The 144,179-nt window shown below is 43.0% G+C and overlaps 2 protein-coding genes and 1 long non-coding RNA gene across 8 annotated transcripts; 1 reads left to right on the forward strand and 2 right to left on the reverse strand.

Moving 5' to 3' along the window:
- Window positions 1-3,683: 3,683 nt before the first annotated feature.
- On the reverse strand, window positions 3,684-10,149 carry LOC124045221. The gene is made up of 4 exons (XR_006840805.1): window positions 10,074-10,149; window positions 4,507-4,545; window positions 4,388-4,415; window positions 3,684-4,135 (listed from the first exon to the last, which is right to left on the reverse strand). It is a non-coding gene; the product is annotated as an uncharacterized LOC124045221 (long non-coding RNA).
- Window positions 10,150-17,946: 7,797 nt separating this feature from the next.
- On the forward strand, window positions 17,947-40,882 carry LOC124046318 (inositol-trisphosphate 3-kinase A-like). Of its 2 annotated transcripts, none has more exons than XM_046366561.1 (7): window positions 17,947-18,729; window positions 27,553-27,652; window positions 32,705-32,918; window positions 37,197-37,401; window positions 37,622-37,723; window positions 38,163-38,234; window positions 39,930-40,882. In XM_046366561.1, the coding sequence occupies exons 1-7, from the start codon at window positions 18,307-18,309 to the stop codon at window positions 40,167-40,169; spliced, it is 1,356 nt and encodes a 451-aa protein (XP_046222517.1). In that variant the 5' UTR covers window positions 17,947-18,306; the 3' UTR covers window positions 40,170-40,882. The 2 variants fall into 2 exon arrangements, with proteins under 2 accessions (XP_046222517.1, XP_046222518.1); XM_046366562.1 differs by having other exon boundaries at window positions 39,916-40,043.
- A 1,558-nt stretch (window positions 40,883-42,440) lies between these two features.
- Window positions 42,441-113,457, reverse strand: LOC124046319 (leukocyte tyrosine kinase receptor-like). Of its 5 annotated transcripts, none has more exons than XM_046366565.1 (30): window positions 113,291-113,457; window positions 113,096-113,169; window positions 84,202-84,291; window positions 80,995-81,144; window positions 80,511-80,739; window positions 77,587-77,726; window positions 77,339-77,479; window positions 72,642-72,791; window positions 69,009-69,109; window positions 68,521-68,681; window positions 68,159-68,253; window positions 64,144-64,242; window positions 63,742-63,916; window positions 62,680-62,830; window positions 62,344-62,463; window positions 61,797-61,953; window positions 61,123-61,305; window positions 57,041-57,139; window positions 56,343-56,495; window positions 55,966-56,076; window positions 53,355-53,541; window positions 53,096-53,186; window positions 46,459-46,523; window positions 44,846-44,975; window positions 44,583-44,680; window positions 44,398-44,490; window positions 44,054-44,155; window positions 43,789-43,923; window positions 43,556-43,646; window positions 42,441-43,468 (listed from the first exon to the last, which is right to left on the reverse strand). In XM_046366565.1, exons 2-30 carry the CDS (start codon window positions 113,148-113,150, stop codon window positions 42,449-42,451), a joined length of 4,572 nt encoding a protein of 1,523 aa, XP_046222521.1. In that variant the 5' UTR covers window positions 113,151-113,169; window positions 113,291-113,457; the 3' UTR covers window positions 42,441-42,448. The 5 variants fall into 5 exon arrangements, with proteins under 5 accessions (XP_046222521.1, XP_046222519.1, XP_046222524.1 ...); XM_046366563.1 differs by having other exon boundaries at window positions 55,966-56,079; XM_046366568.1 differs by lacking the exon at window positions 84,202-84,291 and having other exon boundaries at window positions 55,966-56,079.
- Window positions 113,458-144,179: the final 30,722 nt, after the last annotated feature.

Raw genomic sequence — 144,179 nt, forward strand, 5'->3', positions numbered from 1 at the left:
ATTATGACATACTAGCCAGGGATGACCCAAAACAACAGGTGTAAAAGGTGAACGAAAAATCAAAAAGAAATAGTCTCACTGTGGTTACCAGATACTGTGAGAGTTAAAGGTAGTGTCTCAAATCTGATACTGGGAAGATGACTACCATCTAAGGCAAACATGGGCGTAGGCTTGTCTAACTGTCTGAAAGGAATGTCATGTTTCCGAGCCCATGCTTCGTCCATGAAACAACCCTCAGCCCCAGAGTCAATCAAGGCACTGCATGTAGCACCCGAACCGGTCCAGCGTAGATGGACCGACATAGTAGTACATGATCTAGATGAAGAGACCTGAGTAGTAGCGCTCACCAGTAGCCCTCCGCTTACTGATGAGCTCTGGCCTTTACTGGACATGAATTAACAAAATGTCCATCAAATCCGCAATAGAGGCACAGGCGGTTGGTGATCCTCCGTTCCCTCTCCTTGGTCGAGATGCGAATACCTCCCAGCTGCATGGGCTCAGTCTCTGAGCCAGAGGAGGGAGATGGTTGCGATGCGGAGCAGGGAAACACCGTTGATGCGAGCTCTCTTCCACGAGCCCGGTGACGAAGATCTACCCGTCGTTCTATGCGGATGGCGAGAGCAATCAAGGAGTCCACATCTGAAGGAACCTCCCGGGAGAGAATCTCATCCTTAACCACTGCGTGGAGTCCCTCCAGAAAACGAGCGAGCAGCGCCGGCTCGTTCCACTCACTAGAGGCAGCAAGAGTGCGAAACTCAATAGAGTAATCCGTTATGGATCGATCACCTTGGCATAGGGAAGCCAGGGCCCTAGAAGCCTCCCTACCAAAAACTGAACGGTCAAAAACCCGAATCATCTCCTCTTTAAAGTTCTGGTATTTGTTAGAGCAATCAGCCCTTGCCTCCCAGATAGCTGTGCCCCACTCTCGAGCCCGGCCAGTAAGGAGTGAGATGACGTAAGCAACCCGAGCTCTCTCTCTAGAGTATGTGTTGGGTTGGAGAGAGAACACAATCTCACACTGGGTGAGAAAGGAGCGGCACTCAGTGGGCTGCCCGGAGTAGCAAGGTGGGTTATTAACCCTAGGTTCTGGAGGCTCGGCAGGCCAGGAAGTAACAGGTGGCACGAGACGAAGACTCTGGAACTGTCCAGAGAGGTCGGAAACCTGAGCGGCCAGGTTCTCCACGGCATGGCGAGCAGCAGACAATTCCTGCTCGTGTCTGCCGAGCATGGCTCCTTGGATCTCGACGGCAGTGTTACGAGCGTCTGTAGTCGCTGGGTCCATTCCTTGGTCGGATCCTTCTGTCATGCAGGTGAATGAGGACCCAAAAGCGACTTGGCGAAAACAGAGTCTTTAATCCAGTAACGTAACATACAATCAAAAAACACAACTTTCACTCGAAATGACGAGAACCGACTGGAGACTCGATCTTGAACAGCAGGTTGCCTCGGGAAGGCACTTGAACCAAACAGACTCAGACACCTGCTCACCACGCAGCATCTGAGGGAAATACGACACGACAGGGCGATACACAAACACAGCACGGTGAATTCTAGACAAGGATCCGACAGGGCAGGAACGGAAAACAAGGAGAGAAATAGGGACTCTAATCAGGGAAAAGGATCGGGAACAGGTGTGGGAAGACTAAATGATGATTAGGGGAATAGGAACAGCTGGGAGCAGGAACGGAACGATAGAGAGAAGAGAGAGCGAGAGAGTGAGAGAGGGAGGGGGAGAGAGAGGGATAGAAAGAGGGAAAGAACCTAATAAGACCAGCAGAGGGAAACGAATAGAAGGGGAAGCACAGGGACAAGACATGATAATTAATGACAAAACATGACAGATAAGGTCTTGGTAGCCTAGTCACCCGAATTTGGAATACAAACCAAATTTGATCACATTCACATTTTATCTTAATACAAATGAATAATTTAAGCTATAAATACATAGGTTAGGCAATACATGCATGACGTTCCCACTTCGTTTCCGCTGGCCAGATGGGATCGGAGCGCTTAGGCTTCTCTGGGATATTTGCAGCTGTGGTTATCAGTAGGCTAGAGCTGATCAGACTGAAGCGCAGATTAATTGTGCACTCGTTGACAAATTAATCATGAGGCAAGTCAGTGCAAACAACGGTACATTGTCCCTCATTTCAACGCTTTTGCGTCAATATTTTTTTTTATGAAACCGAATCAGAAATGTTGGGGCAAATGCCAGCCAACCACACGTTTGCTGGTGGCCCTGCTGTGCTGATCTCTGCCACGTGAATAGATGGAAATCGCCATATAATGCTACAAATTAAGAAACATATCCTATATGTATATTCTATTATCTGGAAATGTTGAGTTAGTATCCATTTTTATTTACATAGCATCTTGAAATGTTTATATATATGTATATATATATATATATATATAGTATATTAACATTTTGAAATAATATCTTTGAAATGTTTAGATAGTATCTCGACATTTTTAGATATTATCTCAAAATGTTGATTTAGTATCGAAAAATGTTGAGATACTATCGAAAAATGTTGAAATCATTTCCAGAAATGTTGAGATACTGTAGAGTTGTTTACCTGTAATAAAGCTACTGCTGATAGCAGTGCTGATCCTAATCACAAGAAGAATTCATTCAATACATTTTGAATGGGTCAAATTACATACTGTACTTATACAGTTGAAGTCGTAAGTTTACATACACCTTAGCCAAATACATTTAAACTCAATTTTTCATAATTCCTGACATTTAATCAGAGTAAAAATTCCCTGTCTTAGGTCAGTTAGGATCACCACTTTATTTTATGAATGTGAAATGTCAGAATAATAGTGGAGAGAATGATTTATTACAGCTTTTATTTCTTTCATCACATTCCTAGTTTACATACACTCAATTAGTATTTGGTAGCATTGCCTTTAAATTGTTTAACTTAGGTCAAACGTTTCGGGTAGCCTTCCACAGGCTTCCCACAATAAGTTGGGTACATTTTGGCCCATTCCTCCTGACAGAGCTGGTGAGGGCTTTGTGATGGCGACTCCAATACATTGACTTTGCTGTCCATTTTGCCACAACTTTGGAAGTGTGCTTGGGGTCATTGTCCATTTGGAAGACCCATGTGCGACCAAGCTTTAACTTCAATATATCCACATAATTGTCTTTCCTCATGATGCCATCTATTTTGTGAAGTGCAAATCCAATCAAATTTATTTACATCACCCTTCGTACATTAGCTGATATCTCAAAGCGCTGTACAGAAACCCAGCCTAAAACCCCAAACAGCAAGCAATGCAGGTGTAGAAGCACGGTGGCTAGGAAAAACTCCCTAGAAAGGACAAAACCTAGGAAGAAACCTGGAGAGGAACCAGGCTATGAGGGGTGGCCAGTCCTCTTCTGGCTGTGCCGGGTGGAGATTATAACAGAACATGGCCAAGATGGTCAAATAATAATAATCACAGGCAGAACAGTTGAAACTGGAGCAGCAGCATGGCCAGGTGGACTGGGGACAGAAAGGAGTCATCATGCCAGGTAGTTCTGAGGCATGGTCCTAGGGCTCAGGTTCTCAGAGAGAGAGAAAGAAAGAGAGAAAGAGAGAATTAGAGAGAGCATACTTAAATTCACACAGGACACCGATAAGACAGGAGAAGTACTCCAGATATAACAAACTGACCCTAGCCCCCCGACACATAAACTACTGCATCATAAATACTAGAGGCTGAGACCAGTCCCTCCTGCAGCAAAGCACACCCACAACATGATGCTGTCATTTAAAAGGTTTTTTCAAATAATCAATTTTAATGGATTATCAAGGAACCTTTTGAAGAAACTTTTGGCATTCATTTTTTAACTACCGCCCCTCCCCTATTATTATTATGAATAGGATGGTACAGATTATTAATAATAATAATAATATGCATAACAATAACAACAATAACACAATATTTTAGTTGTCAGTGTTAATCATGATTTTAGTAGCAAAGCAGAATAAATAAAAAATCAAAATATGAGGTAAACTCCCAGCAGAGCCCAAGTACAATGGATATATCCTCTGGTGTGTTGATGTTAATGTCTTGATGTTCTCCGTATCCATAGCCAGAATGATTTTGCAGTGCATGATGATCGAACAGGTTATGTTTCCTGTTATATTCATCAGAGATGTAGGAAAAAAAAAAAAAAAGTAATTATACAGATGATTAACAAAACATGCACATGACAGTATTCAGACCTTTGTTTTTGCAGTAAAATGTGAATGAAAAAAACTTTTGGGATAATGGTTTTCATACATATACCTTGTCCATAATGTAAAGGCCTATGGGATATTCATTGAATAGGTAAAGGAGAAGGATGGTAGATGTGATCTGCATAACATACCAATACCAACTGACATACCTCTTTGTATGCCTCCTCTTCTGTACACCTGCAGACACAGACACAAAAGTGAGCAGTTCAGTCATCTGCACCCAATACAGCTAACCTTCAACATATTCTTATAGCCTACATATTCTTACCTCTTTGTTGATTGATATCCATTGAATTGTGTCCATTTTCTGTTTTAGAAAGATTTGAACAAATATGAAAAGATAGATGGTATCATACAACAATATGAATTTAGATTGTACAAGGGACAAAACTTACCCTAAATTGAGGAGATCTTTAAATGTTTCAGTTATGTGCCTGCACGTGCTGTCTTTCAAATTAAAATCCAAACGTTTCAGTTGGGCAGTTACATTCCGGCAAGAACCCCCACCAACTAAGGAGGTTCCTCGATGACCCCCAATCCTATGGGGTTCTTCCAAGAACAATTGTCAGTGCCAAGAACCCTAAGGTTCTTCGAAGAACTTTGAGGATCTTAGAAGAACCCTTGTTGAACCCCTAGTTTTTGAACGAACAGTCCACTGACGAGGGAGGAATGTTTTTCTGAGTTCTGGGAGGAGTTTTAAACCAATGTACCGGATAGTACATTGAAGATGCCGTTTCTTCAACACGACTTCGGGGGGAAAGTAATGGAAAAGTGTAGGCCGCATTATTCAGTCGGATGGAAAATGGAGATAACTACATGTGAAAATGGCTCCAGCAATATTGTAACGAGCAGTGAGATCTGATCTTGTGAATAACTTCTAGAAGTACATAACCAAAGGGGAGTGCCTGACCTTGAAGGCCTGTTGGTTTGATAGAGTAGTCTGACTGAGCGGTGGTAGGCAGCAGCAGGCTCGTAAGCCTTCATTCAAATTTTACTGCGTTTGCCAGCAGCTCTTAGCAATGCTTGAAGAACAGCGCTGTTTATGACTTCGAGCCTATCAACTCCCAAGATTAGGCTGGCAATACTATAGTGCCTATAAGAACATCCAAATGTCAAAGTTATATTAAATACAAATGGTATAGAGAGAAATAGTCAACGTGTCATAATTCCTATAATAACTACAACCTATAACTTCTTAACCGGGAATATTGAAGAACTAGGAATATTGCACTTTTACTTTCTTCTCCAATGCTGTTTTTGCATTATTTAAACCAAATTGAACATGTTTCATTATTTATTTGAGACTAAATAGATTTTATTGATGTATTATATTAAGTTAAAATAAAAGTGTTCATTGTTCATTCAGTATTGTTGTAATTGTCATTATTACAAATATATATATAAATTGGCTGATTAATCGGTAGTGGCTTTTTTTCCGGTCCAATAATCGTTATCGATATCGGCGTTGGGTCCATGCAGCGACCCCAAAAAATGACTTTGTAAAAGAGGGAAACGTAGCGGTCTTCTGGTCAGACTCCGGACACGGGCACACCGTGCACCACTCCCTAGCATTCTTCTTGCCAATGTCCAGTCTCTTGACAACAAGGTTGATGAAATCCGAGCAAGGGTAGCATTCCAGAGGGACATCAGAGACTGTAACGTTCTCTGCTTCACGGAAACATGGCTCACTGGAGAGATGCTGTCCGGGGCGGTGCAGCCAACGGGTTTCTCCACGCATCACGCCGACAGAAACAAACATCTTTCTGGTAAGAAGAGTGGCGGGGGCGTATGCCTCATGACTAACGAGACATGGTGTGATGAAAGAAACATACAGGAACTCAAATCCTTCTGTTCACCTGATTTGGAATTCCTCACAATCAAATGTAGACCGCATTATCTACCAAGAGAATTCTCTTCGATTATAATCACAGCCGTATATATCCCCCCCCAAGCAGACACATCGATGGCTCTGAACGAACTTTATTTAACTCTTTGCAAACTGGAAACCATTTATCCGGAGGCTGCATTCATTGTAGCTGGGGATTTTAATAAAGCTAATCTGAAAACAAGACTCCCTAAATTTTAGCAGCATATCGATTGCGCAACCAGGGGTGGTAAAACCTTGGATCATTGTTACTCTAACTTCCGCGACGCATATAAGGCCCTGCCCCGCCCCCCTTTCGGAAAAGCTGACCACGACTCCATTTTGTTGATCCCTGCCTACAGACAGAAACTTAAACAAGAGGCTCCCACGCTGAGGTCTGTCCAACGCTGGTCCGACCAAGCTGACTCCACACTCCAAGACTGCTTCCATCACGTGGACTGGGACATGTTTCGCATTGCGTCAGATAAAAATATTGACGAATACGCTGATTCGGTGTGCGAGTTATTTAGAACGTGCGTTGAAGATGTCGTTCCCATAGCAACGATAAAAACATTCCCTAACCAGAAACCGTGGATTGATGGCAGCATTCGCATGAAACTGAAAGGGCGAACCACTGCTTTTAATCAGGGCAAGGTGTCTGGTAACATGACCGAATACAAACACTGCAGCTATTCCCCCCGCAAGGCTATCAGATAAGCTAAGCGTCAGTACAGAGACAAAGTAGAATCTCAATTCAACGGCTCAGACACAAGAGGCATGTGGCAGGGTCTACAGTCAATCACGGACTACAAGAAGAAACCCAGCCCAATCACGGACCAGGATGTCTTGCTCCCAGGCAGACTAAATAACTTTTTTGCCCGCTTTGAGGACAATACAGTGCCACTGACTCGGCCTGCAACGAAAACATGCGGTCTCTCCTTCACTGCAGCCGAGGTGAGTAAGACATTTAAACGTGTTAACCCTCGCAAGGCTGCAGGCCCAGACGGCATCCCCAGCCGTGCCCTCAGAGAATGCGCAGACCAGCTGGCCGGTGTGTTTACGGACATATTCAATCAATCCCTATACCAGTCTGCTGTTCCCACATGTGACAAATAAAATGTGATTTGATTTGATTTGATTTTCCCCTAGTGTTTACAAGGATGCGCTGAAGAATTTACATATGAGACCAGTTACATGCAGCGCCAGCTGAATACGTTAGGAAGGGTTGAGAAATCTACCGCTCTATAGAGCAAGCAGACTAAGGCGCGAGCCAGATGTTGCAAAATGGGTATAAACTCTGAAATGATTGATCACTACAGAAGAAGCAAATCCTAGGCATCGCGTTATTAGTCTGCAGCTGGAAACATAAGTAGCCTAGGACAAGAACACCGGCAACCTCTGAAGCATTTGTGTATTATTCAATTGTTTAATTAGTTAGTAAATAAATAATTGAGCCAATTTGTGTATTGCTGATTCATCATTAAAATAGGGCTCGTGCAGGCCACAAGAAATTACGATGTTCAGAATACAGAGTTACATTTGGGAAATAGTAACTCTTTAAACAACATTTTCCCGTGGTGCCCCCGACTTCTTGATTAATTATGTTTACATTATTAGTTTAGTCACGTAATAATAATTAAACATAGATAATTGATTTGATATAACAGTCTTCACATTAATGAAAAGTCACATCACGACAGCTGCTACAACATTTACATGAGAGTAATGTGAACACTATGAGGATGTTGACCTTAATAAGATGTTTAAATAAGCAACTATATAATTTTGTACATGAGCCTAGTGATAACTTAGCAATATCTTTCAACCATTAGAAGTTTAAAAGATAATTAACAAAATGTAAAATATATATAGATTTTTTTACGAAATCAAACCCAGTTCAGAACTATTGCCTTTTTGAGTGAAACAATTACTGAAAACATTTTATTTTGCCATCTTAAAAAAGGTAGAAATTGAGTTATGCCTAAAATGGCAATTCATATAATTTTTCCAAAATGAATTTGTTACACAAACTAAATGCTGGGTTAATAAAAATAACCAAATGTGGGTCATTTCGACACCCAATATTGGATTAACAAAGCATTGGGTTAATTCAATCCAGTGGGGTTGGGTTATGCATCTAACCCAGCACCTGGGGTTGAGCGCTTGACCCAGCTGCTAGTAAATTAGACTATATTTCTGGGTTAAAACAACCCAATGTGTGGGGTTTTGACATAAACCCAGCATATTAGTTTGGGAGATTGAACCACTAGCTGGGTACATGTTTTATTTAATCCTTGTTTTATTTTCAGTGTAATCCTCATTTAAATTGTGCTTGAATATTTTTTACTTCCTACTGTCATGAAGTTGGCCTGCTGGGGGAGGTTTATGACCCCCATAAATACCTTTCCCCCTTTTCCTCTCTCTACTCTACCAATGTGACTATTGAAAATCCCTTTGTTAACATAGAGTGTCTGGGAGCATCAAAAGGTGGGAAACGGAACCCTATTTCGGTAATCCAACCAGTTGAAAATATGTGTTGCTACTTAATGAATATGATGTCAGATCAGTTGTTGTCTGAGACATTACTACTGATGACAGGATGACAAACTGTATCTTGGAAAGTCGATACATTCTAGTTGTCAGATTCACATGGAATTGTTGTGCAATTTTAAATGTTTAAATATTTAACTATTTGTGAAAATATTAAATGTAATTTGACCTTCTTAAATCTCAGCGTGAGCTCTGGTTGAACGACAAGAACATAACGAAATTAGCATCGAATTTCAACGTGAAGATGACGATCCACATGCCGAAAGAATGAATTTCGACTAAACCAGCCAGAATATAGCATGAGCTTAAAGTATGGCAACTTGGTATGAATTTTGAACTCTTATTCACTAGAGAAGTGATACCTCCTAGCCGTTGCGTTAGTGCATCAACTGTAGACGTGGGCTAGGAGATGATGGACAGAGTATCCATTCTACCACGCTCCAGATCACCACTAGACATTTTTCAGAGGACCAGAGATCCATGCTGGACCACCCCGCCTTCTATATTCGACCAATCTACCGAAGCGCAGCTCAGAGTAAATATTTATTGCATTTTCCTTTTTCAAATGTGCGGTTATTTAGAATGCATAAGATACAATATTTACGATAGCATAGCTGACTATGGGCTGATAGAGACACAAATCGTTTTGTTCCCCAGTCTTCCCGCTCTTTCATTCAAAACCCAACCCCCTTTCTTCGTGTAACCAACCGTCTGTTCCTTCCGTTAGGGACGTTTTCCTTTATGACATAATTTGTAATCAATGTATGATCCATTCTGTGTAGATGTAATTCTGTGTGATTATTTAGGTATTTAGTAAACAAATAATTAAACCAAATTTTGTATTGCTGATTCAACTTGTTAGCCAGGGGTTGTGAAGATAATCAAGAATGTACAACTTTCAGATGAGACTGAATAAAGTGAAGATTAAATATTGACTGCTACTGATGTAAAAGATTTCTAGGTCTTTAAGAGTCTTTAAACATTCTTTCGTGGTGCCCCGACTTTCTAGTTAATGACATTTACCTGATTAGCTTAATCAGGTAATATTAATTACAGAGAAATTATTTTATAGAATAGCATGTCATATCACTTAATCCGGCATAGCCAAAGACACTACACTACCATCCCACCCCCTCCCTTCAAGATACAATCAAGATACAATGTTGAAATTTAAATAATAAATTTGTTTTGCTTGCATTTCAGAACATACATCAGGTCAGAGAATTGTCCACAACGTACAAGAATATATACTTTTTTTGAATAGCACATTTAAACAAAGTCCTATTGTCTAAGTATGTGCTTTCTCATAAAATAATGAATCCTATTTCATGAAATCAGCTTCCCTAGGGTCCACACATTGTAAGTGGTTCTGGGCTCAGTACAGGTTGGGGAAAGCATACATTACATCCTTATTGGCTGACCTTTGGGAGCCCGAGCGTTGTGGGATGGCCTTATTCGGTGGTTGTTCCATGCATAAACCACCTGATCCAGGTCCTCCTTGAGACAAAGGACATAATGTTACTCAATGGAAAATATGGAATTCCACAGAGTTTGCATATTAGTGGACACTGACTTGACACATTTCTTAAGAGAGCTTAAAAGTTGCTTACCAGGAGACAATATTATTGACACATAAAATTGGGAAAAATGTATACTCAAATTCAATTAGAGTATCAGACCTCAGGATAAGACCCAGATGCAGACAGTTTGAAGTAACACAAGTTCATTACAAGAACAGGTGGCAGGCAAACAACAGGTCAAGAGTGTCACAAGTGTCACAAGGTACAGAACGGCAGGCAGGCTCAGGGTCAGGGCAGGCAGAATGGTCAAAAACCGGGAAAGCTAGAAAAACAGGAATACGGGAAAACCGCAGGTAGGCTTGATGAGACGAACTGGCAACAGACAAACGGAAAACACAGGTATAAATGCACAGGGGATAATGGGGAAAATGTGCTACCACTAGAGGGAGTGGAGACAAACACAAGACAGGTGAAACAGATCAGGGTGTGCCACTGAGTTTATTTGCACATGCACTGGAATACACACAGTACAATGACAAGCTTACTAAATCCAGACTACTCAACTCACTATATATGATAGATGATTTTATCTGTATTGTGTTTTGGAAAAAACACTAGATGAGAAATGTGTCCAGGAAAGTGTCTGCAAACTGCCCATCTCCTCTTTTTAATTTCCAGTGCTGGGGCCCAAAGTGACACAGTCTGTTCCAACCTCATCCACAGAGTGACACAGTCTGTTCCAACCTTCATCCACAGAGTGACACAGTCTGTTCCAACCTCATCCACAGAGTGACACAGTCTGTTCCAACCTCATCCACAGAGTGACACAGTCTGTTCCAACCTTCATCCACAGAGTGACACAGTCTGTTCCAACCTCATCCACAGAGTGACACAGTCTGTTCCAACCTCATCCACAGAGTGACACAGTCTGTTCCAACCTTCATCCACAGAGTGACACAGTCTGTTCCAACCTTCATCCACAGAGTGACACAGTCTGTTCCAATCTCATCCACAGAGTGACACAGTCTGTTCCAACCTTCATCCACAGAGTGACACAGTCTGTTCCAACCTCATCCACAGAGTGACACAGTCTGTTCCAACCTCATCCACAGAGTGACACAGTCTGTTCCAACCTTCATCCACAGAGTGACACAGTCTGTTCCATCCTCATCCACAGAGTGACACAGTCTGTTCCAACCTTCATCCACAGAGTGACACAGTCTGTTCCAATCTCATCCACAGAGTGACACAGTCTGTTCCAACCTCATCCACAGAGTGACACAGTCTGTTCCAACCTCATCCACAGAGTGACACAGTCTGTTCCAACCTTCATCCACAGAGTGACACAGTCTGTTCCAACCTTCATCCACAGAGTGACACAGTCTGTTCCAACCTTCACCCACAGAGTGACACAGTCTGTTCCAACCGCGTTACCACTCCACTGTCTCCCTGTCATGGCTTTTGCGACATCAGTACAGATACCAACATGAGCAGCAGCTATGTTTGGCTACATACGGACCGTTAGTGGAATTCCCACAAGAGAGTAACGTTTAATGAACGTTACCTGTATTTGACCTTTTGTTGTTATTTCGCTGAACACTAGATGGTTTCATTTTATTTTTGACGGTGATACAAGGCTACTCATGTGAGAATCTCACCCAAATGAATAGCCCCGTTGGAAAATATAAATGGACTGTTTGAAAATGTGAAGAAAAAGTGTTAAAATATATATATATTTGTATTCATCACATTTTTATATGGCGTACCCCCGACGGCATTGCGCGTACCCCAGTTTGGGAATACCTGGACTATAGCATGTCTTACCTGGAAGGTTTTCGCTGTGCTGATCTCTGCCACATAAATAGATGGAAATCACCACACAATTCTACAAATGAAGAAACATATCCTATGTCTCGAAATATTCTGATAGTATCTACACATTTTTTAGAGTAAACTCAGCAAAAAAAGAAATTTCCCTTTATCAGGACCCTGTCTTTCTTAAATATTTCGTAAAAATCCAAATAACTTCACAGATCTTCATTGTAAAGGGTTTAATTAAACACTGTTTCCCATGCTTGTTCAATGAAACATAAACAATTAATGAACATGCACATGTGGAACGGTCGTTAAGACACTAACATCTTACAGACGGTAGGCAATTAAGGTCACAGTTATGAAAACTTAGGACACTAAAGAGGCCTTTCTACTGACTCTGAAAACACCAAAAGAAAGATGCCCAGGGTCCCTGCTCATCTGCGTGAACATGCCTTAGGCATGCTGCAAGGAGGGATGAGGACTGCAGATGTGGACAGGGCATTACATTGCAATGTCTGTACTGTGAAACCTTCCAATGTCTGTACTGTAGTGCCTAAGACAGCACTACAGGGAGACAGGACAGACAGCTGATCGTCATCGTAGTGGCAGACCACGTGTAACAACACCTGCACAGGATCGGTACATCCGAACATCACACCTGTGGGACAGGTACAGGATGGCATTAACAACTGCCCGAATTATACCAGGAACACACAATCCCTCCATCAGTGCTCAGACTGTCTGCAATAGGCTGAGAGAGGCTGGACTGAGGGCTTGTAGGCCTGTTTTAAGGCAGGTCCTCACCAGACATCACCGGCAACAATGTTGCCTATGGGCACAAACCCACCTTCGCTGGACCAGACAGGACTGTCAAAAAGTGCTCTTCGCTGACGAGTCTCGGTTTGGTCTCACCAGGGGTGATGGATGGATTTGGTTTATTGTCGAAGGAATGAGCGTTACACCAAGGCCTGTACTCTTGAGCAGGATCAATTTGGAGGTGGAGGGTCCGTCATGGTCTGGGGACGTTGTGTCACAGCATCATCGGACTGAGCTTGTTGTCATTGCAGGCAATCTTAGCACTGTGCGTTACTGGGAAGACATCCTCGCTCCCTCATGTGGTACCCTTCCTGCAGGCTCATCCTGACATGATCCTCCAGCATTACAATGCCACCAGTCATACTGCTTGTTCTGTGTGGGATTTCCTGCCAGACAGGAATGTCAGTGTTCTGCCATGGCCAGCGAAGAGCCTGGATCTCAATCCCATTGAGCACATCTGGGACCTGTTAGATCAGAGGGTGAGGGCTAGGGCCATTCCCCCCAGAAATGTCCGGGAACTTGCAGGTGCCTTGGTGGTAGAGTGGGGTAACATCTCACAGCAAGAACTGGCAAATCTGGTGCAGTCCACGAGGAGGAGATGCACTGCAGTACTTATTGCAGCTGGTGGCCACACCAGATACTGACTGTTACTTTTGATTTGAACCCCCCTTTGTTCAGGGACACATTATTCCATTTCCAATTGTCACGTCTGTGAAACTTGTTCATTTTATGTCTCAGTTGTTGAATCTTATGTTCATACAAATATTTACACATGTTAAGTTTGCTGAAAATAAACGCAGTTGACAGTGAGAGAACGTTTCTTTTTTTGCTGAGTTGATCTTTAAATTTCGAGATTTATAGTATCTATACTATCTAAAAGTTTTGAGATTTCAGGATATGGAAATCAAAATGTCGAGATAGTAGATGTACTTACATTTCTTTTAGATACTAACCCACACTTTCAAGATATTAGAACATACATTACATATAGGTGTTTGTTCATTTGTAGTATTATGTGACAATTTCCAGTGGTGTAAAAATACTTTAAAGTACTACTAGTTTTTTTGTATATGCAATTTACTTTACTATTGTCACTGTTGACCTTAGAGATCCTTTTTATGTCTCTATTTTGGTTTGGTCAGAGTGTGATTTGGGTGGGCATACTATGTTCTATTTTCTATGTTTTTGTATTTCTATGTTTTGGCTGGGTATGGTTCTCAATCAGGGACATCTGTCTATCGTTGTCTCTGATTGGGAATCATACTTAGGAAGCCTTTCCCCCTTTTGTCATTGTGGGAAGTTGACTTTGTTAGGGGCACTCTAGCCCTTGGAAGCGTCACGGTCGTTTCTTGTTTTCTCGCTGACATAATAATAAAGATATGTACGCTCACCACACTACGCTTTGGTCTTCCTTTAACGACGGCCATGACAACTATTTATATTTTGACAACTTTTACTACATCCTAAAAAAATAACATACTTTTTACTCCAAACATTTTCCCTGACACCTAAAAGTACTCTTTACATTTTGAATGCTTAGCAAGACAGGAAAATGGTCCAATTCACACACCTATTAAGAGAACATCCCTGGTCAACCCTACTGCCTCTGATATGTCAGACTCACTAAACACAAATGTCTTTCTTCCATTCTGCCACAAGGGCATTAGTGAGGTCGGGCACTGATGATGGGCGATTAGTCCTGGCTCGCAGTCAGCATTCCATTTCATCCCAAAGGTGTTGGATGGGGTTGAGGTCAGGTCACTGTGCAGGTCAGTCAAGTTTTTCCATACAGATTTCAACAAACCATTTCTGTATGGACCTTGCGTTATGCAAGGGGGAATTGTCATGCTGAAACAGGAAAGGACCTTCCCCAAACTGCTGCCACAAAGTTGGAAGCACACAATCGTCTAGAATGTCATTGTATGCTGTATTGTTAAGATTTCCCTTCATTGGAACAAAAAAAAACACACACAAAAACCGCCCCAGATACATTATTCCTCCTCCACCAAACTTTACAGTTGGCACTATGCATTGGGACAGGTAGCGTTCTCCTAGCATGTGCTAAACCCAGATTTGTCTGTAGGGACTGCCAGATGGTGAAGCGTGATTCAGAAAACGCGTTTCCACTGCTCCTATGACAGCGAGCTTTACACCACTCCAGCCAAAGCATGGCATTGCGTATAGTGATCTTAGGCTTGTGTGCATGCGGCTGCACGGCCATGGAAACTCATTTCAAGAATCTCCCAGCGAACAGTTGTTTTGCTGACATTGCTTCCAGAGGCAGTTTGGAACTCGGTAGTGCTGTGTGCTATGTGCTTCAACGGTCGTGTTCTGTGAGCTTGTTTGACCTACCACTTCGCGGCCATTATTGCTCCTAGAGGTGACCCTCCTCTTTACCCAAAATAATAATTAGAACATAAAATGGATAGCAGATAACATGCCTACCATTTACCCTCCCTCCTATGACATACCAGAGCTTTCGAAATGGAGTTTTAGAAACTTTCCAAACATTGTAAAGTAGCCACAAGGGTGTGGGCTCACAGACCACTGTGGACAAGGGTATAATAATATAAGTATTGCATGAATCTATCTTCCTTTGTACGGTCTGAGGAAAAATAGCCTTTTATAAACTCCAAGAGTGTGCAAAGCTGTCATCAAGGCAGAGGTTGGCTACTTTAAAACATCTCCAATATAAAATATATTTAGATATAGATATATTTAGATTTTTTTTTACACGGTTTTGGTTATTACATGATTCCATATGTGTTATTTCATAGTTTTGATGTCTTCACTATTATTCTACAATGTAGAAAAAGTCCAAATAAAGAAAAACCCTTGAATGAGTAGGTGTGTCTGGTACTGCTGATGCTCTGAAAGAGCTGCAAAATCTGGATCCCTACAAATCAGCTGGGCTAGACAATCTGGACCCTCTCTTCCTAAAATTATCCGCTGCCATTGTTGCAACCCCTATTACTAGTCTGGTCAAACTCTCTTTCGTATCGTCTGAGATTCCTAAAGACTGGAAAGAGGCCGCGGTCATCCCCCTCTTCAAAAGGGTAGATACTCTAGACCCAAACTGTTACAGATCTATATCCATCCTGCACTGCCTTTCTAAAGTCTTTGAAAGTCAAGTGAACAAACAGATCACCAACCATTTCGAATCCCACTGTACCTTGTCCTCTATGCAATCTAGTTTCCGAGCTGGTCACGTGTGCACCTCAGCCACGCTCAAGGTCCTAAGCGATATCATAACCGCCATCGATAAAAGACAGTACTGTGCAGCCGTCTTCATCGACCTGGCCAAGGCTTTCGACTCTGTCAATCACCGTATTGATTGCCTCGCCTGGTTCACTAACGACTTCTCAGATAGAGTTCAGTGTGTCAAATTGGAGGGTCTGTTGTCCGGACCTCTGGCAGTTTCTATGGGGGTGCCACAGGGTTCAATTCTCGGGCTGACTCTTCTCTCTCTATATATCAATGACACTATTCTGTATACATCTGGCCCTTCTTTGGACACTGTGTTAACAAACCTCCAAACGAGCTTCAACACCATACAACTCTCCTTCCGTGGCCTCCAACTGCTCTTAAATGCTAGTAAAACTAAATGCATGCTCTTCAACCGATCACTGCCCGCACCCGCCCACCCGACTAGCATCACTACTCTGGACGGTTCTGACTTAGAACATTTGGACAACTATAAATACCTAGGTGTCTGGCTAGACTGTAAACTCTCTTTCCAGACTCACATTAAGCATCTCCAATCCAAAGTTAAATCTAGAATTGGCTTCCTATTTCGAAACAAAGCCTCCTTCACTCATGCTTCCAAACATACCCTAGTAAAACTGACTACCCTACCAATCCTTGACTTCGGGGAAGTCATTTACAAAATAGCCTCCAACACTCTACTCAGCAAATTGGATGCAGTCTATCACAGTGCCATCCGTTTTGTCACCAAAGCCCCATATACTCCCCATATACTACCCACCACTGCGACCTGTATGCTCTCGTTGGCTGGTCCTAGCTACATATTCGTTGCCAAACCCACTGGCTCCAGGTCATCTATAAGTCTTTGCCAAGTAAATCTCCGCCTTATCTCAGCTCACTGGTCACCATAGCAACACCCACCCGTAGCACCCGCTCCAGCAGGTATATTTCACTGGTCATCCCCAAAGTCAACACCCCCTTTGGCCGCCTTTCCTTCCAGTTCTCTGCTGCCAATGACTGGAACGAATTGCAAAAATCACTGAAGTTATAGACTCATATCTCCCTCACTAACTTTAAGCGTCAGCTGTCAGAGCAGCTTACCGATCGCTGCAGCTGTACACAGCCCATCTGTAAATAGCCCATCCAACGAACTACCTACCTCATCCCCATATTTGTTTTTGTTTTTCTGCTCTTTTGCACACCAGTATTTCTACTTGCACATCCTCATCGACACATATATCACTCCAGTGTAAATTGCTAAATTGTAATTTCTTCGCTACTATTGGCCTATTTATTGCATTACCTCCTTACATCATTTTGCACACACTGTATACAGGTTTTTCTATTGTACGTTTGTTTATCCCATGTGTAACATTGCGCTGTTGTTTTTGTCGCACTGCTCTGCTTTATCTTGGCCAGGTCGCAGTTGTAAATGAGAACTTGTTCTCAACTGGCCTACCTGGTTAAATAAAGGTGAAAATAAAGAAAAGAAACATGGTTGGCAGGAGTAGTGCAGTTTTATCATAAGGAGACGTATACTTGGAAGAAAAAGGAGGAATGGAGGGAAAAAGAGAGGGAGAGGAGGTCTAAGAGAGAGAGGAAAGAAGAGGGTGAGCTTGAGTCGGATAAAAATGGTGGATAAAAGGGAGATGGTTTGTTAAGACAGGAGGAGAAATGGAAGTGAATGAGGGTGAAGTATCGGAGACCGAGGTATGCACCAGGATCAGGAAAAAGAATAGTGGAGTAGGGTGGTGTTCATTTTATTTAAAATAATTGTGAAGTTAGTGAGTATAGTGTTAGATGCAATGGTATTTATTTAGTCCATTTTTATTTTTCAAGCAAAGTATAAGGGAGTACTCCAGCCTAGTAGGTGGCGGTAATGCAACAAATTCAATGCCAACCGCCGTTAAACCTCATAGAAGAAGAAGAAGAAGAAGAAGAAGAAGAAGAAGAAGAAGAAGAAGAAGAAGAAGAAGAAGAAGAAGAAGAAGAGGAGAGGCACAATCAATGCGGAAGATAAGTTTGTGTGTATCGACGCGGTGTGCGCCGTGGAGTGGGGTTCCCCAAAACACCAGTCAGCACATTGTACCGCCTGAAATATCTCTCTATGCCGGACAGTAGCCTAACCAGAAGAACACCTATTGTAGTATTGGTAAATACACTGAAAGTTGCACTCAAAAATAGTACTGTAATTGAGATAACCACGTTTGACGGAGTGCGGTAAAATTAAATTGTAGCGCCCTACAATTTTGGATTACACGTTGTCGGTTGTGCACACTCCCGCACGTTCATCAGTCGAATGCCGAAGGAGAGGGAGAAGAGGCGAAAGACCTCCAAGGAGGCAGGACTGTCTGGCGCTGGGATTGGTGAAGGGTTTTGTAAAGAGCGCAGAACAAGCTGCAAAGCATCTGAGAATTGCGATGAACTGTGCCAGATGACAGAAGTTAGGTTGCCGGAGGTTAATGCCGTTCTAGCGCAATCTAGTATGGTGGAGGTGCGCCGTGTACCACAGGTGACAATAACCCCAGATGGAGGCTGCTCGCAGGAGATGGAACAGGAGGATTGGGCTGATGTGGACGGTCCTCTGCGACGGAATATGTCAAACTCTTCTATCTCCTCAACAGGTTCCTCCATAGAGTCAGAGGATGACATTCTGAGTGACAACGAGAAAAAGAGCAAGGGAAATATCACATTAGAACATTTGTGTGAGCACACGGGAGAAGTGAGTACGGACTATTCTTTATTCAATTAAAGTCTTATTGTTATTGGGTCGTTCCACAAAAAGAGTGCCTTTGGGTCCCTTTTCATATTTTAATGAGATTGTGCACCAATATAGAATTTTAAAAGCCTGTTATAGTAAATGAATGAATTGCCCTTTAATAAAGCTGGGTTGAGAAACTTTGTAACCTTTAATATAGACCACATGGAGAATTCAATAAATCAGCTTTTTTTAAATGAAGACTTGTGGCAACAACAAACAAGTGCCAAAATTCTGCATTTTCATTGCATTCCAGGCACCCTCTGTGACTTCTTGGAATATTTTAACCCACAAATGTGTCCAGGTTTTCACCGGCATGTAGTTAAGCTCAAGTTCTGACAGTTATTTCTGAAGATGATTTTTCATTTCATGTGATTAGTGATTCATTTACATATGTACCTCATTTTAAGGCCAGCCCTGTTAAAGCTGCAATATTTACAATTTTGGAGCGACCTGACAAAATTCATTGACAGCAAGTCTAAGAAGCGGTAGCTCTGTTCTATGTGTGCATTTTTATGGTTCCTGTTCCTAACTTTCATTTTTGCAGGCTATTACTTTTGTCAACCCTGTTACCCATAGATACAGGCTAGAAATGTTTAGTCTACTAGTATATCTCAGATCTGGCAGTCATTTTGATATTATGACTGAGAACTCTGTCCTGTCATAGGGCAAGATTGATTCTTCCCCTATGTACTGTACAGTACCAGTCCAAGGTTTGGACACACCTACTCATTCCAGGGATTTTCTTAATTGTTTACTATTTTCTACATTGTATAATAATAGTGAATACATCAAAACTATGAAATAACACACATGGAATCATGTAGAAACCAAAAAAGTGTTAAACTAATCCAAATATATATTTGAGATTCTTCAAAGTAGGCTCCCTTTGACTTGATGACAGCTTTGCACACAAATATATTTCACAGTGGTTTAAATGGTAGAATGATTCTCTACACTATACTTGCTTGTTTTATCATGTGAACTAGAATTTTAGCAACCAAGAAATGGCGGAGCGATTTCTGCATAGTTCATCTTTCATGGATGTGAGCTTTCTGATGAATTTTTCTAAACATCCTTTCCTTAATGTATTAATTCAGCTGTTAGAAACCCTTTCATACACAAGACCATTAAGCAACATACAGTACATGTGATACTGGTATAATCAGTTGTTTTTGAGGGTCTTTATAATGTTTTCTCATTTATTGTGCAGTAACGATGAATCGCTGAGTGAAAAACAGGACATTTTCGTATCTAATCAACAGCCAAGTGATCAGTTAGCGCTGATCACTTGGGTAATTACAGACACTCTTCGAATGGTTTATTTCGTCTTGATTGGGATCATGTCAGATAGGCCTATAGTTAGCCATCTTAAAGGTCATTTCCTCTTTTGCGGTGCACTTCTGTGAGACAACACAGAAGTGGAAAGGATATAGTTTACCCACCCCCCCAATCTTAATTGAGTTAACTTCCTTCATGTCTGATGGACCCTGGTCTGAAGCAGCCATTTTGTTTTAGCCACGTCTTATCGCACATAATACAGGCGCTGCTGTTTGCCTGGCCTACAGTATAATTTAGGAGGGCTGAGGATGGTGTTGTATTTGACTTCAACACACTTGATTGATGACTTGTTGTATAAAATAGTGGCACAGTTGTGTTTGTCAGGACAATACATTAGTTTTAGATCCTCAAACTTAAAAGTAACCCTGAATACCTAATATGATGATCCAACAAAGTTTCCAAACAATGTCACTTGTGAATGTAAAAACATAATTCAATGTTTGACTTCTAAGGCCACTCTGTTTCTCTACACCACTGGGTGACAATTCTGATCGAAGTGAATAATAATCTACTTGTCAGAAGCCATATTTGACTTTGTCTCTGACAAAGGAGATCTGTGCCTCTGTGTAACTCGTCAGAGCTCAGCCATCTCCATAGAAGGCTCTATGAAGCTGTCAGCTTCCTTTAAACACACTGCATACACATTGCCTGGCCCTGCAGGAAGGGATGTCTGGGCTGTGTACACTGCACAGTGGTTCACAGTGCTCTCCAACTGGGCCAGGTCAGTATGACAGGCCACTTGAAAGCTCTCATACTCCACTGTTTTATTGATCTTTCCAGTTATTGAAAACAAAAAAAATGGTCATGGAAAAGGTTCCTCCCCGTTTATGAAAATAGAGATTTCATTACCTCGCTAACCTTTTTAAATGGTAGATGAAGTCTCCAGTCAGCCCCCACACTTACATTACAAGACACCCCCATAGTCTTATGACTTATGTGCACATTTGAGCCACATTGACATTTAGTTATTGCCCTTTCAACACAGACAGAAAACGACTACTTTGTACACTAGGTTACCCACTCTGTGTTTTTCCAGTAGGGGAGAGTGAGGTAAGTAGATTTTTATTTTTTTACCCTTTGCATTACTCCGTCAAGGGAAATATAGTATTCTTTCTAACAAAGATATCTACATATATTTCAAGATGTTGTGTATCCCTGGAAATAATCAAAAGGCCATGGAAAATACAGACTAGCTATTTAACACTTTTAACATAGGCCCTGTTGTTTGCTCATATACCAGCAATAATTCCTTGCATTATGCCTGGGAAGACCACTTCAATTTGCTCAACTTGCCATTGGCTCAACTTACCCCAAGGCAAACATTTTGACTATATTAGCCCACACAGCTACAGTTGAAGTTAGAAGTTTACATACACTTAGGTTGGAGTCATTAAAACTAGTTTTCAAACACTCCACAAATTTCTTGTTAACGAACTATAGTTTTGGCAAGTCGGTTAGGACATCTACTTTTTGCATGACTTTGCTTTTCGAACAATTGTTTACAGACAGATTATTTCACTTATAATTCACTGTATCATAATTCCATTGGGTCAAAAGTTTACATACACTAAGTTAACTGTGCCTTTAACCAGCTTGGAAAATTTCAGAAAATGATGTCATGGCTTTAGAAGCTTCTGATAGGCTAATTGACATACTTTGACTCAATTGGAGGTGTACCTGTGGATGTATTTCAAGGCCTACCTTCAAAGCCAGTGCTTCTTTGCTTGACATCATGGGAAACTCAAAAGAAATCAGCCAATAACTCCACAAGTCTGGTTCATCCTTGGGAGCAATTTCCAAACGTCTGAAGGTACAATGTTCACCTGTACAAACAATAGTATGCAAGTATAAACACCATGGGACCACGCAGCCATCATACCGCTCAGGAAGGAGACTCGTTCTGTCTCCTAGAGATGAACGTACTTTGGTGCGAAAAGTGCAAATCAATCCCCAGAACAACGGCAAAGGACCTTGTGAAGATGCTGGAGGAAACACGTACAAAAGTATCTATATCCACAGTAAAACAAGTCCTATATTGACATAACCTGTAAGGCTGCTCAGCAAGAAAGAAGCCACTGCTCCAAAACCACTATAAAAAGTCAAACTACAGTTCGCAACTGCACATGGGGACAAACATCATACTTTTTGGAGAAATGTCCTCTGGTCTGATGAAACAAAAACTGAACTGTTTGGCCATAATGACCATTGTTATGTTTGGAGTAAAAAGGGGGAGGCTTGTAAGCCGAAGAACACCATCCCAACTGTGAAGCATGTGGGTTGTAGCATTTTGTTGTGGGGTTGCTTTGCTGCAGGAGGGACTGGTTCACTTCACAAAATAGATGGCATCATGAGGTAGGAAAATTGTGGATATATTGAAGCCACATCTCAATGACATTAGTCAGGAGGTTAAAGCTTGGTTGCAAATGGGTCTTCCAAATGGACAATGACCCCAAGCACACTTCCAAAGCAAAAGGGCTTAACAACAATAAAGTCAAGGTATTGGAGTGTCCATCACAAGCCCTGACCTCAATTTTGCAGAACATTTGTGGGCAGAACTGAAAAAGCGTGTGCGAGCAAGGAGGCCTACAAACCTGACTCAGTTACACCAGCTCTGTCAGGAGGAATGGGCCAAAATTCACCCAACTTATAGTGGGAAACTTGTGGAAGGCTACCCAAAACGTTTGACCCAAATTAAACAATTTAAAGGCAATGCTACCAAATACTAATTGAGTGTATGTAAACTTATGATCCACTGGGAATGTGATGGAAGAAATAAAAGCTTAAATATATCCTTCACTCTACTATTATTCTGACATTTCACATTCTTAAATAAAGTGGTCATCCTAACTGACTTAAGATGGGGAATTCTTACAAGGATTAAATTGCAGGAATTGTGAAAAACCAAGTTTAAATGTATTTGGCTAAGGTGTATGTAAACTTCTGACTTCAACTGTATAATTATGCTTGTCATGCTAGGTTTAGGACCTCACTTTGAAGCTTATTGAGACCGCCCACTGATGTATAGAATGTTCTTAAAATGATCTTCTTTGGTTTAGATGGAGCTTTCATGTCGCTTCTAACACAATACATTTATTTGGCTTGGTGACACCCTCCCCTATGACAATTACTTGAAGTGAAAACGAGGAATAAACATTGTCATCACATCAATTGGCGCTACCAATTTGTAAAAAAAATACATTAAAAAAATGGTATGTTAATGATTGCTCATATTCAAATCTGCCAGGTTGAGAAACTGTTGCAAGGAAAATGAACAGCTTGAGTGAATCATTCAGTATTGTCACTCCCTTGTTCCAGTTCTTGTTTGCTGTTATGTCATTTTATAATTGGTCAAGTCAAAGTGTAGGGGGGCTTTATTTGCAGCTGATCCCAGGAGCATTATTTTCCATCAGCCTGACGACCACACTAGGCATGGCTTTACATCGAGATGTATCCCAGAAGTCAACAGGAATGTATTAATAAAAGGTTAAAGAAGCAACAATGTTCACAAACAGGAATTGATTGTAGTTTGTGTGAGAGCATGTCCCGTACGGTCATGGAAATGTTGCAATCTTTTTGTTTGAATGAATTGAAATACCTACTACAATGTTGAAATTCAGACTAGCTTTTACATTACATCTATAGAATTGTGTGTTGCCACAAATGAAAGGACTGTGTTCATATCTCCTTGTCTTGACAGATGACATGGCTTTATTAAATACATGTTCATTTAATATGTCACTGTACACTGTTGGCAATGATGTGTTTGCGAGAGAGTTGAAGGCCTGTGTGGACATATGACACCCACATAGCTGGCTAAACCAGCAAAAAACAACACCAGCAAGTGTCACTTGACATTTCAGAGTGCCTGTCTGTGAGTTCTGTTATTTGATTCCAGTGTATACAATCAATAGAATGAGTTGGTGTTCTTTCACTGCGGCCAATGACTAGGGCTTCACTTCCTTTTACTGCAATCTCAGCATACTGCATTGTGACCTCCGACCTCTGTTTCATTGCTTACCCTAAATTGTCAGTGTCACTGGACTTACAATGCATTTGGAAAGTATTCAGACCCCTTGACTTTTTCCACATTTTGTTACAGTGCAGCCTTACTCTAAAATTGATTAAATTGTTGTTTCCCCTCTCAATCTACACACAATACCGCATGATGACAAAGAATAAAGAATAAAAACGGAAGTATCATATTTACATAAGTATTCAGACCCTTTATTCAGTACTTTGTTGAAGCACCAAGTACAGCCTTGAGTCTTCTTGGGTATGATGCTACAAGCTCAGCACACCTGTATTTGGGGATTTTCTCCCACCCTTCTCTGCAGTTCCTCTCAAGCTCTGCCAGGTTGGATGGGGAGCGTTGCTGCTCAGCTATTTTCAGGTCTCTCCAGAACCCTCCAGAGGGTTCAAGTCCGGGCTCAGGCTGGGCCACTCAAGGACATTCAGAGACTTGTCCCGAAGCCACTCCTGCATTGTCTTGGCTGTGTGCTTAGGGTTGTTGTCCTATTGGTAGGTGAACCTTCACCCCAGTCTGAGGTCCTGAGTGCTCTGGAGTAGGTTTTCATCAAGGATCTCGCTGTACTTTGCTCCGTTCACCTTTCCCTCGATCCTGACTAGTCTCCCAGTCCCTGCCGCTGAAAAAACATCCTCACAGCATGATGCTGCAACCACCATGCTTCACCGTAGGGATGGTGCTAGCTTTCCTCCAGATGTGACGTTTGGCATTCAGGTCAAAGAGTTTCATCAGACCCCAATATTTCTTTTCTTCTTACGGTCAGTCTTTAGGTGCCTTTTGTCAAACTCCAAGTGGGCTGTCATGTGCCTTCTACTGAGGAGTGGCTTCCGTCTGGCCACTATATCATAAAGGCCTGTTTGGTGGAGTTCTGTAGAGATGTTTGTCCTTTTGGAAGGTTCTCCCATCTCCACAGAGGAACTCTGGAGCTCTGTCCAAGTGACCATTGGGTTCTTGGTCATCTTCCTGGTCAGCTCTAGGAATATTCTTGGTGCTTCCAAACTTCTTCCATATAAGAATGATTGAGGCCACTGTGTTCTTGGGGATCTTCAATGACATTTTTTGATACCCTTCCCCACATCTGTACCTCGACACAATCCTGTCTCTACGGACAATTCCTTTGACCTCATGGCTTGGTTTTTGCTCTGACATGCACTGTCAACTATGGGACCTTTTATATAGACAGGTGTGTGCCTTTCCAAATCATGTCTAATCAATTTAATTTACCACAGGGGGACTCCAATTTAAGTTATAGAAACATCTCAAGGATGATCAATGGAAACAGGATGCATCTGAGCTCAATTTGGAGTCTCATAGCAAAGGGTATGTATTCTTATGTAAATAAGAATACATTTCTAAACTAGTTTTTTGCTTTGTCATTATGGGGTATTTTGTGTAAATTGAGGGGGGAAATGATTTAATCCTGTTTAGAATAAGGCTGTGATGTAACAAAGTGGAAAAAGTCAAGGCGTCTGAACACTTTCCGAATGCACTGTATCTCAGTACTTAAAGAAAATATATGGTTATACTTGTATTTATTCAGGGGATCCCTGAAACTAGAGGAGGATTTACCTAAATTGGTCGAGACCAGAGGGACCTTGAGTTAACCATCCCTTTGAATGGGTTTGGTAGCTCATTCTTTTGTACTTTAGTAGCACAGTTCGGTAAGTTGGAAGCTTGTGTAGTCGAGCTTTGTAAACAATCTGCTTCCTGCTACTTAGAGGCAATATCTATTTCTGAAAAATAAGCCCACTTTAAATATTTTTAACTAGCATAGAGATTTCATGTTATATATATCATGAAATCTTTGTCAATCCAAATGCCCAGATATTTATAGGTGGTGACCCGATCAAAGGGAGAACCATCGAATGAATACATATGTAGTCCAGCCCCCATAAATATGTAGTCCAGCCCCCATAAATATGTAGTCCAGCCCCCATAAATATGTAGTCCAGCCCCCATAAATATGTAGTCCAGCCCCCATAAATATGTAGTCCAGCCCCCATAAATATGTAGTCCAGCCCCAAAATTTTACGAGAATAAGAGAACAACATATATTTAATCTTGCCCGCATTAAGTATACGTTTTAAACCTACCGGAGCATTCTGTAAGGCAACCAGGCCAGATTGTAGCTCTTACACAGCCTGGTTGTCAGTTTGGGCAATGCCATAGATATGTGTCTGCATACAGCTGAACATTATAAAAACATGTATCTCGAAAACTAGACTGAACACCATTTAGAAATCACACACTGTGTCTTGTCTGACAGATAATTCTCAAACCACACGCAAGAAGACTGATCCAGGCCTATGTCATTCAACCTTTTGGTATGAGAATGGGATGGTCAACAGTGTTCGGTCTATAAAGAAGGCAGCATAATGATTTTTATAATCGAAGCAATTTAACACATCAGCTGAAACCGGATTGGTGTGGAAATGTTTCCTTTTTAGAGTGTAATAAAATAATGTCTCACCTCTGTCTCATCAAGCCAGTGCTAAGACTGTGTAGCAGTTCTGCTGTGAACATGCTGTGTGACTCACTCAACGTCTCATCACAGATAGAGAACCAAAGTTGTCACGTCTCTGCCTGAGTCATCCACATCTCGTTGAACAAGATCTCCATGACTGTCTTAATGCAAATCACATGGAAACAGAAAGCCAGTCAGGTGTGACCATACACAACAGCTGGTAGTGAAATGTGTAAGTTCCACAGAAATGACAATATATAGCAAAGAAACTAATATGTTTGCAGATGAGGCCAAGGTTAGTGTTTCAAGTAATCGTTTAGGGGTAATGGCTAGGTTTTTATTTATTTAGCTAGGCAAGTCGGTTAAGAACAAATTCTTATTTACAATGATGGCCTACCAAAAGGCCTCCTGCGGGGACTGGGGCTGGGGATTCAAAATAAAAATGTGGGATAAAACACACACACATTACAACAAGAGACAACACTACATAAAAGCGAGACCAAAGACAACACAACACAGCATGGCAGCAGCACAACATGACAACACGGTAGATGCACAAACATGGTACAAACATTTTTGGACACAGACAACAGCACAAAAAGGCAGAAAGGGAGAGACAACAATGCATCACGTGAAGGATTATGGTTTAGGGTTGAGCAAGAATGGGGCCATGAAGCTAGGGTTAGAATTTGAGTTGAGACGCGATAAGGATATGAAGCTACGGTTAGTGACTTAGATACATTGAAGCAAATAACCAAAGTCACCGTGGCCAAGTGATTATGACAGCTGTCCGTCGTATTTGAGTCAAATCATGATCATTATCGTTATACAACTTAATTGACGTCCACCCGACTGGTGAGCGCTGGCTTGAGGAGGACAGTGACTCTGCCTGGTTGATAATGAACCAGATACTCCGAGGTAAAGCTGACTGTTACTGTGCTTGGTCTTCTTTCCTCAGAGCATTCCCTGGTGGACGCTAAAGAATATTGTCGTCAACTGGCCTTTTGTTGGCTCCCAGAGAAGAAACCTGTCCTGGGTTCAACTAGCTGGACACAAAGGTAAAGCACAGTCATCATGGTCATGACCCCTCACCGATCAGAGCAGCGTACCACGAACCAATCACTAATGATACATACTGTGCACATTCCACACAAAATAAAGCACACGAGACACAGACTACTGTATGCTATTAGTCACACACAACTGCAAATTCCATCTGAAACAATCTTTTTGATCCTAACCAGCTTCAAGACGGGTCACTCAGCCGAGACAACTCTCCTCTCTGTCACGGAGGCTCTCCGTACTACCAAAGCTGACTCTCTCCTTATCCTCCTAGATCTGTCCGTTGCCTTCAACACTATAAACCGTCAGATCCTCCTCTCCACCCTCTCAGGGCTGGGCATCTCAGGATCTCCACACTTTTGGTTTGCTTTTGGTCCTATGCCCTCTTCTCTCTATACACCAAGTCACTTGGCTCCGTCACATCATCACATGGTCTCTCCTATCACGGATGACACTCAATTACTTTTCTACTTCCCCCTTTTGACACCCAGGTGGCGACAGGCATCTCTGCATGCCAGGCAGACATCTCAGCTTGGATATTGGCCCACCACCTCAAGCTCAACCTCAACAAGAAGGCCTGCCTGCTCCAAGACCTCTCCATCACGGTTGACTAACTCTACGGTGTCTTCCTCCCAGAATGCAAAGAACCTTGGCATGATCCTGGACAACACCCTATCGTTCTTTGCAAACATCAAAGCAGTAACTCACTCCTGCAGGTTCGTACTCTACAACATCCGTAGAGTACGACCCTATTACTTCACACAGGAAATGGCTCAGGTCCTAATTCAGGCACTTGTCAACTCCCATCTGGACTGCTGCAACTCGCTGTTGGCTGGGCTCCCTGCTTGTGCCATAAAACCCCTGCAACTTATCCAGATCTCCGCAGCCTGCCTGATGTTCAACCATCCCAAGTTCTACCATGTCACCCCATACCTCCGCACACCCCACTGGCTTCCAGTCGAAGCTCGCATCCATGACAAAATCAAGGTGCTTACCTACTGAGCAACAAAGGGAACTGCTCCTCTACCTAGCTCTACTCAAACCCTACACCCAACCCGAGCACTCCGTTCTGCCACCTCTGGTCTCTTGGTCCTCCCACCCTACAGAAGGTCCGCTTCTGCTCAGCCCAGTCCAAGCTCTTCTCTGTCCTGGCACTCAAATGGTGGAACAAGCTTCCACCTGAAGCTAGGACAGCAGAGTCTCTGCCCATCTTCTGACAACAACTAAAAATGTACTACCTCTTAAAAAAGGTATCTTAAATACAGTGCCTTCACAAAATATTTATACTCCTTGACTTATTACACATTTGTTGTTACAGCATAAAATGGATTCAATGTATTGTTTCCACTCATCTACACACAATATCCCATAATGACAAAGTGAAAACATGTTTTTAGAAATGTTTGCAAATGTATTAAAAATTAAATACGTAAGTATTCCCACCCCGGACTTAATCCATGTTAGAATCAGCTTTGGTAGTGAAGTCTTTCTGGGTAAATCTCTAAGAGCTTTGCACACCTGCATTGTACAATATTTGCACATGATTCTATTTCAAATTCTTCAAGCTCTGTCAAGTTGGTTGTTTATCATTGCTAGACAGCCATTTAAGTCTTACCATAGTTTTGACTTAAATCGACTTGAAAATAAAGCCACTCAGGAACATTCAATGTTGTCTTCGTAAGCAACTCCAGTGTACATTTGGCCTTGTGCTTTAGGTTATTGTCCTGCTGAAAGGTGAAATTGTCTCCTAGTGTCTGGTGGAAAGCAGACTGAACCAGGTTTTCCTCTAGGTGCTTAGCTCTCTTTTGTTTCTTTCGATCCTAAAACAACTCCGTAGGCCTTGCCGATGACGAGCATACCCATAACTTTATGCAGCCACCTCCGTGCTTGAAAATATGATGAGTGGTGTACTCGGTGATGTGTTGTGCTGGATTTGCCCCAAACATAACACTTTGTATTCAGGGCATGAAGTTAATTACTTTTACACATTTTTTGCAGTTTTACTTGAGTGCCTTATTGTTGAATATTTTTATTCTTTACAGGCTCCCTTCTTTTCACTGTCATTTTAGGTTAGTATTGTGGACTAACTACAATGTTGATCCATCCTCAGTTTTCTCCTATCACAGCCATTAAATCTCTGTAATTTTAATCTCTGTAACTGTGTGATGTAATTTCAGGGCCTAAGTATTTTCTGTCTTTGTGCTAGACTGCCGCTTGTCCCTGGTACATGTTTCTCCTAACAGTGTTGACTTGTTAACTTCGATTTGTTAAGTCGGCGCAAATGTACTTTTTGCGCTTCACAGAGCTGTTGTCAAATAAAATACAATTATATTGGTCACATACACATTGTTAGCAGATGTTATTGCGAGTGTAGCGACATGCTTGTGCCTCTAGTTCCGACAGTGCTGCAATATCTAACAATTCCACAACGACTACCTAATACACTGAGTTTGTGTTTTATACAGGACCTCCCGTCCTCACCCACCATCAACCAATCATTCCAATACGGAGTCCTCCACATTGTTGCAAAATGTGAGAGGCACACAGCGATGTGGTACGGAGCTTGATTTGGCCTTTGCGTGCCTCTGGCGGCTCTGCAATTGTCATACCCGCCATACAAAGCCTCCAACCATATTTTCGGATCAAGCATAAATTGGATTTGAGTCTGGACTGCGCTGCTGTGACTTCCACCTGCCAAGGTTCTCCCTCTGATCGCCGGCCTGCTGGTTCACTCCTGGCCTCCTATCAGATTACCCTCTGACTCTCGCTGCCGGGTATGGCTTCCGCCTCCCCTTGATTATTTGCCGGTAAGTTCTATGGCAGCGGTCACTGACGATAAAGGCTTACACTCCTTTTTTTGTGTGCAGGTTGCGCTGTTGTTGGTAGTTTCACTTGATTCAGAAGCCCTGCACAGGCAAAGTGTTCCCATTTTTGAACAACTTTTCTCTGAAAAGACAAACTCCGCCTACCAGGCAGTCCGGGAGACCTGTGGTTAAATTGTGTGTGCCTACTGCGCCGGCCAATTTGGATAGCTCAAATCACTTTGTCTACAGCTTCCCCGGCCACAAAGTTTGATGCGAGCCTACATGAGGTTTCATTAGTTTTAAAATCATGACCAGAGAGACTCAAGAACACATCAAAGAGCTGCTGTTTTTACGAGTGAGTTCATGTCTGTTTTATTCGACACTATTATAAAACGGGCCTCTCCCTACTTCTCCCGCTGCAATGAATGAGTAGCCAAGTCTATCGTTAGCCCTGCATATGACTTATTATTAGCAGTTTGTTGTCTTTTTTTAATAAGGAGGACTTTCTCTGGTCATAGGAACAGCATGAATTTGTGCTTGAGACAGATTAATTTCGCCATCAGGTGGAAGACCGTGTCCCCTCTTTCTGCTCAGTCTCACTGGAGGAAAGGAAGGAGAGAGCAGGGACGGTGAGAGGCGGAACCTCTGCTGCTCTCTCCTTCCATCTGCTGATCAAGACAACTGGGAACTCTGGCAAAAATGAGATCTGACTGGGAACAATAGTTTGAACGGTCATTCAATTCAGAATTCCAAGTTGGAAACTTTAGAGCTCCGACTTTCCGTCCTGAAGATCATTGACGTCACGATTTGACCCCCCTGGGTCCCAGTTGTCATAAAAGCACCATTACCATTGGATGCAGGTACCATCGGTCCAGGAACAAAGCGAATCATTTCAATTTATGCTCAGCTGTTCCTTGCAAGTGCTGCACCAACAGATCTAATTGTTATCAAATCTCGAGTTTTGAAATATAATATGGTCTGAGAAGAATATTGGTAAGCTAGGCCCACAGCCAATATGCTTTAGGTTTGGGCCTAGTGCACAAACCTCATTCCTACAGAACTGTTTTTATTGGGTTAATGTTACATTTTAAGTCCTGTTTAGAAAATATTATAAGCGGTAGAACTCTGCATGCTTTTTGACTGCAGAAGTGGTCTTGACTCCGAAAAGGTTGGTGACCACTTCGCTACGGCCTCTCCCCTGAAGCCCCTCTTTCCCTGGCTCTGGTAACCCAGCCTCGACTCTTTTGCCATTGTGTGGGCCCCAGTCGTCAATCTCATTGAGTAGGCCTCTGCTCTCTGCTTTTTCCTCTGCTAGCAAAGGTTTTGTTTTTGACTGTGGGTTATAGTGCTAGCTGGTTTAGAGTAGGCTAGTAGGGCTTTGGCTTGCTGCTTTGCCGGCCATGGTGGTTTCCTTCCTCTACGGCAACTGAGTTAGGAAGGACGCCTGTATCTTTGTAGTGATTGCTGGGTGTAATTACTAACTTTTTCATGCTTAAAGAAATATTCAAGGTCTGCATTTTTGTGTTCCTGTATGGCTCAGTTGATAGAACATGGAGCTTGTGACGCCAGGATTGTGAGTTCAATTCCCGTGTATGCATGATTGTTATTCACTTTGGATAAAAGCGTCTGCTAAATGACATTTATTATAATAATAATGAATGATTAATTATTATATACAAGAAAAATACCAATAGGTGCCCTTCTTTGCGAGGTATTGGAAAACCTCCCTGGTCTTTGGTTGAATCTGTTTGAAGTCCACTGCTCGACTGAGGGACTTTACAATTATCCGTATGTGTGTGTGTGTGGGGTACAGAGATGAGGTACTTTCAAAAATCATGTTAAACACTATTATTGTGCACAGAGTGAGTCCATGCAACTTATAATGTGACTTGTTAAGCAAATCTTCACTCCTAAATGTATTTAGGCTTGCTATAACAAAGGGGTTGAATACATATTGACTAAAGACGTTTCAGCTTTCATTTTTAATTAATTTGTACAAACTTCTAAAAACATAATTCCACTTTGACATTACGGGGGTATTGTTTGTAGATGGTGTCACTCTCATTTTTAATACATTTTTACATTTAGGCTGTAACACAAAAATGTGGAAAAAGTCTAGGGTTGTGAATACGTTAAGTCACTAAGTCATATGTTTTATTCCCCCCTCCAAAAATGTCAATATAAACTGTCAGTCATGAGTGGTTTGCCGTGGAATGTCAGTGTGTCTGTGCTGCTCTTTTCCAGGTCATTTCAAAGCTGGCGGCAAAGGCACCATTCTGAAGAAGTTCTCCGAGAATGAGAAGCTGTGCTTTGAGAGATTGCAGGGTGACGTGCTCCAGGGCTTTGTGCCAGGATACCATGGGGTGGTGGAGAGGGATGGGGAGCCTTTCCTACATATGACTGATCTACTGGTCAACTTTGATGAACCCAGTGTTATGGACTGCAAGATGGGAGTGAGGTAAGGTAGCAGCAGTAGGTCTGTTCCATAATAATGTGCAGAATACTACATGTCTGGCCCTTTAGGAGGGTTGGGTGAAAGGAGGTATTAAGCAATGTTGAGAAAATGGCAAACAAGTCACGGTTGGAGTAATATAGTTTAGCAGTATCAGAGCATTTTCCATCTTACAATTCAGTGCTCCTGATAGCAGAACATACACACTGTAAACTTGTTTCTTTTTCTCTTGATAAAAAAACAACAGTTTCTGTGAGGATTTCCTGCCACAGTTGGTGGGGGTGTCATGTCACACAGAGGCCCTCACGTTTCCTGTACATAGACAAAGAACCACGTACAAACGCACACACGGGGGGTTGCAGGCACAGGTTTCCCCTGGAGACTCCCTTCTGACAAACATACAATCCAATTCATTACCCAAGCTCTCTCACTGTCAGCTAACACACCCTGTCACACAGTTAAACTAACAATCAGGCTGTGTACCCTGGAGTCTCCTCCTGACTTCCTCCTTTTATACAGAGGAAGTTCCATTAGCAGAATGAAACTGACCTTCATAGATTGACTTTGCTTCTCTTTTTGTCTACCAAGTAAATCAAATCAAATTTTATTTGTCACATGCACATGGTTAGCAGATGTTAATGTGAGTGTAGCGAAATGCTTGTGCTTCTAGTTCCGACAATGCAGTAATAACAAACAAGTAATCTAACTAACAATTCCAAAACTACTGTCTTATACACAGTGTAAGGGGATAAAGAATATGTACATAAGGATATATGAATGAGTGATCGAGTACAGTATATACAGATGAGTATGTAAACAAAGTGGCATAGTTAAAGTGGCTAGTGATACATGTATTACATAAGGATGCAGTAGATGACATAGAGTACAATATGCATATGAGATGAATATTGTAGGGTAAGTAACATTATATAAGGTAGCATTGTTTAAAGTGGCTAGTGATATATTTACATTTCCCATCAATTCCCATTATTAAAGTGGCTGGAGTTGAGTCAGTGTCAATGTCAGTGTGTTGGCAGCAGCCACTCAATGTTAGTGGTGGCTGTTTAACAGTCTGATGGCCTTGAGATAGAAGCTGTTTTTCAGTCTCTCGGTCCCAGCTTTGATGCACCTGTACTGACCTCTCCTTCTGGATGATAGCGGGGTGAACAGGCAGTGGCTCGGGTGGTTGATGTCCTTGATGATCTTTATGGCCTTCCTGTAATATTGGGTGGTGTAGGTGTCCTGGAGGGCAGGTAGTTTGCCCCCGGTGATGCGTTGTGCAGACCTCACTACCCTCTGGAGAGCCTTACGGTTGAGGGCGGAGCAGTTGCCGTACCAGGCAGTGATACAGCCCGCCAGGATGCTCTCGATTGTGCATCTGTAGAAGTTTGTGAGTGCTTTTGGTGACAAGCCAAATTTCTTCAGCCTCCTGAGGTTGAAGAGGCGCTGCTGCGCCTTCACGATGCTGTCTGTGTGAGTGGACCAATTCAGTTTGTCTGTGATGTGTATGCCGAGGAACTTAAAACTTGCTACCCTCTCCACTACTGTTCCATTGATGTGGATAGGGTGGTGTTCCCTCTGCTGTTTCCTGAAGTCCACAATCATCTCCTTAGTTTTGTTGACGTTGAGTGTGAGGTTATTTTCCTGACACCACACTCCGAGGGCCCTCACCTCCTCCCTGTAGGCCGTCTCGTCGTTGTTGGTAATCAAGCCTACCACTGTTGTGTCGTCCGCAAACTTGATGATTGAGTTGGAGGCGTGCGTGGCCACGCAGTTGTGGGTGAACAGGGAGTACAGGAGAGGGCTCAGAACGCACCCTTGTGGGGCCCCCGTGTTGAGGATCAGCGGGGAGGAGATGTTGTTGCCTACCCTCACCACCTGGGGGCGGCCCGTCAGGAAGTCCAGTACCCAGTTGCACAGGGCGGGGTCGGGACCCAGGGTCTCGAGCTTGATGACTAGCTTGGAGGGTACTATGGTGTTGAATGCCGAGCTGTAGTCGATGAACAGCATTCTCACATAGGTATTCCTCTTGTCCAGGTGGGTTAGGGCAGTGTGCAGTGTGGTTGAGATTGCATAGTCTGTGGACCTATTTGGGAGGTAAGCAAATTGGAGTGGGTCTAGGGTGTCAGGTAGGGTGAAGGTGATATGGTCCTTGACTAGTCTCTCAAAGCACTTCATGATGACGGAAGTGAGTGCTACGGGGCGGTAGTCGTTTAGCTCAGTTACCTTAGCTTTCTTGGGAACAGGAACAATGGTGGCCCTCTTGAAGCATGTGGGAACAGCAGACTGGTATAGGGATTGATTGAATATTTCCGTAAACACACCGGCCAGCTGGTCTGTGCATGCTCTGAGGGCGCGGCTGGGGATGCCGTCTGAGCCTGCAGCCTTGCGAGGGTTAACACGTTTAAATGTCTTACTCACCTCAGCTGCAGTGAAGGAGAGACCGCATGTTTTCGTTGCAGGCCGTGTCAGTGGCACTGTATTGTCCTCAAAGCGGGCAAAAAAGTTATTTCGTCTGCCTGGGAGCAAGACATCCTGGTCCGTGACTGGGCTGGATTTCTTCTTGTAGTCCGTGATTGACTGTAGACCCTGCCACATGCCTCTTGTGTCTGAGCCGTTGAATTGAGATTCTACTTTGTCTCTGTACTGACGCTTAGCTTGTTTGATAGCCTTGCGGAGGGAATAGCTGCACTGTTTGTATTCGGTCATGTTACCAGACACCTTGCCCTGATTAAAAGCAGTGGTTCGTGCTTTCAGTTTCACGCGAATGCTGCCATCAATCCACGGTTTCTGGTTAGGGAATATTTTAATCGTTGCTATGGGAACGACATCTTCAACGCACGTTCTAATGAACTCGCACACCGAATCAGCGTATTCGTCAATATTGTTATCTGACGCAATACGAAACATATCCTAGTCCACGTGTTTGAAGCAGTCTTGGAATGTGGAGTCAGCTTGGTCGGACCAGAGTTGGACAGACCTCAGCGTGGGAGCCTCTTGTTTTAGTTTCTGTCTGTAGGCAGGGATCAACAAAATGGAGTCGTGGTCAGCTTTTCCGAAAGGGTGGCGGGGCAGGGCCTTATAAAGCGTCGCGGAAGTTAGAGTAACAATGATCCAAGGTTTTACCACCCCTGGTTGCGCAATCGATATGCTGATCAAATTTAGGGAGTCTTGTTTTCAGACTAGTCTTGTTAAAATCCCCAGCTACAATGAATGCAGCCTCTGGATAAATGGTTTCCAGTTTGCAAAGAGTTAAATAAAGTTCGTTCAGAGCCATCGATGTGTCTGCTTGGGGGGGATGTATATACGGCTGTGATTATAATCGAAGAGAATTCTCTTAGTAGATAATGCGGTCTACATTTGATTGTGAGGAATTCTAAATCAGGTGAACAGAAGGATTTGAGTTCCTGTATGTTTCTTACATCACACCATGTCTCGTTAGTCATGAGGCATACGCCTCCGCCACTCTTCTTACCAGAAAGATGTTTGTTTCTGTCGGCGCGATGCGTGGAGAAACCCGTTGGCTGCACCGCCCCGGATAGCGTCTCTCCAGTGAGCCATGTTTCCGTGAAGCAGAGAACGTTAGTCTCTAATGTCCCTCTCGAATGCTACCCTTGCTCGGATTTCATCAACCTTGTTGTCAAGAGACTGGACATTGGCAAGAAGAATGCTAGGGAGTGGTGCATGGTGTGCCCGTCTCCGGAGTCTGACCAGAAGACCGCCTCGTCTCCCTCTTTTTCGGAGTCGTTTGTTTTGGGTCGCTGCATGGAATCCATTCCATTGTCCTGTTTGTAAGGCAGAACACAAGATCCGCGTCGCGAAAAACATATTCTTGGTCGTACTGAGGGTGAGTTGACGCTGATCTTATATTCAGTAGTTCTTCTCGACTGTATGTAATGAAACCTAAGATGACCTGGGGTACTAATGTAAGAAATAACACGTACAAAAAAACTGCATAGTTTCCTAGGAACGCGAAGCGAGGCGGCCATCTCTGTCGGCTCCGGAAGTCGTAGTACTTTGCATGCTGTTGTCTAGTGCCACCCCACCAACTCCACTCTCATCATACACGGCAAGACAATGACAAGTCACTTCTGTAGCTCAGTTGGTAGAGCATGGCACTTGTAACGCCAGGGTAGTGGGTTCGATCCCCGGGACCACCCATACGTAGAATGTATGCACACATGACTGTAAGTCGCTTTGGATAAAAGCGTCTGCTAAATGGCATATATTATTAACCGTGTCATATGCCACTCGGTGTGTCTCGTTCTGTTTTTTTCCTCTCAGGACGTATCTGGAGGAGGAGCTGGTGCGAGCGCGGGAGCGGCCTAAGCTCCGTAGGGATCTGTATGACAAGATGCTGGAGGTGGACAGTGAGGCCCCCAGCCCACAGGAGCACCTCCAGAGGGCCGTCACCAAACCCTGCTACATGCAGTGGAGAGAGACCCTCAGCTCCACACACACCCTGGGGTTCCGCATCGAGGGCATCAAGGCAAGTACCAGTGTGTCAACATAAAAGGAGGAATTTGGTCACTTTTCACTCAAAACGCCACCATAGAGATCCTTTCCCATTTACACCAGAAAAGGTTTTCATTGCGCCCTCCCCCCTGTCCCCATTAACCAATTTTTAATGGTTAATGATGCTCATGAGTTTTTTTATTTGTAGTTCACTACATATTCAATTTAGTCATGTTGTCTGTTCCTTCTCACAGAAAGCTGACGGTACATGTCATACGGATTTCAAGAAGACCCGGTCTAAGGCGGATGTCACACAGGTCTTCAGGGACTTTTCCGGAGGCAATACAAACATCATAGTAGGTTGACGGCAACGAGTCCTACCTGTTATGGTGTTACAGCCGCATTCATTTGCATGTTCTGCTGATTTATAGACAAATGGAGACATACATTTACATTTACATTTAAGTCATTTAGCAGACGCTCTTATCCAGAGCGACTTACAAACCTTGTCTCATGTAAAGGCCATACTTGAACAGTCAAACAAATTGGTTTACCTGTCTCGTGTAAGATCACATGAAAAGTAATACACACATTGGTAAATATTTGGATAGGATGAGAAACCCACATGGCAATATGCACTATAGTAGATCCTGTTGGAACGACAGATGGCAAATGGAATTGAGCTACCTGTACACACAACCTCTTAATTTAATGGATTTATCAAGGGAGGCTCCCAAGTCTCAACTCTACAGCCAGAATTATCACATTGCCCCCTATTCTCTCCCTCTCATACAGAATTCATACCTCAGCAAACTAGCAAAAATTCAACAAGCCCTGAAGTCATCTGAATTCTTCAAGAGACATGAGGTGAATAGAGGAGCTTCAGTTCATCAGCACGTGTTTTCTATTGAAATTTGTTCATCACATTTTACAGTCGTGGCCAAAAGTTTTGAGAATGACACAAATATTAATTTTCAAAGTCTGCTGCCTCAGTTTGTATGATGGCAATCTGCATATACCCCAGAATGTTATGAAGAGTGATCAGATGAATTGCAATGTCCCTCTTTGCCATGCAAATTAACTGAATCCCCCAAAAACATTTCCACTGCATTTCAGCCCTGCCACAAAAGGACCAGCTGACATCATGTCAGTGATTCTCTAGTTAACACAGGTGTGAGTGTTGACAAGGACGAGGCTGGAGATCACTCTGTCATGATTGAGTTCGAATAACAGAATGGAAGCTTCAAAAGGAGGGTGGTGTATGGAATCATTGTTCTTCCTCTGTCAACCATGGTTACCTGCAAGGAAACATGTGCCGTCACCATTGCTTTGCACAAAAAGGGCTTCACAGGCAGGGATATTGCTGCCAGTAAGATTTCACCCTAAATCAACCATTTATCGGATCATCATGAAATTCAAGGAGAGTGGTTCAATTGTTGTGAAGAATGCTTCAGGGCACCCAAGAAAGTCCAGCAAGTGCCAGGACCATCTCCTAAAGTTGATTCAGCAGCGGGATTGGGGCACCACCAGTACAGAGCTTGCTCAGGAATGGCAGCAGGCAGGTGTGAGTAGATCTGCGCACACAGTGAGGCGAAGACTTTTGGAGGATGGCCTGGTGTCAAGAAGGGCAGCAAAGAAGACACTTCTCTCCAGGACAAACATCAGGGACAGACTGATATTCTGCAAAAGGTACAAGGATTGGACTGCTGAGGACTGGGGTTAAGTCATTTTCTCTGATGAATCCCCTTTCCGATTGTTTAGGGCACCCGGAAAAAAGCTTGTCCGGAGAAGACAAGGTGGCGCTACCATCAGTTCAGTGTCATGCCAACAGTAAAGCATCCTGAGACCATTCATGTGTGGTAGCTTCTCAGCCAAGGGAGTGGACTCACTCACAATTTTGCCTCAGAACACAGCCATGAATTAAGAATGTTACCAACACATTCTCTGAGAGCAACTTCTCCGACCATCCAGGAACAGTTTGGTGGTGAACAATGCCTTTTCCAGCATAATGGAGCACCTTGCCATAAGGCAAAGGTGATAAGTGGCTCGGGGAACAAAACATCGATATTTTGGGTCCATGGCCAGAACTCCACAGACCTTAATGCCATTGAGAACTTGTGGTCAATCCTCAAGAGGCAGGTGGACAAACAACCCTACAAATTCTGACAAACTCCAAGCATTGATTATGCAAGAATGGGCTGCCATCAGTCAGGATGTGGCCCAGAAGTTAATTGACAGCATGCCAGGGCAGATTGCAGAGGTCTTGAAAAAGAAGGGTCAACACTGCAAATATTGACTCTTTGCATCAACTTTATGAAATTGTCAATAAAAGCCTTTGACACTTGTGAAATGCTTGTAATTATACTTCAGTATTCCATAGTAACATCTGACAAATCTCTAAAGACACTGAAGCAGCGAACTTTGTATAAATTAATATTTGTGTCATTCTCAACTTTTTTTGGCCACGACTGTATATATTAAACACATCGAAGAGCTTTTGAGGTACACCAGTGAACAATATCAATGATTATATTGTAATGAGTACTAGTCTTTTTCTCCAAGGTGATTGGGAGCTCCCTCCTCTTCATCCACGACCACACTGAGCGAGCTGAGGTTTGGCTCATTGACTTTGGTAAGACCACAGGGTTACCTGAAGGACAGACTCTGGACCACTGCATACCCTGGCAGGAGGGCAACCGAGAGGACGGATACATGTTGGGACTGGACAACCTGATGAGGACACTGGGCTCTTTGACCAATGAAGGCAATAGTGAAGGAACTAGTCAATTGACTAGTGAGTGACCTACTGAGTGCCTCTTAGCTATGGCCACCCATCATTCTAGCAGTTACTGGGCGGTATTCCCTGGGCGGTATTCTACAGTCTCTCAAGGGTCCTCTGTCACAAAGTATACCTACTGTATGAATCACACTTACAGCTTTACCTACCTACTGTATTCAGCACAACCAATTGTATCGCTTAGTAAGTATTGTTGTAAGTAATACAGTATTGTTGAAGCTATTGCAGCATGGAGGTAAGAGGAAGGTTTTTTTGTGCCTGTTGAACTAATGAATATACAGAAACTTGATATTGTAAAGCCTGTACATTCTAGAAAAGGCATTACATTACTGCTTACGTAAGGGACAGTATTGCATAGAAATCTAACACGCTCCATATTCCAAGGTATCATTAGATATGCTTGATTATCAAATACTTCAATCAATCATGTCTTTTTTTGGTTTCAAACATTATCTAAGACATTGGGCATACTTTATTCTAATACAGTTACACACAGCAGTTTGTATTTAGGATCATATCATGGTGAAAGATGAATTTAAAATTAGTCTTTCTAGTATTGTATTTTGATAGTCCATGAGCCTAACCTCAGAAAAACGCTATTGCCTTGCGTGAATGGGTTAGCAATGGTTGTGTATTGGGATTTCATATGTTAAAGTAAACATCTGTAATGCTGTATTATAAAACACATTAAATAGTTAATTTGTTTGGGGCAGAGAGATACAAGTTTATAGTGTTTGTTCTTCTGTGTAGAGGCCCATAACTTTGGATATGAAACCAATGTCTGTGGAAATTTTGAAAACGTTTTCAGACGGTTTTATAATTTTTTATTTTGGTTGGGGAAGATTGTATTATACCAGGTAGAGTCAGTTGAAGGGGGGTTTCTTCACTGTAATTAATATATAGGCTTCAAGGCTTGTCCACAGTGTCACTGTGTTTGACTGTAGCCCACATCATTGGAAACACAGGACATTATCGTAACCTAAAATATCCAGTAAACAATGTTTTATTTCAGTGTAATAAGCTAACATGTACATCAGCAACCGTACCACTTTAACTGCAACTCATAACATAAATACTGAGGTATCAAAAAAGTAAATGGCAAACAAGCCCTCAACTATTTGGTATTTCATATGAGGATGCTGTCCCCTGCTGGGGGGAGGAGGTACAGTACAAACCTGTAGTGTTCAAGACAAACATAAATACACTTTTTAGAAATGAAGTATAATTGCTACAAATGTACGAAGTTAGTCCAGTTTAAGGAATTCCAATGTCAAATAATAGTATATCATATTTTGGTGTTGCCAAGGTGAATTTCAGTAGTATGGACACAGAGGACTTCCTACCACATGATCTGCTGTAGGTTTCTCTAAAACCCTCTGTAAAAAGTGAGAATAGCCACCGTTTGATTAAATGCACGTAGAGAGGGTAAAGTATTAGTAGACAATAGTATTAAGAAAATAAGTGTGGAAATTACTACATTTAAACACTATCTACAAAATAACTGACAATACTAAACGAGATGACATTGGTCATGCACCTTTTAGGTGACAAGTCATTATAATTATCGCGAGGAGCTCCTACACTAGTTTAGACTGTACCCGTCATAGCATCCTCGCACAATGTAATTCTCCTTTCTGCCTTACCATCACCTGCATAGGGAAACCAGAGATTCTTATGTCTCCACAGTATTGATTTAGCAGTCAATCCCCAGTCATTCATTCCAGTGTAAACCTACAATACAACTTTATTATCCATCGTTTCAGTGACGAACCAAACCCCCCCCCCCCCCCCCCCCCCTTGCTCAAGGGTAGAGGATTGTTGTTGGGATAAAAAAGGTAATGGTAGAAACAGAGAAGAAAGGAATGGACTAACAAAAGAGCCCCGAAGCAGAGTAGACACTGCACAGATGAATCCAGCAAGGGCCTAGAAACCCACTGAGGCTTGGATGTGCTTCTGTGCCAGTGACAGCCTTCATGGGATGTGTCATATTCCACATCAGGAAGAGAACATACCACCCGTCTTCTGGCAATGCAGCATCTCTTCCGGTCTGTAAACTGTTGTGTTTTCCTGCTACCGTCCTTTCATATAATTCTCTCATTGCCTACACTAACTAGAATGCATCAGTTGCACCAAAACTGTATAAAATAAAACAATGAATAGACAAAAGGGAGTGAAAATGATTTGGTCAAAATGGCTGCCGTCTCCAGTAGTGTGTTCCTGTGCGTGGCCATTGATCTGTGCGGTCTGTTCCGGGGTTCTGCCCCCCCCCCCCCAGGAGCCACATTTAGACAGGGGTGACGCTCAGGTCCTCCGACAGGGAGAAGCCTGAGTCTCTGTCCCGGGTGGGTTTCTCAGGTTTGGTGTGCTTCCTCACATCCTCGTGTCCATAGCTGGCGTGGCGCTTCAGTAGCAGTTTGGGCATATAAGAGGAGGCTGCACCCAGGCCTGCCCCTGAGCAGGAGGAGAAAGAGCCGCTGGGGGCACAGCTGGTGCTGGGACAGGGCTCTGGGCTTTTGGGCACCACCAGGGGCAGTCTCTCCACCTCGTAGCTCTGCTCGTCGTAGGCATAGTTGACGTTGCCACAGGGGAAGCTCTGCAGCTTAGCCAGGTCCACGGCCTGGCCCCCACTGGCGCCGCCTGCTGGGCCCTTCTGGGAGGACACCAGGCTGAGGCTGGGTACACCCTGGGGAGCAGAAAGGGTCTGGCAGGACGAGGAGGGGGATGAGGAGCACAGGCTGCTGGGGGCAGGGAGGCCGAGGCTGCCATCACACCCAGAGTTGGTGCACTCGGAGGTAGGAGGTACTGCCTGGAGGGCAGAGCAGCTGCTGGACAGGGGCATGGACTGGGTATGAGACAGTGCTGTCTTCCCCTGACCAAAGCTCTCCAGCACCCAAGAGCCATAGGTTGGGTTCCACAGGTTCTTGGTCTTGTTTTTGAGCCTCTGGCTGCCTGAGAAGGAGCTGTTCCTGGAGCAGGGCTGGAGGAGGGGCTCAGGTTGGAGCCAGCCCCCTGGAGCAGGGACAGGCTCAGCCCAGCAGGGCTCCAGGGCCTCACGGTATGAGGCCACCTCCTGAGGCAGCTGCTGGGGCCTATGTAGCAGCAGACGGGGCTTGTGTGGTTGGGGCAGCGGGGTGGGACCAATGCCCAGACCCAGGCTGCTGAGCTGGGGAGAGACCTCCTGGGAGGGGGCCACCAGCAGAGGGGTCAGACTGCCTGAGGTGTCAGGGCAGATCACAGTGCTCAAGTCCTCCTCTATTGTGGGGCCATACTCCACAGGCAGGGGTGTGTTGATCACATCAGGGTCCTGGGTGGGAGAGCGAGAATATAAATGGTAAATATAAAATGGGGTGTTATAAAGGAAATGCATCCCTGGCTGCCAGTGGGTCAGTACCTGAGTGCAGTAGTTGATCCTCTCCAGAATGGTGGAGAAATTGGGTCTGTGTTCAGGGCAGTGCTGCCAGCACTGAGTCATGATCCGGTAACTACAGAAGGGAAAGGGAGGAAAAAAAACTCAATATCATGGATTTAAGTCTAAAATTGCATATAGGCCTTGCAACAACAGTAAATGTATTATAAATTCCCACCAAGAGTCAACTCTCCATTAGCTCGATCTGATCTACTCACACAGGCCCGGGACAGCTCTTCGGGGGATCCATCCTCCCCCCACTCGTCACAAACTCCAGAACCTCTTGGTTGGTCTTGCAGGGGTAAGGCATGTAGCCAAGAGAGAAAATCTCCCAGAGCAGTACTCCAAACGACCTGCAGAGGGAGAACAGAGCTCAGTTTAAAAAGTTGCTAAGAGAAATCAGTTGCTGTCCCATTTACACTGGCCGTATGTACTTATACCACTCATTCAACTTTGGATCATGTCGAAGAGTAAACGGGTTACCAGGTGTCAGTTTTGCAGGTGAAGATGCCCTCCATGAAGGCCTCTGGCGGCATCCACTTGACGGGCAGCATGGCACGGCCGCCCTTTCTGTAGTAGCTGGCCCTGTGGGGGAGAATGAGTCATGGTTAGCGTCTCAAACTCCTCCTAGGTATATAACTCAATGGGAATAGTGAGTCTTCATCACTGCATGGAGCGAGACCAGACTGATCCTACAGATACGTTGAGATTTCAACTAGGAAGAAAAAGAATGGAGAAATTAAAACGGCTCATGTCATGAAGATCAAGAGTGTTGGTAGATGCCGAGCGTGCTATCGGGACAGATAGTACTAGTGGTTTAAGTGTACCTGTATATATCACGTGCCATTCCAAAGTCCCCTATCTTAGCCACTCTGTCTGGCCCAGGGCAGGTCAGCAAACAATTCCTGGCAGCTATGTCTCTGAAACACACAACATTGAATACCTCTTTATGTAATATGAATACCGCATACAAAAAGGTCATGCTAAGGTTGTGGTAGGAGGACATAGTAACCTGTGGATGAAGTGGTTCTCCTCCAAGTAACGGCAGCCGAAGGCGATGTCTCTGGCCACGTGTAACAGCTCCAGCATGGTGAGGGAGGAGCTCTGACTCTGAAAAGACACCATACAAAACCATTACTGCTGGCTTATACCTACACAGACCTACAGGGCTGTTTAACAGTTGAGAGACACTCCGCTTCTGACCGTTTTGGGTCGGTTCTGTCTAAGGGAGCTAATGATCGTTTTGGTTCTGTTCTGTCTCAGGAAGCTACTGACCGTTTTGGGTCTGTTCTGTCTCAGGAAGCTCTTCATATCTCCTCCAGTCATCAGCTCAAGGAGGATGAAGCGGGGCAGGATCTGCAGACTCACCCCGATGCAGCGCACTATGTTCTGGTGGCTGAACTTACTGAGGACACACAAGGACAGTGGTGGTGAATACACTGCCTCAGGCCAGACACCAGCTGTAATAGATTCAGGGTACACAGGATCCGGCACCGTTCCGTTTTGGACTGTTTCATTTCTGAAACCATTTGGCCGGATCCGATACCTCTTGGCAAAAAATAAACGTAATATGAAAAAGTAGATTTTCAGCCCTTATCTAATATTCTAAGAGTTGATTGAGGTACAGCCGGCCTGGGTTTACGGTTTGAGCAACATTATGTTTGAGACCAACGTGTGGCTGTGTGAGAAGCACGGCTTCATCGCTCACAGAACTAGAATGAGATTAATTTTCTATGATCTCTCTCTGATCGACATGAGCCTGCAACTCTCCGCTCTCCAGCGTTGTACTTTATTTCCATATATAATCACAACAGCCAGAAGGGTTCTGGAGGAGCTGGAGCACCCCTGATTCATTCAAATACATTTGAAAATGTTATAGAATTACTGCTGTCTGCCCAGAAATAAATGAAATAATTTAGAGTAGCCTACCAATTAAGCCACAGAGGATCAATAGCTTCTTTAAAAATGAAAAATAAATAGCCTAGCTGTGGATTGTGTATAGTAGCCCATTAACAAGGCATAGCCTACAAGTCGAGAACGCTCGGCAAATCTGTCACTTGCAATTTGTCAATTGCATGGAATTTGTTTATTGAAAGGCCACATTTTCCCACAGACCCTAGGCTACTAAAAATGTTCCCCATGTGTGCAACTTCTGGAAGTGCCTGTACTCTACTGCTCTATGTCACCACGCAAATAAAATGTGATTACATGCAAGCCAGGCTTTATTATACAGGTGATGTGTTTTTTCCGCATGCGTTCCGGTACCTCAGAGCTCCCCAGCTCACCCACTCATTTTTTGCTCCGACACCTCCCGATTTACAAATTAAGCACGGATTGTTACAAAAGTGTGTGCGATGTTGTGTGATGGCGTCTACATTCATGCGTCTGTGTTTACATCTGTATGTCTAGGGTTATTTCATGGCCAGGAAACACTCCGGGTCCCAATTTACCCCAAGCTGCTTATTATGCACTCTGTTGTGCCTGCTTTCGCCCGACAGCATCTGCTCGACAGATATGCTTTTTAATGCTTTCAACAGAGCTCCATTTGGAGGAGAGACGAGATTCTTCTGGCAACCAGCTGCTGTCTCCTCGATAGGGATGAATTACCTGACTCACTATGATAAACAGCTGGGGAGCTGGTTAACCAAACAAGCAGCACACAAAACATGGCAGCAGACTAGCCTGCTGAGAGCTAAGTGATGGCATGACAGTGTTTGGGTCTCATCCGCCTGCCTCATGGTACGCTATGTTACAGTATGCATCGTGTGTGTGTGTGTGTGTGTGTGTGTGTGTGTGTGTGTGTGTGTGTGTGTGTGTGTGTGTGTGTGTGTGTGTGTGTGTGTGTGCAGGAGGAAGTGGATGGGGCCGTGTGTTCCAGCCCAATGCACCTCATAATCAGGGCCTCCATCAGGAAATCCATCTCGTCCTGTTCGGAGCAGATCTCCGGAAGAGTCTGTGGAGCAGAGAGGTAACAATAGGCAGTCAGGCCAATCAGGTCCTATTCAGAGCAGAGCAGTGAGAGACACACCCAATGGCACAAATTTGTTTACGGCCCTGTTAGTGAGCATTTCTCCTTTGCCAAGGTAATCAATCCACCTGACAGGTGTGGCATATTAAGAAGTCGATTAAATGTTAAATGATTAAACAGCATGACTGCTGAGGAGTATTTCTGTCTGTAATAAAGCCCTTTTTCTGGAGAAAAAAACCCAATTCTGATTGGCTCAGCCTGGCTCCCCGGTGAGTGGGTCTGCCTCCCAAGTGGGTGGGCCTGCCTCCCAGACCCACCCATAGCTGTGCCCCTGCCCAGTCATGTGACATCCATTTTTGAGGGCCTAATGAAGTTATTTAAACTCACTAATTTCCTTCTATATACTGTATGTTACTCAGTAAAATCGTTGAAAATGTTGCATGTTGCGTTTATATTTTTGTTCAGCATACATCGTTTACCGGGGGGCAGGGCCACCGAGATAGAGGCTAATCTGAAGATGGTGCTGGCTGAGGTTAAAACTGGTGAGTGTAGATGGTATAGGGATATTGTTATCCACATCAGCACAAATTAGGCTGAAACAGTCAGAGGTCATCAAGTGCAACATAACTTCAGCGTGTAATTTAACTAGAAATATATATTGACATTGAATAATTGTCTCTGGCCCCCTCCCAGTAAAGGGGAGTGATGAGCTCTACAGCAGACTCACAAATGAATCAGTGGTTGAAAACGTATTTCTGTCCCTCACAAAAGATCGCACAGTCAGCTCAATTTTCTCCATTGAGACTGGGTATGTGCCTCAATCTAGGTCTGGTAAAGCTAAACATGGCAGTGTTTGCTTTAGCAATCTCCCTGGAATAAAGACTTCCTCCATTCCTGTGATTATTGAAAGAGAGTGAAAATACCTCATCTCAAAATAGGACTACTTAATGTTAGATCCCTCACTTCCAAGGCAGTCATAGTCAAAGAATCATAAACTTGAGGTGATTGGCTTGACTGAAACATGGCTCAAGCCTGATTAATTGACTGTGTAAAAGGAAGCCTCTCCTTCTGGTTACTGTAATGACCATATCCATTGCGCATCCCGCAAAAGGCAGAGGCATTGCTAACATTTATGACAGCAAATTTCAATTTACAGGGGGGAAGAAAATGACTGCGTCTTTGACTTTTGAGGTTCTAGTCATGAAATCTATGCAGACTTCTCAATTACTTTTTATAGCTACTGTTTACAGGCCTCCTGTGCCGTATACAGCGTTCCTCACCGAGTTCCCTGAATTCCTATCGGACCTCGTAGTCATAATAGTCCACAGACACTACAAAAGGCTTTCAGAGCCATCGACTCAATGGGTGTTGTGCAACATGTCTCGGGACCTACGCAATGTCACAATCATACCCTGGATCTAGTTTTATCCCGTGGCATAGATAGTGTATCTAAATGTTTTTCCTCATAATCTTAAACTATTGGACCACCAATTTTATTTGCCCAGACCCCAACCAAGGATTAACAAGAGCCACCCTATAGGTTCTCTGATAACGCAAAGATTCCTAGATGCCCTTTCAGGCTCCACCTACCCAAGGACGTCGGCGTACAAAAATCAGTTAACCACCTAACCTAGGATCTAAACTTAACTTTGTGTAATATCCTAGATCTAGTCATGTCACTGAAAACACAAAAAGATTTGTTACAAGAAACTAGCTCCCTGGTATACACAAAATGCCAGAGCCCTGAAACAAGCTTCCAGAAAATTGGAATGGAAATGGAGGTCCACCAAATTGGAAGTCTTCCGACTAGCTTGGACGGACATTATCGAAAAAGCCCTCACTGCTGCTCGATCGGCCTACTTTTCAAAATTGAGAAAAATTAAAATACTGACGCAACGCAAACTAAAAACAAGCATTCCCCAAGTGATAATGGCCTTCACTTCAGCGGTGATGAATTCATGAACTTCTTAAACGAAAAGATCATGAGCATTAGAAAGATAATTGCAGTCTTCTCTTTGAATATGTGTATTTCTCCAAAACCCAGTTGTCCTCAGTCTGCACAGGACCTTGGATCAATTGAGAGACTCAAGTTTTTTAATCCTGTATTTCTCGACACATTCCACAGCAATAGTAATGGACTCTAAACCTTCCAGCTGCCTAATATAACCTCTTCCTACTAAACTACTGAAAGAGCTATTTCCTGTACTTAGCCCTCCTATGTTGAATATAATAAATGGCTCCCTGTCCTCCGGATGTGTACCAAACAGTAATGTGTACCAGGCAGTAATAAAGTACCTTCAGGCATTTGGAAATTGCTCCCAAGGATGAACCAGACTTGTGGAGGTCTACTATTATTTTCTGAGGTCTTGGCAGATTTTGTTTGATTTTCCCATGATGTCAAGCAATGAGTTTCAAGGTAGGCCTTGAAATACATCCACAGGTACACCTCCCAGTGACTCAAATCAGAAGCTTCTAAAGCCATGACATCATTTTCTGGAATTTTCCGAGCTGTTTAAAGGCACAGTCAACATAATGTATGGAAATTTCTGACACACTGGAATTGTGATACAGTGAATTATAACTGAAATAATCTGTCTGTACACAATTGTTGGAAAAATTATTTTTGTCATGCACAAAGTAGATGTCCTAACCGACTTGCCAGAACTATAGTTTGTTAACAAGACATTTGTCGAGTGGTTGAAAAACAAGTTTTAATGACTCTGATGTAAACTTCCGACTTCAACTGTACATGTACAGTAATGGCCAAAAGTTTTGAGAATGACACAAATATTAATTTTCAAAGTCTGCTGCCTCATGTTGTATGATGGCAATTTTCATATACTCTAGAATGTTATGAAGAGTGATTAGATGAATTGCAAATAATTGGAAAGTCCTTCTTTGCCATGCAAATTAGCTGAATCCCCCCAAAAACATTTCCACTGCATTTAAGCCCTGCCACAAAAGGACCAGCTGACATCATGTCAGTGATTCTCTTGTTTACACAGGTGTGAGTGTTGACGAGGACAAGGCTGGAGATCACTCTGTCATGCTAATTGAGTTCGAATAACAGACTGGAAGCTTCAAAAAGAAGGTGGTGATTGGAATCATTGTTCTTCCTCTGTCAACCATGGTTACCTGCAAGAAACACGTGCCGTCATCATTGCTTGCACAAAAAGGGCTTCACAGGCAAGGATATTTCTGCAAAAAAAACATGCAAAAAAGGATATACCAGGTGGCGTGGCGAGAATCTGTCTCCTCACCACGCGCTCTCACCACTGGTGTCCCCCAGGGCTCTGTTCTTGGCCCTCTCCTATTCTCGCTATACACCAAGTCACTTGGCTCTGTCATAACCTCACATGGTCTCTCTTATCATTGCTATGCAGACGACACACAATTAATCTTCTCCTTTCCCCCTTCTGATGACCAGGTGGCGAATCGCATCTCTGCATGTCTGGCAGACATATCAGTGTGGATGACGGATCACCACCTCAAGCTGAACCTCGGCAAGACGGAGCTGCTCTTCCTCCCGGGGAAGGACTGCCCGTTCCATGATCTCGCCATCACGGTTGACAACTCCATTGTGTCCTCCTCCCAGAGCGCCAAGAACCTTGGCGTGATCCTGGACAACACCCTGTCGTTCTCAACCAACATCAAGGCGGTGGCCCGTTCCTGTAGGTTCATGCTCTACAACATCCGCAGAGTACGACCCTGCCTCACACAGGAAGCGGCGCAGGTCCTCATCCAGGCACTTGTCATCTCCCGTCTGGATTACTGCAACTCGCTGTTGGCTGGGCTCCCTGCCTGTGCCATTAAACCCCTTCAACTCATCCAGAACGCCGCAGCCCGTCTGGTGTTCAACCTTCCCAAGTTCTCTCACGTCACCCCGCTCCTCCGCTCTCTCCACTGGCTTCCAGTTGAAGCTCGCATCCGCTACAAGACCATGGTGCTTGCCTACGGAGCTGTGAGGGGAACGGCACCTCAGTACCTCCAGGCTCTGATCAGGCCCTACACCCAAACAAGGGCACTGCGTTCATCCACCTCTGGCCTGCTCGCCTCCCTACCACTGAGGAAGTACAGCTCCCGCTCAGCCCAGTCAAAACTGTTCGCTGCCCTGGCCCCCCCAATGGTGGAACAAACTCCCTCACGACGCCAGGACAGCGGAGTCAATCACCACCTTCCGGAGACACCTGAAACCCCACCTCTTTAAGGAATACCTAGGATAGGATAAGTAATCCCTCTCACCCCACCCCCCCCCTAAGTTTTAGATGCACTATTGTTAAGTGACTGTCCCACTGGATGTCATAAGGTGAATGCACCAATTTGTAAGTCGCTCTGGATAAGAGCGTCTGCTAAATGACTTAAATGTAAAATGTAATGTAAATGATATGGCTTTTTTAGTAAGATTGCATCTAAATCAACCATTTATCAGATCATCAAGAACTTCAAGGAGAGCGGTTCAATTGTTGTGAAGACGGCTTCAGGGCACGCAAGAAAGTCCAGCAAGCGCCAGGACCGTCTCCTAAAGTTGATTCAGCTGTGGGATCGGGGCACTACCAGTACAGAGCTTGCTCAGGAATGCAGCAGGCAGGTGTGAGTGCATCTACACACACAGTGAGGCAAAGACTTTTGGAGGATGGCCTGGTGTCAAGAAGGGCAGCAAAGAAGACACTTCTCTCCAGGAAAAACATCAGGGACAGACTGATATTCTGCAAAAGGTACAAGGATTGGACTGCTGAGAACTGGGGAAAAGTCATTTTCTCTGATGAATCCCCTTTCCGATTGTTTGGGGCATCCGGAAAAAAGCTTGTCCGGAGAAGACAAGGTGGCGCTACCATCAGTCCTGTGTTATGCCAACAGTAAAGCATCCTGAGACCATTCATGTGTTGGGTTGCTTCTCAGCCAAGGGAGTGGGCTCACTCACAATTTTGCCTCAGAACACAGCCATGAATTAAGAATGGTACCAACACATCCTCTGAGAACAACTTCTCCCAACCACCCAGGAACGGTTTGGTGACGAACAATGCCTTTTCCAGCATGATGGAGCACCTTGCCATAAGTGGCTCGGGGAACAAAACACCGATATTTTGGGTCAGGAAACTCCCCATACCTTAATCCCATTGAGAACTTGTGGTCAATCCTCAAGAGGTGGGTGGACAAACAAAAACCCACAAATTCTGACAAACTCCAAGCATGGATTATGCAAGAATGGGCTGCCATCAGTCATGTCAGGATGTGGCCCAGAAGTTAATTGACAGCATGCCAGGGCAGAATGCAGAGGTCTTGAAAAAGAAGGGTCAACACTGCAAATATTGACTCTATGCATCAACTTCATGTAATTGTCAATAAAAGCCTTTGACACGTATGAAATGCTTGTAATTATACTTCAGTATTCCATAGTGACATCTGACAAAAATATCTAAAGACACTGAAGCAGCAAACTTTGTGGAAATTAATATTTGTGTCATTCTCAACTTTTGGCCACAACTGTACTCTTATAATCTCCACTGGCACAGCCAGAAGAGGAGTTTTTTCCTAGTTTCCTGCCTTTTCTAGGGAGTTTTTCCTAGCCACTGTGCTTCTACATATGCATTGCTTGCTGTTTGGAGTTTTAGGCTGTGTTTCTGTACAGCACTTTGTGACATCGGCTGATGTAAAAAGGGCTTCATAAATACATTTTTTTGATTGATTTTCACACCCTGTTTTCTCGGAAAATCAATGAATTCATTAATATATGTAGCTGAATTCATTAATATATGTAGCTGAATTTATTAATATATGTAGCTGAATTCATTAATATATGTAGCTGAATTCATTAATATATGTAGCTGAATTCATTAATTGATTAATGTCAACGTCTATGGTATGTGTGATGCAATTATGTTACATTTCCCCTAATTGGAGAGGGCGGGATTGTGGTAATAGCTGGAGCGGAATAAGTGTAACGTTATCAAATACATCTTAACATATGGTTTCCATGGCTTCCATGTGTTTTGATGCCATTGCATTTGCTCCGTTCCAGCCATTATTATGAGCCGCCCTCCCCTTCAGCAGCCTCCACTGATTTTAACCCTACTCTTAAATGATCACGTAATCGTGCATTGTGTGACTTGCATCATGCATTTTTCCAAGCAGAAGCAATGCATACAGACATGTTGTGTCACAGCGAAACAGAGAGACTAATAGAACGACATTTAGATCCGTGTTGAAGTCTAGTTAAAGGTCACAAGCACAATCTCCTTTGTTCGATTACAGGTCTGCACGTCATTGTTGCTTACAACACAGAGGCAAAAAGGGGACCTTGTTATTGTCGACATCCAGACAGTTCTCAATGCAACAGACCAGCAGTACATATAATGAAGAAAATGTCAAGGAAAACTACCATAGAGGAATATATTTTTGGTCAAAAGGTTACCAATATTAACCATCTTCTCTCTACTCCTGTTTTTAAGACATTCAGTCATATGCACTGCCAAAAGCAATTACTTAATTTCAACTGCTTTGTGCTAATCTGCTTCAAGTCATGGACGAGTAACGGAGACGGAGGAAGAGGAACTGACCTTTATGGCCACTTGCATGGCTGTGTTCTCGCCATTCATCCCTAGAACCTGGCCCTCATACACCTCCCCAAATGCTCCATGGCCCAACGCCCTGCAAACACACACCAAGCCAGACAGATGACAAAGAGCTTAATTCCAGAGTCCAGTCAAAACCTGAAGTGACTTGAACATAGCACACTACTACCAATAAATTATCATGTAATGCACTTAATAGCTTATAGGTCTCTGCTGTGTCAGCCTCGCTGTGTGTGTGGACTACCTGAGGAGGGTGATGTTCTTGCGTGGTACTTCCTTCAGCTCGCTCAGTGAAGCAGCCTTGCCAGCAAAGCAGTAGTTTGGGTTGTAGTCTGTCATGATGGTGGATGACCGGATCTTACTCAGCTTGTACTCTGGACTCTGGAGACGCAGCCTGACAGCATGCAGCTGGTTCTTCTTACGGTAGTATACTGTAGGGGAGAGAGACCAGGAAGATGGGGTTGGTTACTGTGATACAGCCCTCGGCTTCAAACTGTTGCTATACTGTAACTATCAGAGACAACAGCCCACTAGCGCTGCATTAGACACACTACCCTGATGTCTGTCTGTCCTCTAACCTCTGGCTTCTGGCCCTGGTCCAATCAGTGACTAGCTAACAGTCTGTGAGTTGAGGACCGAGGACTCACCCTCCGTGGAGGCGGCCCGCGGCCTCGATGCAGGTTGGTAGTCTGCCTGGAGGGCTGGGTGGGGGCCCTGGGGGGCGATGCGTGGAGGTGAGAGGTGCCCTCTGCTGTGATGTCGAGCTGCAGGTGCAGACAGACGCGACACTCGGGGGAGGAGTGGGGGGCCCGTGGACAGACTACCAACCTACATGGGGGAGAGCTCAGGTGAAGAGACACTGTTAAGTGTCTGAGGTCTGTCTCCACTCTGGAAGGGCCCTCTCCATGGGCCACTGTGGGGCTGCATAAACCATCTGGCCCAGGGCTAAGGATTTTGTGTTGGGTTGAGTGTGTATGTGTTGTATGTTGTGTGTTACACATGTTGTGTGCTTAGGATATAGGGAAACTATTTACTGACACTGTACAGTATGTTTTCTGAATTGATAGCGCTGACATCACTTCCTCTGAGGCTCATGGGAACGTTCTGTGGTCATACCCAGAGGGACTCTCACTTCACGGTGAAACTTTGTGTTAATTATGGGTTTTATTTATTTAGCATGGGGGGAAAAGTACAGTTACACTTCAGTCATGGCACAGTGTGTTACAGTTCGTGCACAAGTCAAACTCTAAATATCTGTATCTCATACTGACATAGAGGGATGGTTTGTTTCCTTCACGGACAACAGTAATCACATAGTTAATCGTTCATATCCCGACACTCCATTGTTATTGGTAGTATTAACTCCTCCGCGGTTGAGAGATGTACACTATATGAGAGAGGTATAGGGGATTAGAGAAGATCCTTTCGCTGCAAAGCAGTAATGCTTGGTTCCTGACAGGGCATATGCATAGTGATGAGTCACCACCACAGTGCTTTTAAAGCTTAAAAGTTGACATTCTGCCATGGTAAGACACTCCATGGTAAGACACTCCATGGTAAGACACTCCATGGTTAGACACTCCTTTAAAATCAGCACTGTCTGGAAAAGTAGTCTTCCACGTACAGAACTGACCTCCGCTCTTACCGCAGCACACGTACAGAACTGACCTCCGCTCTTACCGCAGCACGCGGACAGAGCCGACAATCCGCTCTTACCGCAGCACACGGACAGAACTGACCTCCGCTCTTACCGCAGCACACGGGCGTCAGAAAGGGGGCAGTGCAAACAGAAACATCAGATAATCCCTCACTGTCCTACATTTCTAGCCCCCCCAAAAGATAATAAGACAATTGGTTAAAAAAAAAAATGTTTGCATGCGCACACATTAAGTACACACATAACACGGTAGCAGCATTCAATATGATATTGATCATTGCCTATTGGCAAGACAAAGTTAGACACTGATATTAGGAGAATCGATGATTATTCTCTCTTTCACTCCTCAAAGCAGAATAATCACAGGTACAATTTAAAGGTTCATATCAGTCCTTTTCCTAATTCCCTAATCATTCCTTTTAGCAGGGTAATTGTGCAATCATTAGCATTAAGCGGTGAAGCCATGCATCACCTTGAATGTGATTATAAAACAAGTATACAGTAGAGGGTAAGAATTGTTACTGGAGATATGTCCAATGTGCCCTTTGAAGCATGAATAGATATACAGTATATGTTATTGCACACAATTAGGACCATCAATCCCAATGTGCTACACAAGCAACTGAATACTTCGCTAACCCCTTCACTCCAACATAAATGTCTTCGATTGTGTGGTCTGAAATAGTGTAAGAGTGAATGGTGGTTAGTCTCACTGTAATCCCTTAAGCCCCTCCAAAATGATGTGTATCACAGTTCAAATATGACTAGTCTCCACCAGGCTTGAAATCTGAAATAAAGATAATGCCCAAGGGCTTGCAAGACAAACCCATTATTGTCACTGTGGAAAATGATAAGCCTAAATTCCTAAAAGGCCACCTTATGTACTCTTTCTGTCAAGTCTCTGAGTTATTTTATATTCAAGCTCTGCCTTTCTCTACAATTAAGTATCTTGCTGGTTTTTGACTGCTGTGTTGAATCGTGGACTTCTGCCATTCACTCTCATCCAATGTCACATTTCCCTCAAATAGAACACATTAATCCACAGCTTGGTTTAAAATGCTAAGCCTTCCTGCCTTTTCAGGATGCTTTCATTCTGAAAGTTAAATACAGTATCGTCGGCATGGAGAGAAGCTCACAGCTCACAGGCGGTGAAAGGTGGAGGGCACAGAGTCCACACAGAACTGGAAGAGTCTCTTACTGATGGTGAGGCTGGCGCAGGTCAGGACGATGCCCGTCACCACGATAGATGCCACCACGGCCAGGATGAGGGACAGGGACAGCTGGCCTTTTGGGGTGAGGCCCTGAGGGGCTGCTGGGGGGGGCAGAGGTCAGGGTTAGCAGGGGAAGATGGAGAACCACTAAGATTATAAGAATGTTTCAAAGACAATGGGAATACTAGTGAGGTCGTTAACAACCTTCCATTCCATTCCACCGTGTATTTTATTCGATGATTGTGCCATTTAATAAGAAACAGATTGGCAGAAATTCTCAAGGACTCATTTTTAAAATGTTGCATTCATGACCCCAAAACACATCCAGTAAATTAGGGTATTTCCATGACTGTACAGAAGTTACCTGTGCAGGTGACATTGTCACTGGCCAGCACCTCCTCGTTGTGACAGAGGCAGAGGATGAGTCGAGTGTCCTCGTCTCGTTTGCAGCTCTGGGTCTGGCAGTGACTGCAATTGAGCTGCACCTTGATCTCACATTCTCCATGGCTCTCCATGGCTGAGTGGAGAGGATGACAGAGGACATGACATCACCACATGAATCTCACAAGAACAATGCTGTAGCACAAGCACCGGTCAACCTAGCCATAACATTGTCAAACACTGAAGTTAAATTCTTAGCTATGGTCAACTAAACCTAATCATGTTTTCACTGTAATGTCGATACTGCATGACCATGGATCAATTGATCTGTTTTAGTTTGTGTTTTTGTCATGTCTTTCACTACAAAGAGAACTGCTTTGTATTCCGGGCAGCATTGGCAGCACATGCTTTGGCCACAAATGACATTGTCATGCCGTAAAGAATTGATTGGCTGCCTGTTTTTCAGCGGCTAAAGAGAAGACAGCATGGCGCCAGGATCAACAAGATCCGTGAGGCTATCAATTAGGTCACCGGTGTCTGAGGATTGAGGCGCCCTTCCCTACTTCTCCCACTGAATCAGTCAGGTGATAGAGACACACAGACCTCTGTGTTACGGCCAGGGCTCTTTCCTTGCGCTCTCCTGGCTCCCAGTGACACTGATGTAGTAGGAGAAAGCCTTACCTGCCAGCGGCTGGAGAAATATCTCTCCCATGGGATGAACAAAGGAGATGCCATCCTGACCGCCCGCTGTGATGTCATCAGTCAGCGCGGCATCGCCTCCTTGATTTAGATTAAACACAATATTAAAGATAAGTGCATGTTTGAGCTAATAATAATGGCTTATTATTGCCTGCACATCTGCTAACAAGTGGCAATCTTCTTTTTGAACAAAAAATGTCTGGTTAGAGGGAGAGTATGTATGGTATATTAACGATGCTGAAAGAAATCAAATGTCTCTCAATCAATCTGTTCATATCTTGATCATTCAACCAATTCGGTGCCTTTTGAAAAGTGTAATTTGGTTTAAAAAATGTTTTCATAAAGAACACGTTCAACTTCATAAAAACGTTTTCCCATCTCAAGAGGTTACATTTTTAAAAATACGATAGTAAATGTCTATTAAGTACCAAATAAAGTAACAGCGTTGACCATAACAGGTTAATTATCAAATCAGCCATAAAGCCCCTTTTGACAGAGGGTATTGAATGTAAAAATCCAATAGTTGGCCTAATTCCAGTTTATGTGACAAAACAAGCAAGTATAGTGTAGAGAATCAATTTACCATCTAAACTGTGAAATATATTTTCCATAATCAAACATTTTGTAGTTTCAGCTGTTTGAAACTGGTGTACAAAACATCAAAGTAAAAGACAGAAAAACATAGTAATATAGCGCATATAGAACAGATCTACTGCTTTTTAGACTTGCTTTCAATGAGAATGACATACACTACATCACCAAAGGTACGTGGACAAGCCTTCAAATTAGTGGATTCAGCTATTTCAGCCACACCCTTTGCTGAAGAGTGTATAAAATCGAGCACACAGCCTTGCAATCTCCAGAGACAAACATTGGCAGTAGAATGTCCGGTAAATGAAGAGTTCAGTGACTTTCAACGTGACACTCTCATAGGATGCCACCTTTCCAGCAAATCAGTTCGCCAAATCTCTGCCCTGCTAGTCCTGCCTCGGTCAACTGAAAGTGCTGTTATTGTGAAGTGGAAACATCTAAGAGCAACAATGGCTTAGTCGCGATGTGGTAGGCCACACAAGCTCACAGAACGGGACTGCCGAGTGCTGAAGCGCGTAACACGTAACTCTGGAAGCAATGTCAGCACAAAAACTGTTCGTTGGGAGCTTTATGAAATGGGTTTCCATAGCCGAGCAGCCGCACACCAGTCTAAGATCACCACGCACAATGCCAAGTATAGGCTGGAGTGGTGTAAAGCTCGCCACCATTGTAATCTGGAGCAGTGGAAATGCGTTCTCTGGAGTAATGAATCACGCTACACCATCTGGCAGTCTGACGGACTAATCTGTGTTTGTTTAGATGCTAGGAGATTGCTACCTGCCCAAATGGATAGTGCCAACTGTAATGTTTGGAGGAGGAGGAATAATGGTCTGGGGCTGTTTTTCATGGTTCAGGCTAGACCCCTTAGTGAACACTGTCACATTCACCTACAATATCAGTTGAACAGTAACACAACTATGAGAATCTCAGTCGAACAGCAGGGTGTCATTTAAGGAAGGGATATCTTAACACTTCAGCATGCAATGACATTCTAGACTATTCTGTGCTTCCAACTTTGTGGCAACGGTTTGGGGAAGGCCCTTTCCTGTTTCAGCAAAACAATGCCCACGTGCACAAAGCGAGGTCCATACAGAATGGTTTGTCGAGATCAATGTGGAAGAACTTGCCTGGCCTGCACAGCCCTGACCTCAACCCCATCGAACACCTTTGGGATGAATTGGAACGCTGACTGCGAGCCAGGTCGAATCGCCCAAATTCAGTGCCCGACCTCACTTATGCTCTTATGGCTGAATGGAAGCAAGTCCCCGCTGCAATGTTCCAACATCTAGTGGAAAGTCTTCCCATAAGAGTGGAGGCTGTTATAGCAGCAAAGCAGGAATGATTTTGATGATTTTGGAATGAGATGTTTGACAAGCAGGTGTCCATATACTTTTGATCATGTAGTGTAACATTTAATAAATAATATTCTTCAGAAATTACTTTGTCAAAATAACAAAATTAACAGGGCTTTATATTTATAGTGTATGTTGTAAAAAGTATGTGAACCCCTAGGCTAATAATTTCTCCAAAAGCTAATTGGAGTCAGGAGTCAGCTAACCTGGATTCCAATCAATGAGACGAGAATGGAGATGTTGGTTAGAGCTGCCTTGCCCTATAAAAAACACTCATAAAATTTGAGTTTGCTATTCACAAGAATCATTGCCTGATGTGAACCATGCCTCGAACAAAGAGATTGCAGAAGCCATAAGAATTGTTGACTTGTATAAAGCTGGAAAGGGCTACAAATGTATCTCTAAAACCCTTGATGTTCATCAGTCTACGGTAAGACAAATTGTCTATAAAACGAGTAGGTTCACCACTGTTACTACTCTCCCTAGGAGTGGCCGTCCTGCAAAGATGATTGTAAAAGCACAGCACGGAATGTTCAATGAGGTTAAGAAGAATCCTAGAGTGTCAGCTAAAGACTTACAGAAATCTCTGAAACATGCTAACATCTCTGTTGACGAGTCTACGATACGTAAAACACTAAACAGGAATGATGTTCATGGGAGGACACCACGGAAGAAGCCACTGCTGTCCAAAAAAAAAACATTGCTGCACGTCTTAAGTTTGCAGAAGTGCACGTGGATGTTCCACAGCGCTACTGGCAAAATATTCTGTGGACAGATTAAACTACAGTTGAGTTGTTTGGGAAGGAACACACAACACTATGTGAGGAGAAAAAAAGGCACACCACCTCAAAATCTCATCCCAACTGTAAAGTCTGGTGGAGGGAGCATCATGGTTTGGGGCTGCTTTGCTCAACAGAAGTTGGGTGATGCAACAGGACAACGTCCCAAAACACAGAAGTAAATCAACAGATAAATGGCTTCAACAGAAGAAAATATGTCTTCTGGAGTGGCCCAGTCAGAGTCCTGACCTCAACCCGATTTAGATGCTGTGGCATGACCTCAAGAAAGCAGTTCACACCAGACATCCTAAGAATATTGCTGAACTGAAACAGTTTTGTAAAGAGGAATGGTCCAAAATTCCTCCTGACCGTTGTGCAGGTCTGATCAGCAACTACAGAAAAAGTTTGGTTGAGGTTATTGCATCCAAAGAAGGGTCAACCAGTTATTCAATCCAAGTGTGTCACATACTTTTCCCGCCCTGCACTGTGAATTTTTACACAGTGTGTTCAATAAAGACATGAGAACATATTGTTCTATTGTTGTGACCGAGATGAAGATCAGATCAAATTTTATGACCAATTTATGCAGAAATCCAGTTATTTCCAAAGGGTTCACATACGTTTTCTTGCCACTGTACAGTTTGTGTGTGTATCCTAACTACTCATTTTTGTTTGCAGGACATCACCTGTGAAATCTCATGTACAAAATATAAAGGTTATGTGATCACATGTGAAAATCCAAGTGAAACTTCATGTGAAATATCATCGCGTGAAGTGTTCCAAAAACACATAGTTTTACATGATTTCACACGGGCCAAACATGGACATTTCACTTGTGAAATCATGTTTTTCCGTAAGGGGTGAAACAAGTCTTTATTCATTTAAAAAATCTGATTTATTGAACTCTCTATGTGGTCTATATTAAATAAGACCTCATTAAATATAACAGGCTTTTAAAATGCAATATTGGTGCACAACATCTACTTAAAATATCAAAGGCATTCTTTCATTGAACGACCCATCTCCTCTCAATCATGTTTTGCAGAGGAGCCAAGTGGAACACCCAATCTTATCAATCAATGAAGTAGAATTTTCTTTAAACTGTCTCATAATATCAGTACATTCAGAACGAGTTATGTCACCAATCCACAACTAGTAAATCATACTAGATAAAGACAGAAAAGCAGTGAATGTTATCAATGTGCCCATTTCCTTGGGGCCAATGGAAATTCTCCAGCATAAATATCTTGTCAGATTCATCCTATAATAACAGTATAGTACAACACATAGGAAAGCAGTAAATACATATTAGTATTGTGTGTGTTTGTGTGTGTGAGCTTACCTCTGTATCCGCCGCCTCCTCCTCCAGCAGTGCAGGCTCCCCCTCCCCCTCCAAACCCCCCGAAGGTGGCCCAGGACAGTTTGGATAAGGCTTGGGGACAAGAGGAACCCCCCTCGGCCCCCTCCAGGAGAGACTTCCCTGCCCACAAGTGGCTGGAGGAGTCCTTCCAACCTCCACCTCCCCCTGCAACACACACACACACAGGCACGCACACACACCCCTCAATTTAGCCATCACGCTCTCTAAACACTTCTTCCATCAATGTTTGCATAAGATGTGTCGATAATTGCTCCATAAGACCCTGCCGGTCAAAGGTGATTTACTGGGAATGTTCCATGAAGCTTTTCCAAGAACACTGACATGGTACTGCCATATACAGTATGCCGTTTCCCCCTTTTCAACAGTTGTATAAGTCAAAAGGCTGCAACCAAGATTATAAGCAGACCCAATGGATAACCAGTCCAGACACAGAGCCAGCTTCTTGATACAAACACATGCACTCCTGCCCTTTCTCTGACACACTCTTGTCCTGTCTCCTGAAGACACTCAAGTCGGAGCTTTAGCAGTCAGAGGAATGAAAGCCATATGTTTTCAGGGAGCAGATCGTCAGCTCTGTGAAGAGAATCAGGGGAAGGGCCACATGGAGGGGGTGAGGTAAAGGCAACCCTACCAACCTGCTGCCCCAGTCTTGCCGTTGGAGCTGGCAGCCACCGTGTCATTCTCATACTGCTCCAGAGGGATCTGGTCCAAGCTGCTCTCTGGGTCCTCCAGGTAGGCTTTACCTCCACCACCAGCTGCTATGAGTAGAGGCACCAGTACTCCACCCTCCATCTGGCAGGGGTCACAGTCAATCACAGTAAAAGCTTTCAGAGTACCCCTCTACCCTCTGTCATAGTCCATCATGCAACTTAGGGGCCAGTCCAGCGTTACAAAGACATACAACTTTTAGGTTAAAGGGCTCTTGTGATACAAACCAGTTAACATAACCTCTGACCTCAACTGCGTGTAACTACATCTGTAGAGAAAGACCATGATAAATTATCTTTTAGAATTCCCTCAGAACTTTTTTGAGGCTTGTACATCGGTTCATATCTAGCAGCTACAGTACATCTGCTTCCGATGGACACCATCGTGGCTTTCATTTGGTGTAGATGAGGTAAAGGCGGAAAAGAGTTGAATCAAGTTATGTCGAGATTAGAGACTCCTTTTAGGGACTCTTACGTTGTAAATATAGGTGGCTCCTCCGCCGCCTCCTCCACCACCTGCCCAATCATCACCAGTGAACTCATCTTCTATCACTGAGGATTCCCCCAGGCAGATCTTCTGTGTCAGAGGATTTCTCTACAGAGAACAAATGGATATGGTCAGATCAGAGAGAGAGAGTGGCTGCTAGTCTGAAATGATATTTTCCTACCATCAGGAGGAAAATACTCTCTGGATGGCACCCGAGGTACCAGGAAGTAATCAAACGTTGAAAGAAAACGAAGCACTTTGAAGAGCAGGTGATCCATCCATAATATCACCTGAGGTGGCCTAACTCTCCATTCTAACACTCACCCCTGGACAGGCATCCTCCCCTTGATGTCCCACCAGTATATAGACGATGTCTCCCTTCTCCAGAGGGAAGATGGCTGAGATGAAGACACCGTGGGAACGCTTGTTGTGGTTCTTTGCTCCTTTGCCACCTGCAGCTCCATAGGCTGAGATCCTGAGGAGGGCACAGTAAACATGTGATGGGGCCACTGAAGGCCATTTTTGGTGCTTGGGTGACCTTATAACAGTGGCCACTCAATTAATTAAAAGTGAGCATTGCAGAAAGGAGACAAAAAAGCCATGTTGGTTTGGTCTCTATAGTGCATCAGAAGGTTTGCAGCACTTCAAATCAGACTGTAACACTGGCAATACCAAGGCTTTGCCTGACTGACTTGTATCATCAGCTTGTATCATCAGATGAAATCAGGGTGAATATTCTGTAGTTTTATTGTAATCAGAGCTCAGCGGAGCCCCCCGACAACAACATACCAATGCTAACAAAGAAGAGCAGAGAACTGATACCCACTTCTTGTCTTTCTGTACCCCTTTTATCATCTAGTGTTATGGAGCTCATTGTAAATGCCCCATGACTAGACCAGCAACTACAATAAATGAGTTCAAAGCCTTGGCTTGGCAGGGGCCAGATTAGGAAGAGAGAGTGAGCAGTGAGCACAGACAGACTAATCTATGCCTCCAGCTGGTGAGTCACGCTTCTCACTCTGCCTCAGTCTTACAAACACACACACACGGTCTGATCCCATGTAAAACCCCCCTCTCCTAACCTGGATAATGTGGAAATCAATCGTGACACTACAGAGACTTGCCTATATTCTATAGGTCTCGCGGATACGTGACATGAATGTGATACATGGTAGTATTTAACCTGTATTCATTCAGTTGACTGATGTCTCAGGCAAGGCTGCTTCCTGCCAGCTGTCAATACTGATGTGCAGATGCAATCATTGGTCAGGGGGCTTGTTTCAAGCATCTTTACCTGAGGGTTTAGTCGAGCGCAAGAGTGTTCCGATTGCAAAAACAGCTTTCATATTTCTACAAGATTAGAATAACAGCCAAATTTGCACCCACATGTATCTGTTGGTGGCCGGTACCCTCCAGGTCTGCACTCCTTTGAACGGACCCTCCTTGCCCACTGTGACACTGACGTTGGTGTTGCGGTATGCGCTGTCACACTGGGCCTGGGTGGGACCTCGGGGGCCACTGGCCCCACAGGATGTGAACCACCAGGTCATCAGGGACACCTCTGAGGAGAGGAGACAGACACATGAGTCACATGTCAGTCAACAAACAAACTCCCTGTGACATACATATAGTGGAGCAGCTGCGGAGGAAATCAAAGAAAATTACTTTAATGGATGCACCTGGTGTATTTTGCCAAATTGAGGGGAAAAGCTCTACGAAAATCAAATTGCAAAGGCCATTGGTCATAGAAAGGCTAAAGATATTCCATTAGAACAGCTGGTAGTGTACCTGAGGCAGAGGGCTCTGGGAGGGGGCTGAAGAAATCCAGTTCACTGATGGAGTCCATTTCATGGAGGAATCTGTGTCCAAGCAGCAGGGAGTTGAGATCTGAGAGGAGGGAGACAGACACATTCATCTCTACGGTCTACAGACGGACCAGAAAAGCATTCTCTTTCATACGACGTCTATTAATTATGATTTCTTCAAAGACGGAGACAGAGATAGGATTTAGAGCATAGATGTGTTTTTGTGAGGGCAGGATACAGTCCAGTTGAGTATATAAAAAGGCATGAGCTGCAGGATTGAGGCGATAGAATAAGAAAGACAGACAGACTTGTGGAGAAAGACAAAGGCTTCAGGAGATAAGTAATAATTGTGAGGGAGGACATCGTGAAACTCTTAGCAGGAGACAATATAAGGGAGGTTATGACTTAGGAGCTGTAATTAGCTGTGGAATTCTGGAGATGTGCTACAGTAAAACGTAATAGGGCCGATAAATCTGCGTGCCGATCATAGCACGCCCAACTGGTGCCTGTCTGGCGTCGAACAACCCGCAGCCACCAGAACCATTTGCCTTGCACCAGACTCTGCAAGCCCTCCCGCCTCTCTCACAACATTTACCTAACCGCATTGTCAATTCCTATCAAATTAAACTAATGTTGGCAGGCTTCTCCAGAGTTCGGACCAAAGAGTTTCATGGTAGAGAAGAATCGACGGAGCGAAGAAGATGTGTCCTCGAGCGTGACAATAACTTGACACTGGAACCCATTGTTGGCGTACAATTTTATTGTCGGATTGCAGATTTCGAATCCCGGGGAGATGCATTCTACGTCGGTTTCCCTCTTTCAGAAGCAATCAGCCAGTGTGTGGATCATTGGGCCTCCTGGGGAGCAATCCAGCTGCGTTGGAAACCGTGGTTAGCCATCGCATCTGTGTGCATCATTCTTCGGTTAAGACTCCTCTCTGGCTTTGACTGTGCTTCAACAGCTCTATTGTTTCCAGTCATAAGAAATGCTCCATCAGCCGCAGGGCTCTCCAGAGGGTGGTGCGGTCTGCCCAACGCATCACCGGGGGCAAACTACCTGCCCTCGAGGACATCTTACAACACCCGATGTCACAGGAAGGCCAAAAAGATCATCAAGGACAACAACCACCCAAGCCACTGCCTGTTCACCTCGCTGTCATCCAGAAGGCGAGGCCAGTACAGGTGCATCAAAGCTGGGACCAAGAGACTGAAAAACAGCTTCTATCTCAAGGCCATCAGACTGTTAAATAGCCATCACCAGGCGGCTTCCACCCGGTTACGTAACCCTGCACCTTAGAGGCTGCTGCCCTATATACATAGACTTTGAAATCACTGGCCACTTTAATAATGGAACACTAGTCACTTTAACAATGTTTACATATTTTTGCTTTACTCATTTCATATGTGTGTACTAGATTCTATTCTACTGTATTTTAGACTATGCCACTCCGACATTGCTCATTATATATTCCTTAATTCCATTGTTTTACTTTTAGGTTTGTGTGTATTGTGTGTATTGTTGTGAACTGTTAGTATTACTGCACTGTTGGAGTTAGAAACACAAGCATTTAGCTACACTGCTAAACATGTGCTAAACATGTGCTAAACATGTGAATGTGGCCAATAAAATATTATTGGATTTGAGAAAAGGTCTCATTTGCAACTTCATGGGGATGCATCAGTAGTTCTAATAGGGCGTTCCTCTCCACTGAATGTCCTTCCTAGAACTAGACACACATGCTTTGGACTGTATTCAGCTGCTCCTATCCAAACTTCATGGCATACCTCAGGTGAATGCTACACTTCAGTGATATTGGCAATATGAGCTTATAGCCAACATCCAGTTGGCCTTTAACCCCCTAGAGTCGATGTCCGCGCCCCCTGTGTAAATCTAATTAGCATAACAAAAAATCCCCATCAAAATGTGGCAGTTTAAGCTCGAGATATCTGTTGTTTTTTGCATTGGATGCGTCTCAATCCACCGCATCTGCCGATGTCGCACTTTCACATCTGGGGTGAAGGGTGACAGAGCTGGAGCGGTGTTTGTCAGACCATGAGACATCTGGGGTGAAAGGTGACAGAGCTGGAGCGGTGTTTGTCAGACCATGAGACATCTGGGGTGAAAGGTGACAGAGCTGGAGCGGTGTTTGTCAGACCATGAGACATCTGGGGTGAATGGTGACAGAGCTGGAGCGGTGTTTGTCAGACCATGAGACATCTGGGGTGAATGGTGACAGAGCTGGAGCTGTGTTTGTCAGACCATGAGACATCTGGGGTGAAAGGTGACAGAGCTGGAGCGGTGTTTGTCAGACCATGAGACATCTGGGGTGAAAGGTGACAGAGCTGGAGCGGTGTTTGTCAGACCATGAGACTTCCCGAAAATCAGTCTTCTCACAAAATCATCTGTAGCGTCTGAACAATTTGCCCTACGAACAATTTGGAAAGGTGCGACTCTCACGAACACGCACATGTTGGTTGCTCGTCTGAAGGTCCCCCGGTACCAGTAGACAACACAAATGTAAAAAAGTGTTAGAAAACATTAGGAACACCTACTCTTTCCATGACTTAGACTGACCAGGTGAATCCAGGTAAAAGCTATGATCCCTTATTGATGTCACTTGTTAAATCCACTTCAATCAGTGTAGATGAAGGGGAGGAGACAGGTTGAAGAAGGATTATTAAGCCTTGAGACAATTGAGTCATGGATTGTGTATGTGTGCCATTCAGAGGGTGAATGGGCAAGACGTAAGCGCCTTTGAACGGGGTATGGTAGTAGGTGCCAGGCGCACCGGTTTGTGTCAAGAACCACAACGCTGCTGGGTTTTTCACGCTCAACAGTTTCCCATGTGTCTACCACCCAAAGGACATCCAGCCAACTTGACACAACTGCGGGAAGAATTGGAGTCAACATGGAACAGCATCCAGGTGGAACGCTTTCGGCACCTTGTTGAGTTGGTGCCCCGATGAATTGCCGCTATTCTGAGGGCAAAAGGGGGGGTGCAACTCAATACTAGGAAGGTGCCCATAATGTTTGGTATACTCATTGTATGTAGAGACTGTTTAGTGACAAAAATAAGGGGTTGAATGTAAAAATATATAAATATATATATACAAATGTTTCCGGATGTTTCTTATATCTCTCAGATAAATCTCTCAGACACTTCAGAGCAAACGTCCTTTTTTTGGGGACTGTTGTTCCATGTAGTGAATCCTTTTTGATACTTCAAGGGGTCTTAAAATACACATTCAAATAGCTAAATGATCCTTGGTATGATCTCCTGAAAACAATTCGATACAGCTTAGTACGGGGCTTAGACTGTAATGGGTTAAGGAATCTTATTAGCTATATCTTTATGAAAGAGGCCCCTCTCAATCAGTATGTAATCGTAAGACATTTAGGGAGTTTTACTCTTTCACTGTTTGTTTGAGAGATTATTCAATAGTAGCTAACGTTAGCCTGGGGAGTGATGGGCTAGTAGCTAACGTTAGCCTGGGGAGTGATGGGCTAGTAGCTAACGTTAGCCTGGGAAGTGATGGGCTAGTAGCTAACGTTAGCCTGGGGAGTGATGGGCTAGTAGCTAACGTTAGCCTGGGAAGTGATGGGCTAGTAGCTAACGTTAGCCTGGGGAGTGATGGGCTAGTAGCTAACGTTAGCCTGGGGAGTGATGGGCTAGTAGCTAACGTTAGCCTGTGGCTTCACTGTTACATGTTGCCGATTTAATATTGCATCATTCATATTGGTTGTTACTTGAACCAACATAGTTAAACGCTTTTACTCGTTGACTAGTTTTAGGCTGGGTATTTCTGTACAGCACTTTGTGACATCAGCTGATTGTAAGAAGGGCTTTATAAATACATTTGATTGATTGATTGATTCAATGACGTGCTAGGAGCCCTCCAAATGGTTGCTCACTGTACTCTAGCCACACAGTATGCTACCGTATCTATAATGAGAGCTGCCTTTGTTTTGTGTACAGATTGTGTTACATGGAGGGCTACCCGTGTCAAAGCATGCTGCCCCCAGAGCAATGTCATCTAGGGCGATGTCAGCATTGGAGCCTGGTCCCCACAGAGCCTTCACCTTGAGGTGGAACCTGGGGGAACACAGATCACAATGAATGGAGGGAAACACAGAGTGGCATTATTTTCACATTAGTTTAAGTACCAAAAAGTACCTTCAATTCTTTCACATATCAGCCTATGCATTTCCTATACAGTATACTACAAAAATATATTTTGTACTAACACAGTCATCATTTATTACTGAACTACAATCACTCAAGAAACGAACTTTGAGCTTTTATATGCTGTATGTTTGACACTTCTGGTCAGTAATTTAGCAGTAAATGATGGCACTGTACCCATTGAGGAGGGCAGGTAGCTGCAGAGTGATGTCCTGCCAGTTGTCTTTCCACTGTCCAGACCTCTCCCACACCAACGGGGATGCAACAGTACTGTTATCCTCTAGCGACAGCAGCACGGTGCCATTAAACTCCCCATAGAGATACAGGGAGAAATGCAACTGCAGACAGAGGCATCGAGAACAGACGTTACGGTGAATTTCATGACATACTATTTCAAGACTTGAATATGGCTTAACTGTATGATGTTTAATATTCTGTGTGTGGTACTAGAGGACTGCTCTTTGTTATGATAGACCCGCTGTGACCACCTGACTAATTACAAAAAAACGTAAGACTTGGCTACGGTTGTGAGATTCTGGCATCTTTGAGGGTGTTTCTAAAAACTTCCTTATTGAGAACTCATCCGTGAGTCATCAGTGAGCATGTAGTTAGTAGGGGAGATTGCAAGGAAGCCATTGGTGGAAAGATATGTCTATTTTTCTCACCTGACAGGCTATGGTAGAGAGCGGTCGGGGGAATGAGGAACTTCGGACAGACGCTTTAATACTGGAACTGTTCCCTCTCACCGCCAGGAACAGGAAGTGCCCTTGGGGGGAGACAATAACCGCAACACTGAGGGGAGTGAACACTGACATAATTTTGCACCACTCAAAAAGGCATGACTGATAGAGCTCTGAAGAGAACAGCCTTTCAGTCCTCATCTGCAAAACAATATATATTGCCTTGGTGCAGTGCTTGTCAGTTTGGAATGAAACCAATTGGAGCTATTAACTGAAATGCAGAAGTCAGTGACAGGAAATCAATTCTGCAGAAACATGGCACGTTTTACCTCACACCACATCATGCTGGGCTAGATAGAACGTATTCAAGTATTATAACTGATTGTAAATCATCTACAAACTTTCCAAAGGATGTTATTCAAATATATTCAGTGATAACCCCATAGGGCAGGAGTATTCAACACTTACCCTACGAGGTCTGGAGCCTGCTGGCAGGAGTATTCAAGTCTTACCCTACGAGGTCTGGAGCCTGCTGGCAGGACTATTCAACACTTACCCTATGAGGTCTGGAGCCTGCTGGCAGGAGTATTCAACACTTACCCTACGAGGTCTGGAGCCTGCTGGCAGGAGTATTCAACTCTTACCCTATGAGGTCTGGAGCCTGCTGGCAGGAGTATTCAACACTTACCCTATGAGGTCTGGAGCCTGCTGGCAGGAGTATTCAACACTTACCCTACGAGGTCTGGAGCCTGCTGGCAGGAGTATTCAAGTCTTACCCTACGAGGTCTGGAGCCTGCTGGCAGGACTATTCAACTCTTACCCTACGAGGTCTGGAGCCTGCTGGCAGGAGTATTCAACTCTTACCCTATGAGGTCTGGAGCCTGCTGGCAGGAGTATTCAACACTTACCCTACGAGGTCTGGAGCCTGCAGGCAGGAGTATTCAACTCTTACACTATGAGGTCTGGAGACTGCTGGCAGGAGTATTCAAGTCTTACCCTACGAGGTCTGGAGCCTGCTGGCAGGAGTATTCAACTCTTACCCTACGAGGTCTGGAGCCTGCTGGCAGGAGTATTCAACTCTTACCCTACGAGGTCTGGAGCCTGCTGGCAGGAGAATTCAACATTTACCCTGCGAGGTCTGGAGCCTGCTGGCAAGAGTATTCAACTCTTACCATGCGAGGTCTGGAGCCTGCTGGCAGGAGTATTCAACTCTTACCCTACGAGTGTCACGGATCCCTCCAGTACTTTCATTACACACACCTGTCCCCTATTCCCACTGATTAGTAACTGAATAAGTGTGCCCTTGGTTTACCAGTGTCCTGTTGATTATTGTTACAATGTCCGTTGGTTCGTGTGAGTACCTGTGCTGTCTGTTTTGGCTTTCGTGTCATTGTGGATTGCGCAGATGATTACTTGTCTCGTCCCCTGTGTTAATCATTGTGCGCGTGTGTTATTATTTGAGGTACTCCTCGCTCTTTTGTTTTGATTTCAACCCTGTGTTTTGTATAGTACATTTAAGATTTACATTTAAGTCATTTAGCAGACGCTCTTATCCAGAGCGACTTACAAATTGGTGCAGTGTAGTGTTTGTTTGGTCTTCGCCACTGTGCCTTTACACGGCGCGCTGTCATTTGAGTATAATTTTAAAAACCATTACGCATTCCTGCGCCTGTCTCCCAAAACCTTTATACCACCGTGACAACGAGGTCTGGAGCCTGCTGTTTTTCTATTCTTCCTAATCATTCCCTGAATAGAGGGGAAAAGCAGTGGAACTTGACTGACTAAGCCAGTGTTCGCCAAACTCGGTTCTGGGGTACCCCAAGGGGTGCAAGTTTTGGGTTTTGCCCTAACACTAGACAGCTGATTTAAATAATCAAAGTTTAATGATGAGTTGGTTATTTGAATCATCTGTGGAGTGCTACGGGCAAAAAACTAAATGTGTACACCTTGGGTTCCCCAGGATCGAGTTTGGGAAATACTTTTGTCATGACGTTGGCCTGGGGGTAGGTTTATGACAGTCATAAATACCTCTTCCCCCCTTTTTCCTCTCTCTACCCTACTGATGTTACATTTGCAACCCCTTGGTTAACATTGAGATTCTGGGAACATCAGAAGGTGGGGGAAAATGAACAATATTCTGGTAATCCGACCAATTTAACATATGCGGTGGTACTTAATGAATATGATGTCAGTTTGGTTGTCATCTGAGACATTCTCGTCAATGATAAGATGACAAACTCTACAGTGGAAAGTCTACACATCAGAGTTATCGGATTCACATGGAATTGTTGTTCAATTTAAATGTTTGAATATGAAATGATTCGTGATGGGATGAAATGTGATTTTAGCTTCTAAAATGTGAGATTTGGGTTTTCATAAGGTAGGGCTCTGCTCAATCAGTGGCCCGAACCCTGTGAAGGGACATGGGCTATAAAACTTTTCAAACACGCCCTCCTCTCCCTTCCTATATAAAGCCTTGATGACAATATAACCTCCTGTTCCGAGGACGTGAGGATGACGGTCCGATGTCAGAATGGTTCAGATAATAACTACAGAATGAAGCCAACATCAGCGTGAGCTTTGGTTGCGAATGGTATGAACTTTGAACTCTTATTCACTACGGAAGTGATACCTCCTAGCCGTTGAGTTAGCAACAGCTGCTGCAAACGGGGGTTAGGAAGGAACAGACAGAGTATCCTCTCTATCACACAACGATGTTACTACAACGTATCCAATTGACAACCAGAGACATTCTTCAAAGGACTCGGTTGGGCAACACGGCCTTCCATCTACCACCAACCTACCGAAGCGCAACTCAGAGTAAATATTTATTGCATTTTCCTTTTCCAAATGGGCAGTAATTTAAAACGCATGAGATACTGTATTTACGATAGCACAGCTTTGCCCTTTGATCCTCAGTCTTCCTGCTCTTTCACTCAAACCCAGCCCCTTTTCTTTTGTGTAACAAGTTGTCATATCTGTTTCGCCCGCTAGGGACGTTTTCCTTTAATACGTAATTTGTAATAAAGTTATGATTTAATGATGTGTATGTGTAATTCTGTGTGATTAGTTAGGTATTTAGTAAATAAATTATTAAACCCAATTTTGTATTGCTGGTTCAACTTCTTAGCCAGGGTTTGTGCAGATAACCAAGAATTTACAACTTTCAGATGAGACTGAATTAAGTTTACGATTAATATTGACTGCAATTGATGTCAAATATTACTAGGTCTTTAAGAGTTTATTCGGAAGATAACAGCTCTATAAATATTATTTTGTGGTGTCCGACTCTAGTTAATTACATTTACATGATTAGCTCAAACAGGTCATATCAATTACGGATAAATTATTTTAAAGAATAGCATGTCATATCACTTAATCCGGCATAGCCAAAGACACGACACTGTACTAAGCCATTAGATTCCCAATGTTCTGAAAACAATACTCAATTTACAGGATGAGGACCAGTCTAGAGTATACAGCACAATGCAATACCCAACCTCTATTTATGTCTAGCCTGATAAAGGTGCCATGTATACCCCCTTCAAATAAAGGTTTTAGCCAGCCATTTTAGGACTGGTACCCTTTGAGTGACCTGGTGTGTTTTGCACCATTTACCTTGGGTGTTTTGCAGAGCTGTCCCCAGCATGTCTTTAGTGTGTTCCAGTTCCTCCCCACTGACCCTCCTCCAAGAGGACAGCTCACTGGACGTTGACCAGCCACAGGGCCCAGGCTCAAAGGAACAGTGGGCTCCATAAGGCAGAGTGTCTGCAAGGGGACACAGTGGCTCATTCAGTACCCTATACCCTTATAAATTCAGATACAGCTTATACAAATGAAAGCTTCTAGAAAATTATAAACATGGGACATAGTGACTAGGACCACAGACTCCCCTTTTCAAAGACCACCTTGTACACCAATCTGAGCACTCCCAGCACATGATATTTTCTTCTCAGAATGTAGTGGCTTTTGAGTATGCAAAAGAAAGGCTATTCTACTGTGCTAGACCCACAGCGTCTCCTCAGGGTCACACTATTCAATGGGTCTTATTAGGTCTAAGCAGGGTAGTGTAAACAGAATTGCCCAACATTCATACAATAGAAATACTAGTAGCAGAGCAATGCTTTTGAAACAGCTGAAATGTACGGCCATTTTCAGGATATTTGAGACTTGTTTTAATTGAGTTTTCACCTGAAATTGCAGTAACAGCTTACAGTTACATTCTGATATTGTCAACAATGCTTTAAGAAAGGAAACCTCAATGGCATTTTTCACCCCTTGGCTGCTCTGGGCCACCATCCAGGTAAGAAGCGTGCAGCAAGAAGCTAACCAACTCACCAGGGAATTATCAAAGTTGTCAGTCGCAATTTTGCATTTACCTCATATAATGACTTCCATGATATTGATAAAATGAAGCCTGCCCACTTGGCACACCACGTCATTTCAACGTGGATAATTGGGTAACATTTGGTAGAGAAGTTGATCAATAAGATTACAACCTGCAGTATATTGTTTACCTTTATTTAACTAGGCAAGTCAGTTAAGAACAAATTCTTATTTACAATGACGGCCTACCCCGGTCAAAACCGGACGACGCTAGGCCAATTGTGCGCCGCCCTATGCTTGGATGTCCACTTTAAAGACAGACAAAAGTTAGTTGAATTTCCAATGTGTTTTCACTATGCTTTCAACCATCTAAAACCACAACCAAATTCCAATGGAAAAACAATGTCTGGTTTTTGGTTTAGTTGGCACCCAAATCTCTAACTGCGCTTTCAACCATTTAAAGGGATACTTTGAGATTTTGGCAATGAATCCCTTTATCTACTTCCCCTGAGTCGGATGAACTCATGGATACCATTTTATGTCTCTGCATCTGCATCCAGTATGAAGGAAGTTGGAGGTAGTTTCGTAAGCTAATGCTATCTAGCGTATTAACGCAATGACTGGAAGTCTATGGTATCTACTAGCATGCTAACAGCTAACATGCACTTTCAGTCATTGCGCTAACGATAGTTAGCAATTGCACTAGTTAGTGACTTCCTTCAAACTGCACGCAGAGACAGAAAAACTGTATCCACCCGATCATCTGACTCGGGGGGAAGTAGATAAAGGGCTTAATTGCCAAAATCCTGAAGTATCCCTCTAAAAGCACACTAAAGTTCATGGGAATACAATGTCAGATATTTTGTTTAGTTATATATCAGATTAATCTGTTATTGCTGCACTTCGTCTAATGACAGATGCAAATGACCTGGATTGCAGTTGAGATTACATTAAAAGTACATGGTGCAAGTGATCAATGCAGTTCGAGATGCTGCACAGAATTTAACAGCAATTGTGAAGATCTCTACTGACCTGTGATGACCAATCTTGAACATCCACGCTTTATATACAGTAATAACATAAGAAGAAATGTATAGTTAGAGTAACCTCAAAATATGGCCATAGATGTGTTACAAATTTCAAAGTTGAATGTTACATTAGTTTGTTAGATAACCTTAACTATAGGCTATTTAATATATTACAAAATGAGTATTGAATTGTGTTTGGTTGAGAACACAACCAAATATCAACTTTTAAAAGAGATATATATCTACTGCTCAACCAAAAATACAAATTAAAGAATGGGATTAAGCCAGTGGCTCAGATGGAACTAACCAGCAGCCCCCACTGATGTACATGTTATGTCAATTGAAATCTTGTCACGCTGCCTCTCCTTAAATGTTTGTCAATGAGAATAGCCTCTTAATTACCTACTGGAGGTACAAGTTGTATTCTCCATGTCTGAACCATTCTTTGCATTGAGTGTGTTCTGATTGAGTGTTAAGAGGGCTTTTATGACTAATGGTGTTGATGTGAGCATTGATGCAAGGGCTGCAAGCGTTGACTGCTACCTTCATGTTGTCACTAACTAATCAATTCCCTTTGTATACGTTCACAAAGCTGCCGTTTAAACGAGCATTTACATTCAAATGCCAGTTTAATAATGGTATTTCAGTTCCAAGTGGTGTCTTGGAGAAACAGCAGATGTATTAAACCCACAGAGAATGGTCCAAAGAAAAATATTAGCCTTAGTGGAAGGACCCTTTTGGCACATTTCTGTCTCTTAATGCAATGCCCATCTAGTGGTTGTTACACAGTAGAGCGAAGGAACTGACTGAGACACACAGTAGAGAGAAGGAACTGACTGAGACACACAGTAGAGAGAAGGAACTGACTGAGACACACAGTAGAGAGAAGGAACTGACTAAGATACACAGTAGAGAGAAGGAACTGACTAAGACACACAGTAGAGAGAAGGAACTGACTAAGACACACAGTAGAGTGAAGGAACTGACTAAGATACACAGTAGAGAGAAGGAACTGACTAAGACACACAGCAGAGAGAAGGAACTGACTAAGATACACAGTAGAGAGAAGGAACTGACTAAGATACACAGTAGAGAGAAGGAACTGACTAAGATACACAGTAGAGAGAAGGAACTGACTAAGACACACAGTAGAGAGAAGGAACTGACTGAGACACACAGTAGAGAGAAGGAACTGACTGAGACACACAGTAGAGAGAAGGAACTGACTAAGACACACAGTAGAGAGAAGGAACTGACTAAGACACACAGTAGAGAGAAGGAACTGACTAAGACACACAGTAGAGAGAAGGAACTGACTAAGACACACAGTAGAGAGAAGGAACTGACTAAGACACACAGTAGAGAGAAGGAACTGACTAAGATACACAGTAGAGAGAAGGAACTGACTAAGATACACAGTAGAGAGAAGGAACTGACTAAGACACACAGTAGAGAGAAGGAACTGACTAAGACACACAGTAGAGAGAAGGAACTGACTAAGATACACAGTAGAGAGAAGGAACTGACTAAGATACACAGTAGAGAGAAGGAACTGACTAAGATACACAGTAGAGAGAAGGAACTGACTAAGACACACAGTAGAGAGAAGGAACTGACTAAGACACACAGTAGAGAGAAGGAACTGACTAAGACACACAGTAGAGAGAAGGAACTGACTGAGACACACAGGGAGAAGGAACTGACTGAGACACAGTAGAGAGAAGGAACTGACTAAGACACACAGTAGAGAGAAGGAACTGACTGAGACACACAGTAGAGAGAAGGAACTGACTAAGACACACAGTAGAGAGAAGGAACTGACTGAGACACACAGTAGAGAGAAGGAACTGACTAAGACACACAGTAGAGAGAAGGAACTGACTAAGACACACAGTAGAGAGAAGGAACTGACTGAGACACACAGTAGAGAGAAGGAACTGACTAAGACACACAGTAGAGAGAAGGAACTGACTGAGACACACAGTAGAGAGAAGGAACTGACTGAGACACACAGTAGCGAGAAGGAACTGACTAAGACACACAGTAGAGAGAAGGAACTGACTGAGACACACAGTAGAGAGAAGGAACTGACTAAGACACACAGTAGAGAGAAGGAACTGACTAAGACACACAGTAGAGAGAAGGAACTGACTGAGACACACAGAGAGAAGGAACTGACTAAGACACACAGTAGAGAGAAGGAACTGACTAAGACACACAGTAGAGAGAAGGAACTGACTAAGACACACAGTAGCGAGAAGGAGAGCACTTACTGTTGGCTAATCCACTGCCTCCAGTGAAAGGATTAACAATTCATCATGTCCTTAAACTTTAATACAGTTAATGCAGGTGGCATGCACCCTGCCAGTGGTACCACACTCTGTCTTTGTGGCTTGTCACATCACTCTCGTCACTTCTAATTGCATTAATTTAATCCAATGAGAATACCCAACCAAAAACGATGTGATTTAAGATGCTGAAACTCTTTTTCCTTTAGGGTTAGCTGTTTCAAACATAATCTGATCACTACATTATAAGATTTACTTTGGTGAGGTTTATAAAATAAAATAAATCAAAGCTGGCAATGAATTATGGTGAAGGCCTATTTGAGATTTCAGAATGTTACGCAACTTTTTCAGATTTCTCAAAGTATGATGTTTGGATGAAATATACACACATATTCGACAACATCTTTCTTGGAAAGATCAGATGCAAGGTACACACACATAGGGCCCAGGATTTGTCCTAGCCACATGATGACCATGGAAAATCTGGACCCTGAATTCAACGTCAGCAATGTCATGTGACGTTGTTGCACTGTTGAAGCTGCTCTCAGGAATACTGCGAGATTCTGGTAATCAAGAAATGTTTCTACTTTTCATCTGACTCCGGGTAGAAAAAGAAGAAAAACTGCTTAAATTGCCAGAATCTCGCAGTATCCCTTTAAGGCCTTAGACTCACCACAGATAAATCCCTCGTCCTCCCCTAGGGGGCAGTCACTGTGGAAGTCACATACTCTAGTCTTGTCAATGCAGCCTCCTAGCTCACAGTGGAAAGAAGTGATCTCGTCACAGTCTGTGCCCAGCTGTAATTCATGGTGACCTGGAACAAGAAAGAGTTCACATTTAGTTTCTAGATTAGTTCCCGGAAAAAATATTATAGCATTTTTATGTTTCTATTAACGTTCGGAGATGTAATTCAGAATTTACCCATGTCACAGTCTATGAGCTCCAGGGAGTCGAGAGCCAGAGTCCCCCTATCCTTCCCCAGGCAAGTGGAGTAGAGCAGGGTCACCTGGAAGGGCTCATCCACCTCTCCAATCACCGTCTCCAGCACCTCCCACTGGGCCCTGTTCCAAGCAAAGAGAGGGTTAACTGTGCATGTGTGTGTGGGTTGGCTCTTCTACGCTTGTGGGGACATCAAATCCACAAAAGTGCCCACAAAGATAGTAAAACAAGGAACATTCTCCCTTGTGGGGACATTTCCCACGTCTTCATGAGGACAAAGGCTATTTTAAACTTAGGGATTAGGTTTAGGGTTAGAATTAGGGTAAGGGTATGGGGTTAATGGTTAGGGTTAGGTTTAGGATTTTGAATGGAGAAAAAACTGTAGGTTACCACGAAGATAGAAGAACAAAACGTATGTGTGTGTGTGTGCGTGTGCGCGTGTGCGTGTGTGTGTGTGCGTGTGTGCGTGTGTGCGTGTGAGGTTGTGGCATGTTTGTCTGGGCAGCAAAATCTTGAAAGATCTTTCTGTTCAAATAAACATCTAAGCAGCCTTGTCTATGTCACAAACAGTCTCTGGTCATCAAACAACTTCACTTTTAATGGGAGGAATGTGTTGCATCGTCATACCCAAGAGACCATTATACTACACTTAAAGATTATGTTATGACATTTTAAATATAGGTTTATACATTTCCCTCTCAACTGAAGTCAGCATAACATCACATATTATGGCCACCATCTCAACATGCTCATTTAACTATTTTTAAGTGCAATCTACAGTGGCACTTTTTGGGATGGAAATGTGAATGTAATGTCTTTGTTTGTCATTTTGTTTAATCTTTGCACGCTCTGTATGTTTTTGCATCAAGGACCACTTTAGAAACAAGTGTTTTAATTAATAATGTGCTATCCTCTGGCGACACATTGTACATATTTTTGTATATCTTTTACCCAAATAAAATTCAATTCAAACTGTCTAGATTCCATTCTTTCTTGACAACATATAGTATACTCTGTTATGCAGGTGAATGAGGACCCAAAAGCGACTTGGCGAAAACAGAGTCTTTAATCCAGTAAAGGAAATATGCAATACTCCTAGACAAATCGGAGCGGTAAATAAAGCATAAAAAACAATTCCACTCGTAATGACGAGAACAGACTGGAGACTCGATCATAAACTGTAGGTTGCCTCGGGAAGGCACTTGACCGTAGCAGACTCAGACACCTGCTCACCACGCAGCATCTGAGGGAAACACGACACGACAGGGCGAAACAAAGACACAGCACGGTGAACAATATACAAGGATCCGACAGGACAGAAACGGAAAACAAGGGGAGAAATAGGGACTCTAATCAGGGGAAAAGATAGGGAACAGGAGTGGAAAGACTAAATGATTGATTAGGGGAATAGGAACAGCTGGGAGCAGGAACGGAACGATAGAGAGAAGAGAGAGAGGGAGGGAGAGAGAAAAAAAGGGAACGAACCTAAAAAGACCAGCAGGGGGAAAACGAACAGAAGGAAAAGCAAAATGACAAGACAATATAAGACAAAACATGACAACACTGTTCATATTGGCTCTATGCTGTCTCTGCCATACAACAACCACCCATCCACGTGAGCCCCCCCCCCCCGCATAGCATCGTAAACCACTGTCATTTGGAAATCCAGCAATTCTCAAATATCTTTATCTGAGACCTGTCAGAGAACCTAGCAGCATAACACCACACCAATGGATATTTATAGCCTAGCTAGCTCACGTTAGGAGAGGAGACCCCAACCCCATTTCTGGGGGGGGGAGCTAAATGGAATGTTTACATCGCCTTTAAAATCCAAGTTTAAACCTTAATTACATTTTTATTCTCACGATAGGTGTGCCTTTATTCAAGAAGATTAAATGAGATGCTCTTAAAAGCCCACTTCTATTACTCCCTCAGCTAATAGGTTCAAATGTGTATGCACATTACGGTGGGTGAGTGCTGAACATGACACAGTACTGTACATTCTGTGAAAAAACAACTTGTCAAGCTGAAAGCTTTCATTCATTTATTCATTCATTCCATCTGTTTCTTCTATATTTCCACCCCTTCCACCCCTGTTTATACAGTATGTCTTGCTTCCAGTGGAGATTAAGGTGACCTGTCATCCCCAGTACTCACCATCTTACAGTCTGTGAGTTAAAACCTTTTTCATAATGGACAAGCACTCCATTACTCTCCAAATAAAGAGGCCAGGGTATAACCTTGTTGCATAGCCACAGCCCATCCCTCCACGCTACTGTCCAGGCCAATTATGTCCAAATTCATTTTCAGGTTCTGCATTTGGAAGCAAAATGCTTTTATCTGGTCCCAGAATGCCTGTGCCCAACATTAGATCAATATTAAGGACATTTGCCCAACAATAGTTACACAAAGATGATGTCTCTCCATGTCTCGGGATGTAGTGCTATTTCCATGCCATACTTAAAGCTTATTGTATGTCAAGTCCCTCTAGGTATCCCAAGAACCTGCACTTCAGTGCATTATAGCAGAATGATCCATGTATTTCTTAAAAACAACCACTTCAATCCATCAACAGACTGAGTACCTTATAGTTACTAGCAGTGTTTCAATGCAATGCTGGCCCCTTTCTTTCACTACTGTATTAGGTGGATGTGTATAGGATTCTGAGTTCACTGCCAGATTTCATCACTAAGAACGTACTCAAGATACATTGTAGAGTACCGTAAGTACCGTAAGTGAGTTACACATGGATGCACTGTAGAGCTAGTACAGTGAATGCTACTACTGTAAGCGTGCAAAATAGAAATGGTTGAAAAGTTGTGTGGAATGTTCAAGTGAACAAGCATACAATTGAAACATAAATGGCTAAACATGAGCATAAAATCTAATCATAAGTCCTTGCTGACCTGGTGCCATCTTGGGCTCTGCCACTGAGAGCTGTTGTGCTGATGACAGATGCCGAGTCGACTGGTTTCACTAAGACTGAGAGGTTTCCAGCGGTGGGCCCCAACTCAAAACGGGCCAGCTGCAGACGGCACAGTGGGCCACTACTGTAGACCACTGGACTAGTGATGTGGTATTCACACTTTCTAGATGCCCTGGAGACCGCAGAGGCACTCAAAAGCAGGAAGTGACCTAGAAAGGGAGGGAACCAGACAATAATTTCCCAGAAGTAAAAAAAAAACAGTTGATTATAGAGCGAAACAACATTTTAAAAATGTTCCCCTTCTCTCTTGCCTGTTTTCCCAGCACTCAACACCATCTATCTAATGACTCCATTACGTCTCTCTGAATACAGTATACTATACCATGCTCTCTGTGAGATAAAGGGAGTACCATGTTAAAAGTGTGAGTGAAAAACACAATTTGTGACCGTGCTTCCTCCCTTACCATCAGAGCTCCCCTCCGAATGGTCGCTGACCGGTCTCATGGCCTGTGTGCTGGATCTGTGTTGCTGTGGTGACGTGACCCTCCAATCATATCTGCTGCTGTGATTGGAGAAGCTCCAGGAGCACGGCGATTCAAAATCACAGGAGGTAACTGCAGGAGTGAGGATAAAGAGTTTCATTAGGTCTGAGACGGACTCTAATGGACCTGTCACACGTTCTCGCTCAACACTGGCCACTGTAAATGTATGATACCATGCACATTGTACTGTATTCATTGACGTCCACATGGAATTCAAGAGGGAAACTACATCTGAAATAGATTTGTAATCAAATGAGTTGGCAGTATTTATACAAAGGAATGAAATGGAGACACAACCCACGGAAATAATTATCCTTATCTGATGCCAGTTTAGGCCAACATGGCATCCTGCTTCAGAAGTAACACGAGACTTTTGATTTATTTTACTAAGCAAGTCAGTTAAGAACAAATTGCCCTATGGGACTCCCAATCACGGCCAGTTGTGATACAGCCCAGGATCAAACCAGGGGTCGATCCCAGGTCTGTAGTGACACCTCTAGCATTGAGATGCAGTGCCTTAGACCACTGCGCCACAACTCCTTAACTGTGTACTCCACTCCACCAATAATTCCTTACATGGGAAGAAGAAACTCCAAATGGGTGAAATTAGCAGAAATGAACCAAATCTCAGCGCAATTATCATTTGAAACCATTATGGTTTCAGTAAATTAGCTACAGTATAGACTTCATCTTCAACGACAGCATAGAATTGGAGTGATAATCTCATGATTGCTGACACATCCTCGGTACAGATACCACAGTTTGTGGGCATTACTGTTTCTACTGTAATTCTGAACACATTCAGACAAGCAATGCAGAGTGATCCACATAAGTGGTAACCTCACAGGGGTCAGTGACATTTTCCACTCATACCAAAGGAGCTCTCTGACATGCATTATCTGAGAGCACATTTACCAGACTCCGATAATGGCAATAAACAGACAGCTCTGCCTACCTCCAAGAACAGCAGATACCAAACCAGATACAGCATATTCAGTAGAACATTGCTACTTAGTTTGACATTGAAAACTCTTTATAAAGCATCTCTGAGCCTTAACAAAGGGCCATCATTAAATATCAAATCCAAAAATACAATTTTCCACATGCTTTGCAAACAATAGGTGTAGACTAACAGTGGAATGCTTATTTACAGGCCCTTCCCAACAATGCAGAGATAATACAAGATGAGGAATAATTACACAATGAGTAACGATAACCTGGCTATATACACGGGGTTCCAGTACCGAGTCCATGTGGAGGGGTACGAGGTAATTGTGGTAGATATGTACATATAAGTGACTAGGCGACAGGATAGATAAAATGATAGATAACAGTAGCAGCAGCGTATGTGATCATATGTGAGTCAAAAGAGTTATTGCGAAAAGGGTCAATGTAGATAGTCTGGGTAGCTATTGGTTAACTATTTAATTAACTCTTTGGTGTCTGGAGTCTGCTACACTCACACAATCATGCACAAATTACTCATGTCAGTACATATTCAGTACAGTTTCTTCTCATCAACCAGAATTGACTAAAATGACCTTAGAAACCCTGCTTAGTGTTTGGAGCTGTTATTGTCCATTTCAGTCTAATTCCATTTGCGCTTGAACTTGCCTAAAGTAGTGCAGGAGATATCAAAAGCATTTTATAGTTCAAACTAATATCGCTGCTTTGTGTCTGATGAAGCAAGTCATTTGCGAACGATCAGACATTGAAACAACTCCATTATCAGCAGAAGACCATGGAATGTCAGTCTGGAAGAGGCAAATATACATTTTTAGGGGCTCCATAACTGGCATGGGGAATCTAACCGAGTGAATGTGTGAGGGTCCTGAAGGAGTGAAACCATTATTAAGAAAGCCATCTGTACCGTCTTTCCTCCTCTTCTGAGGAGTATGAAAGATCGGACCAATATGCAGCATGGTACGTGTCCATGTTAATATTTAATTAAATTGAACACAAAAAAAATATACAAAATAATAAGAGAACGAACAAAAACGAAACAGTTCTGTCTGGTGCAGAGACAGAAAACAACTACCCACAAATCATAGTGGGAACACAGGCTGCCTAAGTATGGTTCTCAATCAGAGACAACGATTGACAGCTGCCTCTGATTGGGAACCATACCAGGCCAAAAGCAGAAATACAAAAACATAGAACAAAAACATAGAATGCCCACCCCAACTCACGCCCTGACAAAACTAAAATAGAGACATAAAAAAGGAACTAAGGTTAGGACGTGACACCATCCCTCTCATCTGGGACGCGGAAATATCCTATGAGAACTGATTAGGTGGAAAATGTAATAAAACTGTTTTTATTGCATGCAGTTTGATGGGTTACTATAAATACAAGCATGCTTTTGTCATAAATAAACAAGGCAGATGAGGCTTTTTGTGTTAAACTACATTTCAAGACGAACACATTACAATGTTGTAAAAGCTGTGACAAAGACTGTATTAGATTAGTGTTTTCAATGGTTTAATTCACTCTCTGCAGACCACACATACTACTGTCACAGCTGTCAAAAGAAGTGGACCAAGGTGCAGCGTGGTGAGTGTACATTTTCCTTTTTATTCAAAATGTCGCCAACAAAACAACAAACGAAAGACACAACCGTGAAGCTTACAGTGCATTAGTGCAACAAACCAAGTTAACTACCCACAGTGAAGGAGGGAAAAAGGGCTACCTAAGTATGATTCCCAATCAGAGACAACGATAGACAGCTGTCCCTGATTGAGAACCATACCCTGCCAACACATAGAAACACAAATAAAGGACATAGAATGCCCACCCAAATCACACCCTGACCAAACAAAAAAAGAGACATAAAAAATGCTCTCTAAGGTCAGGGCGTGACAACTACTTACTACCTAAGAGAAATGGCAGCCCTATAAGGCAAACAATGAATAACGACAGACACCTGAGCCTTAATGACCCTGACACACATGACCATTAATGACACTTAATAAGTTGGGTTCCGTACACACTTTGCATACTTCACTAACGATAGGGGAGAGTATTCTACGCAACTGTGTCAATAATGTCAATAAGTCAATAATGAATTATTCTCCTGGTCTGCTAATGACAAACAGCTTGCTGTGGCTGTGACTAAGTGAATAGTCTTACTTTGGCTCTCGTCCTCTGGCCTCAAGCGATGGGGGAACATGAAGTTCTCCTCCAGGGACTTGTCCAATAAAGCATGGCTGGAGCTGCTAACTGAGAGAGAGAGAGCGCGAGAGCGCGAGAGAGCGAGAGAGAGAGAGAGAGAGCGAGAGAGAGCGAGAGAGAGAGAGCGAGAGAGAGTGAGAGAGAGCGAGAGAGAGAGAGAGAGAGAGCGAGAGAGAGAGAGAGAGAGAGAGAGAGAGAGAGAGAGAGAGAGAGAGAGAGAGAGAGAGAGAGAGAGAGAGCGAGAGAGCGAGAGAGAGAGAGAGAGAGAGAGCGAGAGAGAGAGAGAGAGAGAGAGAGAGAGAGAGAGAGAGAGCGAGAGAGAGAGAGAGAGAGAGCGAGAGAGAGCGAGAGAGCGAGAGAGCGCGAGAGAGCGAGAGAGAGAGAGCGAGAGAGAGCGAGAGAGAGAGCGAGAGAGAGAGAGAGAGAGAGAGAGAGCGAGAGAGAGAGAGAGCGAGAGAGCAAGAGAGAGAGAGAGCGAGAGAGAGAGCGAGAGCGAGAGCGAGAGAGAGAGAGAGAGAGAGAGAGAGAGAGAGAGAGAGAGAGAGCGAGAGAGAGAGAGAGAGAGAGCGAGAGAGAGCGAGAGAGAGCGAGAGAGAGAGAGAGAGAAGAGAGAGCAAGAGAGAGAGAGAGAGAGCGAGAGAGAGAGAGAGAGAGAGAGAGAGAGAGAGAGAGAGCGAGAGAGAGAGCGAGAGAGAGAGAGAGAGAGAGCGCGAGAGAGCGAGAGAGAGAGAGAGAGCGAGAGAGAGAGAGAGAGAGAGAGAGAGAGAGAGAGAGCGAGAGAGAGAGTGCGCGAGAGAGCGAGAGAGAGCGAGAGAGCGAGAGAGCGAGAGAGCGAGAGAGAGCGAGAGAGAGAGAGAGAGAGAGCGAGAGAGAGAGAGAGCGAGAGAGAGAGAGAGAGCGAGAGAGAGAGCGAGAGAGCGAGAGAGAGCGAGAGAGAGAGAGCGAGAGAGAGCGAGAGAGAGAGCGAGAGAGAGAGAGAGAGAGCGAGCGAGAGAGAGCGAGAGAGAGAGAGAGCGAGCGAGAGAGAGCAAGAGAGAGAGAGCGAGAGAGTGCGAGAGAGAGAGAGAGAGAAACAAGTGGTTAGATGATTGCTGTTATTGACTGTGTGTCCCGACACCAGAGGATAGGTGGCTTACTCAAGTGTTCTCTGACGAGGCCTTTACATATAAATTGCACTCTGACATGTTGAATATAATGTAGCCAATGAATGTGGCCAAATGTTTGATGTTTTTGTTGTCCTACAGTTTCAATAATGAGTGTGAAGGCCACAGAAGATAATTGCTGGTCATATAACTTTGGGAAGGATCAATTTGAGTTCACAACGAGTTGTTGTCGCCTACGCATATGAACAAGATGTTTGTAAAAGGCGAGTTTGTACTGTAATAACACGAGGTTCATTACATTTATAACAGGCATTATTAACAGGTTGTAAATACAAACCTTAAGAGGTACAGTATAGTATTTTGACTTGAGCACAATTACCAAACATTACTTTAGAATACATCATTTGTTTACATGGGCTGAAGTTAACAATCTGTTAACAACATGGCTTGAGTTCTACACAATAACCAAAAAGGGTTATTAAAAACTCCTTTGCCATGTTTGAAATGGGCACACATTGCTTGGGATAGTAGGATCAAAGTAGATCAACTATTGGTACTATTACATTAAGCTCTGTTTTGAAATAAGTCATTTTTATGGAACCCATTTTTTTAATAGCCCAATTTAGCTCTCATGAAAAACCAAAAGAACCAAAAGTTCAATGCAAGGTAACCATTACACAACAGCTCAGAACCTTCTCTCTGGATTGCCATACAGTATATCGAGTCCTCGCATTGCTACATACATTATTATCACCACCTTTGATTAAACACAACCCCTGTCTTCGGGCCTGTTTTAATCTTGGCAATAAAACCTCCACTTGTTTATAGAGGGTTGAACATTAAGACGTGTATCTTAATCGTATTAGTTAGGAATGCCTCCTCCCTGAATCTGTCTGTCCTTAGATTTCAATAACATCAGCTGAACTTAATTATCAAGTAATCCCTTTGGCTACGGCTTGTCCACACTTACTCAGTGAAATGAGGGTGGAGGGGACCAGGCCTGAATGTCTACATCCTGGTCAGTGACATTTACATTCAAATAAAAAATTTGGAAAAACAAATTCTGGAAACCATATTTAAATGCCTTTTAATCTTCTACCACAGGAAGCATACAAGGTAATCCGGGATCTCAAGGCAGCTAGGTTTTCAGAATGTGTTAAAAAGAAAATATATATATATATACAAATAAACTATTCACAGAAGGGCCATAAACAAGATCAGGCCGCGGAGAATATTGCAAGTGTGAGAGCTCTGTTTTACCAAGGTATATACAGTAGGCCTACATTACCAGTAGTTTCACAGAGTGAGAGGCAGCAGAATAAGAATACCAGCAAGAATATCTATGCAAACAACATTAAGAGTTGCCTCATACACAGCCCACAGAAAGCACTCCTCTCCCAAACACTCTATTTTATATGCATCGTGTTATTTCTGAACAGGGTGCAACATCAGCACTGTTACAGTAAACCCTTAGAGGCTTAGGAATTCTAACACAAAGACCTGAATAAAGCCCTACTCAAGTTTCCTGATCCCTCTGACTCAAGGCTCCAGGCTACCGACACGCTTTACATCTCTGACTCGCCAAACAGGAACTCAGCCGAAGTGATTGAAACAAATCAAATGTGTATAAACAGATTAATTATAGACAACAAGCCCGATTCAAAACAACGATTGACGATTTTTAACTACAAAGTCACACAAAAATAAACTGGAGATGACAGTTTTAGCTCAATGGGGTAGAGGGCCGGAAACAGGACATAACGCCAACAATCAGAGCCCTGGGGGTTAATGGACAAATCATGTGACACACCCCACGGTCCAATTAGGATCAACACACACTAACAGGAATAGGGGTTTTCACTGGGGGGTCAGCATAACTCAACCTCACAAGACTGGACAAAAGAGACAATAAAAATAAGCCCATACTAGTATCGCGTCATTCTAAAGATTGACCCCTGTATGAAAAGCTCACATGACAATAGACCGTCTGTATGTTGCCAGATGCTGAAGAAAAACATATGAGACATGGCCATGCTTGTGAAATTGGATTATTAAAAAAAAAGCCGCTCACTAAATGGAGTAGGCTGTAACTATATTGGTTACGATGCCATTTTTAATATTGTATAAAAACAGATGTTTCACTGCAAACACAAACATATTTTCTCAGCTTAGATGCCATTAGATGCCTTATTCGCCGTTTGTCACACCAGCCTTCGCTTTGGCTCCCCCTCCTGTCCAGCTCAGGCGTTAGGCGTCGACGGCCTTCTAGCTGCTGCTGAACCTACTGCTGGTAAACGCCCTTCACTCATCCACCCCGTACTTGTCTCGTCATCATTACACACACCTGGTTCCAATCCCCACTCTATCACTGTATCACTCCCTTTGCCATTTGTCTTCGTCGGTCATTGTAAATGTTACTTGTTTTCCTGAGAGGAATCTGTCCTACTATTTCCTGAGTACTTTACATTTTGCACTTTGGGTTTGCCCTGGGCCTTTTTGTATGTGAACATATATTTTGAGCACAACAAAGTTTGGGTTTCATCCCACTTTGATCTATGGTGCTTAAATAAATTCAGTAGTTCTAAACCTGCGACTGCCTCCTGCCTACTCCTCTCTACATCAGTGACAGAATAACCAACCCAAGAAAACAGGAAGCAGCAGGACATCCCGACCTCTCAGCTGTAGGACCAAAGCTCCACCACCACAACTGGTGCCTGGAGCGCCTCGGGACTGCCATGGACGAGGTGCTTCTGGCTTTACGCCAAATACAGGCTACACCACCACCTTCCAGCTCCCTGCAGTTGTTCCAGCCACCCCACCACCATCACCTAGTCCAATGAGCAACGTCCACCTGCCGCTCTCCAAGGGGTTTGACGGCACCCAAGCTCATTGTAGGGGGTTTCTCCTGCAGTGTTAGGCCCGTCATGCCGGTATGGCCTCTGAGACGGACAAGGTGGCCTTGGTGATCTTGGTGCTGACAGGCTGGGCTCTGTAGTGAGCGCACATCATCTGGGAGAGGGACGGACCAGAAGTGTAGTCCTATGAGTGCTTCCGTGCCGTCTTCAACCACCCTACAGAGGGCTGCGAGGGAGGTGAGTGTCTCCTCTGTATACGCCAGGGGTACAGGACAGCGTCAGAGTACGTTCTGGATTTCCACTGGCTGGAACGCTTCGTCCACTGGCTGGAACGACCAGGCCCTGTTGACGGTTTTCCTTAGCGGGCTACAGGCGGACATCCAGACCGAGCTGGCCTGTTTCGATGAGGGCCTCACGCTGTACCAGCTCATCGCCATGACAATCTCCTGCGTGCCCTTCGCCGCCCATCCCGGGGGTTCAGGTATCTCCCAGGAACCTCCAGCGAGATTGAGCCCATAGAGGTTTGGCACGACGCACCTTCACCCTGAGGGACCCCAAAAGCAACATCAACAGGGTCTCTGCTCTTACTGCGGGACCACCCCTGGAACATCTACATCTAAGTCGCTCTGGATAAGAGCGTCTGCTAAATGACTTAAATGTAAATGTAAATGGTTCTAACCTCCCGCGTGGGCACATCTACCCTCTCTCGCATGCAAAGACCGAAGCCATGGAGGCCTATGTTCAGGAGGCGCTGGACTAAAGATTAATTTGTCCATCTACCTCTCTGGCCACCTCCAACTTTTGTGTGAAGAAGGAGGGAGGTCTCCGCCCCTGTATCGATTACTGGATACTAAGTAAAGCAACTGTTAAATTCAGTTATCCCCTGCCTCTCATACCCACTGTGATCAAACAGGTTCTAAGTACTTTACTAGATTGGATTGGCGCAGTGCCTACAACCTGGTGCACATCAGAGAGGGGGATGAATAGAAGACCGCCTTCAGCACCAGCACCGGGCGCTACGAATACAGGGTAATGCCCTACAGCCTGACAAATGCACCCTCAGTGGTTCAATCATTTATTAACAAAGTGTTTAGAGACATGTTGGGTTGCTGGGTAGTGGTGTACATAGACGACATCTTGGTGTACTCCACTACACGCATGCAACAAGTCTCCTGTCAGGTCCGTTTTGGAGAGGCTGAGAGGGCATCACCTGTACGCCAAGGCGGAGAAGTGCTTTTTCATTCAGGAGGCGATCTCTTTCCTGGGCTATCGGATATCCACTGTGGGAGTGGAGATGGAAGAGCAGAGGGTCAGTGCAGTTGGTCCATCCAACATCAAGGCGGTGCAGCACTTCCTTGGTTTTGCTAACTATTTCATGCGCTTCGTTAGGGGTCTCACCTCCCTACTGAAGGGAGGTCCTCGACAGCTGTGTTATACTGAGGAGGCCAACGAAGCCTTCCGTGCGCTCGAGGAACGTTTTACTGATGCACCTGTTCTGGCTTACCCTGACCCATCTCTGCCCTTCATCGTGGAGGTGGACGCATCCGAGGTTGGAGTTGGGGCTGTTCTCTCCCAACGCACGCCTAAACTCCATCCATGCGCCTTCTACTCACGGAAGCTTTCTCCCGCAGAGCAGAATTACGACGTGGGGGATCGTGAGTTGTTGGCCGTCAAGAAGGCGCTGAACACGTGGCAGCACTGGCTGGAGGGTGCTAAACACCCATTCCTTGTCTGGAAAGACCACAAGAACTTGGAGTACATTCGAGCAGCGAAGAGGCTGAACCCGCGTCAGGCCAGGTGGGCCCTATTCTTCGCCGGGGTTGACTTTACCCTCTCCTACCGGTTGGGATCGAAGAACATTAAGGCCGATGCATTGTCCCGGGTGCATGACACAGAGGATCGGAGGGAGAAAATGACACCCATTATTCCCCTGTCCTGCACTGTGGCTCCTGTCGCGTGGAATGTGGACAGGGACATCCGTCGAGCACTGTGACAGGAGCCCTCACCTAACCACTGTCCGGAGGGGCATATCTACATGCCGTCTCCTCGCCTGGGCGCACACAGCACTTTTGGGGCACCTGGGTATAGTCCATACTATCAACTGGCTCTTCGCCAAGTACTGGTGGCCCACCTTGGCCTGGGACGTCCAGGTTTAAGTCTCTTCCTGCTCGACCTGCACACAAAGCAATACACCTAGGCACCTCCCCTATGGCAAACTCCACCCACTGCCGGTTCCACAATGACCTTGGTCCCATCTCTCCGTGGACTTTGTCACAGACCTTGCCCCCTCAGAGGGGCACACCACCATCCTGGTTGTTGTGGACCGGTTTTCCAAAGCATGTCTGGTCTCCCTACGGCCCTGCAAACCGAGGAGACTCTCTTTTCTCATGTCTTCCTGCACTACGGGTTCCCGGAGGACATGTGGGCTTTCATGAAATGACTGGGGGGTCATGGTCAGCCTCACCTAAGGGTACCATCCCCAATCAAATGGGCAGGGGGAAAGGGTATATCAGGAACTGGGTATTCCTGCTGTCTCCCTTAATGGTTGAATATTCTGTGACGTTGGCATGAAGGATCGGGAGACAGACGCAGACGTAATCAGGTTTTTATTTAGCCCAAATTACGGTGTGCCGTAGAAAGGCACGGGGACAAAGACCAAACAAACACGTACACAAAACACAGGGTTGAAATCCAAACAAAAGAGCCAGGAGTACCATAAAATAAATACACACAGGCACAATGATTATCTCACGGGACAAGATCCGTAATCATCTACACAATCCACAAGGCCACGAAAGCCCAAAACACACAACACAGGTACTTACACACACCAACGGACATTGTAACAATAATCGTCAGCGCCAGGGTGAACTGGCACATAAACTCAGCAAAAAATAAACGTCCTCACCGCTGTCAACTGTGTTTTTGTCAGAAGACTTAACATGTAAATATTTGTATGAACATAAGATTCAACGACAGACATAAACTGAACAAGTTCCACAGACATGTGACTAACAGAAGCGAGAAACGCGAATCGGACCATCACCCCTGGTGAGACAAAACCGTGACTCGTCAGCGAAGAGCACTTTTTGCCAGTCCTGTCTGGTCCAGCGACGGTGGGTTTGTGCCCATAGGTGACATTGTTGCCGGTGATGTCTGGTGAGGACCTGGCTTACAACAGGCTCTCAAGCCCTCAGTCCTGCCTCTCTCAGCCTATTGTGGACAGTCTGAGCACTGATGGAGGGATTGTGTGTTCCTGGTGTTCCAACTCGGGCAGTTGTTGTTGCCATCCTGTAACTGTCCCGCAGGTGTGATGTTCGGATGTACCGATCCTGTGCAGGTGTTGTTACACGTGGTCTGCCACTGCGATGGCGATGAGCTACCCGTCCCATCTCCCTGTAGTGCTGTCTTAGGCATCTCACAGTACGGACATTGCAATTTATTGGCCTGGCCACATCTGCAGTCCTCATGCCTCATTGCAGCATGCTTAAGACCACGCAGATGAGCAGGAACCCTGGGCATCTTTTTTGAGTGTTTTTCAGAGTCAGTAGAAAGGCCTCTTTAGTGTCCTTAATTTTCATAACTGTGACCTTAATTTTCTACCGTCTGTAAGATGTTAGTGTCTTAACGACAGTTCCACAGGTGCATGTTCATTAAACCCTTTACAAAGAAGATCTGTGAAGTTATTTAGATTTTTCCTAATTATCTTTGAAAGACAGGGTCTTAAAGAAGGGACGTTTCTTTTTTTGCCGAGTTTATATACCAATACAATCAGTTGGAATAGGGGCTAGGTGTGCACAATGAAAGTTCCAGAGGGATCAATGACAGGTTCGCCCTGTGACTTTTTGTTTATGAAGATATATTTTGAGCACAACAGCGTTTGGTTTTTGTCCGGCTTTGATCTATGGTGCTTAAATAAATTCAGTAAACCTGCGACAGCCTCCTGCCTACTCCTCTCTATACCAGTGACACCATTTGCCATTTGGCTTCAAAATAAAGCAATTGTTGGTTCAATTTAACAGTTGGCATGTTTTATTGAAGACACTAAAATGCATAAATTGATGTTTACTTTGGGGGCGTTGGCTTCTTCGCTAGCTACTGACTATCAAATGAAGCAAAGATGTTTCCAGAGTAAGGGATTGTTTGACAGTTTACCGTCACATGTGCGGTTCAATGCTGAGATGACGCCCTATGATTGGCTCTAAAAATGTAACAAAATAAAAATATATTCAATCATCAACCACAGGATATCTGGTCATCTTCAGAAATGAAAGGAATGAATGATCTGGCTCATTAGCTAGTGCAGGCCCAGCCTCAAAGCAGAATCTGTGATTCAGGTCCAGGCTGTGTCGTGTGCAAGCTACTCCAGCTGCACAGGCGACGGAGCACATTTGACGGTGACAGCTGGGCCTGCTTAGCCAACCAGCTCTACGGCTCCACACTGCCAACACGCTCCTAAGCAGACCCGTCTCTCCTCTACTCCTCTCCTCAGAACATCATGCAGCAGAACGACGTCTTCTTACATCCTCTGTTCCCTGCTGAGTCATCCACTGGAAGAGCATCCGCCTGCTTCCGAAAGGCTTTATCCCCTCTGGGGAAGAGTAATGTCAACTTACACTATAGCCCCATGATCTAAGACAACGCCCCACGGTCTGAAGACAAAGATGAGATTCCACAGCATTTCAACTCAATTACACAAACCTGGGTTCATAACCTCCCTGCCGTGCTCCAGATTTAGTTCAACTTCAAAAGGTAGTGCCTGGTGTACCGGGCACGCACTACAAAAACCCCATACTTGGTAGAAATGTTTACTCTTGATAACAGCCTTTTGTGTATGTTTGATTGATTTGAATGGTTTACATGTGTTCCATTCCACCTCACACCTTTCACAGTAAAACATTTAAAAATGGACTAGATATTTAGTTCAGGGAACACTGTAGCTTACAGTACATTCTCACACCGGAGCGTTTTGCTCATTATATTTTCAGTCTTTTGTTCTTTCCAAGGGTTCCAGTACATAGTGGATTATGATACAGTAATACATCAGTACTGAGCTATTTCAGATATTTCCAAATTGTATTCTGACCAAAAGGGTGCCCAAAACGTACAATACTTGATATCTTCTGTAGGAAAATTAACTCATTCACAGAAAAGGTCTTTAGAAGGGAGCAATTTATTTGCAACGTTGTTTTAATGAAATCCACATCCTAAGGCATGGTTTGTTGTAGAGGGACATCAACTAGAACCAGTGGTCTGCATCATTCCCAACGGACACCAGTTTACATCCTGTTTAAGTCATGCACTGTCTATTCATGCAGAAACGCCTAAACATATCAGATGTCTCACACATGTTGGTGTTAAAAGCTCTGCAGGATGTACAGGAGCTGGTGCTGTACCCACTAAGAGGGTATGTCCAGAGGGATATCCTAATAATACAGCTTTGGCAGTGCATGGGCAATTTACTGACGCTAAAAGGCATAAACCATGGTGCTATTCTGCCAATGGACCATTGGATGCCTGTCACAGTGATACAACTCACTCATCGTCACAATCTTTCCTAAGTCGCCAGAAAAGCCTCCATTTACTATCAAAGCAAAAAGCATATCACAAATGTTCTGAGCATCAGCCTTGCCTTTTTCTAATCTAGTTTAAGAAAGTTCAATCAGGAAGGCTGGTCCGAATGCTCATTTAACTTCATCCAGTAGGCTTAACATAATTCAATTTGTTTCCTTTTCTACGGGCATATTGGGAATGAATACAAATGTATCATCAACATAGCGTCTTGTTTCTTCTCCTCGTTCCTATTAGCCGTGTGTGGAATGTCTTTCGCCTACTTACCTCATAGCCTTTAAGCACGGCACAATAATGCACATTCATCACGCTGGCTGTTTAACCTCCGGGCTCACTCTTGCAATTAGCACCTTCCTCTCTCTCAGCCAATGGGCTTAAATCTGGGGATGTATTTAAAATGTCCACCTACGCTCGTTCTCTCACTTTTCGACAAGCATCCACCTCCTCACCACTATAATAATCTGAAGGCCTGTCATCAGCGGAGGAAAGGAGTTCCAATGATGGAAGCCAGCAGACCCTCATAGGGCTACCTGCCATCACATCATCTGGCTCCGAGGATCTTCCCTTGGAGACAAGACCATTCCCCAAACCATTTATTAAAATGTCATAACGCATTGCGTCGTTGTTGTTCATTCGGTTAGGCCTGTGCTCGATTGAATTAGCCGAAGGTCCAAGTAGGAGTCTTCATTTAGCCAATAACTAACAAGGCTTGCCAAATGGAATCTTCAGTATTCACAAAGGAACGTTTCGGTAGTGATGTGGCCAGGAAATTTAAACCTGACAAATGAGTTTGGTGCTGATCCGACACACTTCCTTCAAACACATTGAACCACAAGGGTATACTTTATCACCATTTAACGAAAACGAGGAGGGATAAGACTCCCATGAGCTTAAAATAGGAAGTAACTCTTGGACATTGGGCTCCCTTGTAAAAATAGATTATCGATTTGATTCCAAGTGTAATCCTTTTCTATTCTGTTATGAGACTGTATATTGTGTATCCACGCCTACTTAGGGACTCGTGCAATACAGCTTCAGCATCAATATAATATCTACAGCATGATCTAACTCAGAGCCATTAGTGTCCTCCTAAGTGAAGCAGTTATGTCCGACCTTGAATTCAAACCAGCTCCAGAGGCTAAGGAGTATCTTGGAAGAAGAGGAGACAGACAGTGGAGTCACGGATAAACAGAGCAGCACATCTGTTGAACACATCTGTTCTCTTCATTAGAAGTGCTTGACATTCATTAGGTTCCAGGACAGTGAAACCGCACCGCGCTCTTCCCCACGCCTGTCAACAGGAATGTTTTCCTCATTAACTGAAGGCTTTCACATTCCTGTCATATTATATAGAGCTGAGATGAAGCAGTTCTGTTCCTTACCCTGTATAGAGGTAATAATGATCAGATATAACAAGGGATTATGTGCTGCAGTCAACTTCCTTCAAACACTATACTGTATATTAGTGGAATGAAAACAGGTTAATATGTGTCTTCCTGACTGGTATCCATTCAGGGAGGAATATTGCCCTTTTCATTTATTTCACTCCAGCAGGGAGACTGAAAAAATCCAGCAACTTAACTGGTCATCCTATGTTAATTAGGTCTACTGTTAGTCTGTGACTGGTAGTAGATTTACTGTGGTTACAGACTTAAGTAGCTCTGGAGTCAACCAAAAACATGCTGAAACTCATTGTTCTAAAAGACGAGGAATATGTCAATCTGAAGAATTCAAGCCCTATTAATAGGAAGTTAGAGCACCGCATGTTTTAAGACATAGAGAACCAAACCTATGACAACAGAACATTGAATTCCAAAACATGGTCATGACCCACCACAGGAAATTGTGATTTAGGTTTTATTTTCTTGCTCATTCCAGACATATCATATGGGGCTGTCCACCAGAACTCTGACGCACGCCACTGACACATCGAGGAGAACAGTGCTGCAGAAAATCAAATACACAGGAGACTGGGCTCTTGTGATTACAGATATCCTCAAGAGCCCAGAGGTAAAACTCAGCAGAATCTGCTCTCTGTTAATCAGCCAGCCAAAATACCACGACAGTGTTTTCATGCTAGTGAAAATTGGCAATTTCCAAAGGCGTTTGTTCAGGGGGAACCCTAGATCTGGACAGACCACAGACAGGATGGAAATATCCAGGCCTCCAGCTGTAATAAGTTCCTCTTTGTTTTTCAAACTAAACACAACTTGGGACAGGGTCTGTGCTGCAACTTGTCTCATCCTTTTCTACTAGAGAGACTATTTGACCACTAGGAAAAACATGGCTACCGCACCGCAAGACCATAACAAAATACAGGGTCTGTTGTTGGAGCAAAATGCTGGTCTTCTCCCTGCCCACTTCTAAGGACCTATTCATATGCAGTGAATCAGGCTTTTGGCATTTCCCAAAAATTACACCATAATTCAATTTATAATTTAATTGGTTGCAGCTAGGCTTGAATTAGATTCAGGGGTTCCTCAGACCTCAGACCCCTGTCCTTCCATTTACACTAAAAGCCCACATCATCCAGACATTCTCTGCCCCCCCCCCCACACACACACACACACACACACACACACACACACACACACACATCCTCTCTATCCCCCATTCATCCACTCACCTCATCACAACCTCGCTTTCCCATTAATACATTGTAAAGTGAGGTTTTATATAATATTCAGTTCTTGCCCCTGTCAGTGGAAATTGGCCATTTTTAGAAGACTTTGTTCAGGAGGGACAGGAAGGAAATATGAGCCACCACAACCACCACAACCTCGCTTTCCCATTAACACATTGAAATCTATATGCTATGATGACATACATCCGAGATTCAAGATTGACAAAAACACAGCTGGACAAATTTGGGAATAAGTTTGGGTGTGAGGACGAGTCGGAAATGGGTCACTGCAGCACCACTGTCATATTCGCTTGTTACCTTAGCTAAACATGAGCACAATTCCCACCTGTATTTACAGACCCGCCTACCCAAACTCGTGACTTCTTGAGAGAGTTGAGGAGTCTCCCCAGATTGTTTGCTGAATATCAGAGAAAAGCTGACATTCTCCCCAGACTTTGTGCCGTTGCCTACAGGCGTACGCTGCTCCAAGTTCGGTGATATCCGAGACTATGCATAATGTTGGTCAAATTATATTATATGACCAAATGTATGTGGACACCTGCTCGTTGAACATCTCATTCCAAAATCATGGGCATTCATTTGGAGTTGGTCCCCCTTTGCTGCTATAACAGCCTCCACTCTTCTGGGAAGGCTTCCCAATAGATGTTGGAACATTGCTGTGGGGACTTGCTTCCATTCAGCCACAAGAGCATTAGTGAGGTTGGGCGATTAGCCCTGGCTTGCAGTCGGCGTTCCAATTCATCCCGAAGGTGTTTAATGGGGTTGAGGTCAGGGCTTTGTGCAGGCCAGTAACATTCTTTCACACAGATGTCGATAAACCATTATGGACCTCGCTTTGTGCACAGGGGCATTGTCATGCTGAAACAGGAAAGGGCCTTCCCCAAACTGTTGCCACAAAGTTGGAAGCACAGAATCGTCTACAATGTCATTGTATGCTGTAGCATTAAGATTTCCCTTCACTGGAACCAAAGGGCCAAGCCCGAACCATGAAAAAAAGCTCCAGACCATTATTTGTCCTCCACCAAACTTTACAGTTGGCACTATGCCTTGGGGCAAGTAGCTGTCACACCCAGACCTGGTGGCTGCCCTTTTTCCCACCTGTGGTTGTGGGAAGTTTACTTTGTTTAGGGCACATAGCCTTTAGCTTCACGGTTTGTTTATTGTTGTGTTCTGTGTCATTTTCCAAATAAAGAGAAAATGTACGCTCACCACGCTGCACCTTGGTCCTCTTCCTTCAACAGCCGTGACAGAACTTCCCACCACCAACAACGGACCAAGCAGCGTGGTAAGGAGGAATGGACGTGGGAGGACATTTTGAATGGCAAGGGATCCTGGACGTGGGAGAGGATCCTGGTCGGGAAGGATCGCCTGCCCTGGGAGCAAGTAGAAGCAGAGAGGAAGGCGAAGGCAGCAGCTAAAGCAGAGCGGCAGCATTATGAGGGAACACGGCTAACAAGGTTGCCCGAGAGGCAGGCTTCCAGTGTGTCTCTCCACTCCAGTGATGATCCACGGCACAAAGCCTTCCAGTGATGATCCATGGCAAGAAGCCTCCAGTGATGATCCATGGCACGAAGCCTCCAGTGATGATCCATGGCACGAAGCCTCCAGTGATGATCCATGGCACGAAGCCTCCAGTGATGATCCATGGCACGAAGCCTCCAGTGATAATCCATGGCGAGGGTGCCCAGTCTGGGGCCCGCAGCGAGGGTACTGTATAACGCCCTGATAATTTTTATGTCTCTATTTTGGTTTGGTCAGGGCGTGAGTTGAGGTGGGTATTCTATGTTCTATGTTGTGTAGTTCTATGTTTTAGCCGGGTAGGGTTCTCAATCAGGGACAGCTGATTGAGTAGACGTAGACTGCCCTTTTTCCCACCTGTGGTTGTGGGAAGTTAACTTTGTTTAGGGTACATAGCCTTTAGCTTCACAATTTGTTTTTGTAGTGTTTATTGTTTTGTTCGGCGTCATTTTCCAAATAGAGAGAAAATGTACGCTCACCACTCTGCACCTTGGTCCTCTTCCGTCAATGAAGCGTGATTCATCACTCCAGCGAATGCGTTTCCACTACTCCAGAGTCCAATGGCGGCGAGCTTTACACCACTAGCCGACACTTCGCATTGCGCATGGTGATCTTAGGCTTGTGTGCGGCTGGTCGGCCATAGAAACCCATTTCATGAAGCTCCCGACGAACAGTTCTTGTTCTGCCATTGCTTCCAAACTCAGTTTGGAACTCGGTAGAGTGTTGCAACCGAGGACATCGCTTCAGCACTCAGCGGTCCCATTCTTTAAGCATGTGCGTCTTACCACTTCGTGGCTGTGCTGTTGTCACTCCTAGATGTTTCCACTTCACAATAACAGCACTTACAGTTGACCAAGGCAGCTCTAGCAGGGCAGAAATTTTACAAACTGACTTCTTGGAAGTCCTATGACGGTGCCACGTTGAAAGTCACTGAGCTCTTCAGTAAGGCCATCCTACTGCCAATATTTGTCTATGGTGATTGCATGGCTATGTGCTCGATTTTATACGCCTGTCAGCAACGGGTGGGGCTGAAATAGCCACTAATTTGAAGGGGTGTCCATATACTTTTTGTATATATACTGTAGATGGCATCATCTGGTTAGAAAAGGTGAGAACCTTTAAATTCTGCATTAAAATCAACAATTCCATAGTGAGTCATGCAATCTACGGTACAGAAGGTCATCACTTAATCGACTTAATAGATTTGTCAGTCTGTATTCCATTCAGGGAGGCCTGCAATCTAACTGCTTCAATCATTCATTTAACATACATTTAGGGAATGTTTAACTGAAAACATGTTGAAAGTCTTTATCATTTAGAATAATATCTAAAAGGGGTAAATACATTTTCACAGCCTGGTTTTGATTATCCACCTGGAAATGGCTCATCACTGGCTTATGAAGGAGCAGGAGCATGCCATGGACAGTTTTGTACACGAAATCAGATGCTTACCTATTGGGAGCACTACTTTATTTAATAAAATACAATTTAATACAACTTTAATACATTTTTGTTTAAGATAAATACATTTCCATCATCTTCACTCTGGTGAATTATCCTTCTTCCTGTTTTGTCTTAGAGAGACATTCTTCTATGTTTTGGAGTCTAGTTATTTAGAAGGGTTCTGTTGTTTTTTGGTTGAAAAATGATGTCCAGTAGGCCCAGGTATTTACAAAGGGGTCAGGTTTCAAGTGGATTTTAGCTGTTATTTGTTCCATATCTTGGATTTTGTTGGTTATGTTGGTCTAGTCCTGGATGGTTGGTATCTGAGGTGATAGCCAGTGTCTTCTTATTGCTTTCTTACTTCTGGCCAACAAGATGTTATATAGCGGGCCTCCTGAGTGGCACAGCAGTCTAAGGCACTGCATCACCATGCTAGAGGCGTCACTACAGACCCTGGTTCGTTCCCAGGCTGTGTCACAACTGGCCATGTTCGGGAGTCCCATAGGGCGGAGCACAATTGGCCCAGTGTCGTCCGGGTTAGTGGAGGGTTTGGCTGGGGTAGGCAGTCATTGTAAAATAACATTTTGTTCCTAAAATATTGGGCCATGTGTTTAGCAGATGTAAAGCACATCAGATAGTAAAACGTTGTCATTCACTACTTAAGAATTCGAACATGTCTGAACATGCCATCACTCATTATTTCCCTCTAATTGAGCTTTAGGAGCAACAAGCTACAAAATGATTTGCATCAAAGGCACCATCTGCAGCATATTATTGTGTTTTCTAAAATGTCCTTGAGTCTCTAAAGGGTTTTCGTATTCTTCCTCTTTATTCAAATATATTCACACACCGCGTTAATTGCTAATTGAGACGGGATTCACAATTAGCTGCTTACTTAAATGAACAGCCCAGCCCATCTGTTCAATTACATTGACGATTCATACAGTAAAAATAAAACGATTAATATGGCATCATAATAAACAGATTCAAGTGAGAATCAAAGTATTGGAGGTTATAGAGCACAGCATAATTGAAAAATATTCATACCCCTTGACCTTGAAAACATTTTGTTACATTACAGACTTATTCTAAAATTAATTAAAACATTTCTAAATCCACATCAATCTAAACGCAATACCCCATAGTGACAAAGCCAATCCAGGTTTTTATACATTTTTGCAAATGTATTACAAATTAAGAATAGGAATACCTAAATGACTTAAATGTACCTTATTTACAAAAGTAATCAGACACTTTTCTATGAGATAAGGTGCATCCTGTTTCCATTGATCGTCCTTGAAATGTTTCTACAACTTGATTGGAGTCCACCTGTAGATAATTCAATGATTGTACATTATTTGGAAAGGAACACACCTGTCTCTATACAATTTCCCACAGTTGACAGTGCATGTCAGAGCAAAAACCAAGCAATAAGGTCAAAGGAATTTTCCACAGCACTCAGAGTCAGGATTTTGTCGAGGCACATATCTGGTGAAGGGTACCAGAAAATGCACATGACAGCTCGCTTGGAGTTTGCCAAAAGGTACCGAAAGGACTCACAGACCATGAGGAACAAGATTCTCTGGTCTGATGAAACCAAGATTGAACTATTTGGCCTGAATGCCAAGCGTCACGTCTGGAGGAAACCTGGCAACATCTTATGGTGAAGCATGGGGGTAGCAGCATCATGCTGTGGGGTTGTTTTTCAGCGGCAGAGACTGGGAGACTAGTCAGGTTTGAGAGAAAGATAAACGAAACAAAGTACAGAGAGATCCTTGATGGAAACCTGCTCCAAAGCGCTCAGGACCTTAGATGGGGGCGAAGGTTAATCTTCCAACAGGCCAACAACCCTAAGCACACAGCCAAGACAACGCAGGAGTGGCTTCGGGACAAGTCTCTGAATGTCCTCGAGTGACCAGCCAGAGCCCGGACTTGAATCCGATCTAACATCTCGAGACACCTGAAAATAGCTGTTCAGTGTCGCTACCCATCCAACCTGACAGAGCTTGAGAGGATCTGCAGAGAAGAATGGGAAAAACACCCCAAATACATGTGTGCCAAGCTTGTAGCGTCATACGCAAGAAAACTCAAGTCTGTAATCGCTGCCAAAGGTGCTTCAACAAAGTACTGAGTAAAGGCTCTGAATACTTATGTACAGTTGAAGTCGGAGGTTTACATACACCTTAGCCAAATACATTTAAACTCTGTTTTTCACAATTCCTGACATTTAATCAGAGTAAAAATTCCCTGTTTTAGGTCAGTTAGGATCACCACTATTTTAAGAATGTGAAATGTCAGACTAATAGTAGAGAAAATTATATATTTCAGCTTTTATTTCTTTCATCACATTCCCAGTGGGTCCGAAGTTTACATACACTCAATTGGTATTTGGTAGCATTGCCTTGAAATTGTTTAACTTGGGTCTAATGTTTCGGGTAGCCTTCCAAAAGCTTCCCACAATAAGTTGGGTGAAGTTTGGCCCATTCCTCCTGACAGAGCTGGTGTAACTGAGTCAGGTTTGTAGGCCTCCTGGCTCGCACACACTTTTTCAGTTCTGCCCATAAATTCTCTATAGGATTGAGGTCAGGGCTTTGTGATGGCCACTCCAATACTGTACCTTGTCGTTAAGCCATTTTGCCACAACTTTGGAAGTATGCTTGGGGTCATTGTCCATTTGGAAGAACCAGTCAAGGGGTCTGAATACTTTCTCAATGCACTCTAAATATTCTTGCCAAGTCCAACATTCCCAAAAATCCAGTCTCCAACCTAATGTTAACTACATTACCATAGCATAAAGTTAGCATATTGAATCAGCTATGACAGCACAGACAGGTTTTCACAATGGCCTGAACAGCTCTTCCATAGAAGATCCTCTTTACACTACACTAGTTTGACGACACATATCAGTTCCACAACACATAGTTTTGTAGTGTAACGAGAGTGCTCTGGCTTCAAAACTCTCTCTCCCAAGCCACTTTGGTATCTACAGTAGTGTAGGACACTCCTCTGAGTGGTATAGTATAAAGACAATGGCTCTCCAACGCCTCATGCCCCCTGCAAACTGCACGCAGAGACAATAAAATGCTATACATGAGTTCTGATTCTAGGTATGTAGAAACAGGGCTTAGATGACAAAATCTCGCGCCATCCCTTTAAGTTCAAACATATTAAGCAGTGGTGCAAATTAGAGCCATGAGTGCACTGCTTGCTCCTCATCTCCCTACAGTGTATAGGTACGCATCAGTTATATTTCCGATTGGTGTCAACATAATTACATTTCCATGCTTTTGGGAGTAGAATGTCGTTTTTTATTTTTTTTAAAAAAAATTTTTATCAACAGAAATGACCTTATCACAGTCGTTCTATAAAAAGGAAAATCTCACGGGAGGCAGTGACCCCCACTACTTACTTTGCCACCGCTGCTGAAATAAATCCGAGGGGAAACACTGCATCTATCTACGATAATATGATGTATAGCCTACTGTACACATGTCTGTACAAAGACTGTTTACAATAGCAGTATCCTACCCTAAAGGAGCTCCCTCCCAACTGAGATTTTCTCCAGTAGACATGTCGTGTAGGAAATGCGTAACCAACGTACCACTCTACTCATATAACATGCCTGCTAGACGTCACATCAACATGAGTTTATTATTTTATAGATTGGATCTGCCTCAAGAAAAAGGTAACTGACACTTGCATTGAATTCATTCAGCTTGTATATCAATTCAAAACAACCAAATGAAGTTAGAGTACAAGTAACTGAAATCAATGTGAAGCTTCAGCAAGTATGGACAGTAGATTTCAAAGACAACATATAGAGAAATGACCTTTGTCGTCTGTTGTTGGTGTTCATTTCACCTGGACAGAATACTAAGCATTACTGGAGGGGGGGGCAGACGTTAATTACGGTTCTTCTTATTAAAACACAAATTAAGTTAAGCCTCCTTCCTCTTCTTGGTTATTGAAACGTCTACAGTGAACAAGAATCCCTACAGTATAGCTCAATGATTCCAATGAGAGTGTCTCTGAGTCGTACATGGTTATTTTGATGAATCAATTATATTTTCAGAAGTAACCTCAAATCAGGTTTCGATTCCTTCCTTACTTTTGGCAGTTGCTTCTTCAATCATACTAAAAGCAAAAGTCAAACCCAAACAATGCACAGGCCTATTTAGACTTAGACAAAGAGGCATAATTCTGGTAATAGTTAACTGGCATTTACAGGAAAACATTTCCGTCATCTTGCAGAACAACAAATGCTCAAACATGTTCTGCAAACTAAGTTGTAGAGGGGCTATTTTCTTTAGTACGCTAGAATAAGAACTAATTGACTGTGCCACAGCGGTGAAAATGATACCAATATTTGCTCATTCAGAGTGAGTACTGTGTCCTGTTTTCCCTTACGGAATATATATTTTTTGTGATTTTACTGTGATGACCATTGGATAGGTTATCTAATCAGTTATGTGGATAATAAGGGCAGCGAATCAACTATGCACCAGAAAACCAATGCCATTGGTGAGCCATCTAAGCAATGCCAGGAAATAATACATAAAATCAGTAGAGAAGCATGGCTTCACTTTTAATGTCTCTTGCTTTGTAAAACCAATCCAAATAGACCTTACCGTGAAATGCGTACTTACAAGCACTTAACCAACAATGCAGAGTAAGTAAGAAAGATTTGCTCAATAAACTAAAGTAAAAACAGAAACACAATAAATGAACAATAACAAGGCTATATACAATGGATACTGGTACCGAGTCAATGTGCAAGCGTACGGGTTAGTTGAGGTAATTCATTATATATACAAAAGTATGGGGACACACCTTCAAATTAGTGAATTTGGCCACTTCAGCCAGACTCGTGCTGTTACTGTGAAGTGGAAACATCTAGGAGCAACAACGGCTGCGTGGAAAAGTGATATACACCACACAAGCTCAAAGAACCTGACCGTCGAGGGCCGAAGCGAGTAGCTTGAGTTCCAAACTGCCTCTGGAAGCAACGCCAGCACAATAAGTGTTTGTCAGGAGCTTCAAGAAATCGGTTTCCATGGCCGAGCAGTCGCGCACAAGTCTAAGATTACCATGTGCAATGCCAAGCATCAGCTGGAGTGGTGTAAAACTCACCGCCATTGGAATCTGGAGCAGTGGAAACGTGTTCTCTGGAGTGATGAAACACACTTCACCATCTGGCAGTCCGACGGACGAATCTGGGTTTGGCGGATGCCAGGAGAACGCTACCTTGCCCCAATACATAGTGCCAACTGTAAAGTTTGTTGGAGGAAGAATAATGGTCTGGGGCTGTTTTTCATTGTTTGGTCTAGGCCCTTTAGTTCCAGTGAAGGGAAATCTTAACACGACAGCATACAATGACATTCTGTGCTTCCAACTGTGTGGCAACAGTTTGGGGAAGGACCTTTGCTATTTCAGAATGACAATGCCCCGTGTAAAAAGTGTGGAAGAACTTGACTGGCCTGCACAGTGCCCTGACCTAATTTTTCCCAAGATGGTGGTGCAGTAGGTAGGACGTGTGTATGTGTATCTGTCTCTGTCCTTGTCTTTTGTCTTTTCCTGTGTAAATAGTCTGTGTTAGCCACGGCTAGCGGTCCTCACCTTTTTCCTCCGTCATCAGCCAGCCTTAGCTCGGACAACACCTGCCAGTCTGCACAGCGCGATATCAACCCAGAGCATATCGGACTGCTTCTCTCTACCATTTCACCGGATTCCTGCCGCTTTGGATCATTACACAAAATCATTACTCCGAATCATCACAGCTAGCTAGCTGCAAACGAGTGGCCACTGTTAGCTAACGCCTCTGTCCCGAAGCAAGCACCAGCTAGCCTTGAGCTGGCCTCGAGCTAGGCCCATATACCAGCTAATTCTAGGGCTACAATACCTCCTTTGCCAATTGGCCTGGACCCTTTATGGTTGACATGGAGCCTCGCAGATCCATCACGACTGGACTGCCGACGTGATCGCCCGATGTGGTTTCAGCAGGCTATTCTGTTACGATGTCGCCAAAGAACCAGCTTCTAGCCTCGACCCGCTAGCTTTTCTGAACGCTGTGTCCCCTGCTCGCCTAGCGTAATAGTGATTACCGATCAGCACCTTGACTCACCTATTGCTGCTCTTTTGACCCTGTAATCACTCATTTACACAGCTGATGCCCCCTGGACTGTTTCAATAACATGGTACCTCATTTTGTTTACCTGTATGTACCCAACTGACCCATTCTGCCCATTAATCGCCATCTACCCGTTGTTGTCTTAGCTCTCCTGATCAACACCTGTGATTGCTTTATGCATCTCTCTAATGTCCGTGTCTGAATCCTGTCTTAGGAAGGCCACCAAAAATTCGGAAATTTCCATCCCCAATTACAACATTTTCCACCAAGATAGAACTGCCAACGCGGTGGAGTTGCAATCTTTTGCAGAGATAGCATGCAGAGTTCTGTCATGCTATCCTGGTCTGTGCCCAAACAGGTTGAGCTTCTACTTTTAAAAATCCACCTTTCCAGAAATAAGTCTCTCACTGTTTCCGCTTGTTATAGACCCACCTCAGCCCCCAGCTGACACCATATGTGAATTAATTGCCCCACATTTATCTTCAGAGTTTGCACTGTTAGGTGACCTAAACTGGGATATGCTCAACACCCTGGCCATCCTACTATCTAAGCTAGATGCCCTCAATCTCACACAAATTATCATGGAACCTACCAGGTACCACCCTAAATCCGTAAACAAGGGCACCCTCATAGATATCATCCTGACCAACTTGCCCTCTAAATACACCTCTACCAGGATCTCAGCGATCACTGCCTCAATGCCTGTGTCCGTAATGGGTCCGGAATCAAATTACCAACACCCATCACTGTCAAAAGCTCCCTAAAACACTTCAGTGAGCAGGCCTTTCTAATCGACCTGGCATGGGTATCCTAGAAGGATATTGACCTCATTCCGTCAGTAGAGGATGCCTGGTTATTCTTTAAAAGTGGTTTCCTCGCCATCTTAAATAAGGATGGCCCATTTAAAAAATGTAGAACTAAGAACAGATATAGCCCTTTGTTCATTCCAGACCTGACTGCCCTTGACCAGCACAAAAACATCCTGTGGCGTACTGCATTAGCATCGAATAGTCCATCCTGTGGCTAGCTTTTTGAAACAGAAATTTGCATCCTGTAACACAAACTCCCAAAAGTTCTGGGACACTAAAGTCCATGGAGAATAAGAGCACCTCATCCCAGCTGCCCACTGCAGGATAGGAAACACTGTCACCACCGATAAATCCACAATAATTGAGAATTTCAATAACCATTTTCCACCTGGCTACCCCTACCCTGGTCAACAGCCACGCACCCCCCACAGCAACTTGCCCAAGCCTCCCCCATTTCTCCTTTACCCAAATCCAGATAGCTGATGTTCTGAAAGAGCTGCAAAATCTGGACCCCTACAAATCAGCTGGGCTAGACAATCTGGACCCTCTCTTTCTAACATTATCCGCCGCAATTGTAGCAACCCCTATTACTAGCCTGTTCAACCTCTCTTTCGTATTGTCTAAGATCCCTAAAGTTTGGAAAGCTGGTGCGGTCATCCCCTCTTCAAAGGGGGTGAAACACAGACCAAAACTGTTACAGACCTATATCTATTCTACCCTGCCTTTCTAAAGTCTCCGAAAGCCAAGTGAACAAACAGATCACCGACCATTTAGAATCCCACTGTACCTTCTCCACTATGCAATCTGGTTTCTGATCTGGTTATGGGTGCACCTCAACCATGCTCAAGGTCCTAAATGATATCATAGCTGCCATCGATAAAAGACAATACTGTGCAGCCGTATTCATTGACCTGGCCAAGGCTTCGACTCTGTCAATCACCACATTCTTATCGGCAGACTCAACAGCCTTGGTTTCTCAAATGACTGCCTCACCTGCTTCACCAACTACTTCTCTGATAGAGTTCAGTGTGTCAAATCAGAGGGCCTGTTGTCCAGTCCTCTGGCAGTCTCTATGGGGGTGCCACAGGGTTCAATTCTCAGGCTGACTCTCTTCTCTGTATACGTCAATCATGTCGCTCTTGCTGCTGGCGACTCTCTGATCCACCTCTACGCAGACGACACCATTCTGTATACCTCTGGCCCTTCTTTGGACACTGTGTTAACAAACCTCCAGACAAGCTTCAATGCCATACAACACTCCTTCCGTGGCCTCCAACTGCTCTTAAATGCACGCAAAGCTTAATGCATGGTCTTCAACCGATTGCTGCCCGCACCCGCCCACCCATCTAGCATCACTACTCTGGACGGTTCTGACTTAGAATATGTGGACTACAAATACCTAAACTCTCCTTCCAGACTCACATTAATAAGTCGCTCTGGATAAGAGCGTCTGCTAAATGACTTAAATGTAAATGTAAATGTAAGAATCTCCAATCCAAAATTAAATCTAGAATCGGTTTCCTATTTCGCAACAAATCATCCTTCACTCATGCTGCCAAACATACCCTTGTAAAACTTTTGCTAATGTAGTGTATGTACATGTAGGTGGTGGTGTGACTATGCATAGATAATAAACAGACTAGCAGCAGTGTATGTGAAAAGGGTGAAGGAATGTGTGTGTGTGTGTGTGTGTGTGTGTGTGTGTGTGTGTGTGTGTGTGTGTGTGTGTGTGTGTGTGTGTGTGTGTGTGTGTGTGTGTGTGTGTGTGTGTGTGTGTGTGTGTGTGTGTGTGTGTGTGTGTGTGTGTGTGTGTGTGTGTGTGTGTGTGTGTGTGTGTAGAATTTAAAAATAAAAATGGTGAAACATTAAAAAATATAATTTTTGATAAAACTATACTAAATTGCAATGAAGGTTTACAGTAGTCTCAACAGCACAGCACTCTGTAGGGTAGCAACATGGTGTAGCCGGAGGACAGCTAGTTTCCAACCCTCTCTGGGTACATTGACTTCAACACAAAACCTAGGAGGCCCCCCATTCCATAGACTTACACAGTAATTATGACGACTTCCAGAGGACCTCCTCCAACCTATCAGAGCTCTTGCGACATGAACGGACATGTTGTTCACCCAATCCAAGGATCAGACAATGAATATTGTATTGAAAGCATTCAGTACAGCTAGCTAGCACTGCAGTGCTTAAAATGTGGTGAATAATTGACTCAAAAAGAGAGAAAGACAATAGTTGAACAGTTTTGAACAAATTAATTTCTTCAAAAATTAAGGAGAAACAAGAGAGAGTGAGCTAGCTATATTTCATATTTTTTCACTTTCACTTTCACTTACTTAGCTAGCGAATGCAGTTAGCTAGTTTAGCATACTCAAACACCCGGCTCTAACAGAGAGGGATGCAATGTTACCTAGCTGGCTATGGCTATCCAACACTGGAACTCTTCCAAGTCAAGGTAAGCTTTTGGTTGTATTAATTTATTGCCACCGGGGCCCACTGTACTGCATGATTGTAGCGGATTTACTAACGTGTTAGTTCTAGTAGCTATGTTGACTTGACGTTAGCTATTATGGTGGAAACAATGTAGACTGTGTGTAGTGGTTAGTGTGATGATATGATATGAAGGTTTGGCTTGGAAAGCTGTTTGTATGTAGCCGCTATGAAAGTGAACTGTGTTTGCGTGTGATCAGGGATGTATTCATTCTGCAAATTCCAAGCGGGCTGTCATGTGCCTTTTACTGAGGAGTGGCTTCCGTCTGGCCACTCTACCATAAAGGCCTGATTGGTGGAGTGCTGCAGAGATGGTTGTCCTTCTGGAAGGTTCTCCCATCTCCACAGAGGAACTCTGGAGCTTGGTCAAAGTAACCATCGGGTTTTTGGTCACCTCCCTGACCAAGGCCATTCTCCCCCGATTGCTCAGTTTGGCCAGGCAGCCAGCTCTAGGAAGAGTATTGGTGGTTCCATTTAAGAATGGTGGAGGCCACTGTGTTCTTGGGGACTTTCAATGCTGCAGCCATTTTTTGGTAGCCTTCCCCAGATCTGTGCCATGACACAATACTGTCTCGGAGCTCTACGGACAATTCCTTCGACCTCATGGCTGCTCTGACATGCACTGTCAACAGTGGGACCTAATATAGACAGGTTTGGGCCTTTCCAAATCATGTCCAAATCAATTGAATGTCCCACAGGTGGACTCCAATCAAGATGTAGAAACATCTCAAGGATGATCTCGCTCTCATTGGCTGGGCCCTTGCTTCATACTTGTCGCCAAACCCACTGGCTACAGGTTATCTACAAGTCTCTGCTAGGTAAAGCCCTGCCCTATCTCAGCTCGCTGGTCACCATAGCAGCACCCATTCGTAGCACACGCTCCAGCAGGTATATCTCACTGGTCACCCCCAAAGCCAATTCCTCCTTTGGTCACCTTTCCTTCCAGTTCTCTGCTGCCACTGACTGGAATGAACTGCAAAAAGCTGGAGATTCCCATCTCCCTCACTGGCTTTAAACTGTGAGAGCAGCTCACAGATCACTGCACCTGTTCATAGCCCATCTGTATACAGCCCATCTATCTACCTCATTCCCATACTGTATGTATTTATTTAGCTCCTTGCACCATAGTATCTCTACTTGCACATCCATCTTTTGCACATCGACCATTCCAGTGTTTAATTGCCATATTGTAATTACTTTGCCACCATGGCTTATTTATTGACTTTAACTCCCTTAGTTGACCTTATTGGCACTCACTGTATATAGACTTTGTTTTCTCATTTATATTATTGACTGTATGTTCATTCCATGTGTAACTCTGTTATTGTATGTGTCGAACTGCTATGCTTAATCTTGGCCAGGTCGCAGTTGCAAATGAGAGCTTGTTCTCAACTAGCTTACCTGGTTAAATAAAAGGTGAAATAAAAAATAAAAACAGGATAAATGGAAACAGGATACACCTGAGCTCAATTTTGAGTCTCGTAGCAAAGGATCTGAATACTTAAGTAAATAAGGTATTTCAGATTTGTTTTAAATAAATTTGCTAACATTTCTTAAAACCACTTTTTGTTTTGTCATTATGGGGTATTGTGTGTAGATAGATCAGGGGAAAATATTTTAATAACAAAATGTGGAAAAAGTGAAGGGGTCTGAATACATTCCGATTGCACTATACAGTGGGGAGAACAAGTATTTGATAACCTGCAAAATCGGCAGTGTTTCCTACTTACAAAGCATGTAGAGGTCTGTCATTTCTATCATAGGTACACTTCAACTGTGAGAGACGGAATATAAAACAAAAATCCATAAAATCACATTGTATGATTTTTAAGTAATTAATTTGCATTTTATTGATTAACTGTTCAGCAGTTTTATGGCTTGGTGGTAGAATCTGCCTTTTTGGTCCCAGACTTGGCGCTCTGGTACCACCTGCCGTGTGGTTTTAGGCTGGGTTTCTGTACAGCCCTTTGTGGCATCAGCTGATGATAAATTTGATTGAATGATTGATGACTTGGGTGGCTTGAGTCTTTGACAATATTTGTGGTCTTCCTCTGACACCCCGCCTGGCATAGGAAGCTTGGCCCCAGTGATGTACTGGTCCGTATGCACTACCTTCTATAGTGCCTTGCAGTCGGAATGCCTGAATAGTTGCTATACCAAGCGGTGATGCAACCAGTCAGGATGCTCTCGATGGTGCAGCTATAGAACTTTTTGAGGATCTGAGGTCCCATGTCAAATATTTTCAGACACCTGAGGGGGTGTTGTCGTGCCCTTATCACGACTGTCTTGGTGTGTTTGGACCATGATAGGTCCTTAGTGATGTGAACACCAAGTCACTCGAAACTCTCGACATGCTCCACTACAGCCCTGTCGATGTGTTTGGGGGCGTGCTTGGCCCTTCTTTTCCTGTAGCCCACGATTAGCTCCTTTGTCTTATAAGGTACTGCATCAAGGTCAAAGATTGAGCATATTTTACCTGATTTTAAGATATTTTTAAGATACCACTGTAGGTTGAAAATAGTCAAGACAGACAACATTTCAAGATAGGTAAACTTCTTATTATAAGGGGCAAGCTGGTGATTTGAAGTTTTAATATTGAGAACATCTGTGTAGTTCTATGGTAGCAGCTGCCAGCACAGTCAAACGTGTAAACTAGATTATCTACAAATGTGCACACTACAAATCTGCATTTGTTTTGGTTGCTTTCAGACCCGATTAAATTATAAACCTGTTATCAAAATAATATATACATGCTTGGAATTCCCTGCCTCTATTTGACTAAACCAACAGTTCATGACAAGAAATACATTTTCGGGAAATAAATGAATATATTACAATAAGATGTATTGGATAAACTATGGTGATTGGTCCCATCTACAAGACATGCGTCCAGTTGTAATGAGCACATGGATGACTACCAAAATAATAGAATCTGTGAAGCTGCACTATTTCATGTAATAAAAGGTCTGTGAAAATAGTTCTGGTTCCTCTGATACCACTTTATTACAGTGTAGTTACTAATTTGTTCTGATGTAATTAACACATTTGATGTCAAATACTTCAATGTTCCTCATCTAAGGAATATTCTGCTGTGATATATAGCAAGAGCGGTTGCATTAGACATAAATAAATAAGCCACTATAAAAGGAGTGCAAAACCACCTACTATAATTTGTTAATTAAGACAGTTTTTCATATAATTGTTCTATTTAAAAAGTTGAGAGTTTTATGCAAGTAAAACATGTTTTAAAACCAAGCCAAAACAACATTATATACATTATTCATATTGAACTTACATTTGAGCTTCATGAATCTTACATGAGTGTTTTCCTGTCATATTTATTTAACACAAATTTTGTTTTCCTAATGCATGATTTAGCATTAGGAACACATCAGCTTCTACTGCTACAATTACTTTTAAGTAAATAAAAAAAATGGTATTTCAGTTTTTTATTTGTAATAAATTTGTCTGGGAGTGCAGTCATACTTGGCGTGTGTAAATGTCGTGTGCTTATACAGGTACAGTACATGCAGAAACGTAAACTACAGTTAAAACAGACATATTCAAGCAGGTTCCTCAGGAACTCTCTGATTGAGACATTATGGATTATGAAGATCGCGACAATGTGTATATGGCTGTAAGGATAATGAAGGCTTACTCTTTAAGGAAATACAGTGAGGCATAGTCAAAGTAATATTGACAACATGGACTATCCATGTGAATATTGTTTTCAAATAATTCAGCACCATTCCAAATAATCAGGGTGCCAAGAATCACAATGTCAAATAGCAAATAATTATTCAATGGCAGTAATGTTAATAATCACAGTTGATCTGAAGCTACAATAGGTCGCAAAATGGTTCTGATCATCTCAGGCGATTATCCTAAAAACCTATGATCACACAATAATAACAATATTCCTCTAGAGAAATCCGTTGAGTAAACAAGTTGACTGCCACAACCTTTCCTAACAAATGAAAAAAATGTGTCGTTCTGAATTTTCCAGGTGCAAGAATGACTCTAAAAGTTAACCTTAATGATTCGGTCAGGAATGTGTATTACTCTCACAATAAAATGAATTGATGAATATGCCTATCATAGAAGAAGAACATATCATGACCGTGAGGGGAACTGATACTGAAACTTCGAATGAAGTATATTCCTGTGTATCTAGACCAATCCAAAGAGATTAAAAAAAATAAAAAAAATAAACATTACTGAAATTGACTCCTCAGTGCCGCAATATAGCTAAGGAAATTGTAAATAAATTACTATAGTCTACTTACCTATCAAAACGCTGACAGCGATATTAATAAAAGTGTGTCTTCTTATACAATCCATGGCTCCTTTTGGAAGGATCCTGGAAAGAGTTGCCACTTTTATTTATTAATGTTAACAAATGATAAACAACCAAAAACACGTTTTAGATCACCAGGTCCCAAGGACGTGCAGCCTTTTTGCGAGCGTAGTTTTTACTTCACCTTGCTGTAATAGTGGCGATGCTGATGCTGCAGCGTTTCGGTCTGAATTGGTGAACCAACTCAAACTCACTCCCGAATGAATGCCTTCTCCTTCTCTTTGGGTTACCACTGCCTACTTAGAAACTTGGTCCTAAAGCCTGCCTGTGGTACATGCTGTATATTACTGCTTTGCAGAGAGCTTTGTGCATGGCGGTTGGTATGGTCATGTTTTACTGTTGGCACAGCCTGGTCTCATACAATAGACGTAACATAGTAAATGTAAATCCAGGATACTTCAATTAGTATGATACGGTATGTAAAGTTTGGTAACCCTAAGGTTGCAAGTTTGAATCTCATCTTTAGCATTATTGTAATTAGCAACTTTGAACTACTTGCTACTTGTTAGCCATTTTGCAACTACTTAGCATGTTAGCTAACCCTTCCCCTAACCTTAATCATTTTAGCTCACCCTAACCCTAACATTAACCATTTAACCTAACTTCTAAACTTAACCCTAAAACAGAAAACCTAGCCTAGCTAACATTAGCAAGTTAACATATAGTATTTTTTGCAAATTCTTAACATATAGTAAGAATTGTCATTTGTAACATATCATGTGAAATTATTGGACATCCACAAACATATCATACTAAATGGTACTTCCAAGATTTACACACAATAATAATACGAAATGCTCTGAGGCCAGGTTGATTTGCATGAAAAGCAAGAGAAAGCTAGAGAAAAAAATGCCTGTTTCACAGAATCTATATGATTTTTCCACAGTAGAGCTTTCTAGCTGTACTTGCGTGATTGAATTCCAGTTGTAGTATCAAGAGGAACCAGTGATGAGCCTAGAGTAGTAACATTTGGGGTACTTCATTGAGCAGTTTTCAATCATGAGAGGCTCTGTAACTATTAATTTTTACCAAAGGTGGGTACTAGTTATGAAATTAAAGGTTACAAGCACAGGAACTCACTGTTTCCCTTCTTGGACTGAAAGACATCCAAATTAAATTAAGAAAATAAATAGGAAGTAATCTGGTAGGTCTCACAAAACCACATTTCTGAACACCTGAAAAAGTCTCTATTGCAAAGTGCAAAAGTCCATTCCTCTACATGAACCCATTATGCCATTGGATTCTTCTTCTTTACTGCATCATATTTCATTCCTTTTCATTCACCAGTGCTCCTCTTCTTGTAACATAGAACTTGACACATGGACGCTCAACATAGTCGTGTCTGATGTGTTTTTAATACAGGATATGGTTACGCCTGTCACCTCGTAATAACCTGCTAATAGATGTTTCCTGCCTTTGATGTGTTTACAAAGACCAGTGAAGATCAAAGGCCACAGCTATCTCAGCATAACGCTAATAAGGGGTGTCTGAGTGTAACGACGAGGTAAAGACGATGCATGCTTAATCTGTATTTTTTCAAATGATGTTGGTGCATTACTATTTTATGGCAATGGGCATATATTGTATATTAATAATCACATCACAGTGCTTTTGATCTATTGTATATGTTTGTAAAAGGAAGTTCATACAAGCTTGTCAAATCTTGTGTCAAATAAAAGCTAAGGGTCTATATATATATTTTTTAATTGAGGCATATATGCACTCAGTGTCCAGTTTATTAGGTAAACCCATGTAGTACTGGGTCGGACCCCACTTTGGCTACAGAACAGCCTGAATTCTTCAGGCATGGAAACCTTGCTCAATTGTTATGAAGGGACCTAACATGTGCCAAGAAAACATTCCCCACACATTACACCACCGCCTCCACCGCCACCATACCGTTGACACCATGCAAGATGGGCCATGGACTCTGCTTCACCAAATCCTGACTGCAATCAGCATGACGCAACAGGAACCATGATGAGTCAGACCAGGCAATGTTTTTTCCACTCTTCAATTGTCCAGTGTTGGTGATCGTGTGCCCACTGGAGATACTTTGTGTTTTTAGCGGATAGGAGTGGAACCCTGTGTGGTCGTCTGCTGCAAAAGCCCATCCGTGACAAGGACCGACGAGCTGTGCATTCCGAGATGCCATTCTGCACACCACTGTGGTACTACACCAATTTTTTTAGGGGGTGGATCAGCTTTAATATTGCGGACAGATTGTCGCTTCCATCAATGTTATTGTCTGCCTCACTTCCAATCCCCCATAATTTTGGGGAGTAAATATATATATTTTTTTGGGGGGGATAAATATATATGAATTTTTTTGGGGGGTATATATATATATATATATATATATATATATATATATATATATATATATATATATATATATATATATATGCATAAATCGAATCAAATTTATTTATATTACCCTTCTTACATCAGCTGATATCTCAATGTGCTGTACAGAAACCCAGCCTAACACCCCAAACAGCAAGCAATGCAGATGTAGAAGCACGGTGGCTAGGAAAAACTACCTGGAAAGGCAAAAACCTCAGAAGAAACCTATAAAGGAATCAGGCTATGATGGGTGGCCAGTCTTCTTCTGGCTGTGCCGGGTGGAGCTAATAACAGAACATGGCCAAAACAGAACATGGCCCCTTAGTCAAACAGCTCCCATCCGGGCCCCACTTCACATGAGCAGCCTGAAACAACGTTCTAAAGACAGTTGACATCTAGTGGAAGCCTTAGGAAGTGCAAAATAACCCATATATCATTGTGTATTCGATAGGGGTGAGTTCAATAACTACAAACCTCAGACTTCCCACTTACTGTTTGAATTTTTCTCAGGTTTTTGCTTTCTGTTATACTCACAGACATCATTCAAACAGTTTTAGAAACTTCAGAGTGTTTTCGATCCAATACTAATAATAATATGCATATATTAGCATCTGGACTGAGTAGGAGGCAGTTCACTCTGGGCACACTATTCATCCAAAAGTGAAAATGCTGCCCCCTATCCCAAACAAGTTATTGAAGGAAACTCCAATTAACTTTGGAGTTTAACTAAGTCATAGGCCCGCCCCATGAGCACAGACATGGATCTGGCGTCATGGGACAGCCCCTTTCTCCTGTTACGAATATAACCCCCACCGGGAGGAAGTTCCTAGTCAGACCAGCTTACCTCGAATACCGAGAGGCCTAAGGTTTGAGTAGAGACCGTAAACCTGAGTATAAGCTAAGGTTGTAATGGTTGTTGAAACGCTGAGACTATCGATACCGACAGAATAAGAGCATAACTTTGATACTAATTACTAGTCTGCTGCTAGGAATTCTACACCATTGAATGCGAAGGCTGACAACCGCCGAAACATCTCGTCTATAAGAACATTTCTGAATGGTACTCTGAAGTAGTCATTCTAACCAGAGACTCCAGGGATGCAAAGAGGGGGGCGGATGAACTTCCAACAGAGATCACAACGACACACTGAGCGTAAATACTGGATGTCATAAGGTGAATGCACCAATTTGTAAGTCGCTCTGGATAAGAGCGTCTGCTAAATGACTTAAATGTAAATGTAAATGTAATGTTAAATGTAAATATATATATTTATTGCAATTACTCCCGAATGAGTGAGCATTCACGTGCAAAGGATTAGCATTTCAATTAATATAATTATCAACTGTGTCATGTCTTTTGTCTTTCTCGCCCTTCTCAGTCCCTTTGTCTACCAAACCGCCATACCGGTTTAGCCCACTAGGGAACATCCTCTATCATTTCCTTGTAACCATCTCTACTTTGTTGTTTGTTTATGCATTTCTGTGATTAAGTAGTTAGTTAGTAAATAAATGATGAAGACAATTGATGTATGGATGATTCATAGTGAAGACTGTGTTTGCGCAGATAACCAACCATTGACGACGTTACGAATGAGACTAACGTGAGGTAAAGAATAATTCATTCATTTGAAGACTATAATTGATCATATATTCAAATATCTGAAAGGTAAAGTGGAAAATTTGTAATATGAACATTTTCCTTGGTGCCCCGACTTCCTAGTTAATTACATTTACCTGATTAGTTAATCACGTTAATCACGTAATAATAATTACAGAGAATTGAATTGATAAACCAACCGTCATCGGTTTAATGATGCCAAAGACACGACAGTAGCATTGCCTTTAAATTGTTTAACTTGGGTCAAACGTTTCGGGTGGCCTTCCACAAGCTCACAATAAGTTGGGTGAATTTTGGCCCATTCCTCCTGACAGAGATTGTTTAACTGAGTCAGGTGTGTAGGCCTCCTTGCTCGCACAAGCTTTTTCAGTTCTGCCAACACATTTTGTATACGATTGGAGTTAGGGCTTTGTGATGGCCACTCGAATACCTTGACTTTGTTGTCCTTAAGCCATTTTGCCACAACTTTGTAAGTATGCTTGGGGTCATTGTCCATTTGGAAGACCCATTTGCAACCAAGCTTTAACACTCTGATTGATGTCTTGAGATGTTGCTTCAATATATCCACATAATTGCCCCTCCTCATGATGCCATCTATTTTGTGAAGTGTACCAGTCCCTCCTGCAGCAAAGCACCCCCACAACATGATGCTGCCACCCTGTGCTTCACAGTTGGGATGGTGTTCTTTGGCTTGCAAGCCTCCCCCTTTTTCCTCCAAACATAACGATGGTCACTATTGCCAAACAGTTCTATTTTTGTTTCATCAGACCAGAGGACATTTCTCCAAAAAGTACGATCTCTGTTCCCATGAGCAATTGCAAACCGTAGTCTGGCTTTTTTATGGCGGTTTGGGAGCAGTGGCTTCTTCCTTGCTGAACGACCTTTAAGGTTATGTCGATATAGGACTCGTTTTACTGTGGATATAGATACTTTTGTACCTGTTTCCTCCAGCATCTTCACAAAGTCCAATGCTGTTGTAATTATGACCACTTCCGGAGTACGTCCTCCAACCAATCAAAGCTTTTGCAGTATGAACTGACATGTTGTCCATCCAATCATAGATGTATGATCAGAGAATGAACCTAGTGTGTTGTATTGGGATTGTGCCACAGAGCATTATGGGGGTTCGATGTGTTTATTTATTTATTTGATTTAACTAAGCAAGTCAGTTAAGATCAAATTCTTATTTACAATGACGGCCTACCAAAACGCAAAAGGCCTCCTGCGGGGATGGGGGCCTGGGATTAAAAACAAAATAATAAATACAGTGTATATATATATAGGACAAAACACACATCACAACAATAGAGACAACACAACATAACATAAAGAGAGACCTAAGACAACAACACAGCAACATATGACAACACAGCATGGGAGTAACACAACATAACAACATGGTAGCAACACAATGTAAGTAGCACAAAACATTGTACAAACATTATCGGGCACACTCAAAAGCACAAAGTTCAAGAAGGTAGAGACAACAATACATCACGCACATCACGCAAAGCAACCAAAGCTGTCAGTAAGAGTGTCCATGATTGAGTCTTTGAATGAAGAGATTGAGATAAAACTGGCCAGTTTGAGTGTTTGTTGAAGCTTGTTCCAGTAGCTGGCTGAGGAGCAACCCACAAATGTGTGTGCTTTGGGGACTTTTAACGGAATGTGACTGGCAGAACGGGTTTTGTATGTGGAGAATGACGGCTGCAGTAGATATCTCAGATAGGGGGGAGTGAGGCCAAAGAGTGTTTAATAAGGGTATACAGAGATGATCAGTTTAGAGAGGAGTATAGAGTGCTGTGATGTGTCCAATAAGGAGCATTGGTGGCAAATCTGATGGCCGAATAGTGAAGAACATCTAGCCGCTCGAGAGCACCCTTACCTGCCGATCTATGAATAATGTCTCTGGAATCTAGCATGGGTAGGAAGGTCGTCTGAATCAGGGTTAGTTTGGCAGATGGGGTGAAAGAGGAGCAATTACGATAGAGGAAACCAAGTCTAGATGTAACTTTAGCCTACAGCTTTGTTATGTGCTGAGAGAAGAACAGTGTACCGTCTAGCCATACTCCCAAGTACTTGTATGAGGTGACTACCTCAAGCTCTAAACCCTCAGAGGTAGTAATAACATATGTGGGAAGAGGGGCATTCTTCTTACCAAACCACATGACCTTTGTTTTGGAGGTGTTCAGAACAAGGTTAAGGGCAGAGAAAGCTTGTTGAACACTAAGATAGCTTTGTTGTAGAGCATTTAACACAAACTCTGAGGAGGGGCCAGCTGAGTATGAGACTGTATTATCTGCATATAAATGGATGATAGAGCTTCTTACTGCCTGAGCTATGTTGTTGATGTAAATTGAGAAGAGCGTGGGGCCTAGGATTGAGCCTTGGGCTACTCCCTTGGTGACAGGCAGTGGCTGAGACAGCAGAATTTCTGACTTTATACACTGTACTCTTTGAGAGAGGTAGTTAGCAAACCAGGCCAAATACCCCTCAGAGACACCAATACTCCTTAGCCAGCCCACAAGTATGGAATGGTTTACCGTATCAAAAGCTTTGGCCAAGTTAATAAAAATATCAGCACAATATTGCTTAGAATCAAGGGCAAAGGCGACATCATTGAGGACTTTTAAGGTTGCAGTGACACATCCATAACCTGAGGGGAAACCAGATTGCATACCCTAGGGAAGAGTATAGACATCAAGAAAGCCAGTCAGTTGTTTATTGACAAGTTTTTCCAACACTTTTGATAAACAGGGCAATATAGAAATAGGCCTATAACAGTTAGGATCAGCTTGATATCCCCCTTTAAACAAAAGATGAACTGTGGCTGCCTTCCAAGCAATGGGAACCTCCCCAGAAAGGAGAGACAGGTTAAAAAGGTCAGATAGGCTTGGTGATGACAGGGGCAGCAACCTTAAAGAAGAAAGGGTCTAAACCATCTGACCCATCTGTTTTTTTGTGGTCAAGTTTAAGGAGCTCCTTTAGCACCTCAGACTGAGTGACTTTCTCCAGAGATAAATGTTGTAGCGGGGCAGGGGAAAAAGAGGGAGAAGCATCAGGGATTGTCGCATTAAAAGGGGTGGGAGATGAGGAAATGTTTCATGGGCAAGGAAGCATGGCTGAGTCAAATAGGAATCCTGACATAATGAAGTGGTGATTAAAGAGCTTAGCCATGTTCTTGTTGTCAGTAACAACCACATCATCAACACGAAGAGACATGGGCAGTTGTGAGGAGGAGAGTTTATTCTCCTGGTCATTAACCATTTTCCAGAACTTCTTGGGGTTGGACCCACAGAGAGAGAACTGCTCCATAAAGTAACTAACTTTGGCCTTCCCGGATAGCCTGAGTGCACTTATTTCTCATTTGCCTAAACGATAGCCAGTCAGCTGACCCATTCCCTAAATGTAATTCTTGAGGTGGAGTGACTCCGCAATATCACGGTCTAACCAGGGGCTGAACCTGTTTTTAATTATAATTTTCTTTATGGGGAATGTTTGTTAACAATATCACTGAAGTATCAAAAAAGAATGCCCTTACCTTTTCATCATTCTTAATGAAACTGATCTCAGGTAGAAGTCGGACCCTCACTTTTAATTTGCACGTTTGGAGCCCTCTCATTCCCTTTCCCCTTACTATTGTACTATCAATGTCTTTATTAACTGCTTTAGGTTAAAATAATTAGTCTCTGATGATTTTTGAAACACACTTTGTGGTCTCTACCATGTGCAAATCAATCCTAGAACAACAGCAATGGACCTTGTGAAGATGCTGGAGGACACAGGTACAAAAGTATCCATATCCACAGTAAAACTAGTCCTATATCGGCATAACCTGAAAGGTTGCTCAGCAAGTAAGAAGCCACTGCTCCAAAACCGGCATAAAAAGCCAGACTACGGTTTGCAGCTGCACATGGGGACAAAGATCGTACTTTTTGGAGAAATGTCCTCTGGTCTGATGAAACAAAAATATAACTCTTTGGGGGCAGTTTTAATGCATGGGGCGGCAGGGAGGTTAGTGGTTAGAGCATTGGATTAGTAACGGAAAGGTTGCAAGATCGAATCCCCCGAGCTGGCAAAGGAAAAAATCTGTTGAGCCACTGAACAAGGCAGTTAACCCACTGTTCCTAGGCCGTCATTGAAAATAAAAAATTGTTCTTAACTGACTTGCCTAGTGAAATAAAGATTAAATAATGACCATCGTTATGTTTGGAGAATAAAGAGGGAGGCTTGCAAGCCAAAGAACACCATCCCAACCGTGAAGCACAGGGTGGCAGCATCATGTTGTGGGGTTGCTTTGCTGCGGGAGGGACTGGTGCACTTCACAAAATAGATGGCATCATGGGTATATTGAAACAACATCAAGACATCAGTTAAAGCTTGGTCGCAAAAGGGTCTTCCAAATGGACAATGACCCCAAGCATACTTCCAAAGTTGTGGCAAAATGGCTTAAAGACAACAAAGTCAAGGTATTGGAGTGGCCATCACAAAGCCCTGACCTCAATCCTAAAGAAAATGTGTGGGCAGAACTGAAAAAGCGTGTGTGAGCAAGGAGGCCTACACACCTGACTCAGTTACACCAGCTCTGTCAGGAGGAATGGGCCAAAATTCACCCAATTTATTGTGAGCTTGTGGAAGGCCACCCGAAACGTTTGACCCAAGTTCAATTTAAAGGCAATGCTACCAAATACTAATTGAGTGTACCAGTATGTAAACTTCCGACCCACTGGGAATGTGATGAAAGAAATAAAAACTGAAATAAATCATTCTCTCAACTATTATTCTGACATTTCAAATTCTTAAAATAAAGTGGTGATCCTAACTGACCTAAGACAGGGAATTTTTACTAGGATTAAATGTCAGGAATTGTGAAATACTGAATTTAAATGTATTTGGCTAAGGTGTATGTTAACTTCCGACTTCAACTGTATATACTATAGATATTTTACGGACACAATCTATTTTTACAATAGTTATATTTTGTTTGTTTTTAGTCCTGGCCTTCCTTTATTTCCATCCAGTTTCTATTTGCCATATATTTGTAACTGTGTGTCACCCTCTGACCATAGTTTACTTTGTTTATATGTTTTGTTTGGTCAGGGTGTGATCTGAGTGGGCATTCTATGTTGTATATCTAGTTTGTTTGTTTCTGTGTTTGGCGTGATATGGTTCTCAATCAGAGGCAGGTGTTAGTCATCGTCTCTGATTGGGAACCATATTTAGGTAGCCTGGGTTTCACTGTTGGTTTGTGGGTGTTTGTTTCCCGTGTCAGTGTTTGTGCCACACGGGACTCTTTAGTTTCATTTCACTTTGTTATTTTGTATTCTGTCGTGTTCAGTTTTTCTATTACAACATGGTTACTTACCACGCTGCGTTTTGGTCCGATCCTTGCTACACCTCTTCAGATGAAGAAGAGGAAATTTGTCGATACACTGTGCTATTTCACAAAAGTTCTGAACCTATATAGATTTTACAGACCCTTTATGTTATTAATTTGTTATCTTGTTGTTATTCGTCTCACCCTTCAGCACCATTCAACCCCTCCTATCTACAGTGCCTTGTGAAAGTATTCGGCCCCCTTGAACTTTGCGACCTTTTGCCACATTTCAGGCTTCAAACATAAAGATATAAAACTGTATTTTTTGTGAAGAATCAACAACAAGTGGGACACAATCATGAAGTGGAATGACATTTATTGGATATTTCAAACTTTTTTAACAAATCAAAAACTGAAAAATTGGGCGTGCAAAATTAAAGATAAATATTTTTGCTAAAATCATTATATTATTGATCGATTGACTATGAATTTTTAAATCACCCAGTATTGCTATCTGCAGCATTAGCTGTAGGTAAATGTTGCAATTCTTCAGCCATTCCTGAACCTGTGACCGAAAACGAGATGCATATGGACAGTACCAAAATAAATGATCTAATGACTCTGCCTCCTCGCTGAAAAATCTGCAGAGGTGGGAAGGTTGTATCCCCATATATACAACATTCTGTTGGTTGCAAGAATTGTCTATAATAATCTAAATAGAAAAATAGGTTGTTTTGAATCTGGTGTCATTTTGCGTGTCAATTCATAAACTATGTGCCATGGAATCGGTACACTGAAAATCTCTTCCCAACTATTTTGCAATTTATATGGCACAGCTGTCGATTCTTTGGTCCTTAAATGAAACTGGTATATATTTTTATTTATCACCATTTTCATTAACCAATTTTGGCCTTTAATTCAGGGCCGACAGACAAGTTCCTTACCTTTCCCCCTTTCCACTATCCTCTTCCATTTTTGTGTTAATGCTGCAATTAGTTGCAATTAATACTCAATTCATTTTGGGTAGAGCAGACATGTCCATATGTCTGTGTTCGCTACATGCATGACATAACTCCACCAGTCCTATTTATATCATTCACAAAGATTATAGCATTTAAAATAGGTTTATTCGAGTTTAACCACAATATTTGTTGTATTATTTGCTGTCTTTTCAGGTGGATTAAACTGAAATTGCAACCAACTTTCTATGGCTTGTTAAAAAAATAGCAATATTTTGTGGATGATTTAGTTTTCAAATAACCAAAAGTGAGCGGTTGTAATCTGAATAAAGGGAAAAAGGCCATTGAACATGGCGTGAGACATTCTTACTAATTTATTAGAGAACCAGTTCGGATTTATGTATAACTGTTGTATGACTGATGCCTTTAGTGAGATGTCCAATGCTTTAATATTTTATTTTTTCTGCCCTCCGAATTCACATTAATGATATAAATAGGCCATTTTAATTTTGTCTTGCTTGCCATTCAAAATAAAATAGAATATTTTGTGCTCTTATCATTTCAAAACATGTTGTTATGTGTTGGGAAAACTAGAAGCAAATAGGTTAACTGTGATATGACTAAAGAGTTAATCAGGGGGATTTTTCCACAAATTGACAGATATTTTCCTTTCCATGGTAGCAAAATCTTATCTATTTTTACCAACTTTGTATTAAAATGTATTGGAGTGAGATCATTTAATTGTTTCTGGATATGTATACCGTGTGTCCACATCCCAATCAGACCATTTTATTGGTAAACTACACAGTAATGTAAAAGTTGTATTTTTTTGTGATCCAATATCATAATTTGGTTTTAATCCAGAGAGGTTAGAAAAAGTATCTAGATCCTCTATGAAGCTGTGGAGGGATTCTAATTGTGAATTTAAAAGAAAACATGAACCATCAGCATTCAATGATACCTTTGTTTTTAAACCCTGGATTTCTAATCCCTTGATATTAATGTTGAATCTGATTTTAACAGCTAACATTTCGATGGCCATAATAAATAGATATGCCGATAGTGGACAACCTTGTTTTACTCCTCTTGACAGTTTAAAACTTTCTGAGATGTAGCCATTAGTTACTATTTTGCACCTAGGGTTACTATACATAACTTTAACCCATTTAATAAGTGATTCTCCAAAAATTACAATCATACATTATCAAAGGCCTTTTCAAAGTCAGCAATGAATACCAGACCTGGTTTTCAAGATATTTCATAGTGTTCTTGTCACGAATACTCTCTCTCCGGCCTCTAGGTCATCAGGTTATCTAGGTCATATGATTATCCCGCACACCTGTCACCATCGTCAAGCATACCAGCATCTCATCACACTCACCTGGACTCCATCACCTCCTTGATTATCTTCTCCATATATGTCACTCCCCTTGGTTCTTTCCTCAGGTGTTATTGACTCTGTTTCATGTCGGTGCGTTATTTGTGTTTTGTTTTTATTGTTTTGTTTATTTATTAAAACACTTACTGTACTTGCTTCCCGACTCGCAGCGCACTCGTTACAGTTCTATTGTTTCTAGTACCCGCAAACACCTGTCTCAACGTCAACAGCGAAGAGGTGACTCTGGGATGCTGTCCTTCTACGCAGAGTTCTTTTGTCCAGTGTCTAGTGAGGCGTCGGTTTCTCAAACTGTACTTGTCCTCTTGCTCAGTTGTGCACCGGGGCCTCCCACTCCTCTTTCTATTTTGGTTAGAGCCAGTTTGCACTGATTTGTGAATTGAGTAGTACACTTTGTTCGAGATCTTCAGTTTCTTGGCAATTTCTCACATGGAATAGCCTTCATTTCTCAGAACAAGAATAGACTGATGGGTTTCAGAAGAATAATAATAATAATAATAATATATGCCATTTAGCAGACCCTTTTAAAAGTTTTATTGCTTCTTTAATTAGCACAACAGTTTTCAGCTGTGCTAACCCTTTTGCAATTATGTTTTCTAATGATCAATTAGCCTTTTAAAATGATGCCATTGGAACACAGGAGTGATGGTTGCTGATAAACCTTTTTTATTTTTGGTGCCAGAGTGAATGACACTAATTGAATATCCAGAGTGAATATCCACTAATTCCAATATATCCATGACATTCATGATTTCCTTAAGTGCATGAGGGTGATAGTTTGTAGTGTGATTTATAATCTCCCACCATAATAATAGAGTCTTGTGTAGCTTGTAGGTTTGATAAATTATTATATATATTTTCAGTGGCGCATCATTATTTTGAGCGTATAGGTTAATACAAATTACATTCTGGCAAGAGATTATTATTTTAGCAAACAATTATTGTGATTCATCCTATATTGTCCTTAACATCTTTACTCCCTAGCAACAGTTGTGGGATACACACACACACACACACACAACACCTTTCCCCCACAAAACAACCATACACTCAGATGCTCAACAGTTGTTCCATCCCAGAGCCCAACTCAAGAAAGGCCTTGATTTACGAATGCACATACAGTTACAGCTGTATGAGAAGGCCTGCAAAATTGAGCAAAAATGGGCAGAAATGGGGAGATTTAATTAACCATGGTCTCATCCTAGGTGATGGAGATCAGATAAACCCCCTTCCCCTGAAACATACCCACGTGGTCCCCTGTCGTGACCATTTTCCCAAGCATCTCTGTGCAGTCAGACCTTTGATGATTTTTGCCACCAGGGCCACAATAATATGCCCCCTGTTTGAATGTCCGAGAGTGAAACACTCTCCATGGGTTACTGCAGCTAGTGTTGCTAGCACTGGGTGTCACCATTGATAACACAAATCAAAAATCGAACACAATTTAAAACAAGTCAAATACAGCATGACAGAAATATTCAAGAAAAACAATTATATTCCTCAATAAAAAGGTCCCCTATCAATATATTTAATTGCCCGAGCGGCACCAAAACTCCAATTAATGTACACTGAGCTATTATCCCTTATTGATGTCACTTGTTAAATCCTCTTTAATCCGTGTAGATGAAAGGGAGGAGAAAGGTTAAAGAATTATTTTTAAGCCATGAGACAACTGAGACATGGATTGTGCATGTTGTGCCATTCAGAGGGTGAATTGGCAAAACAAAAGATTTACAGTGCCTTCAGAAGTATTCACACTTCTTGACCTTTTCCCGCAATAATGGTGTTACAGCCTGAATTTAACTATTGATGAAATTGAGAGGTTTTGTTATTGTATAAGGTCAAAGTGGAATTACGTTTATCAGATTTTTACAAATGAAAGTCAATAAGTATTCAACCCCTTTAAAGTCTATGTTAGTTGCATGGACTCACTGTGTACAATAATAGTGCTTAACAGTATTTTTTTATGTCTACCTCAGTAATTGTATGTGTGGGGTACAGAGCTATCTGCAAGGTCCTTCAGTCAAGATATGAATTTCACAGGTTTTCCAATGCCTCGCAAAGAAGGGCACCTATTGGTACATGGGTAAAAAAAAGATAGATAATGAGCAGCACGGTAAAGTTGTTAATTACACTTTGGATGGTGTATCAATACACCCAGTCACTACAAAGATACATGTGTCCTTCCTTACTCAGTTGCCGGATAGGAAGGACATCGCTCAGGGATTTCACCATAAGGCCAATGGTGACTTTAAAATAGTTACAGAGTTGTCGTTATGCCACAATACTAACCTTATTGATAGTGTGAAAGAAAGAAGCCTGTACAGAAGAAAAATATTCCAAAACATGCATTGTGTTTACAACAAGGCACTAAAGTAATAGTGCAAGAAATGTGGCAAAGCAATTCACTTTTTTCCTGAACACAAAGTGTTATGTTTGGGGCAAATCCAATCCAATACATTATTGAGCATCATTCCATATTTTCAAGCATAGTGGTATCATGTTATGGGTATGCCTGTAATCATTAAGAATTGGGGAGTTTTTCAGTATAAAAAAAATAAACGGAATGGATCTAAGCGCAGGAAAAGTCCTAGAGGAAAACATGGTTCCGTCTGTTTTCCATCAGACACTGGGAGAGGAATTCACCTTTCAGCAGGACAATAAACTAAAACACAAGGCCAAATCTACACTGGAGTTGCTTACCAAGAAGACCGTGAATGTTCCTGAGTTGCCGAGTTACAGTTTTGACTTAAATCTACTTAAATCTATGGCAAGACCTGAAAATGCGTTTCTATCAATGACCTTGAAGAATTGTGAAAAGAATAATGGGGAACTGTTGCACAATCCAGGTGTGGAAAGCTCTTAGAGACTTACCCAGAAAGAATGTAATCGCTGCCCAAGGTGATTCTACATAGTAATGACTCAGGTGTGTAAATGCTTACGCAAATGAGATATTTCTGTATTTAATTTTCAATGCATTTCTAAAAACCTATTTTCACGTTGTCATTATGGGTTATTGTGTGTAGAAAGGTGAAAAAAAAGATGTAATACATTTTGAATTGAGGCTGTAACACAACAAAATGTGTGTGTGTGTGGGGGGGGGGATGCAATATTAGGTAGGTGTTCTTAATGTTTTGTACACTCAGTGTATTTTGCAGTTGGTTCCAGCAATGAGGTGCTTTAAAAGTAAAAGTATATTCATCTACTTCAGTGGAGACTCGAGAAACCTCAAGAGTTAACCAATCTTGTGAACAGGTTTGATATTTCATGTTTTTATATTTTAACAGCAAAGTTAGTTAAGTAGGAAAGCTTGTGTAGTAGGGCTTTGTAAACAAAGGTATTAAAACTATCACCTGTGATAAAGCGAAGGGTGCTATGGTAGACAGCATCCAAAGGTTTAAGAGTTGCAGCTGCTGCAATCTAGTAAATGGTGTCACCATAGTCAAGAACTGTCAGGAAAGTTGACAGTACAATCTGCTGCTTCCTGCTATTTAGGGAGAGGCAAGATTGGGAAAAAAAGTATAGTTCAGTACAGTCCTGTACTGTAGAGTAGAGTTCAGTATAGTACACAGTAGAGCACACTAGATTTGAGTACACTATAATGTACTGTATTGTACTCTATAGTACAGTACTGAACTATACCGTACTAAACTATACTCTACTCTACTCTTGTGCTGTACTTTGATGACCAAATTTGTGAAACAGACGTCTATGACTGGTTAAAATGTGGTTCCTGTCACGTTCTGACCCTAGTTCTGTTGTTTTATTCTTTGTTTTAGTATGGTCAGGGCGTGAGTTGGGGTGGGCAGTCTGTTTTTCTATGTTTGGTTTCTGTGTTCGGCCTAGTATGGTTCTCAGAGGCAGGTGTCGTTAGTTGTCATTAATATCCATAATTATGCATTTCTGTGAAGCACAGATCAGAAACCCATGATGAAATTCTGTTAGCGCAATTTTGTAACCGTGTGTTATTCCACTTCACTTACTGTAATTCAATAAACAAAATGGATATTTTCAAAGTCAAGGTGTGGTGTCATAGCTGACACCCCATTCGTTCAGCAGACATCTTTGAATCTTAATTCGGAGCAGATATTTAACACATACTTAAGATTTTACTGAAATTCTCTTACCAAACTTTACATCTGCAAAGTAAATGTATTTGTTTTGTATATGTTCTTTGTAAATGATTTAAAGTAGTTATTGTGCATAGGGTTGTATGGTTTGTTGAACTTTGAAATCAATGTTTTTTGTTTGGCTTTCATTTCAAAGTGAAACATCTGAGTCAGCGCAATTCCCTAACCATGGATAGCTTTTCAACAAAAACAAGTGGTCTGAGTGAGAGGCCTAATTGGAGGGGACAAATGGGAGGGACATGTAACCTGAAACCTAGGTGCCAGTGAGTGAGTTTGTTTTGCATGGCCTTCTGCCCCGGGTGGCTGCCGAATCTTCACTTTATGACCAATCGAAGGGTCTAAAATGTGCAAGTCCCGCTGACACAGGGCACCAGACTCGTCCATTGGCAGACACACATCTCCAACTCAAATCATCAAGTTTGCAGACGACACAACAGTGGTAGCAACTACGAGACAGCCTACAGGGAGGAGGTGAGGACCCCGGTGGAGTGGTGCCATAAAAATTACCTCTCACTCAACGTCAACAATACAAAGCAGCTGATTGTGGACTTACATAAGACAGATGAGACCACATCTACATCAACGGGACTGAAGTGGAGAGGATGAAAAGCTTCAAGTTCCTCTGCAGCCTGAAATTGTCCATCCCCACAGATACTGTGGTGAAGAAGGCGCAACAGCGCCTCTTCAATCTCAAGAGATTCGGCTTGGTCCCACAGACCCTCACAAACTTCTACAGTGAGCATCTTGTTGGGCTGTATCACCGCCTGGTATGGCAATAGCACAGTCCACAACCGCCGGGCTCTCCAGAGGGTGGTGCTGTCAGCCAAAGGCTGCAGGGCACTGTAGGGCACTGCCTGCCCTACAGGACATCTACAGCACCCGGATTCACAATAGTCACCACTAGCCGGCCTCCGCCCAGTAAACCCTGCCCTGAATATATGCCATTTTTTAGCAGACGCTTTTATCCAAAGCAACTTACAGTCATGTGTGCATACATTCTACGTATGGGTGGTCCCAGGAATCGAACCCACTACCCTGGCGTTACAAGCACCATGCTCTACCAACTGAGCTACAGAAGGACCACAACTTAGTCACTGTTACTAGTCGGCTATCACCTGGCACCTTAGAGACTGCTGCCCTTTGAACATAGCAATTGAACACTGGTCACCTTAATAATGTTCACATACTGTTTTACCCACTTCATACATATATACTATATTCTAGTCCAGGCTTATCCTATATAACTACTGCTGTATACACCTTTTCTATTCATATACTGTCCATAATGTCGATACACACCATCATATACAGATGCATGGTGTACAAAACATTAGGAACACCTTCCTAATAGTTGCACCCCCTTTTTTTCCTCAGAACGGCCTCTACTTAATGTTGAAAGCATTCCACAGGGATGCTGGCCCATGTTGACTCCAATGCTTCTCACAGTTGTGTCAAGTTGGCTGGATGTCCTTTGGGTGGTAGACACATGGGAAACAGATGAGAGTGAAAAACCCAGCAACGTTTCGGTTCTTGACACACTCAAACTGGTGCGGCTGGCGCCTACTACCATACCCTGTTCCAAGGCACTTAAATATTTTGCCTTGCCCATTCACCCTCTGAATGGCATATATACTTAATCCATATCTCAATTGTCTCAAGGCTTAAAAATATTTCTTTAACCTGTCTCCTCCCCTTCATCTACACTAATTGAAGTGGATTTAACAAGTGACATCAATAAGGGATAATAGCTTTCACCTGGATTCACCTGGTCAGTCTATGTCATGGAAAGAGCAGGTGTTCGTAATGTTTCCTACACTCAGTGTATATTTATATTCCGGACTGTCATAGATGGTTCTGATATTTCTTAATTCTTTAAACATTTTCTTGTAAGGTAATTACTGCACTGTTGGAGCTAGAAACATAAGCATTTCGCTGCACCTGCGATAACATCTGCAAAATATGTGTACGAGACCAATAACATGTCATTTGATTTGATGAGATGTTTGGAACTCTCTTTGTTATTGGTCTATTAACTTATACTGCCTGGTGATGTCAACTGATTCAAAGGTCATGTGTAAATTCTATTTTCAACCAGGAAATAACAGTGATCAAATTTTTTCACACTTTTACCATGTTTAGTTTCATCAGCTGTTGTGCAATGATAGAAAACACGGGAAAAACATCCTTCAGACTGCACTAGGCCTTAGCAAAGCTGCATGGATATGTCAGTGGATCCAAACTCAAGGTCCTTGGTTCATGATTGAACTAGTTCTGCAATTTGAATATTGAATGTGTGCCCAGATCACACTAGATCACACCATCTGTCCCGGTTCCTGGATGGATGTGGACTGCAGTGTGAGAGAATGGCTGAGGCTTGCCTCGTAGGGGACTGTTCCAGACTACTGTCAAGATGTGGCGGTCTTTTCCTGCTTCTTTTAAAGTCGCTGAAGCATCTCCCAGGTGGGTGCTACATTTTGACAGAGGATGAGCCAGCCTACCTATGGAGGGGGAGACAGCGTGCCTGATGAACACCATTTTCCCTCCGTTCCCTCCACTGCTACTGACTGAACTGCTAAAAAGACATGTGAACCTGTGGAAGACCATCAACCATGAACTGCCGGAATCCCTAAACGTGTTTCTGTTTTTGTGTTCAAAGTGACTGAGATTATTTGTCTCTAATGCAAAGCGCTATATCAAAAAGACACACGTTATTGTTTATTATTATTATATCTGGAATGTTAAATGAGTGATATACAGTTTGGATCTGGAGATGATTACCTCGGTTCATTTCATATCAGGATTCCCATACGTGATATGAAACCAGTGGGCCCAAACTGGGGTTTCATCACAATGCTACCATGACCTCCGTATGACTGCAGCCATCGCTCAGGATGACCGCAAAGTTAATCAGACAATTGACTTAGCAGAGCATCATTACTTTATATTGCCTGCAGAAATAATGCTTTGTCTTAGGGCTCATTTTCAAACATTTCTCTTACCGTAGAGAGGGCCTCGTTTAAGACAGAAGAGGCAGATGTTCCCCAAAATAAGGTTTAAATCCTCAAACCCACGTCTGCCTATCTTAATTCTTTAATTAAAGCCAAATGATATTTCTGACAGCCACCAACCATTTTATATTTACCTCCTCCTCCTCCAGCCGTTCTGTGCTCTGAGCGATTTATGAGGCAACTCTCAGTATAGTGCCTCGCCATTCAAAGCTGTCCAATTCACTCAGCGCATTCCCCACCAAGTCATATAGTACTGAGCAGCTGCATTAGATGAACACGGGCAAGAATTTAAAATGCATGGCATGTTTATTGAGCAGTGTAAGAAATATTGATTCTGGAAGACCTTGGCTTCGCACGTGGCAACCACTGCCATCTGGCCATGTATAGAGTTAAGTCTAGAGAATATAACAAATCAATGCATAAGCCCCTTCACTTTTCCATAAAGTGTCTACAGTTGAAGTCGGAAGTTTACATACACTTAGGTTGGAGTCATTTAAACCCGTTTTTCAACCACTCCACAAATTTCTTGTTAACAAACTATAGTTTTGGCAAGTCGGCTAGGACATCTATGTTGTGCATGGCACAAGTAATTTTTCCAACAATTGTTTACAGACAGATTATTTCACTTATAATTCACTGTATCACAATTCCAGTGGGTTAGAAGTTTACATACACTAAGTGGACTGTTCCTTTAAACGGCCTGGAAAATTCCAGAAAATGTTGTCATGGCTTTAGAAGCTTCTGACAGGCTTGTTGACATTATTTGAGTCAATTGTAGGTGTACCTGTGGATGTATTTCAAGGCCTATCTTCAAACTCAGTGCCTCTTTGCTTGACATCATGGAAAAATCAAAAGAAATCAGCCAAGACCTCAGAAAAAAGATTGTAGACCTCCACAAGTCTGGTTCATCCTTGGGAGCAATTTCCAAATGCCTGAAGGTACCACGTTCATCTGTACAAATAATAGTATGCAAGTATAAACACCATGGGACCAAGCAGCCGTCATACCATTCATGAAGGAGATGCGCTCTGTCTCCGAAGAGATGAACATACTTTGGTGCGAAAAGTGCAAATCAATCCCAGAAAAACAGCAAAGGACCTTGTGAAGATATTGGAGGAAACACCTACAAAAGTATCTAAATTCACAGTAAAACGAGTCCTATATCGACATAACCTGAAAGGCCGCTCATGACTCCAACACCATTATCAAGTTTGCTGATGACACAACGGTGTGTCATCAGCAACTTAGAGGTGTGGTGCCAGGACAACAGCCTCTCCCTCAATGTCAGTAAGACCAAGGAGCTGATTGTGGACTACAGGACAAAGACGGGGCGGTAGTGGAGCCGGTCTAGTGCTTCAAGTTTCTTGGCGTCCACATCACTAAAGACTTAATATGATCCCGGCACAGTCATGAAAAGGGCATGACAGCATCTCTTCCCCCTCCGGAGGCTGGAAGATTTGGCATTGGCCTCAGACAGCTGCACCATCGAGAGCATCTTGACTTTCTGCATTACCGTTTGCAATGGCAAATACACCTCCCTCGACCACAAAGCGCTACAGAGGGTGGTGCGGACAACCCAGTATATTACTGGGCCCGAGCTCCCCGCCATCCAGGACCTCTATATCAGGCGGTGTAAGGGGAAGGCACAAAAATGGTCAAAGACTCTGGCCACCCAAGCCAGAGACTGGTCCCTCCGTCCGGCAAATGGTACCATAGCATTCAGACCAAAAGGCTCCGAGACAGCTTCTACCCCCCAAGCCACAAGACTGCTAAATATCCATAAGAAAGCAAAATAGGGCCTCCAGAGTGGTGCAGTGGTTAAGGGCGCTGTACTGCAGCGCCAGCTGCATGCCACCAGAGACTCTGGGTTCGCGCCCAGGCTCTGTCGTAACCGGCCGCGACCGGGAGGTCCGTGGGGCGACGCACAATTAGCCTAGCGTCGTCTGGGTTAGGTAGGGTTTGGCCGGTAGGGATATCCTTGTCTCATTGCGCACCAACGACTCCTGTGGCGGGCCGGGCACAGTGTTTCCTCGAACACATTGGTGCAGCTGGCTTCCGGGTTGGATGCGCGCTGTGTTAAGAAGCAGTGCGGCTTGGTTGGGCTGTGTATTGGAGGACGCATGACTTTCAACCTTCGCCTCTCCTGAGCCTGTACGGGAGTTGTAGAGATGAGACAAGATAGTAGCTACTAACAATTGGATACCACGACATTGGGGAGGAAAAAGGGGTAAATTCTAAAAAAATATTTTTTTAAATAAAAGAAAGCAAAATAGTTAATTAAATGGTTACCCAGACTATCAGCACTGACTCTATGCACATTCACAAGACTATATAAGGTATACACACTATATACTGTACACACTCACTCACACCCACTACACTGACACTCTCACCCAAAACCCACACACATGCCCATACATTACATACGCACACACACAGATGAGCATACCAACACAAACACACATACAGATGTAGGAACTTAATTTCATCACTCTTGTTGCTGATAAATTTCATGCACAGCAGAAAATGCAAACTTGTATTGTATTCAAGGTTTAAAAAGGCTTCTAAGGTTTGTAACTTCCACTTTAACATTTCTGACTGATTTGCCAAAAAAAAATATATATATTAACCCCAACCAAAAATGTCCATTAATTTGAATCCACATAATACAAACGCACTATATCGGCTATAAAATTGAGCACACAGCCATACAATCCCATAGACAAACATTGGCAGTAGAATAGCCTTACTGAAGAGCTCAGTGTTTTTCAACGTGGCACCATCATAGAATGTAACCTTTCCAACAAGTCAGTTCGTCAAATTCCCGCCCTGCTAGAGCTGCCCTGGTCAACTGTAAGTGCTGTTATTGTGACGTGGAAATGTCTAAGAGCAACAAGGGCTCAGCCGCGAAGTGGTAGGCCACACAAGCTCACAGAATGGGACCATCAATTGCTGTCGTGTGTAGCGGGTAACAATTGCCTGTCCTTGGTTGCAATACTCACTACAAAGTTCCAAAGGCTTCTGGAAGCAACGTCAGCACAGTAACTGTTCGTTGGGAGCTTCATGAAGTGGGTTTCCATGGCAGAGCAGCCGTACACAAGCCTAAGATCATCATGTGCAATGCCAAGCATGGTGGAGTGGTGTAAAGCCATTGATCTCTGGAGCAGTGGAAACGAGTTCTCTGGAGTGATGAGTCACGATTCACCATCTGGCAGTCCGATGGACGAATGTGGGTTTGGCAGATGCCAGGAGAACGCTACCTGCCCCGATGCATCATGCTATTTGTAACATTTGGTGGGGGAGTAATAATGGTCTGGCGCTGTTTTTCATGGTTTGGGCTAGGCCTCTAAGTTCCGGTGAAGGGACATCTTAATGATACAGCATACAATGACATTCTAGATGATTAGGTGCTTCCAACTTTTTGGCAACAGTTTGGGGAAGGTCATTTCCTGTTTCAACATGACAATGCCCTTGTGCACTAAGCAAGGTCAATTCAAAAATGGTTTGTTGAGATCTGTGTGGAATAACTTGACTGGCCTGCACAGAGCCCTGACCTCAACCCCATCGAACACCTTTGGGATTGGAATGCAGACTTCGAGCCAAGCATAATCACCCAACATCAGTGCCCGACCTCACTTATGCTCTTTTGGCTGAATGGAAGCAAGTCCACGCAGCAATGTTCCAAAATCTAGTGGAACGTCTTCCCAGAAGAGTGGGGACCAACTCCATATTAATGCCCATGGTTTGAATGAGATGTTTGACAAGCAGGTGTCCACATACTTGTGTAATTCAATTTCCAGTTGCTGCACGATTATTTTACTGCTGTAGCAAGATGGCTCAAATGAAGTTGCTACATCTGTACACACGCACACGCGCATTCACACACATTTTTACATTCATCATATTCTGCTGCTGCTCTGTTCTTCTTATTATCTATCCTGATGCCTAGTCCCTTTACCCTGCCTTCATGTACCTACAGTATCTACCTCAAATACCTCTGCACATTAATCTGGTACTGGTGCTCCCTGTACACTGGGTGTACAAAACATTAGTCTCACCTTCCGAATATTGAGTTGCACTGACTTTAGCCATCAGAACAGCCTCAATTCATTGGGGCATGGACTCTACAAGATGTCGAAAGCGTTTATTGTTGAATCTAATGCTTCCCACAGTTATGTCAAGTTGGCTGGATGTCCTTTGGGTGGTGGGGGGGGGGGGGATTCTACTAAGCTATATGGAATTGCTTTAAAAAAGGTCATAAGCATTTTCTTTGGCCTTGCTGCTATTAGCCCATACAAAACACATTGAATAACAGATTCACTACATCTAACAACAGACGCCTCAGAAGTCCTCAACTGGCAGCTTCATTAAATAGAATTCGCAAAACACCAGTCTCAAAATCAACAGTGAAGAGGCGACTCCGGGATGCTGGCCTTCTAGACAGAGTTCCTCTGTGTTCTTTTGCCCATCTAAGTCTTTTCTTTTTATTGGCCAGTCTGAGATATGGATTTTTCTTTGCAACTCTGATGGGCAAAAGAACACAGACACCGAACAGAGGAACTCTGCCTAGAAGGCCAGGATCCCGGAGTCGCCTCTTCACTGTTGACGTTGAGACTGATGTTTTGCAGGTACTATTTAATGAAGCTACCAGTTAAGGACTTGTGAGGCGTCTGTTTCTCAAACTAGACACTCTAATGTACTTGTCCTCTTGCTCAGTTGTGCACCGGGGCCTCCTACTCTTCTTTCTATTCTGGTTAGAGCCAGTTTGCGCTGTTCTGTGAATGGAGTAGTTCACAGAGTTGTATGAGATGTTCAGTTTCTTGGCAATTTCTTGCATGGAATAGCCTTCATTTCTCAGAACAAGAATAAACTGATGAGTTTCAGAAGAAAGTTCTTTGTTTCTGGCCATTTTGAGCCTGTAATCGAACCCACAAATGCTGAAGCTCCAGATGCTCAACTACCGTAATTTCCGGACTATAAGCCGCTACTTTATTCCCACGCTTAGAACCTCGCGGTTTATACAATGACGCGGCTAATTTATGGATTTTTCCCGCTTTCACAAGATTCATACCGCCAAAAAACTGAGCACAGTCACATAATGTGACGTAAATTGAGCGCGCTCAAACTTCCCATCATTCTGATTACGGTAGTCATTTTGTCACCCTCATCATGGCAAAGACACGGAGAAATGCATATGATGCAGCTTTCAAATTGAAGGCGATCGATGTTGGAAAAGGAAATAGAGCTGCTGCAGGGGAGCTTGGCTTTAATGAGTTGATGATAAGACGTTGGAAACAGCAGCGTAAGGAACTGACTCTGTGCAAAAATACAACAAAAGCTTTCAGAGGGAAGAAAAGCAGATGGCTCAAAGTATTTTCAGCCACTCGACATCAGTGTAAATCGTGCATTTAAAGTGGCGCTCCGTGTTCAGTGGGAGGCTTGGATGACAAGTGGGGAGAAATCCTTCACTAAAACGGGCCGCATGCGAAGAGCAACTTATGGCCAAGTCTGCCAGTGGGTCCTGACAGCGTGGAGCATTGTCAAAGAATCCACTATCATCAACGGGTTTCGAAAGGCTGGACAGCTGCGTGTTGAAGAGGGCAGCATGAGCTCAGTGGGGAATTTGCCTCCGGATGAAAGTGACGAGAGCGACAATGAAAACGATCCAACATCGGATGAAGCAATTCTGAGGCTATTCAACTCCGACACCGAAGGAGATGGCTTCAGTGGTTTCAGTGCACAGGGGGGAGGAAGATAGTGACCAATGGATTTCTTGGTAGGCTACTGTTTACTGCTATTTTTTAAATTTTTGTTACAAGCCGTGTTTCGTTAAAGCCCATTTATTTTTATTACAAGCCGCGTTTAGTTAAAGCCTATTAATTTTTGTAACAAGCAGTGTTTCGTTAAAACCTATTAAATTTTGTAACAAGCCGTGTTTCGTTAAAGCATTTTCAGACAAGATAGAACTGCCAAAGGGGGCGGTGTTGCAATCTACTGCAAAGATAGCCTGCAGAGTTCTGTCCTACTATCCAGGTCTGTACCCAAACAATTTGAACTTCTACTTTTAAAAATCCACCTCTCTAAAAACAAGTCTCTCACCGTTGCCGCCTGCTATAGACCACCCTCTGCCCCCAGCTGTGCTCTGGACACCATATGTGAACTGATTGCCCCCCATCTATCTTCAGAGCTCATGCTGCTAGGCGACCTAAACTGGAACATGCTTAACACCCCAGCCATCCTACAATCTAAACTTGATGCCCTCAATCTCACACAAATTATCAATGAACCTACCAGGTACCTCCCCAAAGCCTTAAACACGGGCACCCTCATAGATATCATCCTAACCAACTTCCCCTCTAAATACACCTCTGCTGTCTTCAACCAAGATCTCAGCGATCACTGCCTCATTGCCTGCATCCGTAATGGGTCAAGCGGTCAAACGACCTCCACTCATCACTGTAAAACGCTCCCTGAAACACCTTTCTAATCGACCTGTCCGGGGTATCCTGGAAGGATATTGATCTCATCCCATCAGTAGAAGATGCCTGGATATTTTTTTTTTAAATGCCTTCCTAACCATCTTAAATAAACATGCCCCATTCAAGAAATTTAGAACCAGGAACAGATATAGCCCTTGGTTCTCCCCAGACCTGACTTCTAAGGTCTTCGAAAGCCAAGTCAACAAACAGATTACCGACCATTTCGAATCTCACCATACCTTCTCTGCTATGCAATCTGGTTTCAGAGCTGGTCATGGTTGCACCTCAGCCACACTCAAGGTCCTAAACGATATCTTAACCGCCATCGATAAGAAACATTACTGTGCAGCCGTATTCATTGATCTGGCCAAGGCTTTCGACTCTGTCAATCACCACATCCTCATCGGCAGACTCGACAGCCTTGGTTTCTCAAATGATTGCCTCGCCTGGTTCACCAACTACTTCTCTGATAGAGTTCAGTGTGTGAAATCGGAGGGTCTGCTGTCCGGACCTCTGGCAGTCTCTATGGGGGTGCCACAGGGTTCAATTCTTGGACCGACTCTCTTCTCTGTATACATCAATGAGGTCGCTCTTGCTGCTGGTGAGTCTCTGATCCACCTCTACGCAGACGACACCATTCTGTATACTTCTGGCCCTTCTTTGGACACTGTGTTAACAACCCTCCAGGCAAGCTTCAATGCCATACAACTCTCCTTCCGTGGCCTCCAATTGCTCTTAAATACAAGTAAAACTAAATGCATGCTCTTCAACCGATCGCTACCTGCACCTACCCGCCTGTCCAACATCACTACTCTGGACGGCTCTGACTTAGAATACGTGGACAACTACAAATACTTAGGTGTCTGGTTAGACTGTAAACTCTCCTTCCAGACCCATATCAAACATCTCCAATCCAAAGTTAAATCTAGAATTTGCTTCCTATATCGCAACAAAGCATCCTTCACTCATGCTGCCAAACATACCCTTGTAAAACTGACCATCCTACCAATCCTCGACTTTGGCGATGTCATTTACAAAATGTATTGTATTATTGACTGTATGTTTGTTTTACTCCATGTGTAACTCTGTGTCGTTGTATCTGTCGAACTGCTTTGCTTTATCTTGGCCAGGTAGCAATTGTAAATGAGAACTTGTTCTCAACTTGCCTACCTGGTTAAATAAAGGTAAAATAAATAAATTAAATGAAATAAAAAGCCTATTAATTTTTGTAACAAGCCGTGTTTCGTTTAAAGGCTGTGTAAAGTTAATTTGTTTCAATGTACTGGTAGGCACCTGCGGCTTATAGACATGTGCGGCTTAATTATGTACAAAATACATATTTTTTAATAATTCAGTGGGTGCGGCTTATATTCAGGTGCGGTTAATTACGGTAGTCTAATCAGAACAACAGTTTTCAGCTGTGCTAACATAATTGCAAAAGGGTTATCTAACGATCAATTAGCCTTTTAACATTATAAACTTGGATTAGCTAACACAACGTGCCATTGGAACACAGGAGTGATGGTTGCTGATAATGGGCCTGTCACATTCTGACCATAGTTCTTGTGTGTTTTCCTTGTTTTAGTGTTGGTCAGGACGTGAGATGGGTGGGCATTCTATGTTGTGTGTCTAGTTTGTCTTTCTCTGTGTTTGGCCTGATATGGTTCTCAATCAGAGGCAGGTGTTAGTCATTGTCTCTGATTGGGAACCATATTTAGGTAGCTTGTTTTGTGTTGGGGTTTGTGGGTGATTGTTTCCTGTCTTTGTCCTCTGCACCAGATAGGACTGTTTTCACTTTTCACTTTTGTTGTTTTGTAATTTGATGTGTTCAGTTGGGATTTATTATTAAAGAAGATTAACACTCACCACACTGCGCTTTGGTCCTCTCTTTCCCATGAAGAAAGCCGCTACAGGGCCTCTGTACGCCTATGTAGATATTCCATAACAATCAACTGTTTCCAGCGACAGTAGTAATTTACAATATTAACAATGTCTACAATGTATTTCTAATCAATTTGATGTTATTTTAAATGGACAAAAAATGTGCTTTTCTTTCAAAAACAAGGACATTTCTAAATGACCCCAAACTAGTGCCAGGGGACCTTCAGATGAGTCTTGAGGCATGTGGGTGTCCTAGAGCAAAACTGAGAACTCACCTTTCCACAGAGGGGTCTTAATAGTTTTGTTGGCCAAACCATTAGGACGCCACAGACAATTTTATGAGAATCAAGATTTTTGGGATGTCTCCTGGTCTGACAAACACCGCTCTACCTCTGTCACCTTTCACCCCAGATGTCTCCTGGTCTGACAAACACCGCTCTACCTCTGTCACCTTTCACCCCAGATGTGGAAGTGCGACATCGGCGGATGCGGTGGATTGAAAAAAAGAAATAAGATATCTCCAGCATAAACTGACAGATTTGTATTGGATTTTTTATGACGCTAATGGGGATTTCCGTGGAGGCACATCAACTCTAGGGGGTTAAACTTCCCACCCTCTGAATGGCACATATGCGCAATCAATGTTTTAATTGGCTCAAGGCTTAAAAATCCTTCTTTAACCCCCCCCCATCTACATTGATTGAAGAGGATTTAACAGGTGACATCGATAAAGGATCGTAGCTTTCACCTGGATTCACCTGGTCAGTCTGTGTCATGGAAAGAGCAGGTGTTCCTAATGTTTCAGTGTATATACTGTAGCTCCATCCTTGTGTATTTATTAATGTGTTACTATTTTTCTTTTTCTTATGATTTTTTAAAAACCTCTGCAATGTTGGGAAGGGCTCATAAGCAAGCGTTTTACTGTAAAGTTTACACCTGTGGTATTCTGTGCAAGAGACGAATACAAAAAAAAATGTTTTGAATTTTACCCTGTTTTCTCCCCAATTTTGTGGTATCCAATTGTTAGTGGTTACTATCTTGTCTCATCGCTACAACTCCCATACGGGCTCAGGAGAGACGAAGGTCGAAAGCCATTTGTCCTTCGAAACACAACCCAACCAAGCCGCACTGCTTCTTAACACAGCGTGCATCCAACCCGGAAGCCAGCCGCACCAATGTGTCGGAGGAAAAACCATGCACCTGGTGACCTGGTTAGCGTGCACTGTGCCCCGCCCACCACAGGAGTCGCTATGTCCGCGATGAGACAAGGATATCCCTACCGGCCAAACCCTCCCTAACCCAGACGATGCTAACCCAGACAAACCCTCCCTAACCCAGACGATGCAATCGTGCGTCGCCCCACGGACTTCCTGGTCGCGAATCCAGAGTCTCTGGTGGCACAGCTAGCACTGCGAGGAGGCCCAGACAAATACAATTTGATATGATCAGCAACTGTCTCTTCCCCATTTATCACAGAGCAGAAGGGATGCAGATAGAGAAAGAGCCAGAGAGTGGGAGAACCAGTGCCATCTCCATGAGTGTGGCACTCTGAGTCTTTAAGAAATGCTAAATGACTCACTCAGAGCTCTGTAAGTCAATTCCTGAAATCTCTTCAGCATGCGGAATGATTTATGAGAGAAGTGCTCAGGGCTTTTATTACTGGATAGATTGTTTCCAAATATCTTCAATAAGGGTCCCCACTCTACGGTAAAGACATAAGACTTATGGTAGGCATCCCTAATAGAAGAAAAAAATGTACACATCAGTGCATGGGGTACCTAGGGACACACACAAGATATCTTTCATGGGTGCTGTATTCACTTTAGATAGCTGCCAACCATCTACAGCGTTTGACCATTTCACATGCCAGAGGGCAGAAACAAGTAGATAAACACCAAATAAAGCAGATTTTTTCCCCTTGCTTCGATGATGATGTATGTGGAATTTACCCACCACTTTCTTGTCCAATCAGGTAATACTACTATACTACTAATAAAACTATTTTCTTTGTAACCACGAGAATCTATTGCCATATTTGCTTGTGGTTAAAGTCCATGTTCCGTCCCAACATGTAAAATCATTCATGCAATGTGACAAAAAAAAATTTGCCCATCCAGATGAGTTTTGCATTGTGGCCATATGCAGGAATTGGCACATCGTGGAAAACCCATATTTCTGGCATGAAACTCATTTAGCACATTGTTTAAAGATTCATATCTCATTTAGCTGGAGATAAACAAGATGATGCCTGGGGTTTCATTGAGATGGATTTGAACTTAATTTCACCCCATCAGTCATTTCATTGACACATTTGTTACGGTGAAGTACCACCGAAGTTCCTTGCTAAGAATAGTATTGTTCACAAAGATGGCTTGTGCCGCTATCATACTCTAGCTTCAGTCAACAGTGGTAGACGACAGTCTGCTGTGACTAGGCAGCCCATTGAGGCCATTGCTCTCTCACTAACACATGCATGCATACAGTCTACCAGAGACAGTCAACAGGAAATGTCTCTCCTGATGTTTAATTCAATAAGATTCAAAAGACAGTGCTGTCGGGATGTCTCCACCAATGTATTTCCCCTGCCTCTAAGGTTGAACTCAACACCCAAGATCCTCACAAGTATGTGAAAACAACACATACCGTTGTAGAAGTCCGTAGTAATAGTTTCACATTGGCATAGATTACAACGTCAATCTAAATCGAAATAAAACCCCACAGGTACGATGTAAGAAACTTGCATAAACCAAATTGCCAGAAATAAGTGATTTGGGTGCTTGGTCAGTATAACAATAGTGTATTGATAGGAACATCTAAGAGGTTTAATCATGAACAACACAGAAATGATTTCATCACCAACAACAAATTAATAGTCCTGTCAGAGCCAAAAGTCCAAAGTGGGGGGGGGTGAATGAGCCAATTGGAAGTGTTGGCTCTAAACTATTAAATTACTATTTTTCCACTAAAGCAGTGTGGATTCTGAAAAGAGATGGCTGAATTCCCTCTTAGTAGCAAACAATGCTACACGCAATCAGCACATTATAGTGTGTTTAACATTGTCTTGGCCAAGTGGATACATCAACATTATTTCTTTACAATGTTTCATCATTGAATTTATTTTAAATTTCATGGTAAGGCATGTTACAATGATACAGTACTCGACATCTGTCACTGTCACAATGCCTTGTTAGATTAGTACAGTATTTGAATTTCTGTTTGGCATTTGCATCACACACATACTTGTTGTATATTAAAACAACTCAGTTGATGAATAGACGTAGGGAATGCAAAGGGCAGGTGCTTTATTTGCTGGCTGGTTAATTCTCTCTCCCTTGTGGGATGATGTGACTGAACGGCTTGAATTGTTGAATCTGTTCATGGGTCAATGAATGCCAAAGAGATCAGGTTCCCCATCTTTAAATTACAGGGTGCACCTGAACGGACTGTGCTTAATCCACATTAGAATGACATCCATCACATTTTTCCAGCTGATTATACATAGAGGAGTTTAAACGACATGTCCGATTTAGTTGTATTAGACTTACCAAAGTATCACGGGCCACAAACATTCTGGTGGTTGATTGAGACCTAGCAGGCTTGGATAGAAGACAAAAGCAGCTTTCAAATGCTGTGTGTGAATTCAGTTGTTGGATTGTTTCAGAGAAATGGAAGAGCTACACATTTCAATTGGTTGTTGGGAGGATTATTTTGCTTCTTAGGTTCAACGTATCCAATAGCTGCTCTGATGCTCCCAATTTCTTGTTTGATTTGTTTGGAAATGGTTTGATAATATAAATACAAAGATATTATACCTAAATGGTAAGAATTGTTGAAGTCTCCATATTCCTTATTTCAAACAGCAAGAAATGAAGTTAAGAT

Source organism: Oncorhynchus gorbuscha, linkage group LG10 (assembly GCF_021184085.1).
Source record: "Oncorhynchus gorbuscha isolate QuinsamMale2020 ecotype Even-year linkage group LG10, OgorEven_v1.0, whole genome shotgun sequence".
Taxonomy (NCBI): Eukaryota; Metazoa; Chordata; class Actinopteri; order Salmoniformes; family Salmonidae; genus Oncorhynchus; species Oncorhynchus gorbuscha.

Bases quoted from the DNA above. Each gene is read 5' to 3' on its own strand.
- LOC124046319 (XM_046366563.1), bottom strand. From the start codon at position 113,150: ATGGATTGTATAAGAAGACACACTTTTATTAATATCGCTGTCAGCGTT. The intron at 68,682-69,008 runs GTGAGAAAAATA...CTCTGTCTGCAG, and splicing joins TCTCTACCATAGCCTGTCAG to TTGCATTTCTCCCTGTATCT. The intron at 44,491-44,582 runs GTTACTATGTCC...TGTGTGTTTCAG, and splicing joins GAGAACCACTTCATCCACAG to AGACATAGCTGCCAGGAATT.
- LOC124046318 (XM_046366561.1), top strand. From the start codon at position 18,307: ATGCCGAAGGAGAGGGAGAAGAGGCGAAAGACCTCCAAGGAGGCAGGA. The intron at 18,730-27,552 runs GTGAGTACGGAC...TTCTTTCCTCAG, and splicing joins TGTGTGAGCACACGGGAGAA to AGCATTCCCTGGTGGACGCT. The intron at 37,724-38,162 runs GTAGGTTGACGG...CCTCTCATACAG, and splicing joins GAGGCAATACAAACATCATA to AATTCATACCTCAGCAAACT.